Below are 110,747 nucleotides of genomic sequence, written 5' to 3'. Positions count from 1 at the left end.
TTTTGACTCCTAGGGGCAGTCCAGTCCTGTTGCTAGTGGAGACTGTCGGAACTGCTTCAGTTCAGTTACACCTCAAACAAATCACTTCAGTGCTGAACCTTAGTGACATTTGGTTGAGGTTTTCTCTCTTTCTCAGTGCTTCCCGTTTTCATAAGTGAGTCTCAAAACAAGGCTGCAAAATGATTCCCTGTGGATGATGAACTGCACAGCAGATGTATGTCATCAGTTGGTCAGACTTACTGTAGCAGTAATAATACAAATAGTATTATTACCTGCTGTCTCCATAACACTTTACATTACAGTGCTCTTATTAATGTCTAATTATTCCTGTAAATTCAGTGTAAAAAGTATTGTACTTACTCATTTTTGCCCTGTACTTACAGCAGTACGTACAGGGTAACAATGCAATGCAAGTACAGGATAACAATGAGTAATTACAATAGTTGTTACACTGAACTTACAGCTATAATTAAACAGTAATGTAAAGTGTTACTGTATCTTTTTATCCCTCCCCTCAGTCACAGCTACAAATACCTAGGTGTCTGGTTAGACTGTAAACTCTCCTTCCAGACTCACATCAAACATCTCCAATCCAAAGTTAAATCTAGAATTGGCTTCCTATTTCGCAACAAAGCATCCTTCACTCATGCTGCCAAACATACCCTCGTAAAACTGACCATCCTACCGATCCTCGACTTCGGCGATGTCATTTCCAAAATAGCCTCCAATACCCTACTCAATAAATTGGATGCAGTCTATCACAGTGCCATCCGTTTTGTCACCAAAGCCCCATATACTACCCACCATTGCGACCTGTACGCTCTCGTTGGCTGGCCCTCGCTTCATACTCGTCGCCAAACCCACTGGCTCCAGGTCATCTACAAGACCCCGCTAGGTAAAGTCCCCCCTTATCTCAGCTCGCTGGTCACTATAGCAGCACCCACCTGTAGCACGCGCTCCAGCAGGTATATCTCTCTGGTCACCCCCAAAACCAATTCCTCCTTTGGCCGCCTCTCCTTCCAGTTCTCTGCTGCCAATGACTGGAACGAACTACAAAAATCTCTGAAACTGGAAACACTTATCTCCCTCACTAGCTTTAAGCACCAGCTGTCAGAGCAGCTCACAGATTATTGCACCTGTACATAGCCCATCTATAATTTAGCCCAAACAACTACCTCTTCCCCTACTGTATTTATTTATTTATTTTGCTCCTTTGCACCCCATTATTTCTATTTCTACTTTGTACATTCTTCCACTGCAAATCTACCATTCCAGTGTTTTACTTGCTATATTGTATTTACTTCGCCACCATGGCCTTTTTTTGCCTTTACCTCCCTTATCTCACCTCATTTGCTCACATTGTATATAGACTTATTTTTCTACTGTATTATTCACTGTATGTTTGTTTTACTCCATGTGTAACTCTGTGTTGTTGTATGTGTCGAACTGCTTTGCTTTATCTTGGCCAGGTCGCAATTGTAAATGAGAACTTGTTCTCAACTTGCCTACCTGGTTAAATAAAGGTAAAATAAAATAGAATAAATAAATAAACAGCCAGATGACCTCAAGACCAGCACCTTTGAGAATGGACATTCCCATGACGACGGATAGAGGGAGGGATGGAGAGTGGGATGGAAGGAAAGAATGGGGGGATAGAGGGGATTCGGGCAGCTATGGGACAGAAGCCTCTTCATCGATTTGTCAGAGGAGAGCCACAAAATCTTGGGGTAAGAAGAACCAACATAAGACCTATTATGACAGCAGAGGTACTCATGATGAGAAGTAAAAATGCAGCAGTATTTATCTGTTCATGGTGTGCATGTAAACATGACGCTGGCATAAATGTCATAACATAGATCTATCTGTGGGCATTGGGCTACTCTGGCTTCAAGTTGTGGCAGTAGTCAAGTGTTAATACATGTCTCACCAGGAGAAAAAGAGGCCACTTATTTACAGTATACTTGAGAGATACTGTTCATTCATGTTTACTGCCTGTGTGTAGATGACTTTCTAACTGAATAACCTCTTTCTCTCACTCCCCATCCCTCTCTTCCCAGATTGTGATTTTGTTCTTTGGCTGTGGGGAGCTCATAATGGGGACTGAGCTGGCGAAAAACCCTACTATCCATAATAGCATGGGTTCTTACAACTCTTCCTACATCCTCATCCCCTTCTGGCAGGGGGCACTGGTACACTACACGCAAGGGTGTGGAGTAACAGATGACAACTTTTTTTAACTGTAATCGGTTACGTTAACAGCTAAAATATTGTAAGGACTACAGATACTTTTGAAAACGTAAATGATTACTTATATGATTACTTTTAAATTCCGAAAGCATGTTTGCGTAAAAAATCTTTTACACCTTTCTGTTTTCCCAATGACATTCAAATCAGCGTTGAAAAAATGCGTAAATTTACATTTGTTCTGCGTGAGCGAGTCTGACCACAAATCAGAGACCACTATGATGAAACACCAAATGCGTTTGATGGGTCGCGGGAAAAGAGCAGGAATAGGCTTTTGTAGGGAACAGTGCACGCTATGACTTCCAATAGTGCGACTGCTGTCGGCATCCAAAGATTATCCAACTTGAATAAACGCTTGGCGATACTGATATCACTTATTATTAATATCGAGGCTACATAGTGCATTGATGTGAATCCCACAGCTGCTCTCTCATTTATTTGCACCTCATGAATTGTGGTTGTTGTGGATGGCTGTTCACAAATGTACAGTGCCTTCAAAAAGTAATCATACCCTTGACTTATTTCATTTTTTTTCGTGTTACAGCCAGTGCTTCACTTGGGCAGGAGCTCACCGGACTGGAGCTGAGTACTGGTGTTGTGCGGAAAAGTGAGAATTCTGGCAGGGGGGAAACACCGGCACATATTTCAGTCCAAGTCAAGCAGCTGGTTACAGCCTTCAAAATGGGGGAAATATTTTTTTTCTCACCCATCTACATCGAATACCCCATAATGAGTGAAAACATGTTTTTGGAAATATTAGCAAATTTATTGAAAATGAAATACAGAAATATCTCATTTACATAAGTATTCACACACCTAAATCAATACTTTGTAGAAGCACCTTTGGCAGAAATTACAGCCAGTGGTGATTTTAGCATGTAAAAAAATATATATTGGGGGATGCATGCCAGCAAAGCCACTACACAACACAACACTAAACACATTAATTGCACTATAACGGTGACAAACAGTGCCCTCAAACTGTTAGGGCCTACATAAAGCTGTCCCAACAGCAGAGTCCCAACAACAGCAGTCCCAACACCTTACCACTGCTACATCTGGCTATCAGCGGAGCCTTGTCTGCCAACGAAACAATTAATTCAGCCTAATTTACTGCCTTTAAAAAAACATAGCTGATATGGCTGACTTGCTTCAAAAATGTGGTCCCCTTATGCCATACGACAAGCGGATAAGAGGCAATCCGTAATTTCGATTAAGATACTAATGAGCGAGCTAGGACGGACGTAGTCAATATATATTTATAACAATATATAATATTTGTTCAGCTTTTTTTTAAATGTACAACAACATAATTCAGAACATGGGCCGTTGTTACAGTGTTCTCCCAGTACACCAAGTGATAACGGGGGCATATAAGCAGACAATGAAAGCTCTTACAATATTTGATGATTACATTTCTCTAAAACAGGATATAGCCTACATGTGCATCACCTAGTCAGAACAGTAGGCGAAATTAAGATGAGAAAATATACCAAATTATTAGGGTGAGGTTTATGGGCTGCTAACAGTTTACTACACAACATACACTTAGTATTACTTTCTTAGCTACAGTATACATATCTCCCTGGGCATACAATACATTTTTGGACTTACTTGATTAGGAAGGGGCAAATTTTGTCATCAAACTTTGTCATCGAAATCTGCCATTCTCTGGATATATTGTGCTTTCAAGACAGCTGTGAACTTGGGAAAAAAACAAGGTTGAATCATGATGACGTCAGTGATCTTCAGGTCGTAGCTCTAGAAAGAGGCCTGAGTTCCCAATTTACTATTCCGATTTAGATGGCCATTAAAAACGTATTTTCCCAGTAGGAGCTCGTTTTTTTCCTGAGTTGCCAGTTGTCTTTAACTCACTGAAGTCAGATTTCCCAGTTCTGAGTTAACAGTTGTTTTGAGAGCGGCAGAAATCATGCTGGTTTGACAGCATGGCCCATGTTGAATTTTTTAATTTTAAGCTTGGAAAAGAGACACTTAAACCCAGACTTAGGACCACACACTCACTCCACTGAATAGCAGGCGAGTGATTGCTTTGCAATGCTTGCAGTTAGCCACGGATTCCGTCCAAATCACTCATTGTTGAATTTGAGATTTCCAAATGACGTAATTTTTATGTCCAATGGCCAATGAGCACCGATATGTTTTATCTATAATTTATCTTCATTATTTCTCTTCATATGACAAGGATTAAAAAGGATTTGCCAGTTTATTGTCGACTTGGTTCATGATGATGACTGCTAGCTAAGATTTTGAAAGTATGATGATGACATGATCTGTCCAATCAAAGCTACTGTAGATATAACCTGATTTGATGTAATTTTGTCTGTAGCCAATGACCTTGAGCCTTCTTGGATGGGCACTTATAATGTAACTCTATGGCAGCACCCAAGGTGCTTGAATTTTCGAGCTCTACCCTTAGATTTGGCGGTGACGTGGTGTCCCCGTGAGTGACAGAACACTGAGCCAATCACGGCGCAACTAGAAAACATTACCAACCCGTACACTCCGTATTTTCCGCTGGCTGCCCCACCACCACAGAAAGTACTGAGCTAGGCTGAAACATGCATTTTGGAGCTGCCTTACTCAAGAAAGAAAAAAAGAGACCATGTTTGTATGTGTCTTTATTAACTCAATTATTTATTTTTTAGCTCTGCCCCACCTGTCCTGAATGACGGGTCACCACTGCACTCAATTAGTAAGAAGAGAATCCTCATGTGCTTTGAATAAATATGTTTCTATTAATGTAACAAATACAGCTGGGTTAATTTAACTAGTTGTGCAATGGCCAAGATGTGTGATATATAAACTCCGTTTCTCATTGCAGGAATCCTCTCAATCTATACAGGTTTACAACCCTCCAAGAAAATGGTATTCTCACATTGGTTTTAGCTGTCTGTGCACCAGTTGCAATAGCCCTCTCACCAGTGGTGTAAAGTACTTAAGTAAAACTACTTTTAAGTACTACTTAGGTAGTTTTAGGTGGTATCTGTACTTTACTATTTATATTTTTGACTACTTTTACTTTTACTTCACTACATTTTTAAAGAAAATGATGTACTTTTTACTCCATATATTTTCCCCGATACCCAAAAGTACTAGTTACAATTTGAATGCTTAGCAGTTCAGGAAAAGGTCAAATTCATACAGTTATGAAGATAACTTTCCTGGTAATCCCTACTGCCTCTGATCTGGTGGACTCACTAAACATAAATGCTTCCTGTGTAAATTATATCTGAATGTTTGGCTGTGCCATTGGCTGTAAAAAAAAGTTAGACAGGATGTATCACACCCAGCCATGATTGGGAGTCCCAGAGGGCAGCGCACAATTGGCCCCGCGTTGGCCGGGGTAGGCCGTCATTGTAAATAAGAATTTGTTCTTAACTGTCTTGCCTAGTTAAATAAAGGTTAAATATAAGGAATTTGATGTATAGCATTTACTTTAACTTTGTATTTTTACTCCAGTATGACAATTGAGTACTTTTTCCACTACTGTACATAAGTACATTTCAAATCTGACACTTTTAGACTTTTTCTCAAGTAGTATTTTACTGGGTTACTTTCACTTTTACTTGAGTCATTTTATATTAAGGTATCTTTACTTTTACTCAAGTATGACAATTTTTTTCTCACCAATCCTAATGCTCCATGTCAATCTTCTTCCCTTTAAAATCAATTCAAATTAAAATCAAATTTGATTGGTCACATACACATGTATTGGTCACATACACATATTTAGCAGATGTTATTGCGGTGTAGGGAAATGCTTGTATATTAGTGACTAGTGTTCCATTATTAAAGTGACCAGTGTATCCATGTCTATGTACATATGGCAGCAGCCTCTAAGGTGCAGGGTTGAGTAACCGGGTGGTAGCCGGCTATTAATGGCTATTTAACAGTCTGCTGGCCTTGAGATAGAAGCTGTTTTGCAGTCGCTCGGTCCCAGCTTTGATGCGTGTGTGCTTATGCTTTTCGGTATCTCTCCTCATCTTTATCTGTATGTTTTGTAGGTTGTTGTCCGGCTAATCTCGTTCAGCCGGCTGTCTTTGAAACAATTAAGATGGGGTAAAAGAGGATATTATCTTGTCAGGTCTGAGTGAAACCTAAAAATGAGGAGACATACTGGTCGCCTGCTCCTGATAATCTTCACTTCAGCAGGCCTATGTATAATCACCTACCAGCAAAACGTGTTCTGGTGGCTTGTGTTTGTGTATGCTCCTCCCCCTAGTGGAGATGTATAGTTATAGCCAAAAATTGTCCTTTAACTGATCAATGGAAATTATCAATAATAATAACATATCAATTATACTGTACAGTAATCAGTGGCATCATGCCCATAGGGACAGATTCGTTCTGTTTAAAAAAAAAGTTGTACTAAACTTCTAAGGCTTAAAAGTTCTTAAAGAATTTTTATTAACTAAATTATTAACAATTGTAAAGAGGTATACTTTGATCGGTGATTCTCAAACTGGGGGGACGTGATGCCCCAAGAAGGATTTGGGGGATTGCGAGTGTGAAGCTGAATGAAAAACGGCATATTTTAAAGTACAGTGGATTGCGAAAGTATTCACCCCCGTTGGCATTTTTCCTATTTTGTTGCCTGACAACCTGGAATTAAAATTGATTTTTGGGGGGTTTGTATCATTTGATTTACACAACATGCCTACCACTTTGAAGATGCAAAATATTTTTTATTGTATAACAAACAAGAAATAAGACAAAAAAACTGCAAAACATTAGCGTGCATAACTATTCACCCCCCCAAGTCAATACTTTGTAGAGCCACCTTTTGCAGCAATTACAGCTGCAAGTCTCTTGGGGTATGTCTCTATAAGCTTGGCACATCTAGCCACTGGGATTTTTGCCCATTCTTCAAGGTAAAACTGCCCCAGCTCCTTCAAGTTGGATGGGTTCCGCTGGTGTACAGTAATCTTTAAGTCATACCACAGATTCTCAGTTGGATCGAGGTCTGGGCTTTGACTAGGCCATTCCAAGATATTTAAATATTTCCCCTTAGACCACTCTAGTGTTGCTTTAGCAGTATGCTTAGGGTCATTGTCCTGCTGGAAGGTGAACCTCGGTCCCAGTCTCAAATCTCTGGAAGACTGAAATTTCACCTGTATTTAGCGCCATCCATCATTCCTTCAATTCTGACCAGTTTCCCAGTCCCTGACGATGAAAAACATCCTCCACAGCATGATACTGTCACCACCATGCTTCACTGTGGGGATGAGGTTCTCGGGATGATGAGAGGTGTTGGATTTTCGCCAGACATAGCGTTTTCCTTGATGGCCAAAAAGCTCAATTATAGTCTCATCTGACCAGAGTACCTTCTTCCATATGTTTGGGGAGTCTCCCACATGCCTTTTGTCAAACACCAAATGTGTTTGCTTATTTTCTTCTTTAAGCAATGTTTTTTTTCTGGCCACTCTTCCGTAAAGCCCAGCTCTGTGGATTGTACGGCTTAAAGTGGTGCTATGGACAGATACTCCAATCTCCACTGTGGATCTTTGCAGCTCCTTCAGGGTTATCTTTGGTCTCTTTGTTGCCTCTCTGATTAATACCCTCCTTGCCTGGTCAGTGAGTTTTGGTCGGCGGCTCTCTCTTGGCAGGTTTGTTGTGGTGCCATATTCTTTCCATTTTTTAATAATGGAGTTAATGGTGTGATGTTCAGGGTTTTGGATATTTTTTTAGAACCCAGCCCTGATCTGTACATCTCCAGAACTTTATCCCTGACCTGTTTGGAGAGCTTCTTGGTCTTCATGGTGCGCTTGCTTGATGGTGTCCCTTGCTTAGTGGTGTTACAGACTCTGGGGCCTTTCAGAACAGGTGTATATATACTGAGATTGTTACAGATCACGTGCCACTTATATTGCACACAGGTGGACTTTATTTAACTAATTATGTGACTTCTGAAGGTAATTGATTGCACAAGATATTAATTAGGGGCTTCATAGCAAAGGGGGTGAATACATAAACTCAGCAAAAAAAGAAACATCCTCTCACCGTCAACTGCGTTTATTTTCAGCAAAATGAATGTGTAAATATTTGTATGACCATAACAAGATTCAACAACTGAAACATAAACTGAACAAGTTCGAAAGACATGTGACTAACAGAAATTGAATATTGTGTCCCTGAACAAAGGGGAGGTCAAAATCAAAAGTAACAGTCAGTAGCTGGTGTGGCCACCAGCTGCATTAAGTACTGCAGTGCATCTCCTCCTCATGGACTGCACCAGATTTGCCAGTTCTTGCTGTGAGATGTTACCCCAGTCTTCCACCAAGGCATCAGCAAGTTCCCGGACATTTTTTGGGGGAATGGCCCTAGCCCTCACCCTCCAATCCAACAGGTCCCAGACGTGCTCAATGGGATTGAGATCTGGGCTCTTCGCTGGCATTCCTGTCGTGCAGGAAATCACGCACAGAACGAGCAGTATGGCTGGTGGCATTGTCATGCTGGAGGGTCATGTCAGGTTGAGCTTGCAGGAAGGGTACCACATGCGGGAGGAGGATGTCTTCACTGTAACACACAGTGTTGAGATTGCCTGCAATGACAACAAGCTCAGTCCAATGATGCTGTGACAAACCGCCTCAGACCATGACGGACCCTCCACCTCCAAATCGATCCCGCTCCAGAGTACAGGCCTCGGTGTAACGCTCATTCCTTTGACGAGAAACGCGAATCCGACCATCACCCCTGGTGAGACAAAACCGCGACTCATCATTTAAGAGCACTTTTTGCCAGTCCTGTCTGGTCCAGCGACTGTGGGTTTGTGCCCATAGGCGACGTTGTTGCCGGTGATGTCTGGTGAGGACCTGCCTTACAACAGGCCTACGAGCCCTCAGTCCAGCCTATCTCAGCCTATTGCAGACAGTCTGAGCACTGATGGAGCGAGTGTGCGTTCCTGGTGTAACTCGGGCAGTTGTTGTTGCCATCCTGTACCTGTCCCGCAGGTGTGATGTTCGGATTTACCGATCCTGTGCAGGTGTTGTTACGAGTGGTCTGCCACTGCGAAGACGATCAGCTGTCCGTCCTGTCTCCCTGTAGCGCTGTCTTAGGTGTCTCACAGTACGGACATTGCAATTTATTGCCCTGGCCACATCTGCAGTCCTCATGCCTCCTTGCAGCATGCCTAAGGCACAGTCACGCAGATGAGCAGGGACCCTGGGCATCTTTCTTTTGGTGTTTTTCAGAGTCAGTAGAAAGGCCTCTTTACTGTCCTAAGGTTTCATAACTGTGACCTTAATTGCCTACACTCTGTAAGCTGTTCGTGTCTTAACGACCGTTCCACAGGTGCATGTTCGTTAAACAAGTTATTTTTTTCATTTCACTTCAATTTGGACTATTTTATGCATTTCCATTACATAAAATCCAACTAAAATCAATTTAAATTACAGGTTGTCATGCAACAAAATAGGAAAAACGCCAAGGGGGATGAATACTTTTGCAAGGCACTGTATACCATTTGTTTTTATATTTATACGTTTGCCTATTAGATCTGGTTAATAACCTAGGCCTACAGTATGGTACCAAATTCTTATCTCAAAAACCTCTCATGTGTGCTTCAGAAACAAGAAGTTGTGCATCTTGACTGTTGACCAGTGACCAGTCATCAACATGGGCACGCAACGGCAGTTGTACATATCCAGATTAGTGACAAGAAAGCACTAACAGAGTAGGCTTTCGATGATATTATCCATATAAAATTCAGTTTATCAATCTTATATAGACTCATCTTTGCCGGAACAATAAGCTGCCTGGAGAATTCATTGATAATTTTCATATTTCAGATAGGCTTAGTTTGGCTGCCTACTGGCTATGTCTAAAAACGGCTGTGAGATCGGACTGCCTTCAGTACATACGCGATGAAGATGGACCATATTCTGGTGAATTTATGATGATATTTGCGAGGAAGAAAAAGACTGCTACAGACTTCTTTCCATCTAATCCTGCAACCTCTGCTGAATTTACATTTTAGTCATTTATCAAGAGCGACATTTTCAATCGTACTGGCCCCCGGTGAGAATCAAACCCACAACCCACACTCTACCAACTGAGCCACATGGGACCAGTACGAAGGCGGTTCAAGGCAGTATGATCCTGTATGCTCTCGATTCCAGAGAAGTGGCATATCTCTAGTTAATATTGGCAGTTAACATGAATGACTTTCAGCTCAAAATGCAGGTGTAAAACGCTGTTTATTTCTCTATCTTGCATTTTGAAAATGCATCACTGTTTATGGCTGTAATTACAGGCTACTTTTGTGGAGAAATTGTGCACGTTTGTGTGTGCATGTGCGTGCACTGTAGAGTCCCACACGGTTCCATCTCTGTGGAAGAAGGCAATCATCACCCCTCTTCCCAAAAAGCCTTCTCCCAAAGAAAACATACTGTAGACCTGTTGCTCTGACCTCCATTTTAAGTGTCTTGAAAAGATGATGGTGTGTAAGCTTCAGTCAGACTAAACACACTGTTGGACCCATATCAGTTTGCTTACAAATAAAAACGTGGCACTGATGAAGTAATCCTCACCATAGTGCATCTCATCCTGCAACATCTGGAGAACCCCAGGGCCTATGCCCCACTTCTATTTGGGGATTTTAGTTTAATACCTTGCAGCCACACATCCTACTCAGCAAGTTCAGACAGAGGTCAGTCAACCCCTATACCATCAGGTGGTGTCACTAATTTCTGACCAACAGGACCCCGCAGGTCCAACTGAACCAGATCCTGTCTGAGCCCAAGGTCATTAATACAGGTGTCCCCAAAGGCTGCGTGAGTTCACCCATCCTATTCACACTGCAAATAAATGTACAAGTAGTCACCCTGATAACTATATTGTCCAGTTTTCTGATAATACTGCCATTCTTGGTCTAATGTATAGACACTGACACTACTGTGTACAGGTCAGAGATACAGAGGTCTAATGTATAGACACTGACACTACTGTGTATATGTCAGCGATACAGAGGTTTATGCAGTGGTGTGATGACCACCACCTCATCAGGCAAACTGAGGATTTTTTTTGGACCCCAAATCTGTTGGTGACCATTCACCTGTGGTGGTCCATAATGTCAACTGATTATTGTTTGATTGTTTGATTTGATTTATTAGGATCCCCATTAGCTGACGCCAATGGTGACAGATAGTCCTACTGGGGTCCGACACATAACGAAAAAAAATACATTACAGACAAAAGACTTTACAAAAATATAACCGCAACATGTAAAGTGTGGGTCCCATGTTCCATGAGCTGAAATAAAAGATCCCAGAAATGTTCCATAAGCACAAAAATCTTTCTCTCAAATGTTGTGCACACATTTGCTTACATCACCGCTAGTTAGTATTTCTCCTTTCCCAAGGTAATCCACCTGACAGGTATGGCATATCAAGAAGCTGATTAAACAACACGATCATTACACAGATGCACCTTGTGCTGTGGACAATAAAAGGCCACTCTAAAATGTGCAGTTTTGTCACACAATACAATGCCTCAAGTTTTGAGGGAAACGTGCAATTGGCATGCTGACTGCAGGAATGTCCACCAGAGCTGTTGCCAGAGAATTTAATGTTCATTTCTTTACCAAAAGCCGCCTCTAACATAATTTTAGAGAATTTGGCAGTACGTCCAACCGGCCTCACAACCGCAGACCACGTGTCACCTCGCCAGCCCAGGACCTCAACATCTGGCTTCTTCACCTGCGTGATCATCTGAGACCAGCCACCCGGACAGCTGATGAAAATGTGGGTTTGCACAACATCAGGCTTCTTCACCTGCAGGATCGTCTGAGACCAGCAACCTGGACAGCTGAAGAAACTGTTGGTTTGCACAACCAAAGAATTTCTGCACAAACTGTCAGAAACCGTCTTAGGGAAGCTCATCTGCATACTCGTCGTCCTCACCAGGGTCTTGACCTGACCGCAGTTCGGCGTCATAACCGACTTCAGTGGGCAAATGCTCACCTTCGATGGCCACTGGCATGATGGAGAAGTGTGCTCTTCACGGATGAATCCCGGTTTCAAGTGTATCGGGCAGATGGCAGTCAGTGTGTATGGCGTCGTGTGGTCGAGCGGTTTGCTGATGTCAACCTTGAGTGCAGATTGCCCCATGGTGAAGGTGGGGTTATGGTATAGGCATGCATAAGCTACGAACAATGAACACAATTGTATTTTATCGATGGCAATTTGAATGCACAGAGATACCGTGATGAGATCATGAGGTCCATTGCCGTGCCATTCATCCTCCGCCATCACCTCATGTTTCAGCATGATAATGCATGGCCCCATGTCGCAAGGATCTGCACACAATTCCTGGAAGCTGAAAATGTCCCAGTTCCTCCATGGCCTGCATACTCACCAGACATGTTACCCATTGAGTATGTTTGCGATGCTCTGGATCGACATGTACGACAGCGTGTTCCAGTTCCCACCAATATCCAGCTACTTCACACAGCCATAGTTGGACAACATTCCACAGACCACAATCAACAGACTGATCAAGTCAATGAGAAGGAGATGTGTCCTGCCGCATGTGGCAAATGGTGGTCACACCAGATACTGACTGGTTTCCTGATTCACTCCCCTACCTTTAAAAAAATATATATTATGACCAACTGATGCATATCTGTATTCCCAGTCATGTGAAATCCATAGATCATTTCAATTGACTGATTTCTTTATATAAACTGTAACTCAGTCAAATCTTTGAAAATTGCGTTCATATTTTTATTCAGTGTACATTTCAAAACGTTAATAAATCCTCTTTAGGATCCTCCCCTTTTTTTCCATTTTCACCTAAAATGACATACCCAAATATAACTGCCTGTAGCTCAGGCCCTGAAGCAAGAATATGCATATGCTTGGTACCATTTGAAAGCGAACACTTTGAAGTTTGTGGAAATGTGAAAGGAATGTAGAAGAATACAACACAATAGATCTGGTAAAAGATAATACAAAGAAAAAAACAACTGTTCTTTTGTATTGTTTTTGTACCATCATCTTTGAATTGCAAGAGAAAGGCCATAATGTATTATTCCAGCCCAGGTGCAATTTAGATTTTGGCCACTAGATGACAGCAGTGTATGTGCAAAGTTTTAGACTGATACAATGAACCATTGCATTTCTGTACAAAATGTTGTATCAAGACTGCCCAAATGTGCCTAATTTGTTTATTAATAACTTTTCCTGTTCAAAATTGTGCACTCTCAACAAGCAATAGTATGGTATTCTTTCACTGTAATAGTTACTGTAAATTGGACAGTGCAGTTAGATTAACAAGAATTTAAGCTTTCTGCCAATATCAGATATTTCTATGTCCTGGGAAATGTTCTTGTTACTTACAACCTCATGCTAATCACATTAGCCTACGTTAGCGCAACCGTCCCGTGGAAGGGACACCGATCCCGAAGATTAACATGTAGTGTATCTATCAGTTACACATACATGTCAGTATATACACACAACAAGTAGGTCACATGGGGGAGAGACATTGTGCCCTGAGGTGTTGCATTTGTTTTTTGAAACCAGGTTTGCTGTTCACTTGCGCTATATAAGATGGAAGGGAGTTCCATGCACTCATGGCTGTGTATAATACTATACGTTTCCTTGAATTTGTTCTGGACCTGGGGTCTGTGAAAAGACCACTGGTGGCATGTCTGGTGGGGTAAGTGTCTGTGTCAGTACTATGTGTAATAATGGTTTGTTGTAATTGTGTAAACTCTCACTCCATTCCTGATAATGATGCATCAGGTTGCATTGTGGACATCTTTTTCAGAATGTGGATATTTCTGCAATGCAAGCAAAGGAAAGGAGATGAATTACCAAGACAGCCAAGACCATGCATCAATGATGACAGATATCAGGCACATAGTTTGTGTATATACAGGACCTGTCTGTAGCTAAGTATTCGTATTATTTATTTTACTGTCTTTTTTGCTCATCTTTATCAAGGGTGCCAATAATTTTGGACCTGTGAGATCCCTTGCTATGGTGGTAATCAACAATGTTTCAGTAAGCGGAATATAACCCAGGCAATTCTTTAGGGAGTTATCTTTCAGTGAGATGTTGTATGACATCTTCTGCTAACATAGCTGGCAATTTCTTATGGTCATAAATGTAGTGTACCATACTTTTCAGTGTTTGGTTTCTTGGTGGGTACTCAGTGATTGTGTTTCTAGGTGGGTACTCAGTGATTCGTTTCTTGGTGGGTACTCAGTGATTAGTTTCTTGGTGGGTCCTCAGTGATTAGTTTCTTGGTGGATACTCAGTGATTGGTTTCTTGGTGGATACTCAGTGATTAGTTTATTGGTGTGTACTCAGTGATTGGTTTCTGGTGGGTACTCAGTGATTGGTTTCTTGGTGGATACTCAGTGATTGGTTTCTTAGTGGATACTCAGTGATTGGTTTCTTGGTGGATACTCAGTGATTGGTTTCTTGGTGGATACTCAAGTGATTGGTTTCTTGGTGGATATGTAACAGTATAACTTTAGACCGTCCCCTCGCCCATACCCGGGCGCGAACCAGGGACCTTCTGCACACATCGACAACGGTCGCCCACGAAGCATCGTTACCCATCGCTCCACAAAGGCCGCGGCCCTTGCAGAGCAAGGTGCAACACTACTTCTAGGTTTCAGAGCAAGTGACGTAACTGATTGAAACGCTAGTAGCGCGTACCCGCTAACTAGCTAGCCATTTCACATCCGTTACACTCACCCGCCTTTCAACCTCCTCCTTTTCCGCAGCAACCAGTGATCCGGGTCACGGCACCAATGTAATAGTATAACTTTAGACCGCCCCCTCGCCCATACCCGGGCGCGAACCAGGGACCTTCTGCACACATCAACAACGGTCGCCCACGAAGCATCGTTACCCATCGCTCCACAAAGGCCGCGGCCCTTGCAGAGCAAGGTGCAACACTACTTCTAGGTTTCAGAGCAAGTGACGTAACTGATTGAAACGCTAGTAGCGCGTACCCGCTAACTAGCTAGCCATTTCACATCCGTTACAGATACTCAGTGATTGTTTTTTTTGGTAGGTACTCAATGATTGTGTTTGCATCATTGTCCTCGGCGGTATTGTCTGGAGATTCATCATATGGAGACTCTGAGAGCCCAGATGTGGTTCCACTTTCTCTGTGCTATTTGTTTGAAACATGCCTCTCTTCGTTTGGAAAAGATACCACTTCTCAACATATTTGTGGATGCAGGAGATTCTGCCCTGAAATCAAGAGCAGTGCCATGTGTTTCCATTTGAGTTGAACATTATAACTCTTCCTAATTGACTGTAGTATTGAAAGGTAGTGAGAATGTATCACACCATCAAGATCTACGTGAGCTGCAAGGGTGGTTCCATGGTTGACTGCTTCTTTTTGCAGTTTGAGGCTAATCTCTTTTTCTCCCTGGCCAAACCATTCGTTGGTCACCACCTATTCCAATACATCAGTTCTACAGTTCTATTTAGATGCATCTGAAGTGCAATTATCTATTGAGTGTAGATGGGAAATTCTGCAGCACATGCATCCATTTCACAACTTTGTGTGTAGTCCCATGTTCTTTTAATGGCTTGGAACACAATTACCCCAGAAGGACTTGCCACTGCAAGCAACACATTGTCCTGGTCAAGGCACTGACTCTTGAGATTGGAGTGAGCTGTAATATCCTTCTCAGCAGATGTATGCTCTCTTTGTTGATGTTTCCTCTGGTTATTTTTGTAAAGCCACAAACTGCAGTTAAGAGATTTGATTTTCCGCTTGACTGCAGGTCTCACAGCTGGACGCCCTGAACCTGGACCTCTCTGTTGCAGTGGTTACACCTGGGGCTGTCACCGTTGTAGTGGTTATACTTGGGGCTCTCACAGTTCCAGTGGTTACATCTGGGGCTCTGGCAGTTGCAATGGTTAAGCCTGGGGCTGTCACCATTGTAGTGGTTATACTTGGGGCTCTCACAGTTCCAGTGGTTACATCTGGGGCTCTGGCAGTTGCAGTGGTTACGCCTGGGGCTCTCACCATTGTAGTGGTTATACTTGAGGCTCTCACAGTTGCAGTGGTTACACCTGGGGCTCTCGCAGTTGTAGATGTTACACCTGGGTCTCTCACAATTGTAGTGGTTACACCTGGTTACACCATTTAGAGTGCTGAGCGCAGCACTCTAAATGGCATATGAAATGGAAAAAACAAAACACAAAGTTTTCATGGAAGGGGATGCAAAGAGCCTGGCTAGCTAATACTAACCATGGTAGCATCTGATGATGGTAGCTGCTGACCCAGCCTAATTAATGGAAGGCTAAACTTTATGTGGCTAGTACTGTATGTGTAGCTATATATAGCATCATTATTAATTTGCTCCCACCAAAAAATGTATTTTAGCTGTTTGCTTTCCATGCACCCACATGAGTTGATACGCCCGTTAATGTGAGTCATTGGTAACTGCAAATGTAGAGTGTGTTAAAGTGGGCGTTGTGAAATAAGTGGGAGGATCAATATATGTATGGCAGCCCTTTCAGCTAATTGGTTGCCACTCAAGACCGTTTCGCTGTTTCTTTGTAGCTTTTTAGCTAAGCCTAACCCTTTTCCTAACCTTAACCTGCTGCTAGTGTTAGGATTTATGTTTATGCACTATAGCCTGCTACCATATTGTATGAAGATGATTATTGTTTTGTTACACACACACAAACAATACAGATGTATGTGTGTAAAGACTGACCAACATTGAGTGACAGGCCATAAAAGCTGTGGTCAATCTGGAGAGGGGAGGGGTGCATATCTCTAGGCCAACCAGGGAGGTTAGGGCACTGATCAATACCAAATAAGGGACTGTTTGAGTGTAGAATCGGGGGAGACACAAGACGGATCTAATCTACCCAACAACCAGATGTGGACAGAGGAGAGCACTAAGGGACTTGGACAAGTCCGAGTGCCAGCAAAGGCGGAGCAAAGTTTAAACCGCGCTCAGCCTCTACTATGATAGGCCAACGGACGAGTTGGAACTAAAGCTGTCATAGTATAAGAACTGCTATTTGAGTACATTCCACAGTTCCCTGTTTTTACCCTGCGCGGTGATACAGCGAACCCGTATATACGAAAATTGCATTTGGCATTTATTGTTTGCGTTAATGAAACATAATTAAAGAAAGTTAGCAGACCTTGCTTTTTATTTATCCTGATACCGGATTTGTTACACGCAGCGCTCACACTAGGTTAGTTCTCCTAACTTTCCACTTTAATTCTCCTAACCTGCCACGTTACTTATTCTGACCTGCCACGTTGCTTTTGATAAGCAAACATTGACCGTTAGAGGAGTGATTTTCTTTTCCTCCTCAAGGTACTAGCTAGCTAGGCCAGTTGGTCCTGCGACCAAGTCAACGGTTGTCACTAGTTAGCACAGCCACAAAGTCGTAAAAATTCATGTAATCTAATATGTTGTTCTTAATTTAAGATTAGGGTTAAAAATCTGATTTTAGAAGATAAATTGTAGAAATAGGCGGGATTTAGCCATAATTATGACTTTGTTACTGTGGTAACTAGTGACGACACAAGTGGTCAACGGTCAGGTTGACCACCATAACATCAAGTATCGAGAGCAGCACTCAGCAGGCCGCAGGTGAGTCACGCAAGCAAGTGCAAGAATTTTGTTATGTCCAATTCGAGTCGGCAATGGGTATTTGAGCTCTTACTATGCGTAAATACATTGTCAATTAGCTAGCTACTTTACTACAATGTTGGGGAATTAGTTCGAGAGTCAACACTAAAAAGTTGTCTAACGCTAATATTAATTTAGCTATCTAGCTAAGCAAAGGTTTTAGTAGGCCAAGCTACCTCTTAACATATTCCTCTCTTCCTACTGTAACGTTATATATATTTTTTTTTATTAGATGGCTAGCTGACTTTACTTAAACCAAAAGATTGATTACTGGGTTCATTTTATCATTGGGTGTAGGTGATTTTATTGGCTACCACCCCATAAAGTCATCTTCTAAATCATCCTTGCAGAGATGGACAGCACACAGGACAGACCGGACATTGTCACCAAACCCATCATAATTCTGGGCACTGCTACCAGAGACAGAAGGTTTCTGCACTGGGTAGGCCAAGTGCTGAAGCTGAAGTGGCTGAAGAACAAGAGCCAAGAAGTGTGTTACCAAGTAGAAATTCGTATGGTTCATTAAGAAGTTATTCTGACCTTTGACCAATAACATGACTGATGTTCACCCACCATCTATTTCTCAGGAGGTCAAAGTGATGATCGGGGAGCTGCTGCCCTCTTTCGCCTGTGGATGTGTGGAGAACAATGACTTCCTCTCCCTGCAGGAGATCCTGGAGAGGGTGAGGATTTCTTCGCCACACAGACACCTTACACATTGTCTGAGAAACTCCTCACGCTCTCCCCCCTTCCTCTCGCAGATGGATGTGAACTGTGGGGACTACGACGGCACCACCCCCCTCCACAAGGCCTGTGAGAAGGGCAGGCTGGATATGGTCAAGTACCTGATGGGTAAAGGAGCCAGCACCCAGCTCAAAGACCGCTTTGGATACACACCGCTTCACCTGGCCATCAAGAATAGGTGCAGTGGGAATAATTAGAGGATTTATTTTTGTGATATGAATACCAGCTGACTGACAAATAAGCATACAATGGTGTCTGTCTGAAATCATTTGAAAGAGATGTTCCTGGAATGACTGAAAGGAATCCATTAATTTTTCCTTCCAGGCACTTTGACATCATTCGCATCCTGCGTCTGAAGGGAGCCCCTCTGTCTTTGGAGCTTGTGAGGATCGGGCTGGAGCTGATCAAGTGAGTCTACATCTTACCTAGCTAGACCTTTGGTCATAGCATATACATCTTGCTTATCTGTCAGCGTCTATAAGCAAACGAGTGTGTTGTGCTAATCCTTAAAGATGCACTATGCAGAAATCACTGTCAATTCCTGGTAGCAAAAAATTGTTCACCTAATTTCAGTTTGACAAAGCAAGTACAGCGTAGAGAATCGTACCATCTAAACTGCCTGTAAATATATTTTCCATGTGCAAAAATATTGTATTTCCAGCTGTTGTACAAAAGTAAAAGATTCAAAAACAAAAGTATAGAAATAGCACAGAACAGATCTTAGACTTGCTGACAATGAGATCTATAATTAGTTTCTTAATTGTCAGGTAGTTACATATTGCAGCTTGAAGATTGATTGGAAATGTTCACACTATCTAGTTTATTTTCAATTGTAGATTGTGGGTACTTATCCATTTTGTGTTTTGACCAGGGTTGTCCAGAACAAGGACTACCAGCTGTTGCAAGCCTGGTACCTGTCTGGCGTGAACCTGGACCAGAGTGACTATAACGGCCGTACAGCACTGCACATTGCAGTCAGGCTGAGGGAGAGGACCATGGTGTCCAGGCTGCTGGAGTACAGAGCCACCCCTCTGGTACTGCCTAATCTGTAATTATGACAAGGTGTGGCTGTTTATTACCAGTGACATGATGGCTGCAGTCCTGGGGCAGCACAATGACCTCCAGTTAGCACTCAAATTGTTAAGACCAATGTTCGCAATCCTTAGTTTAACTCCCCCGAAACCCTATTTGCACACTTCAGGAACGTGACATCTGGGGTTGGACTGCGGTGGATGAGGCCCAGCACAACAACCTGCCCAGCATCCTGAAGCTGTTCCACTCCTTCACTTAGCAGGTCCCCAAACAGGCCTACCTGCTGCACCTGGCCAACAGGATGATCTGACCACTTCCAGTGAACACCCCCCTCAGGAAAGTCATCCTTTTTAATCCAGCCAATAACCCTAGACAGAGGTCATTCAGTGTACATTGTGTAGGTCATACTTTTGGCAAAAGGTGTTATCGTACAATGCTTTGCCTATTGATAAAGGATTATACTAACAATCCCCTTAAGTGTTTTGTACCCAACAGCATGACACTTTTACAAAGGCTTTGTTATACACCATTTATTTAATTTTCTCCAGAGAATAACTTGTACAACTGGATCTGTCATTAGGGAATGTCATCATGGAAGGGGAAGGGAGGGACCAGTAAAACAAGACAACCCAGCTGAATAATTAACTGCTTTGTGTGCAGGTGACAAATTTCTCAAGGTTGTGTTGTGCTCCTTGCGTCTGCCGTGTTCTCTAGTTAGTAGACATAGTTGGCTGTGTGCAGGGACTGCATGGAAGCCTGGTCATCGCTGCTGACCGCTGTGTACTTTCCCTTGGAGGCCAAACCGTTGCTCTGAAATTGAAGTTTGTGATTTAGTGAAAGTGGTTCCAGAATGAAGCTTTGAGAGAAAGGAGACAATTTGAAACGAATTCATTTTAAGTAAAGAGGCCACCATACAATAGCTTCTCAATGATATCCCTGTAGCCAGCACCTGTAAGTAAGTTGTCCACTCTACCCTAGAATAACCCCACCATCTTACCTTGGCTCTGGAGGTGAAAGCGTCCTGCGCTGACTGCTTGTTAGCGGCCTTGCCTTTCCAGGCGGCGAGGGCGGAGGCCTGGAGCGCACGGCCGTAGGAGAAGGAGAGCTTCCAAGGCCGGTGGAGGGACGTCTGGTTCATGGCGTTGAGGTTTTGGGTGGCCTCCTCTTCGCTCTGACCTCCAGACAGGAAGGTGATGCCTGAGAGAGGGGGGGGGTTTAAGCAATTTGGTGGCGAGTTCATTTTAGCGTCACCTGATCCTAACTAAATATACAAGTTTTACTCCTTCAAATCCACCTAACCCGGGCTCACCGGGCACGGCGGCAGGAACGGTGCGCCTCAGGGCAGTGACGGTGGCCATGCCAACCTCCTGGGGGGTGAACTTCTTGGGGCAGGAGTGTCCAGCAGTGACCATGTTAGGCTTCAACAGGGTGCCCTCCAGGTAGACGTGGTGGTCGTTCAGAGCCTTGTACGTGGCTGCCAGGACCTGTGAGAAGGATGGTTTAGAGGCGTTTAGTTCAGCCATGTCAATTGGAGCGTGACTAAGATTTGGGGTGGTAAGTTTGTAATTTCGTGCTGTTAAAACAAGTCCAGCACTGGCTTTGTGGAAGGGAGAGAAAATGACAACTGAGAAATGTGATTCAAATAACAGTTGGTGTTAACTGAAGGCCAACACAGATTTGAGAGTACAACAAGGTTATGAGCTCACCTTCTCAGTGACATACTGAGTGCGCAGCAGGTCATGGTCTCCGTCAGGCAAAATCTCTGGCTCCACGATGGGCACCAGGCCGTTCTGACGAGAGAAAGAGAATTAACATCACGTGTACACACTTATGGAGACAAACCTTACCATTAAGGAATTTCTGATCATTTGTTAGTTTTTGTGAAGTCAGGTAGAGCAGTAGTACTGTACATCTGACAGTTTCCCTCTGGTACATTAAAGTTCATCCTATCCTAGGGTACAGGGCCTATAGTTTTAGAAGGGAGAAGTTCTCATGGCATGCACACACCTGTTGGCAGATACTGGCGTATCTGGCGAGGACATTGGCATTCTCTGCGATGGCGAGGGCCGAGGGGCAGGCGTCGGAGATCTTGAGCACACACCTCCATTTGGCGAAGTCGCAACCGTCCTTCTTGTACTGAGCACAACGCTCCGAGAGTCCATCAAGACCTGATGAGAGAAGGATAATATTATACTAAACAAAAAATATAAAAAACACAATATGCAACAATTTCCAAGATTTACAGTTCATAAGGAAATCAGTCAATTGAAAAATTCATTAGGCCCTAATCTATGGATTTCACCTGTTTGGGAATACAGACATGCATCTGTTGATCACAGATGCCATAAAAAAAAAAAAAATCTGGGGCGTGGATCAGAAAACCAGTCAGTATCTGGTGTGACAACGATTTGTCTCATGCAGTGGGACACATCTTCGTCGCAGAGTTGAACAGGCTGTTGATTTTGGCCTGTGAAATGTCACACCTCTTCAATGGCTGTGCGAAGTTGCTGGATATTGGCGGGAACTGGAATACACGTCTTATATGCCGATCCAGAGCATCCCAAACTTGCTCAATGGGTGACATGTCTGAGTATGCAGGCCATGTAAGAACTGGGACATTTTCAGCTTCCAGAAATGATGTACAGATCCTTGCGACATGGGGCTGAGCATTACCATGCTGAAACATGAGGTGATGGCGGCGGATAAAATGTCACAATGGGCCTCAGGATCTCATCCCGGTATCGCTGTGCATTCATTTTGCTATCAATATAATTGAATTGTGTTCGTAGCTTATGCCTGCCCATACCCCCACTATTGGGTACACTGTTCATAACGTTGACATCAGCAAACCGCTCGCCCACACACATGGGTTGCAGTTGAGGCCGGTTGGACTTAATGCCAAATTCTCTAAAATGATGTTGGATGTACCTTTATGGTAGAGGAATTATCATTCAATTTTCTGGCAACAGCTCTGGTGGACATTCCTGGAGTCAGCATGCCAATTGCACACTCCCTTAACTTGAGGCATCTGTGGCATTGTATTGTGAAAACTGCACATTTTAGAGTGGCCTTTTAATTTAACAAGGTGCACCTGTGTAATGAGCATGCCTTTTAATCAGCTTCTTGATATGCCACACCTGTCAGGTGGATGGATTATCTTGGCAAAGGAGAAATGCTCACTAACAGTGAAGTAAACTAAATTTGAGAAACAAGCTGTGTGTACAGAACATTTCTGAATCTTTCATTTCAGCTCATGAATCATGGGACCAACACTTTACATGGTCCATTTATATTTTTGTTCAGTCTTTGCTTTCATAGTCATGCAATGCATTTTACTGTTGACGGTTTGCAATCCATCATGTCAAACTGATTAAATGTGGTCTTGGGAGTTTTCAGAAACTGGTTTCAAAGTGTTTCAGATTTGACACAGGGCTTTGTTACTTAGAGTTGCAACAGAAATTAAGAGTGTAATCTTACCCTGTGTGGTAGTCTCTCCATCTGTTCCGTTCAGACCAGCTGTGCCTTTGTCCACCTAGAAAACAAATGTTCAAACTATAACCCCTTTCCCAGTAGTGTGTAATCCTTAGTGTCATTATATGACATCCAATCTTTGTAAGTGAAGCCAGTATAGCAGATACTCCAGTAATTACTTGTTGGATGGGCTTGTGTTCATAATTGTCTTCACTCAACCAGTCTTATCAGTAGACTATGGGAAGAGAGTCATTCATTACAACTGCAGCATAGCCTCAGGTCCTGTCTGAGTACTCTTGAAAATACATACTTCCTCCCTGTCCTGTTTTCACCAACCAAACTGTCCCAGATCAAGGATGGCATTCAAAAAGGGACCGGACGTTGCTGGTCTTCTCACCTTAATGCCGACCACAATGCCCTTGTCCTTGATGACCTGGGGGAAGAGGACGCCCTTGTCCGACATCTGGTACAGCGTCTCGTGGAAGAAGATGATTCCGCCAATGCAGCTGGGGTCAACTGCAGAGAACAGGAGGTCACGGAAAGTCCGACGGTTCTCCTCATTGTTCTCCACGTTTATCTTCTGCAGGCGCTTACCCATTGTGCCTAGTCAGAGAAATTATGGGGAAGAATGTAAGAATGACAAATACCTATAACTTCTTTCTCTAACACTCCCTTCAGATGGCCAACACTGCTACTTGCTGAGAAAATACAACAGCAGTTTCCCACCTCGCCAACTCCCCCCACTTATCCATGCCCAGCTTTGCCTCCTCACCTGTGGACTCGTCTGCTGCTAGGATGCCCTTCCCTGGAGCCACAATCCTCTGGGCAATGTCAGAGAGCTCCTTCTTCTGCTCTGGAGAAAGGGATGGAAACTGGGTAGTCATCCTGTGGAGAAGATTAAAGAGAACAGAATTCAATAAATTCAGTCCATTAACCTAAATCCAGTTATGTACGCTAGTTAGTTCTGGTGGTTGTTAACGTGTTACATATTCTCAGACACTAACAGTACATCTACCACCAGGACCCTTCGCCCTCCTCAACTCTGTCAATATTTGGCTTGTCTGCAGTTTGAACTTTAGTCTGAATGCTAATAAGTTACCTTCCCCCTACCTAGGACAAATAGGTTCACAGTTCACTATAGAAGTCAGTCAAATCATTCACACCATAAAGATGGCAAAATGCCATCAAATTTGATCAGATTCAGGAGGACTCAAAGTAAATATTTTTTAGAAGTTACACAATTGTGGCGCGTTTCACGCCACATGAACGCCATGCATGCGCTCTCAAGTTACAGAAACTGTTTTCGATTAAACAAGTTAACATACCAACCTTGAAAAAAAAAAAAAAGATCTGCAAAAACGTATACATTTGCCATAAAATATTTTGCTTACAAAGCATAAAAATTTGACTAGAAGTGAAGAGCATAGGTTGCAGAGATCCGCATACCGCATGGAGCCTCAAACATTGCAAACATCCAAGATATTCTTGCAACATCGGGTTGAAACATTGTAACCTTAACTCCATTGCAACATTTAAGTTTTAAGCGTTGTAGCCCAGAAACAGAAACGCTTTTTGCCATTTATGAGCCTTTTCATAGATAAGCTAATCTGAAAATGATGCAAGTATGAAGCTGAAGGTAAAACTTACTTAAATATGACAACGTTAACACCAATTGCAGAAAACGAATAGACAAATTGCCTCTCCTGCCTCCCAGTAATTCGGAATAATTGAGAAGAATAACGATTTTTCAAAACAAAGTGCTATTTATCGGACGGGTGACGAACGCTGAGTGATGTGGCACGGGCGTGCATCCCCACTGGAAATGCTATTGGTCGAGACAGGCGGGCGGGGGCGTTTTTGTGTATAATGCATCTTTTGTGGACTTTGAGTTGTATCAGAACTTGAAAGTATTACTTCGAGTTAAAGGAGCATCGCTCTGCAAATCCTTTGTTATACATAGCAGCATGCGTTGAGTGCATGATGATGATGTGTGTGTGTGTTTGCCTGCAGAGAAATGCAGGTATTCCTTATTATCAAATCTAATTTTAATTGTCACATGCTTCATAAATATCAGGTGTAGACTAAGTGAAAAGCTTACTTATAGGCCCTTCCCAACAATGCAGAATACAATAATAAATACATATATAATAGAAGAAGAAAAAAATCACACAAGGAATAAATACACAACGAGCAATGATAGCTTGGCTATATTTTATTGGCTATATAATGTTTCTTTTCAGGTTTTCATAGAGTCTTGTGTCTTTCCTGCTGTTGTGTATGTGTTTCTGTAGTCTGTTGGTATGTCTGTCTGTACATCTCTCAGTAATATGTCTGGATATGTCGGTTTGTGAATGGGGTTATCATCTACAATAGATCGGTGTCAAATGACAGAATCCACATTATGAAATGAACATGTGAATGACTGCATCAGACAAATGTATTTGAACCCCGGGTATGAGGTAGGCAGGGTGGAAAACAAACGCACCAGCTATTACAAATCAAGCTTACACAAGATGGACCATGGAACCGCCAACAATAGTCTCACAAACACTCTGGGTCAGAGTCCGTTCCCATCATCCTCTCATTCACTGGAGAGAAAATGAATGAAAGTGTGTGTGAGAGAGTGAGAGCGAGAAACTACAAATGAGGCACAAACTTTATTTCTGTACTTTGATCTCCAAAACCAGACAATGCTGTTACAGTCTTTAGTGTTGTTTACTTGCAGCCACAAATAAAACAGTGAGATAATATGCCACCTGTAGCCGCTACCAACATTTATTTATACAGTACTACATACTTCACTTCTCCATCCGCAGATAACACAGACTGCAGTCAGAGTGCAGTATAACTACAGTTAGAGTGCATTATAACAGCATTATGCTGCAAATACTGTGTCCAATATATCATAGTTATTCTGCAATTACTGCCCCCAAAATACAACAGTCGACTGCAGTTTTTCAAAACTGCAATCCTTTTTTGTAAGGATGGTAGCAATAGAATGAGAATCTCTAGTTCTCCAACTCTATATTTTTGATTCTGAATGTAATTTCTTCCACCACGTGGTGGCGCCCTTTAAAATGATGAGTGGTTCGACTTTCAATGTCAGTGGCTACTTCCCTTTCCGGAAGAGAGCCGAAAGAAGCCGCAATATCAACATTCATTGACAGAATTTCTAAATAACACAATTTTATAAAAATTGGTAAGGAATTTGAATCAAACCACCGACTCTACAAGGAATAACAAATCAAATGTATTGATGTAAAGTGCCCCACTCAAGTTTTCTGTTTAGAAAGGCTATTTTATAGCGTGTGGTATATTTGAATTAGCAAACTGGCTACTATTAGCTACTGCTATCTACAACATATTTGGGAATTCGCTAACTAACTGGTAAATGCAACATTGCCAAATAGCTGAAATTGAATTAGAATTAAAACAAATGTCTGCTCTTTCGAAATTATATAGTAAGCTAATGACTGTAGCTAGCTACGTGTAGTTTCCTACAATAAGATCCACCACGTTATTTAAGGTTATCTAACGTTAGCTAGCTAGGATCTCAATGTGCACATATTTAATATCCCCCTATATCTACTACAGCGGTGTTGGGTTCAGGATGTCAGGACAGAAGCGTCCGTGTGACTCCAGCGCCCCCTCTTCCTCGTCCGGTGCGCCCCCCGATAAACGGAGGGAGCGAGATGGAGGAGAGGACGGGGTTCCCGGGGTCAGCGCTACTGCCGTGGAAACCGTCATCAAACTCGGAGGGGTGTCCAACTCGGTGAGAGAGCTGCAAAGTGCCTAGCCTGTATTTATCCTATCTGTGTCAGTCTGTCTGCCTTTTCATATGGTAGTTGTTATGGCTCGTCAGCAGTGCCGTTGATTGTGTTCTTGTCATCTGTTCGGTCTCTTTCTCTTGTGGTCAGGAGGAACAGGATGTCAAAGCTCTCCATGTGAAGAACAGGAAGTTGGGAGAATCCCTCGATCAAAGACAGGTATGTTAGTCTCACACACACATAAACAAATACACAGGCACACACAAACCTACAACTCCTGTTTTCACTATATACATTTATAATGGGACCGTTGCTCTGCAGGTGATTGAGGATGAGCTGAGAGAGAGAATCGAGAGACTGGAGACTCGTCAGGCTACTGATGATGCCAGCCTACTGATCCTGAACAGATACTGGAATCAGGTAACTATTCATTCACTCAAATAATGAACCATATGCAATTAAAACATTGCACATAGATACAATTTGCATTAAAACAATTCTCTATATTCTAAATACCATCTACTTCCCCCTCTCTCCTCCTCTTAGTTTGATGACAATGTGCGCCAGATTGGCAGGCGCTACGACCAATCAGGAAGCGAGCCTGTCGAAACCCCGGCAGGAGAGGGGCGGAGCCTGAAGCCTGACACCCCAGAACCGGACGGTGACTCCAACCAGGAGAGAGCCAAAGATCGAGGTAAAGAGGGAGAAAAAGTATTTGCCCCCTTTCTAATTTAATCTACTTTTGCATATTTTTTATACTGAATGTTATATATCTTCAACAAAAACCTAATATTAGATAAAGGGAACCTAAGTGAACAAATAACACAACAATGACTTACTTATTTCATAAACAAAGTTATACAACACCCAATGCCCCTCAATAACTGGTTGTGCCACCTTTAGCTGCAATGACTCCAACCAAGCGCTTCCCGTGGTTGTTGATCAGTCTCTCACGTTGCTGTGGAGAAGTTTTGGCCCACTCTTCCATGCAGAAGTGTTACTTTTTAACCATATTCATGTAGACTTGATTGTGTATTTTGGATCAGTCTTGCTGCTTGACCCAGCTACGCTTCAGCTCACAGAACGATGGCCTGACATTCTCCTGTAGAATTCTCTGATGCAGAGCAGATTTCATGGTTCCTTCTATTAAGGAAAGTTATCCAGGTCCTGAGGCAGCAAAGCATCCCCAAACCATCAAACTACTACCACCATGCATGACCCTTGGTATGAGGTTCTGACTGTGGAATGAAGTGTTTGGTTTACGCCAGGGATAATGGCACCCATCTTATCCAAAAAGTTGACTAAAGTTTGCCAAAAAGCACCTGGATGATCATCAAGACTCTTGGAAGAATGTTCTATCGACAGATACAAAAGTATAACTTTTGGAAGACATGGGTTTTGCATGGAAGAGTGGGCCAAAATTCCTCCCCAGCGATGTGAGAAACTGAGAACTACAGGAAGCATTTGGTTGCGTCTTTGCAGCTGAAGGTGGCACAACCAGTTATTGAGTGTAAGGGGGAAATTACTTTTTCACACAGGGGAATTTAGTGTTGCATAACTTTGTTAATTAAATAAATAAAATAAGTGTCCAGTTTTTGTGTTATTTGTAAACTCATTTTCCGTTTATCTAATATTAGGTTTTGGTTGAAGGTCTGATAACATTCAGAATTTAAAAAAATGCAAAAATAGAGAAAATCAGAAAGGGGGCAAATACTTTTTCACAGCACTGTATATACATATATATATAGATATATACAGTACAAGTCAAAAGTTGGGACACCTACTCATTCCAGGGTTTTTCTATTTTTACTATTTTCAACATTGTATAATTTTTTTTAAAATGTGTTTTTTAAAATGTATGGATAGCCAGGAGCACACTCCAACACTCAGACATCATTTACAAACAAAGCATTTGTCTTTAGTGAGTCCTCCAGATCAGATGCATTCAGGATTACCAGGGATGTTCTCTTGATAAGTGTGTCAATTGGACTGTTTACTGTCCTGCTAAGCATTTCAAATTTAATGAGTACTTTTTGGTGTCAGGGAAATGTATGGAATAAAAATGACATTATTTTCTTTAGGAATGTAGTGAAGTAAAAGTTGTCCAAAATATAAATAGTAAAGTATTGTACAGATACCCCCCAAAAATGACTTAAGTTGTACTTTCAAGTATTTTTACTTAATTACTTTACACCACTGTTTGGTAGTGAGTACTAACTCCTGTCTGCACCGTGTGGCTGTCCTCCAGGCCAACAGGGAGAGACAACCACGTCCTTCCTGGCCACGCTGGCCAGCAGCAGCAGCGAGGAGATGGAGGCAGAACTGCAGGAGAGGGTGGAGTCCAGCCAAAAGCAGGCCAACCGCGTAGTGGAGATCTACGACAGCTTGAAGACCACCGTGGAGCAGCTGAAGAAGGACCAGGACTCTGGAGCAGGTGATGGGGGAGAGAGAGTGGGGGGGGGGGGGGGGGGGGGGGGGGGGGGGGGGTGGGGGGGGGGGTGGGGGGGGGGGGGGGGGGGGGGGGGGGGGGGGGGGGGGTGGGTGGGGGGGGGGGGGGTTGGGTTAGAGGAATGAGGGGATGTGAGGAAAGGGATGGCTTGAGAGTGTAGGGGTAAGATGGGATGTTTGAGGAGTGTAGGGTAAGGGGTGGTATAGGTAGTGTAGGGTAAGAGATGTTTGAGAGGAAGGGGAGTGTAGGGTAAGGGATAGTTTGGAGAATGAGGGAGTAAGGGGATGGTTTGAGAGGTGTGTAGGGGTAAGAGGAAAGAGGGAATGAGATGTGAAGAAGGGTGAGGGTTGGGGGTGAAGATGGTGAGAACAGCAAGGGTGTAAGTGTTTATTTATTTTTCATTTTCAAACAGAAGCTAGTATTAGCATTTAATAAGGTCATTGTTATGTGAGGAAAGTCAGGAGTATTAATGTCATGATATTATGTCTTGTATTTCCAGAGGGCTCTGTGTGGCAGGTCGCTGTACAGCTCAACACCCTCCTGTCCAATGAGAACGACCGGCTGCGTCAGCTGACCGATGACCTCCAGCAGAAGCACAGTCACATGACTAGCGAGGTGATTTGATGCACCACATCACGGCAGGGGTGGGCAACTTTGATGTGGGTGGGGATCACGTCCCCCTCTTGACAGCAGATAAATACTTTTTTACTTTACACATTTTGCCATAGGGTAGAGAGAAATGTTTGCAGTTTTTAAGATGACATCTGAGTTAGACTGACTAACAAAATCAATGGGGGCCCCCGACAGGTAAAATCGACCATGATTACTAAATTTAGATAGCTGGCTAGACTACCGTAGCAATCTAAAACTGTTAGCTGACATGGCTAATTGACTGACTATCAGTTTCTGACATAACAACAGGAAAACTGCTGATGCACAACCACATTTCCAAATTGCACCTTGTGTATTCTACTATTCTAACTCGTAACAGTGAGTTGAGACCCCAACTGAGTTCCTAAAAAAATTAAGGGGGGGAGGGGCACCATTTGCCCATCCCTGTCTTACATCAACACTTGCACTAATTCTCTGTTTGTTGATCTCTACACTATGTACCTTACTAGTGGATCACCACCACTCCCACCAGCCCCCATATTGACAGTAACTCTGTGTCCCTGTAGTCTCGTTCTCTGGGGCGGGCGGTGGCGAGGGCAGACACACGGGTCAGTGAGCTGCAGGGCCTCATCGAAGAACTCCAGTGGGACATGGAGAAGATCAGACGCAGAGAAACCCGCCTCAACACACACCTGGGAGAAATCCTGGAGAGGGTAAGGCTGCTGCTGTGTGTTTTTGTGAATCCAATTCAAGTCTCTCTGCAGCAATGTGTTTGACAGCCACTAGCCTATGTTTACCATTTTGTAATGGAGTATTTCTGTGTCATGTCGTTTATATACCACAGCACTATATCTATGTAAATGTAGCATGTTTATTCCAAGTGCTATTCCTCCCAGGTGAACAGTAAAGGCTACAAGGTGTGTGGGGAGGCCAGCAGTGTGTGTGGAACCATCACCATCAACAAGAGAAAGGTATAAAAACATCCTCTTTGTTCTGCCATTTGTACTTGTCAGAAACAACATGGACCTGGAGTTATAACTCTTTAATTTCCCGTTCCTCTCCTTTCCCCCTGCCCCCTTTTTCTCCGTCTCTCTCTTCTCTTTCCCCCTCCCATCTGTCAGTTTGAGGAGATGAACAGTGAGTTGGAGGAGAACAGGGAGCTGGCGGAGAACCGTCTGAGCGAGCTGCAGCGGCTACAGCAGGACCTGCAGACGGTCAACCAGGAGAACAACAACATGAAGGTGAGCCTGCAGGGACAGAGCCAGGGACAGAGCCAGGGACAGAGCCAGGGACAGAGCCAGGGACAGAGCCAGGGACAGAGCCAGGGACAGAGCCAGGGACAGAGCCAGGGACAGAGCCTCTCCCCCAACCCAGCCATTGGATTACCTGAGGTCCCACATCCTTACTCAGTCAACCAAACCAGTCAAATGAAGGTAAATAGATAGGGGGAGGTTCTTGTTTTTCTCTGTTGCTTTGCTCACCTCTCTTTGCTCTGTCCATCTCTTTTCTCTCCCCTTCTCTCACACTTTCTCTTCACCTCGCGCTCTCTAACTTCATTTCTTTCATTCCATTTCTCATCTCCATTTCTCACTCTCTTTTTCTGCTTTTCTCTCTCCCCCTCTGTTTCTCTCTCTGTTAGGTGGAGTTGTTGAGTCGTGCTGAAGGGGTGGTAAGGGAGAGCTCAGAGTACCGCTGTCTCCAGTCCCAGTTCTCTGTCCTCTACAATGAGTCTGTGGGCCTTAAGTCTCAGCTGGACGAGACGCGCACACGCCTCAACACCACCAGAACGGCACGCCTCCGACAGCTAGAGCACATGGAGGTGAGTGTGTGTTTGCGAGCTAGAGGTATGAACGTTTAAACTAAATAAGAATCCTTAACGCTATTTATGAGAAGAAAAATACCCCCTAGAGCCAATCTAATTAGCATATTTTAAAAAAATATGTCACTTTAAGCTAGAGATATCCACCAATGGCAGCCTTTCGCATCTGCGGTGAAAGGTGGCCGAGTTACAGCGGTGTTTGTCAGACCGTGAGACATCCCGAAAATTGGTCTTCTCACGAAAACGTCTGTAGCATCCGAACGGTTTGGCATACAAACCCCTCTATGGAAAGAATCGACTCTCAGGAACATGATGGTGTCACGGGACTCATCTGAAGTCGGTTCCGCTGATCTGCCAACTTCTATCTGTAATGTCCGAGCTGTTTTTGGCTACACACTAATATGACTACTCTGGAAAGGTGAGACTCAGGAACATGTACATGTCGGTTGTTTTGCTTTAGGGCACCCACAAGCCTCACATAAATAAATATGGAAGGAGTTTAATGCCCACAAATTGTTAAATATGGGTAAAGAAATATACACATTATTTCCTGATCTTCCTTCCAGCTCTCAGATATAGGACAGACACTTTAAAACAAACTTTGCAAGCCAAGAAATTGCAAGATATAGCTTTTGATTGCCGATAGGTAGTCCTAGTGCAGGGTTCTGCCTGGTGGCCGATATGCCTGTACAGGGACCCTCTCTTTGTCCCTCGCTAGCTTGCTATGAAAGATGCAAGTGTTTGTTCTCGGAAGTACGACGGCTAATCAGTCTCCTCCGTTTCAAAAAATACATAATCTTCACACTCAGAAATGGGAGTCGATGATTGGAGTTGTAGTTAACAGTTGGAAAAATGACAGCAGAGAAGTCCTGTATGGCAATACTTTGAGAAGTTAAATGAAGGAAATGCCAACTCTCGCGGTGGAATTGAGGTACAGTAACGCAGGTGCAATGCTTAACCATCTGAAAGGGACGCACCATGAGACCCAAACCATTGCTGGCAGCTGCATTGTGAATTCACACAGAATTTTATACATTTTTCTTATTGTTTTTAACGGAAAACTGATAAAAATGTCTATGTGCAGTTTGAAGGAAGTTGCTAACTAGCGCTAGCGCAATTGCTAACCAGCATTAGCATAATAACTGGAAGTCTATGGGTATCTGCTAACATGCTAGTAAATACCCATAGACTTCCAGTCATTGCGGTAACTCTAGTTAGCATTTTCTCACAAAACTACCTGTATACTGGACACAGAGACATAAAAATGGTATCCACAAGTTCATCTGACTCTGAATAATTATATTAAGTACCTCGTTGCCAAAATTCCGAAGTATCCCTTCAAACACAATGGGGGTGTGTGTGGTAACGGTCCCCTCTCTCCTCCAGAATGATGAGGTGTCTCTCCAGAGGAAGGTCCGTACAGAGGTGTTCCAGCTGGAGGACACTCTGGCCCAGGTCAGGAAGGAGTACGAGATGCTCCGGATCGAGTTTGAACAGACCCTCGCTGCCAATGAACAAGCAGGTCAGTGTCTTCACCTCGCATTAAAACAAATATGGCCTTATGCTCCTCCTCACCAGCTACTATTTACCTGCAGTTTCAGATCCTCATTGAAAACAGCATCTCATCTATTTCTTTCTCTCTCTCAATCTGTCTCTCTCTCAGGTCCTATCAACAGGGAGATGCGTCACCTGATCAGCACACTGCAGACACACAACCAGCAGATGAAGGGAGAGGTGGTGAAATACAAGCTGAGACTGAGGGAGGCACAGACTGACCTCAGCCAGGTGAGAGACAGACAGACTGACCTCAGCCAGGTGAGAGACAGACAGACTGACCTCAGCCAGGTGGGAGACAGACAGACTGACCTCAGCCAGGTGGGAGACAGACGGACAGACTGACCTCAGCCAGGTGGGAGACAGACGGACAGACTGACCTCAGCCAGGTGGGAGACAGACAGACAGACTGACCTCAGCCAGGTGGGAGACAGACAGACAGACAGACTGACCTCAGCCAGGTGGGAGACAGACAGACAGACAGACTGGCCTCAGCCAGGTGGGAAGACAGACAGACAGACAGACTGGCCTCAGCCAGGTGGGAGACAGACAGACAGACAGACTGGCCTCAGCCAGGTGGGAGACACAGACAGACAGACTGCCTCAGCCAGGTGGGAGACAGACAGACAGACAGACTGGCCTCAGCCAGGTGGGAGACAGACAGACAGACAGACTGGCCTCAGCCAGGTGGGAGACAGACAGACAGACAGACTGCCTCAGCCAGGTGGGAGACAGACACACAGACTGGCCTCAGCCAGGTGGGAGACAGACAGACAGACGACTGGCCTCAGCCAGGTGGGAGACAGACAGACAGACAGACGGCCTCAGCCAGGTGGGAGACAGACAGACAGACAGACTGGCCTCAGCCAGGTGGGAGACAGACAGACAGACAGACTGCCTCAGCAGGGTGGGAGACAGACAGACAGACAGACTGGCCTCACCAGGTGGAGACAGACAGACAGACAGACTGGCCTCAGCCAGTGGGAGACAGACAGACAGAACTGGCCTCAGCCAGGTGGAGACAGCACAGACAGACAGACTGGCCTCAGCCAGGTGGAGAAGACAGACAGACAGACAGACTGGCCTCAGCCAGGTGGGAGCAGACAGACAGACAGACAGACTGGCCTCAGCCAGGTGGGAGACAGACAGACAGACAGACAGACTGGCCTCAGCCAGGTGGGAGACAGACAGACTGGCCTCAGCCAGGTGGGAGACAGACAGACTGGCCTCAGCCAGGTGGGAGACAGACAGACTGGCCTCAGCCAGGTGGGAGACAGACAGACTGCCGCCGGAGACAGACAGACTGGCCTCAGCCAGGTGGGAGACAGACAGACTGGCCTCAGCCAGGTGGGAGACAGACAGACTGGCCTCAGCCAGGTGGAGACAACAGACTGACCTCAGCAGGTGGGAGACAGACAGACTGGCCTCAGCCAGGTGGGAGACAGACAGACTGGCCTCAGCCAGGTGGGAGACAGACAGACTGGCCTCAGCCAGGTGGGAGACAGACAGACTGGCCTCAGCCAGGTGGGAGACAGACAGACTGGCCTCAGCCAGGTGGGAGACAGACAGACAGACAGACAGACTGGCCTACCAGGTGGAGACAGACAGACAGACACAGACTGGCCTCACCAGGTGGAGACAGACAGAACAGACAGACAGAACTGGCCTCAGCCAGGTGGGAGACAGACAGACAGACTGGCCTCAGCCAGGTGGGAGACAGACAGACAGACAGACAGACTGGCCTCAGCCAGGTGGGAGACAGACAGACAGACAGACAGACTGGCCTCAGCCAGGTGGGAGACAGACAGACAGACAGACAGACAGACAGACTGGCCTCAGCCAGGTGGGAGACAGACAGACAGACAGACTGGCCTCAGCCAGGTGGAGACAGACAGACAGACAGACAGACTGGCCTCAGCCAGGTGGGAGACAGACGACAGACAGACAGACTGGCCTCAGCCAGGTGGGAGACACAGACAGACAGACAGACTGGCCTCAGCCAGGGGGAGACAGACAGACAGACAGACAGACTGGCCTCAGCCAGGTGGAGACAGACAGACAGACAGACAGACTGGCCTCAGCCAGGTGGGAGACAGACAGACAGACAGACAGACTGGCCTCAGCCAGGTGGGAGACAGACAGACAGACTGGCCTCAGCCAGGTGGGAGACAGACAGACAGACTGGCCTCAGCCAGGTGGGGACAGACGACAGACCTGGCCTCAGCCAGGTGGGAGACAGACAGACAGACGACTGCCTCAGCCAGGTGGGAGACAGACAGACCGACTGACCTCAGCCAGGTGGGAGAGACAGACAGACTGACCTCAGCCAGGTGGGAGACAGACGACCCACCAGGTGGAGACAGACAGACAGACAGACTGGCCTCAGCCAGGTGGGAGACAGACAGACAGACAGACCTCAGCCAGGTGGGAGACAGACAGACTGACCTCAGCCAGGTGGGAGACAGACTGACCTCAGCCAGGTGGGAGACAGACAGACAGACTGACCTCAGCCAGGTGGGAGACAGACAGACAGACAGACTGACCTCAGCCAGGTGGGAGACAGACTGACCTCAGCCAGGTGGGAGACAGACTGACCTCAGCCAGGTGGGAGACAGACAGACAGACAGACTGGCCTCAGCCAGGTGGGAGACAGACAGACAGACAGACTGGCCTCAGCCAGGTGGGAGACAGACAGACAGACTGACCTCAGCCAGGTGGGAGACAGACTGACCTCAGCCAGGTGGGAGACAGACAGACAGACAGACTGACCTCAGCCAGGTGGGAGACAGACAGACAGACAGACTGACCTCAGCCAGGTGGGAGACAGACAGACAGACAGACTGGCCTCAGCCAGGTGGGAGACAGACAGACAGACAGACAGACTGGCCTCAGCCAGTGGGAGACAGACAGACAGACAGACTGCCTCAGCCAGGTGGGAGACAGACAGACAGACTGACCTCAGCCAGGGGAGAAGACGGACCTCAGCCAGGTGGGAGACAGACTGACCTCAGCCGGTGGGAGACAGACAGACAAACGACTGACCTCAGCCAGGTGGGAGAAAACAGACAGACGACAGACAGACAGACAGACGGCCTCAGCCAGGTGAGACAGACAGACAGACAGACCATGGCCTCAGCCAGGTGGGAGACAGCAGACAGACAACAGACTGGCCTCAGCCAGGTGGGAACAGACAGACAGACAGACTGGCCTCAGCCAGGTAGGGACAGACAGACAGACTGCCTCAGCAGTGGAGAAGACGACAGACTGCTCAGCAGGTGGGAGACAGACAACAGACTGACCTCAGCCAGGTGGGAGACAGACAGACAGACTGACCTCAGCCAGGTGGGAGACAGACAGACTGACCTCAGCCAGGTGGGAGACAGACTGACCTCAGCAGTGGGAGACAGACTGACCTCAGCCAGGTGGGAGACAGACAGACAGACTGACCTCAGCCAGGTGGGAGACAGACAGACAGACAGACAGACAGACAGACTGGCCTCAGCCAGGTGGGAGACAGACAGACAGACAGACTGGCCTCAGCCAGGTGGGAGACAGACAGACAGACAGACAGACTGGCCTCAGCCAGGTGGGAGACAGACAGACAGACAGACTGGCCTCAGCCAGGTGGGAGACAGACAGACAGACTGACCTCAGCCAGGTGGGAGACAGACAGACAGACTGACCTCAGCCAGGTGGGAGACAGACTGACCTCAGCCAGGTGGGAGACAGACAGACAGACTGACCTCAGCCAGGTGGGAGACAGACAGACAGACAGACAGACAGACAGACAGACTGGCCTCAGCCAGGTGGGAGACAGACAGACAGACAGACTGCCTCAGCCAGGTGGAGACAGACAGACAGACAGAACAGACTGGCCTCAGCCAGGTGGGAGACAGACAGACAGACAGACTGGCCTCAGCCAGGTAGGAGACAGACAGACAGACAGACTGGCCTCAGCCAGGAGAGACAGACAGACAGACAGACTGCTCACCAGGTGGAGACAGACAGACAGACTGGCCTCAGCCAGGTGGGAGACAGACAGACAGACTGGCCTCAGCCAGGTGGGAGACAGACAGACAGACTGACCTCAGCCAGGTGGGAGACAGACAGACGACTGACCTCAGCCAGTGGGAACAGACAGACAACTGACCTCAGCCAGTGGGAGACAGACAGACAGACTGACCTCAGCCAGGTGGGAGACAGACAGACAGACTGACCTCAGCCAGGTGGGAGACAGACTGACCTCAGCCAGGTGGGAGACAGACTGACCTCAGCCAGGTGGGAGACAGACTGACCTCAGCCAGGTGGGAGACAGACTGACCTCAGCCAGGTGGGAGACAGAACTGACACTCTCAGCCAGGTGGGAAACAGAACAACAACAGACTGACCTCAGCCAGGTGGGAGACAGACATACGACAGACCTCAGCCAGGTGGGAGACCAGACAGCAGACTGACCTCAGCCGGTGGAGACAGACTGCCTCAGCCGGGAGACAGACAGACAGACAGACTGACCTCAGCCAGGTGGAGACAGACAGACAGACAGACTGACCTCAGCCAGGTGGGAGACAGACAGACACAGACTGGCCTCAGCCAGGTGGAGACAGACAGACAGACTGACCTCAGCCAGGTGGGAGACAGACAGACAGACAGACAGACAGACTGCCTCAGCCAGGTGGAGACAGACAGACAAACAGACTGCCCTCAGCCAGGTGGGAGACAGACAGACAGACAGACTGCCTCAGCCAGGTGGGAGACAGACAGACAGACAGAAACAGACTGGCCTCAGCCAGTGGGAGACAGACAGACAGACAGCAGACTGGCCTCAGCCAGGTGGGAGACGACAGACAGACAGACAGACTGGCTCAGCCAGGTGGGAGACAGACAGACAGACGACAGACTGGCTCAGCCAGGTGGAGACAGACAGACAGACAGACAGACTGGCCTCAGCCAGTGGGAGACGACAGACACAGAACAGACTGGCCTCAGCCAGGTGGGAGACAGACAGACAGACAGACGACTGGCCTCAGCCAGGTGGAACAGACAGACAGAGACAGACTGGCCTCAGCCAGTGGAGACAGACAGACAGACAGACTGGCCTCAGCCAGGTGGGAGACAGACAGACGGACCGACGGCCTCAGCCAGGTGGGAGACAGACAGACAGACAGACTGGCCTCAGCCAGGTGGGAGACAGACAGACAGACAGACTGGCCTCAGCCAGGTGGGAGACAGACAGACAGACAGACTGGCCTCAGCCAGGTGGGAGACAGACAGACAGACTGACCTCAGCCAGGTGGGAGACAGACTGACCTCAGCAGGTGGAGCCAGACTGACCTCAGCCAGTGGAGACAGACGAAGCCTCAGCCAGGTGGGAGACAGACAGACAGATGGCCTCAGCCAGGTGGGAGACAGTACAGACAGACAGACTGGCCTCAGCCAGGTGGAGACAGACGACAGACTGACCTCAGCCAGGTGGGAGACAGACTGACCTCAGCCAGGTGGGAGACAGACAGACAGACAGACTGACCTCACCAGGTGGGAGCAGGACAGACTGACCTCAGCCAGGTGGGAGACAGACAGACAGACGACTGCCTCAGCCAGGTGGGAGACACAGACTGACCTCAGCCAGGTGGGAGACAGACAGACAGACAGACTGGCCTCAGCCAGGTGGGAGACAACAGACAGACAGCTGGCCTCAGCCAGGTGGGAGACAGACAGACAACAGACCTCAGCCAGTTGGAGACAGACAGACAGACTGACCTCAGCCAGGTGGGAGACCAGACTACCTCAGCCAGGTGGGAGACAGACAGACAGCAGACTGACCTCAGCCAGGTGGAGACAGACAGACAGACAGACTGACCTCAGCCAGGTGGGAGACAGACAGACAGACAGACTGGCCTCAGCCAGGTGGGAGACAGACAGACAGACAGACAGACTGGCCTCACCAGGTGGAGACAGACAGACAACAGACTGGCCTCAGCCAGGTGGGAGACAGACAGACAGACAGACTGGCCTCAGCCAGTGGGAGACAGACAGACAGACTGACCTCACCAGGTGGGAGACAGACCGACCTCAGCCGGTGGGACAGACAGACAGACAGACTGCCTCAGCCAGGTGGGAGACAGACAGACAGACACACAGACTGGCCTAGCAGGTGGGAGACAGACAGACAGACAGACTGGCCTCAGCCAGGTGGGAGACAGACAGACAGACAGACTGGCCCTCAGCCAGGTGAGAGAGAGACGATGCCTCACAGTGGGAACAGACAACGACTGACCTCAGCCAGGTGGAGACAGACAGACAGACTGACCTCAGCCAGGTGGGAGACAGACAGACAGACTGACTCAGCCAGGTGGAGACAGACGACAGACTGACCTCAGCAGGTGAGACAGACAGACAGACTGGCCTCAGCCAGGTGGGAGACAGACAGACCTCCGCCAGTGGGAGACAGACGAGACAGACAGACTGCCTCAGCCAGGGAGAGAAGACAGACAGACAGCAGACTACTGGCTCAGCCAGGGTGGAGACAGACAGACAGACAGACTGGCCTCAGCCAGGTGGGAGACAGACAGACAGACAGCAGACTGGCTCACCAGGTGGGAGAGACAGACAGACAGACTGCCTCAGCCAGGTGGGAGACAGACAGACAGACTGACCTCAGCCAGGTGGGAGACGACAGACACGACTGACCTCAGCCAGGTGGGAGACCAGACTGACCTCAGCCAGGTGGAGACAGACAAGACAGACAGACTGACTCTCAGCCAGGTGGGAAGACAGACAGACAAGACCGACAGACAGACAGACTGCCTCAGCCAGGGGGAGACAGACAGACAGACAGACTGGCCTCAGCCAGGTGGAGACAGACAGACAGACAGACAGACTGGCCTCAGCCAGGTGGGAGACAGACAGACAGACAGACGTGGCCTCAGCCAGGTAGGAGACAGACAGACAGACAGACTGGCCTCAGCCAGGTGGGAGACAGACAGATTGACAGACTGGCCTCAGCCAGGTGGGAGACAGACAGACAGACAGACTGGCCTCAGCCAGGTGGGAGACAGACAGACAGACTGGCCTCAGCCAGGTGGGAGACAGACAGACAGACTGGCCTCAGCCAGGTGGGAGACAGACAGACAGACTGACCTCAGCCAGGTGGGAGACAGACAGACAGACTGACCTCAGCCAGGTGGAGACAGACAGACAGACGCTCACAGGGAACGACAGACAGACTGCCTCAGCCAGGGGGGGAGACAGAACGACAGACTGCCTCAGCGGTGGGAGACAGACTGACCTCAGCCAGGTGGGAGACAGACGACCTCAGCAGGGGGAGACAGACTGACCTCAGCAGGTGGAGACAGACGACCTCAGCCAGGTGGGAGACAGACAGAGACCCTCACCAGGTGGGAGACAGACAGACAGACTGGCCTAGCCAGGTGGGAGACAGACCAGACAGACGACTGGCCTCAGCCAGGTGGGGACAGACAGACAGACAGACTGGCCTCAGCCAGGTGGGAACAGACAGACAGACAGACTGGCCCAGCCAGGTGGAGACAGACAGACAGACTGACCTCGCCAGGTGGAGACAGACAGACAGACTGACCTCAGCCAGGTGGGAGACAGACAGACTGACCTCAGCCAGGTGGGAGACAGACAGACTGACCTCAGCCAGGTGGGAGACAGACGACTGCCTGCCCAGGTGGGAGACAGACAGACTGACCTCAGCCGGTGGGAGACAGACAGACAGTGCCTCAGCACGGTGGGAGACAGACAGACAGACAGAACTGGCCTCAGCCAGGTGGAGACAGACAGACAGACAGACAGACTGGCCTCAGCCAGGTGGAGACAGAAGACAGACAGACAGACTGCCTCAGCCAGGTGGAGACAGACAGACAGACAGACAGACTGGCCTCAGCCAGGTGGGAGCCAGACAGACAGACAGAAAGACTGGCCTCAGCCAGTGAGACAGACAGACAGACAGACTGGCCTCAGCCGGGTGGAGACAGACAGACGAGACAGACTGGCTCCAGCCAGGTGGGAGACAGACAGACAGACAGACTGGCCTCACAGGTGTGAGACAGACAGACTGGCCTCAGCCAGGTGGGAGACAGACAGACAGACAGACTGGCCTCGCCAGGTGGGTAGACAGACAGACAGACAGACTGGCCTCACCAGGTGGGAGACAGACAGACGACAGACTGGCCTCAGCCAGGTGGGAGACAGACAGACAGACAGACTGGCCTCAGCCAGGTGGGAGGAGACAGACAGACAGACGACAGACTGGCCCAGCTCAGCCAGGTGGAGACAGACAGACAGACAGACATGGCCTCAGCCAGGTGGGAGACAGACAGACAGACAGACTGGCCTCAGCCAGGTGGGCAAAGACAGACAGACAGACTGGCCTCAGCCAGGTGGGAGACAGCGACAGACAGACTGGCCTCAGCCAGGTGGGGAGACAGACAGACAGACAGGACTGGCCTCAGCCAGTGGGAGACAGACGACAGACTGGCCTCAGCCAGGTGGGAGACAGACAGACAGACAGACTGCCTCAGCCAGGTGGGAGACGAACAGACAGACAGACGGCCTTCGGCAGGTGGGAGACGACAGACAGCAGATCTGGCCTCAGCCAGGTGGAGACAGACAGACAGACAGACTGGCCTCAGCCAGGTGGGAGAACAGACAGAACAGACAGACGACTGGCCTCAGCCAGTGGGAGACAGACAGAACGACAGACAGACTGGCCTCACCAGGTGGAGACAGACAGACAGACAGAATGGCCTCAGCAGGTGGGAGACGACAGACAGACAGACTGGCCTCAGCCAGGTGGGAGACAGACAGACAGACTGCCTCAGCCAGGTGGGAGACAGACAGACAGACTGTGATCTCAGCCAGGTGGGAGACAGACAGACAGACAGACAGACTGGCCTCAGCCAGGTGGGAACAGACAGACAGACTGACTCTGCCAGGTGGGAAACAGCAGACAGACCAGACGCCTCACCAGTGGGAGACAGACAGACAGACAGACTGCTCAGCCAGGTGGGAGGACAGACAGACGACAGACTGCCTCCGCCAGGTGGGAGACAGACAGACAGACAGACGACGGCAGCCAGGTGTGAGACAGACAGACAGACAGACTGGCCTCAGCCAGGTGGGAGACAACAGACAGACAGACAGACGCCTCAGCCAGGTGGAGACAGACGACGACAGACGACTGGCCCAGCCAGTGAGACAGACAGACAGCCTACTGGCCTCAGCCAGGTGGAGACAGACAGACAGACAGACTGGCCCTAGCCAGGTGGAGACAGACAGACAACAGACAGACTGGCCTCAGCCAGTTGGGAGACAGACAGACAGACAGACGACATAAGACTGCCTCAGCCAGTTGGGGAGACGACAGACAGACCAGACTGGCATCAGCCAGGTGGGAGACAGACAGACAATGGCTCACCATGAGACGACTGACAGAATGCCAGCCAGGTGGGAGACAGACAGACAGACAGACAGACTGGCCTCAGCCAGGTGGGAGACAGACAGACAGACAGACTGGCCTCAGCCAGGTGGGAGACAGACAGACAGACTGGCCTCAGCCAGGTGGGAGACAGACAGACAGACAGACTGGCCTCAGCCAGGTGGGAGACAGACAGACAGACAGACTGGCCTCAGCCAGGTGGGAGACAGACAGACAGACAGACTGGCCTCAGCCAGGTGGGAGACAGACAGACAGACAGACAGACTGGCCTCAGCCAGGTGGGAGACAGACAGACAGACAGACTGGCCTCAGCCAGGTAGGAGACAGACAGACAGACAGACTGGCCTCAGCCAGGTGGGAGACAGACAGACAGACAGACAGACAGACTGGCCTCAGCCAGGTGGGAGACAGACAGACAGACAGACTGGCCTCAGCCAGGTGGGAGACAGACAGACAGACAGACAGACTGGCCTTAGCCAGGTGGGAGACAGACAGACAGACGGACAGACAGACTGGCCTCAGCCAGGTGGGAGACAGACAGACAGACAGACAGACAGACAGACAGACAGACAGACAGACTGGCCTCAGCCAGGTGGGAGACACAGACAGACAGACTGACTGACTGGCCTCAGCCAGGTGGGAGACACAGACAGACAGACTGACTGACTGGCCTCAGACAGGTGGGAGACACAGACAGACAGACAGACTGACTGACTGGCCTCAGCCAGGTGGGAGACAGACAGACAGACAGACAGACAGACAGACTGGCCTCAGCCAGGTGGGAGACAGACAGACAGACAGACTGGCCTCAGCCAGGTGGGAGACAGACAGACAGACAGACAGACTGGCCTCAGCCAGGTGGGAGACAGACAGACAGACTGGCCTCAGCCAGGTGGGAGACAGACAGACAGACAGACAGACAGACAGACAGACAGACAGACTGGCCTCAGCCAGGTGGGAGACAGACAGACAGACAGACTGACGGCCTCAGCCAGGTGGGAGACAGACAGACAGACAGACTGACTGACTGGCCTCAGCCAGGTGGGAGACAGACAGACAGACAGACAGACAGACAGACTGACTGACTGGCCTCAGCCAGGTGGGAGACAGACAGACAGACTGACTGACTGGCCTCAGCCAGGTGGGAGACAGACAGACAGACAGACAGACTGACTGACTGACTGGCCTCAGCCAGGTGGGAGACACAGACAGACAGACAGACAGACAGACTGACTGACTGACTGGCCTCAGCCAGGTGGGAGACAGACTGACTGGCCTCAGCCAGGTGGAAGAGTGTGAGGCATGCAAGGAGGAGACTATAAGAGAGACTAAGGGAGTTGAAGCCCATTAAGAAGCCCATTAAGAGCCCATTAAAAGATTTAGATGCACTATTGTAAAGTGGTTGTTCCACTGGATATCATAAGGTGAATGCACCAATTTGTAAGTCGCTCTGGATAAGAGCGTCTGCTAAATGACTTAAATGTAAATGTAAGAGAGAGAGAGAAAATCCTGTCATCTGAATTCTGTGCAATTCCCTCCTCTCATAGGCTCGCACTACGAAGGGCAGCGCTATCCTCCAATCACAATCCAGTACGGAGCTGGATGTGAAGGAAGAGACCACCTCCCCCCTGACGCCTGCTGCCTCTGGTGATGTCACCATCAAGGTGGAGTCTGACAATGGTTCAGCCACGCCCAACAGCACTAGTAAGTGTTATTAAGTGTTTATTAACTATTTAGTAACTCTTTATTAACTCTTAACTGATATTCATCCTCTCTCTCTGTAGGTACCTCTTTGAAGACAGAGCCTGGGACGGAGACAGAGGGAGAAATCAAAGAGGAGGAGAAAGAGAAGGAAGTGAAGAAAGAGGAGAAGAAGGAGAGAGAGAAGGAGAGAGAGAGGCCAACCCGTGGAGGGGGTGGGGCCGTGAAGGAGGAGAAGGAGAAGGCTGGGACCAGCAACCAATCGGAGGAGGTGGCTCTGGAGCGCCCGTCTGTGATTGGAGGACCAAAGAGGAAGGAGGTGGAGCAACTAAAAATTGTCAGGGCGGACCTAAAGTAAGTTTGATGATGATTGACAGTCATGATTGATGATGGGGGTTAGGATGATATTAACCTTTCTGGACTACCCATCCCGGATCCGGGATCATTCTCATCAGAAACGCTGACTAGCATAGCCTAGCGCCACAGGGATATCATATAATATAATTTCATGAAATCACAAGTCCAATACAGCAAATGAAAGATAAACATCTTGTGAATCCAGCCAACATGTCCGATTTTTTTAAATGTTTTACAGCGAAAACACAATATATATTTATGTTAGCTCACCACAATAGCCAAACACACAACGCCATTTTTTCACAAAACCCACAAATAGAGATAAAAATAATCACTAACCTTTGAACAACTTCATCAGATGACAGTCTTATAACATCATGTTATACAATACATTTATGTTTTGTTCGAAAATGTGCATATTTATAGCTACAAATCATGGTTTTGCATTGGTGCCATGATCATAAATGGCACCAAAACAGCCAGAATAATTACAGAGAGCAACGTGAAATACATAAATACTCATCATAAAACATTTATGAAAAATACATGTTGTACAGCAAATGAAAGATAAACATCTTGTGAATCCAGCCAATATTTCTGATCTTTTAAATGTTTTACAGCAAAAACACAACATATATTTATGTTAGCTCACCACAATAGCGCAACACACAACGCCATTTTGTCACCGCAAAGATAGCTTTCACAAAACCCACAAATAGAAATAAAATGAATCACTAACCTTTGAACAACTTCATCAGATGACAGTCTTATGACATCATGTTATATAATACATTTATGTTTTGTTCGAAAATGTGCATATTTATAGCTACAAATCTGGGTTTTACAACGCAGCCATCTTCACAAATAACACCAAATTGTCCGGAGAAATTTTACACAGCGACGTAATCTAACCAAAAAACTCATCATAAACTTTGCTGAAAAATACATGTTGTACAGCAAATGAAAGATTCACTTGTTCTTAATGCAACCGCTGTGTTAGATTTAAAAAAAAAATAACTTTAGTACAAAGCACAGCATGCAATAATCTGAGACAGCGCTCAGCCATTCTCCGCCATGTTGGAGCCAACATATTCCACAAAAATACGAAATAACATCATAAATATTTTCTTACCTTTGATGATCTTCCATCAGAATGCAGTGCAAGGAGTCCTAGTTCCACAATAAATTGTTGTTTTGTTTTAGAATGTCCATTTCTTCTGTCGAATTAGCAACTTTGGCTAGCATAATGGTGCTCACGTGTCCATGAACGCTTGGCGCATGGAACGAAAAATTCAAAAGTCATAATAAAAGTCGAATAAACTGGTCAAACTCAGTTGAAAATCCATCTTTATGATGTTTTTCTCATATGTATCCAATAACGTCCAAGACGGAGCATTTCGTCGTGTCTACCTAACGCATTGCAGAAAATTATATGGTGCTCCCAGGTGCGCAGCAAAATACTGCCAATATGGCGGACCTGTCACTCCAAAAGCTCTCATTCGGTCTCACATCAAGCTAGACACCCCATTCAACATTCTACTGCCTGTTGACATCTAGTGGAAGGCATATGAAGTGCATACAGATCCATAAATACAAGGCAATTGAATAGGCAAGGCCTTAGAGACCCATTTTCAGAATTTTCACTTCCTGTTTGGAAGTTTGCTGCCAAATGAGTTCTGTTTTACTCACATATATAATTCAAACAGTTTTAGAAACTTCAGAGTGTTTTCTATCCAATAGTAATAATAATATGCATATCGTATGATCTAGAACAGAGTACGAGGCCATTTAATTTGGGCACGATTTTTTCCCAAAGTGAAAACAGCGCCCCCTATTAAGAAGTGATATTAATGATGATAATGATGAGGGGGTTAAGGATGATATTAATGATGATGGGGGTTAGGATGATATTAATGATGATAATGATGATGGGGGTTAGGATGATATTAATGATGATGGGGGTTAGGGTGATATTAATGATGGGGTTAGGATGATATTAATGATGGGGGTTAGGATGATATTAATGATGATGGGGGTTAGGATGATATTAATGATGATGGGGGTTAGGATGATATTAATGATGAGGGGGTAAGGATGATATTAATGATGAGGGGGTAAGGATGATATTAATGATGATGGGGGTTAGGATGATATTAATGATGATGGGGGTTAGGATGATATTAATGATGATGGGGGTTAGGATGATATTAATGATGATGGGGGTTAGGATGATATTAATGATGATGGGGGTTAGGATGATATTAATGATGATGGGGGTTAGGACGATATTAATGATGATGGGGGTTAGGATGATATTAATGATGATGGGGGTTAGGGTGATATTAATGATGATGGGGGTTAGGGTGATATTAATGATGATGGGGGTTAGGATGATATTAATGATGATGGGGGTTAGGATGATATTAATGATGATGGGGTTAGGATGATATTAATGATGATGGGGGGTTAGGATGATATTAATGATGATGGGGGTTAGGATGATATTAATGATGAGGGGGTAAGGATGATATTAATGATGATGGGGGGTTAGGATGATATTAATGATGATGGGGGTTAGGATGATATTAATGATGATGGGGGTTAGGATGATATTAATGATGGGGGTTAGGATGATATTAATGATGATGGGGGGTTAGGATGATATTAATGATGATGGGGGTTAGGATGATATTAATGATGATGGGGGTTAGGATGATATTAATGATGGGGGTTAGGATGATATTAATGATGAGGGGGTAAGGATGATATTAATGATGATGGGGGTTAGGATGATATTAATGACAGGCTCTGCTGTGTCCCCTTGTAGGAAAGCCCAGGAGTCTCAGAGGGAGATGAAACTACTGTTGGATATGTACCGGTCAGCACCCAAAGAGCAGAGGGACAAGGTCCAGCTCATGGCCGCTGAGAAGAAGGCCAAGTCAGAGGTACATACTTAGCTGAGACACACTTAGCTGACGTTACTAACTAAACAGTGACACTTCGCTAGCAAGCACTGTATGGGACCTTCCTCTATTGAAGCATATAGTTGTTGATAGTATTGAATTCTTTACGTGTATTATTTATTAGTTTTTTTGGAGTGATGGTATGATAGTAAAGTAATGGTCTGTGTATTGGGTTGTTCGTATTGAGGGGTAGTGATTGATGGATGGAATAACTGTGTTAACCGCTGTGTGCTCTCTGTGTATTGAGTTACTATTGGTTATTATAAACTGGGTGGTTCGAATCCTGAATGCTGATTGGCTGAAAGGCGTGTTATATCAGACATTATTAACTGGGTGGTTTAAGCTCAGAATTCTCATTTTACTGTTCTAATTATGTTGGTTACCAGTTTTTATAATAGCAATAAGGCACCTCGGTGGTTTCAGTAACTGACATCTTGGAAATGTTTGTCGATAAAGATTGAATTTGTCTGAAGATTTTATACACCTGTCAGCAACTGGTGTGGCTGAAATGGCTGAATCCACTAATTTCAAGGGATGTCCACATACTTTTGTATATATAGTGTACTACAGCTAAGGGCTGTGTCCAGGCATCCACATTGTGTGCTAAATAAGAACAGCCCCTTAGCTGTGGTATATTGGCCATATACCACACCCCTTTTAGCCTTATTGCTTAAATATACACTTGAGTATACAAACATTAAGAACACCTGCTCTTTCCATGATATCGACTGACCAGGTGAATCCAAGTGAAAGCTATGATCCCTTATTGACGTCACTTGTTAAATCCACTTCAGTCAGTGTAGATGAAGGGGAGGGGACAGGTTAAAAAAAAAAGTTTAAACATTGGCGTCAATAAGGGCCAGTATCCCTGTGGAACGCTTTCAATACCTTGTTGGGTGATTAGAAGTGATTTATTGATGGTGATAACAGCTGTGTTTTCTGTGTGTCAGGCGGAGGAGCTGAAGCAGCGTCTCAGGGATCTGGAGGAGAGGGAGAGGAGAGAGGGGAAGAAGATGGCCGACGAGGAGGCACTGAGGAAGATCCGTTCTGTGGAGGAACAGATCAACATCCTCAATAAGAAGCTCTCCCTGGCCAAGCAGGTGTGTGTGTGGGTTGTGTGTGCGTGGGGGGGTTTACATATGTGCATTTAAGCATAATACGGTCAATTTTAAAGACACTAATTTCTCGCACCATCATTCATATACCCCCCTCTCTGCTCCTCCCCCCTCCATCTATCCTTCAACTCCACTTTCTCTCTCTACCACCCCTCCTTCTCCTCTTCCATCCCCCCTCCCTCCACTCCCCTGTCTCTCCCCTCCACTCCCCTCCACCGTCTCTCCACTCCCCCGTCCATCCCCTCTACTCCCCGTCCCTTCCTTCCATTACCCCTCGCCTCCACTCCACCCCCCTTCGCCTCCACTCCCCTGTCTCTCTCCCCTCCACTGTCCCCCGTCTCTCTCCCCTCCACTGTCCCCCGTCTCTCTCCCCTCCACTGTCCCCCGTCTCTCTCCCCTCCACTGTCCCCCGTCTCTCTCCCCTCCACTGTCCCCCGTCTCTCTCCCCTCCACTGTCCCCCGTCTCTCTCCCCTCCACTGTCCCCCGTCTCTCTCCCCTCCACTGTCCCCCGTCTCTCTCCCCTCCACTGTCCCCCGTCTCTCTCCCCTCCACTGTCCCCCGTCTCTCTCCCCTCCACTGTCCCCCGTCTCTCTCCCCTCCACTGTCCCCCGTCTCTCTACCCTCCACTGTCCCCCGTCTCTCTCCCCTCCACTGTCCCCCGTCTCTCTACCCTCCACTGTCCCCCGTCTCTCTACCCTCCACTGTCCCCCGTCTCTCTACCCTCCACTGTCCCCCGTCTCTCTACCCTCCACTGTCCCCCGTCTCTCTACCCTCCACTGTCCCCCGTCTCTCTACCCTCCACTGTCCCCCGTCTCTCTACCCTCCACTGTCCCCCGTCTCTCTACCCTCCACTGTCCCCCGTCTCTCTACCCTCCACTGTCCCCCGTCTCTCTACCCTCCACTGTCCCCCGTCTCTCTACCCTCCACTGTCCCCCGTCTCTCTACCCTCCACTGTCCCCGTCTCTCTACCCTCCACTGTCCCCCGTCTCTCTACCCTCCACTGTCCCCCGTCTCTCTACCCTCCACTGTCCCCGTCTCTCTACCCTCCACTGTCCCCGTCTCTCTACCCTCCACTGTCCCCCGTCTCTCTACCCTCCACTGTCCCCCGTCTCCTCTCCCATCTCTTCCCTCCCCCTGTCTCGCCCCCCGTCTCTCCCCCCTCCTCTCTCCCGTCTCTCTCTCCCCTCTCCCATCTCTCCCGTCTCTCTCTCCCCTCTCCCATCTCTCCCCTCCCCCCTGTCCCTTCCCTCTCCCTTTCCCCTGTCTTTCCCCATTCCCCTGCCTCTCCCTCCTCTCCTGCCTCTCTCCCCCTTCTTTCTTTCTTTCCCTCCTCACCCCCCCGATCTCCCCCCTGTCTCTCCCCCTTCCCACCAGGAGGAGGATGCGTTGCTGAGTGAGATGGATGTGACGGGCCAGGCTTTTGAGGACATGCAGGAGCAGAACATCCGGCTGATGCAGCAGTTGAGGGAGAAGGATGACGCCAACTTCAAGCTGATGTCGGAACGCATTAAGTCCAACCAGATCCACAAGCTGCTCAAGGAGGAGAAGGAGGAACTCGCCGACCAGCTGCTTACGCTCAAAACACAGGTGAGAGGAAGTGATTGAAACGGTGCAGTAAAATGATTTGAGCGTCAAAATGTCACAATGCTCAATTTGAGAGATAAAGTTTGGGAAAGACAGTAACTTGACAGTAGCAAATCTCTCTCTCAGGTGGATGCCCAGCTGCAGGTGGTGAGGAAGCTGGAGGAGAAAGAGCGCCTCCTCCAGGGCACCATCAGTACAGCAGAGAGAGAGCTGGCTCTGAGGACACAGGCTCTGGACATGAACAAACGCAAGGTAGCTAAAACACACACTCTTACTAGGCGTACGTAACTGCACAGGTGAACACACACAGAGAATACCTACTCCTTGAAAAATGCCAACGGACAACATATCTGTTTTCTACCCCCCGTCTCCTCACTCCTCCCCTCCTCTAGACCCAGGAGTCATCGGTGCTGTCGGAGGAGGTGCGTAGTCAGCTGGACCAGGTGCAGCAGAGACTGGGAACCGTCAGGGAGGAGGTCATAGAAAACAGCATCTCCAGAGAGAAGGAGTCCTTCAACGCGCGCCGCGCACAGGTCAGGCCACACACACATTCGCCATGTTTAGGTAATCCACTTGAACAGAATTGAACTTTGGTTTATTTAAAGTATGCAGCACCCTGCTCTTCCTATCCTTGTTGTGTTTCAGGAGGACATCTCCAAACTGCGGAGGAAGATCGAGAAGGCCAAGAAACCAGCCGAGACCGTCCGCAACGGAGACGACATCCTCAACGAGGAAATCAACGATTACAAGGTAGTCTGGATGAACACGCTTTTATACCAGGTGTACTCTATGTTTAATTAAGCAATAAGGAACGTGGTATATGGCCAATATACCATGACGCAACGCGGAGTACCTGGATACAGCTCTTAGCCGTGGTATATTGGCCATATACAACAAACCCTCGATGCGCCTTACTGCTATTATAAACTGGTTAGCAATGTAATTTGAGCAGTAAAAATAAATGTTTTGTCATACCCATGGTATACGGTCTGATATACCCTGGCTGTCAGCCAATCAACATTCAGGGCTCGAACCACCCAGTTTATAATATGTAATAATGCAACTATAATTCACCTGTTTTATCAATCTTACTCCCCATCTCTTTCTCTCTCCCTCAATTTCTACCCCCCCAGGCGCGTCTGACGTGCCCGTGCTGTAACTCCCGGGTAAAGGACGCCGTCCTGACCAAGTGTTTCCACGTCTTCTGCTTCGAGTGTGTAAAGACGCGCTACGACACGCGCCAGAGGAAGTGCCCCAAGTGCAACGCCGCCTTCGGCGCCAACGACTTCCACCGCATCTACATCGGCTAGAGAGGGTGGAGGAAGAGGGGGAGGAAGGGAGCGTAGGGGGTAGGATAGTGGTGCCGAGAGGTCAGCGGTATCCACACACCGGGCGTTCTCTCCAATAAAACTGTTATCACCACTCTAAAGAGTGAGGTGGAATGAGACTAGAAATCTGAGAGGTTTGATGGACATGTAATCGTTACGGGAATCTATCCACCTTGCTCTCTGATAGGCTATGTGGAGTTGCTGACACCTATTCAGTACTCTCGGATCTCCACAATAGTGGTGGGGGCTAAGGGTTGTTTCTGGATTGGTGTACATTACATTGTCTTATAGCACCCCAGACATGGTTATATTTGCTGGCTGTGCACTGCCTGCCTGGCTGGAAGAAAAGACTATAGGAGAGACTGCCTGTCTGGCTGGAAGAAAAGACTATACGAGAGACTGCCTGTCTGGCTGGAAGAAAAGACTATAGGAGAGACTGCCTGGCTGGCTGGAAGAAAAGACTATAGGAGAGACTGCCTGGCTGGCTGGAAGAAAAGACTATAGGAGAGACTGCCTGGCTGGCTGGAAGAAAAGCCTATAGGAGAGACTGCCTGGCTGGCTGGAAGAAAAGCCTATAGGAGAGACTGCCTGGCTGGCTGGAAGAAAATACTATAGGAGAGACTGCCTGGCTGGCTGGAAGAAAAGCCTTTAGGAGAGACTGCCTGGCTGGCTGGAAGAAAAGACTATAGGAGAGACTGCCTGGCTGGCTGGAAGAAAAGACTATAGGAGAGACTGCCTGGCTGGCTGGAAGAAAAGACTATAGGAGAGACTGCCTGGCTGGCTGGAAGAAAAGCCTATAGGGGAGACTGCCTGGCTGGCTGGAAGAAAAGCCTATAGGAGAGACTGCCTGGCTGGCTGGAAGAAAAGCCTATAGGAGAGACTGCCTGGCTGGCTGGAAGAAAAGACTATAGGAGAGACTGCCTGGCTGGCTGGAAGAAAAGACTATAGGAGAGACTGCCTGGCTGGCTGGAAGAAAAGCCTATAGGGGAGACTGCCTGGCTGGCTGGAAGAAAAGCCTATAGGAGAGACTGCCTGGCTGGCTGGAAGAAAAGACTATAGGAGAGACTGCCTGGCTGGCTGGAAGAAAAGACTATAGGAGAGACTGCCTGGCTGGCTGGAAGAAAAGCCTATAGGGGAGACTGCCTGGCTGGCTGGAAGAAAAGCCTATAGGAGAGACTGCCTGTGGCTCAACAATAGGATTACAGTACCTAGGGCCTTGTGTGGGGGAACAGTGAGATTTGACTTGAAGGGATCCTCGTAGACACACTTTTCCATAGTTGATGTAGCTACCGGGGGTGTTTTTCTCTTCTCACTGAGTTGGTGGAGAGAGAGATACAGACCTCTTCCACTTAACAATTCCAGTCCTGAAGGGCTGCAGTGATGCGCTGAAGACCCTGATAACCATTTGATAACAGACCCTGATAACCATTTAACTGATAGTCAACTTCTCTCCCCAGTACTGCTACCCCAGGGAACTAGACACCAGATGACCTTCCTCGGGCTCTGGATTTAGACTGGTGTGTGTGTGGACATGTCAGTTTACACACGTGTGAGGGAGAAGGAAAAACAGCGGAACCATTTGCTTAGATGGTTAGAAAATCAATGGTGAGAGTCCCTGGACTAACAGGGACCCTTGCTCCACCTGTACTCTGTCTGTGTGACCAGTCAATGTTGTCCTTGTATTTGAAAGCTGCCTCATCAGGCCATAGACAGACATGATACTAATACCTTGAACTGATGCCAATGTGTAATATTGCTGCTCTGAAAGTTATTCAACTGCCATCAAATCTAGAAGCTTGTCTTGCAATTGGTTACTTATCAGTAAAGTTTGTGCATTTTTATTAGCTACAGTATATCATTCAATGTCATCATCAAATTCATCATATCATCAGAATCATCTTAATGTTTTAACCCTTAACCCGTATGCAAATCCCAAATCTGTTTATGCCACCCCCTTTAGCACCCCAGACCCACCCCCTTTAGCATAGCACCCCAGACCGGTTTGAAGGGACGTCTGTCAGATTGTACTAAACCAGAAGCCAGCATCGCTTAACGGAAAGGGGCGCCCATCGAGTTGTAGCGGCTTTTTTGCAAGACAATCCATCGTAGCGTTGAAGTTGATGCAAGGAAAAATGAACATATAATAAAATCCGTGTGGAATACTGAAACCAAAAACCTTTAGGGGGACGCGCGCTTTTTAAGCACGTCAATGATCGTACCTTCCAAACCTTTCCTTTTAACGCACAAAGCTGAAAAAACTCGACACGTTGTAAAATAATCACTAGCGTTCAAAATATAGACTGTCCACCGCTGGAAAATTATACGGTTTTTGAAATTGCCGTTCTATTCTTAACCAGTTCAATACCAAATATAGTCATTGTGTTAATATGAAATGTCCTTGAACGGTGCTCTGGTTTGGGGTAACGTTGCCAAAGTTTATAATTAAAAACGCTGAGATAAGTAATTTAATCACTTGCACGTGACACATTTTATGTTTGATTATACAACCCACGAGCACTAATTTAGAGTATAGGGTCCCAGCTAATTCTGTTTTCTCAAGTTTGCAAGGCTCGTGTCTCCAGATTGTATTACCCCTGCAGAGCACGCCGATGTAATAGGCTACATCTCGGCCGTTTTGTTTGAATGACTGACAACCGAAACCGTTTTTAATCCTCTGGTTTTTACTACGACTTTTTTAAGCAAATTTGCACATACCTCGATCTGTGTTGACCATAGATTTCGCCGCTTATCTTATAGAAAACGTTTTTATATAATTGTCCATTATATTTATAACGCGAAGGAGCCAAAAAATCTGATTTTTCAAAATGATCAACAACAGTGCAGATTCATCCTCAGTACGGATTTTATTATCCACACTTGTTTTGCTGCTCGGTTTGGCTGCGCGATGCGTCGGGCAGGCCATGCCGTCCAAAGAGAGCCCTCAAGCGGACCCAGCGTCATTCAGTCTCCGGTCCCTGGTCACGGGGACCTGCGAAGATGTCCACAGATACGTGGAATCCGTGGTGGGAACCAATGTGATCGAGTCGACTGTTGAGGTTTGGAAAATAAACCATATTGAATGTAGGCCTACTTTATAGTCGTTATTTTAGTAAATCTAATCAGCACCCAATCCTGTTTCCTGTTATTCTAGCATGTTCATTAATCAATTAACTATACATAATTTATCAATTATCTTATTTCTAAGGGTGACTTTTGCAACCTTCAAAAGCTTTGCATAATTGTGGTTTTCTGTCAACTAAAATTGTACTCCTTAAAATCTGACTGCATTCCTCTGCATCACTTCCTTCACTCCATCCCCACCCCCTTTTTCCTTCCCCGACCCCCTTCCCTGCATCTCCCCCTCTACCCTTGCCTCACTACCTGATAATCTCTCCTCTGACCTAATTTCATGTCTGCCTATATCCATGCACCCCTCCCCTGCTGCCACTACTCTGTGTGCCCGGCACCCCTACCCCAGAGTGTGCTGTTGTATTTAGAGTCAGTGCTTGGTCAAGAGAACATCTATTCCATGGTAAGAAACCCCCAGGTTCCCCGCCTGAATAACCTCTGCTCTGACATGGACCCAAAACAAAACTCCTTATAGCCCTGAATGCAGAGCACGTGTCAGTCACTTCATACAGTGTGTCCTACAGTTAATTACTACATCACTCAAATTGGAGGCACTATCATGGCAGTTGTATATTTGGTTTTATGTGTTTGTAACAGTATATAGCCATATTCATTCCCATGTTTTAGATTGTCAGGGGGGCTTTTTAAAAGTTGCATGCAGACACATTACAAGCTGTCAGAGATGGAAAGTTGTCTGTGTCCTGCTCTAACCCAGAGGAGGCTGGTGGGAGGAGCTATAGCAGGACGGGCTCATTGTAATGGCTGGAATGAATGGAACGGTCTCAAACATAAGGAAACCACATCTTTGACTCGGTTCCATTTATTCCAATCCAGCCATTACATTGAGCCTGCCCTCGTATCACTCCTCCCACCAGCCTCCTCTGTTTGACACACAGAACAGTGCTGCTTGTGTAGTAGCAACAGGTGCAGAGTAGTCTGTGTCCTACTACTGTGACTACCCTTGACCTCAGCTAAGCAGTCTGGAGGGTTGTCGGTCCAGCTGTCAAGTCTTTTTTGACGTGATAGGACAGCTTCGATCTTACACACACGTGAAACAGCATCAACAACACCCCCATTATGCCAGCTGGGAAAGACACTTGTGCATAGGACTGCACTTGGATAGTAACTGACTGACATTGTTTAACTGACTAACTGAAGGCCTGTGTGATCAAAGGCAACTTGTAGATATGTTTGTGGTATAGAACATACCTGCAACCCACAAAAAGATCTTGGTCAGAGACCGATTGAATCAGTGACCAACCTATTTATACTGATTGACCACAGCTGTTGCTATCATTCTAATTTAAGGGTATCAGTTTTCAGTCGTGCTGCATTAACATTCACTAGAGGATCATGGGAAGAAATTTGTTACTGTACATAAGCTGTAGGTCGGGGGAAAGGTGGTGACTTCGTTGGTCATTTTAAAGGGAATGTCTGCTCTACTCTAGAAAGGGAATATAATGTTTTTCAACCAGAGCAACCGTTATAATTCTCAAAACATGTCAAACATTCTTCACTCTCCCTCTCTCTCCCTCAGTTCTTTGAGATGTTGAGCCGGTTTCTGGCTGAGGGAGCTGCCAGTGGACTGAATATCATCGCTCTTTACGTCACAGATATCCTCAGGGTCACAGGAGTTGATGGTGGGTGTCAGTTTGTGTTTAGTTGGAGGGAGGGAGAGAATCCTTTCTGCATAGAATCCCATCTTTTCTGGATTTTCTGGAGCTAAAATCAGAATGTATTTTCACCACACCACTGGCAACCAGAACATTTTCACTTTCAGGCCATCGGATCAGTATCTTTAGTTAGTTAATAGTTGTGCCAGGGAAGATGTTTTCACCCTCAGGGAAGTTGGCCTTGTCTAAGAAGAGCTGCTTCTCCCTCTCTGTATGGGAACTGGAAGGTGTGAGTTTTTCCTCTTGTGTCTGTGACTTATTTTCTGTAGTAGGATCTAACAGCACATGCCATTCGGTCTCAATGATTGCTTCTCAAATTCACTCACGCCTTAAAATATATGCACTGACAAGTTCAAGAGTAAAGATGGTGACAACAAAATAATTGAATTACACCCCAGCAATATTCAAATACGCTTAACCCCCCCTCCTCTCTTCCCTCTTTCTCTCCAGTCCAGCTGCCGTTCCCTCACTTCACCGCAGAGGGCGTGGCCTCGGCTGGTCAGTGGGCTCTGCTGGCTCTGATTGGCTACTGGGTGCTGTCCATCATCTTGCGCCTGCTGGTGGGTGTGGTGAGGAGGGTGTTCTGGATGCTGAAGGCGGGCATGGCGCTGTGGCTCTTTGGCCTGATCGTCAGTGATGCCAAGGCTGGTTCAGACACCACAGCCGTCCGGCTAGCAAGCCTGGTGCTGGGGTGTGCCCTGCTGGGGCTGGCCAGCTCTGGATCAGAAAAGACAGTTCAAGTGGAAGACCGCATGAGCATCCTGGAGGGAAGGGTGAAGGTGGTGGAGAGGAGGAAGGGAGAGGAGTGATGGAAGGAGAGGGGGGGAGGATAGTTGTAAAGGATGGTGGTGCTGAAGGGGGTCTGTGTCAGTTTCTCAAATGAAATAAAGCAACCACCACGATTTCTTTGAAAGTGGCTTTTCAATTCTTATCCCATCAGGTGTTTGTCTATTACATGTAATTTCTGACATCTGTGATACATGGCAAATGCAGGGGATTTTTTTTTTTTTGCGAGGAAATGGATGTGTTCAAGTGATTTAATTATACTGAACAAAAATATAAACACAACATGCAACAATTACATGAGTTACAGTTCATATAAGGAAATCAGTAAATTGAAAGAAATTCAATAGGCCCTAATCTATGGATTTCACATGACTGGGCAGGGCTGCAGCCACAGGTGGGCCTGGGAGGGCATAGGCCCACCCACTTGGGAGCCAGACCCAGCTGATCAGAATGAGTATTCCCCCACAAAAGGGCTTTATTTCAGACAGAAATACTCCTCACCCCCCCCCCCCCCCCCCCCCCACCCACCTCTCCTCAGGTGATCATGCAGGTGAAGAAGCTGAAGTGTATAGATTACCATACACGATCTCAGGGATTGCGACCTCTGGAGATTCCTTCGGTCTCTACAGTTAGGTAAATCCGTTGTAGTTTTTTTTTGCACCCTGTGGAATAAACTAAAACTCTTGAAAAGTGGATGAATTGGTGCCTCTAGGGCATTTAAGATGGCTGATTGAGGACCGTTTTAATGAAGCATGTGTTTGTTTTTTATGACTGGGTTGTGTATCTCTTTCGTGCTTTTCATATTGTATTGATATGTATACTTTTTTATCTGTAAAAGAGACCTCGGTCTCAGCATGAGTCCTTGTCAAAAGAATGGTTAAAGGTTGGGAACCATTGATGTTGGGAACCATTGATGTATTGAGTGGCAGGCCTAATCAACAGTGTCATAGCATCAACTCACCTTCACTAGTAGAGAAAACAGTCAGCAGGATCCAGAGGAGCATGACCTACATGGGATACAGTATAGAATGTTTATTATTCGAGATCGGCCATTTGCGCAACGCAGTCAACTGCGTGCAGTTGGTGGAAAAGGAGTTGTAGGTTGAATATGTTGTGAATGTTCGATTCATTTATTCTTGAAGCGTCATTTCAACGTTTGTTGAGCATATGACCGTACATAATATATGATTTGCCTCGATACAGGAGAGATCAACAAATACAAATATAGCTTCATTTTATTTAAAACCCAATTTGTGTACAGTTTCAGTAATCTTTGTGAATAGCTAAGACATTCAGAACCGTATTCAGAACCTATCCAACAGTAAACAAAATGTGCGCACATTGCGTGATTGAATATTCCAATCAACTCCAGCCCAAGGTACAAATTCTTCTCGATTCCGCCAGGGTTTTCAAACTCGTCTCTATGATTCCACGGTATCTGTCGAATTGGAGCGTCAATGTCCCGTTTGTTTCCTACATTCCGTAACCAAGACCCAGTACAGAGCATACGTAGCCTGAACAACCACTTGTGGTCGCTATTTACTTATGACTGTCGTGTGCGTTTCACCCGGCATTCTCCCTTTTCCAGTTTTTTTTCTGCATAAAAATGTCTCAGTTTTCACCCCACGCGGTAGGTGGCGGCAATATACCGTTTTTGTTTGTAGTCCGCCAATAAAAACTCGGAAGAAGAAGGAGCTACCTTCCAGATTGTATCCGCATCAGAGCTGAGTTAACGGTTAAAATTCCTGCAACACAGAACTTCAGCGAAGCGATCAACATGCCTATGTTTTTGGTAAATACTAATGTGGCCAAGAGTGATATTCCGCCTGCACTGTTGTCTGAGGCCACAGAGGAACTGGCCAAGGCGATGGGCAAACCTGTGCAGGTGAGTCTTCCAAACGTGGCACAGCAATGCCTTTTTTTTGCCCCAGTTGTAGATAGCTAGCTAGTAGCTTTGATGCTGACGCATTTTTCTGCACCGAAAATGACATTGCAGGGTACCCCCTTTTGTTTCCCTTGAGAGACCTTTTCAGTCTTTACCTATCCATAACAGAACCGTTATACAACTGGGCATGTGCACATTGTAGTACTCCAAAAATAGAACAGGCTTTACAGTTCTGCAGATCTGCTGTACTTTGATAGGTCCAGAACAGAAATACTGTAACACACAATCCAACAACTAGTTCTTATTTATTACAAGTTTACATGAACAATTTCACTGTCATGGTTGGAGTTTTCCTCATGCCTTTTAAACACACGATTGTTCCAGCTCCCACTGACTGTATGCCCTGTGCTCTGTTTGTGTCTCTCTCAGTACCTTGCTGTGCACATCATCCCAGACCAGTTGATGATGTTTGGAGGGAAAGGAGACCCTTGTGCTCTCTGCTCCCTTCACAGCATTGGAAAGATCGAAGGAGCTCAGAAACAATACTCTAAACTACTGTGTGGACTGCTCAACAAACACCTGGGCATCTCCCCTGACAGGTAATGGACACACACACACATATATATATATATATATGAAGTGTTCATGCAGTATATTAACCCATTCCTTTTGTGTCTCTGTGGCAGGATCTACGTGAACTTCTTTGACTTGGAGGCAGCAAACGTAGCCTGGAACAACTCTACCTTCGGCTGATCAGGGGATCTGAACTTCAATGGGAGCTGACCCCTCCTTTCCCCCACACCTTAATAACGGTAGTACAGCATTAGAGTAGGCTGTGAAGAGACGAGCAGAGATGCCCATTTTCTGGGCTGACGTAGAGCAGCATTGATAAATGCACTTAAATGGACCCTTGCTTCATGCAGACCCTTGATTCGTACTGGACCCTTGGCTTTGATGTTCCAATAAAGTGATTCTCATTGATCCCAACTTGTTCTGTTTTCCCTTTGTCTTTAACTTTAACTTACTGGATGCTTTGCATTTGGGTTAATTGAGAGCATGCATGAAGCAGTTCAACATTACCTCACACAGACTATCTATTGTGTTAAATTATTAGGTAAAGTTCAAGGTATAGTTGATAGCCTCCTAGCCTAATGTAAACCACTCTGCGCTGGTGGAGTGATTTGCTAGGTGTGTATATTTGCCTTTTGTACATATGTAAATAATTGGACTTCGTATATCATTGAATGTATGGTACAGAGTGCCCATGACACTTGATGTTTGCCATGTAGCCCATGTCCACCAATAGAGGACAGCAATAGAAACATGTCTTGACTTTTTGTGTATTTATCCTCTGCAATTTCTGGTAGATGTATCTGTTGGCTGATGTAACGTGTTTTTACATGTCAAATCAAAGATTGATGTAGTCACGCTCCACCTGTTCTATACAGACAACCATCTTTGTTGCATTGCACCATTTCTGGGGTTCAATCAGGGTCACTGGATAGAATGGTACAGATTACATTGGAGACTGTTCTGAATTGAAAAAATAGTACTGACACTAGATGTATAACACCCTCTCGTGTCCACTGGTGTATGAAAAACACTTAAGCAGCCAAACCTCATTCATTTGCTCACACAGTTGCTTAACATGTAGAATGGTCCTCAGCATAGGCGGTTTACCTAAATATCTTTCTCTTGCTTCAAGTAAACTTACAACTATGACGGTTTTCATGGTGAACACAAATGTAGCCAAGGCTTCCATGCCTGCAGCACTTCTATTTGCAGCCTGATATCATAGACAAGACGTAACATAGTAAATGTAAATCCAAGACATTGGGAAATTAGTATGATATGTTACATTTGGTATGGTTACATAAGACAGAAGTCTACTTCAGGCAAAAGTGAGTAGGGTGGGTGGGAGTATAACACAAATGTCTAGCAACCCAAAGGTTGCGTGTTTGAATTTCATCATGGACAACTTTACATTTTTAGCTAATTAGCAACTTTTTAACTACTTTTTAGCTACCTTGCAGCTACTTAGCATGTTTGCTAACCCTTTTAGCTAACCCTACCCCTTTAACCTAACCTTAAGCCTACCCTTAGCCTAGCTAACGTTAACCACAACAAATTGGAATTTGTAACATATTGTACAAATTGCAATTCGGATTCTGTGCTTCCAAATTTGTTTGGGTAAGGCCCCGTGCACAAAGCGAGGTCCATTCAGAAATGGTTTGTCGAGATCTGTGTGGAAGTACTTGACTGGCCTGCAAAGAGCACTGACCTCAACCCCATCATACACCTTTGGGATGAATTGGAACACCGACTGAGAGCCAGGCCTAATCGCCCAACCTCAGTGCCCGACCTCACTAATGCTCTTGTGGTTGAATGGAAGCAAGTCCCCGCAACAATGTTCCAACAGCTAGTGGAAAGCCTTCCCAGAAGAGTGGAGACTGTTATAGCAGCAAAGGAGGAACCAACTCCATATTAATACCCATGATTTTGGAATGAGATGTTCAACAAGCAGGTGTCCACATACTTTTGCTTATGTAGTGTACATACCATATGAAGCGTAACATATACGAAATGGACTGTCTCGGATTTACATAAATAATACGATATGCTCTGAGACCCGATTGCAATCTGAAACTAATGGAACTGTCCAAAGCCATGGGAAATCCAGGACCTGAGGTGAGTAAAAAGAAAATAACTATAGTGCAAATTGTTAATGTACAGAACCCATTTCAAGTAGTGTTGTATACAGTGTCTTAACTTTTCCATAGCTCACAAACAGATGTAGTAGGAAGGAATGAAATGGAACTAAAATCTACAGCTATAATCTGTGCCTAAAACACTTGTGGACCAGCACTACCTCTTAGAACTGAGGGACTTTTGAGAAGAATGGGTGTGAGTGTTTGCCTATCAACATACGATGAATCATTCACATTGTATTAAGCCATTAAACAAAGTAAATAAATGTGTATTGACACGGCTTGACATTATGGTAGATAAAAGTATTTTGTTTTCTGCAGTACTTTTTCATTGACATCTTTCCAGACCAGATGATGATGTTTGGGGGAACCACACGGTTCTGTCCACACCATTGGAGCTATCAGTGAGGAACAGAACCTGCTGTATTCTAAACTACTGTGTGAGCTGCTCAACAAACACCTGAGCATCGCTCCTAACAGGTACAGAACATGCATATATGCTTGCATATACAGTGCCTTCGGAAACTATTCAGACCCCTTGACTTTTTCCACATTTTGTTAGGTTACAGCATTATTCTAAAAATGATTAAATAGTTTTTTTTCTTCATCAATATACACACAATACTCCATAATGACGAAGCAAAAACTGTTTTTTAGAAATCCTTGTAATTTATAAAAAAAAATCAAACTGAAATATACCATTTACATAAGTATTCAGACCCTTTACTCAGTACTTTGTTGAAGCATCTTTGGCAGTGATTACACTGGGGAGTTTCTCCCATTCTTTTCTGTAGATCCTCTCAAGCTCTGTCAGGTTGGATGGGGAGCGTTGCTGCACAGTTATTTTCAGGTCTCTCCAGAGATGTTCGATAAGGTTCAAGTCGAGGCTCTGGCTGGGCCACTCAAGGACATTCAGAGACTTGTCCCGAAGCCACTCCTGTGTTGTCTTGGCTGTGTGCTTAGGGTTGTTGTCCTGTTTGAAGGTGAACCTTCGCCCCAGTCTGATGTCCTGAGCGCTCTGGAGCAGGTTTTCATCAAGGATCTCTCTGTACTTTGCTCGATCCTGACTAGTCTCCCAGTCCCTGCTGCTGAAAAACATCCCCACAGCATGATGTTGCCACCACCATGCTTCACCGTAGGGATGGTGCCAGGTTTCCTCCAGACGTGACGCTTGGCATTCAGTCCAAAGAGTTCAATCTTGGTTTCATCAGACCAGATAATCTTGTTTCTCATGGTCTGAGAGTCTTTAGGTGCCTTTTGGCAAACTCCAAGCGGGCTGTCATGTGCCTTTTACTGAGGAGTGGCTTCCATCTGGCCACTCTACAATAAAGGCCTGATTGGTGGAGTGCTGCAGAGATGGTTGTCCTTGGAAAGTTCTCCCATCTCCACAGAGGAATTCCAGAGCTCTGTCAGAGTGACCATCGGGTTCTTGGTCACCTCCCTGACCAAGGCCCTTCTCCCCCGATTGCTCAGTTTGGTCGAGCGGCCAGCTCTAGGAAGAGTCTTGGTGGTTACAAACTTCTTCCATTATAATAATGATGGAGTCCACTGTGTTCTTGGGGACCTTCAATGCGGCAGACAATTTTTTGGTACCCTTCCCCAGATCTGTGCCTCGACATAATCCTGTCTCAGAGCTTTATGGATCCCTTCGACCTCATGGCTTGGTTTTTGCTCTGACATGCACTGTCAACTGTGGGACCTTATATAGACAGGTGTGTTCCTTTCCAAATCATGTCCAATCAATAGAATTTACCCCAGATGGACTCCAATCAAGTTGTAGAATAGAAACATGTTAAGGATGATCAATGGAAACAGGATGCACCTGAGCTCAATTTCGAGTCTCATAGCAAAAGAGTCTGAATACTTATGTAAATAAGGTATTTATGTTTAAAAAAATATATATATATACACATTTGCAAAAATGTCTAAAAACCTGTTTTCGCTTTGTCATTATGGGGTATTGTGTGTAGATTGCTGAGGATTTGTTTTTTTAATCCATTTTAGAATAAGGCTGTAACGTAACAAAATATGGAAAAAGTCAAGGGGTCTGAACACTTTCCGAAGGCACTGTGTACACACACACACAAATTGAACATTTTGACCCATTCCTTTTGTCTCTGTCTCAGGATCTACATTAAGTTGTGTAAAATGGAACGTGGCCTGAGACAACACAACATTCGCCACTGTTCTTCCATCAAAGAAATGAAAGAAGAGTGGATGGATAAGATATCCAATTAAATCAAGAGACGGCATTGTTGTTACAATAAAAGTTAACTCTTGTTTATTGTGTTGTTTTGAGTGTTTATTCTATAAACATGAAAGGCGAGCAAGAAGATAACCATTAGTATAACAGTCCATAGTCATTCTAAACGTTTCTGTTATCAGGAAAAAGTTGTTTTATTTCTGCTCCTAAAGCCAAACAGTCATTGACAAGCAAATACAGCTGGTTCTTTACTTGGGCGGTAGATAGCAATGTTGAGAATGTTGAGCAATTGAGAGGAGTGCACTGCGCCCACTCTAGTGGCTTGAAGTAAGCAGTAGTATCATGGTTCATTGGCAGTCTATAGAGGGCCTATAATCTAATCATGTGTGGTTCGCGAACGATTCATTATTTTTGAACGACTCTTTTTACTGAGTCATGATTCGTTTTTCTGAGTGATTCGTTCATTTTAGTCGTTCGTTCTCAATGAATCCTACAGCAGGATTAGTACACGCTCTTCTGGCTCAGCGGCTCCATAGACGTGCTCCGACCACCAACTGTCTGACATGCTCGCAGGGAATAGAACACGAGTATAGAGGAGAAACATACATGTTTAGAACTGATAATTGATCGCATGGCGCAATAATAAATGCATTTAATTGATCATTAAATGTTATGATGGACACAGCTTTGAGGTTGTAGAACCAAAACATACACAGCCTCTAGAATCTGCTCAACTCCCACTCGAGAACGAATCGTTTGAGGGGCTGCAGTTCGCGAATGACATTGTGCTTATCGCACAGTCGTTCACAATCTAGTCCGGTTGTGGCCACAATTTAGTTTAAAATGTATCAAGAATTAATCTTATTTGTATGCATATCAATCAAAACATGTATATTGTTTAAAGCACACGTTTACATGTCTCAGTCATAAATTACAGCTCCAATAAGTCCCCTATTGTGAACGAGAAGCTTGTAAAATCATGACTCTTTCGAGTTTTCAGTTCACCGTTCACCACTAGGGGTTCTGTGTGCTCTGGGCATTACTGACTCGAACAAAATTAGTCTAAAGAATCGTTCTTTTGACTGAACGGGTCGAAAAGATTTTCAGTAAAAAGAGCCGAACTTCCAATCACTACTATAAACACACCAATGGCAAATTACTTCCCGCTAAGGAGAGACTTGCATTTCAGAGGCCACGCCCCACTCGCATGCACAGAATGGTCGAAACTGTTTTAAGCACAGTAAAGGTACAGTAAAGAGATCTTGACTTTGACAATGACGCCATCTACAGTCAAGAAAGGAAGTAGCACTCATAAATTGGATCCAGTGTTGGTGGATTGAGTTCTCGGGGGTCGGAGGACGGCTGTGTAAAACAGCGATGCCTGAAGAAGTCAAGCACCCTGTCATTCTCTCCAAAGACCTTCACATATATACACTTATCCTCCACCACATACATCAACAAACAGGACATGGTGGAAGGAATCACATGCTCTCACTTCTCCGTCAAAGGTATTGAATCACCAATTCAAACTCTACAGCAAGGAAAATCATGACAGGGTGTGTTGTGTGCAGAAAGCAAAGAAGCAAGATTGGTGAGCAGAAGATGGCAGATTTTCCACTTGAAAGGATCATGCCAGACATCCCACAATTTACCAATTTAGGTGTGGATTACTTTGGTCCTATAGAAATCAAAAAAGGAAGAGGAAATGTTGAAAGATATGGAGTGATCTTTACATGCATGTCCACTAGAGCATTACACATTGAAATTGCTTACTCTCTTGACATGGATTCGTGTATCAACGCCATAAGAAGATTTATGTGCAGAAGAGGACAAGTACAACACGTGAGACATGATAATGGGACTAACTTTGTTGGCACTGAGAGAGAACTCAGAGATGCTCTATCTGCTTTAAATCAAGGCAAGATCCAAGATGCTCTCCTTCATGAAGGAATACTACAGAGTTTCAATCCCCCTGGGGCATCCCACCATGGAGGATTCTGGGAAAGGCTCGTTGGGATGATTTGCCAGGTGCTTCATTCTGTCCTGAAACAACAGACCCTAGTTTAGGAGAGATTGCACACTGTGCTGTGTGAAGTAAAGGCCATTCTAAACAGCTGCCCAATCACCACGGTAACCAACGACCCCTGGATCTAGAAGCACTCACGCCAAATCACATTTGACTGTTAAAGTCGTAGCCTGCCCTACCCCCTGGAACCTTTTTAAAAAACTACCTGTACATCAGACGACTTCGGAAGCATGTCCAGTACATGGCCGTCTTTCTTCGGAAGAGATGGACACAGGAGTACCTGCCACTCTTGCAGGAAAGAAAAGTGGGGTAAAGTGAAACGCAGCTTCCATGAAGGAGATGTGGTTCTGGTCATAGACCCCACGGCACCACGTAGTGCATGGATACTTGGACATTTTGTTGAGACCAAGCTTGATTCCAAGGGGTTAGTACGTGCAGTACGCCTAAAGACAAGAACCAACATTATAGAAAGACCAATATCAAGATCTACCTACTGCAAGAAGGTGCAGTCTAAGAGGAAGGCTCCTTCAAGTTAAGTAAATAATTGTTTTTGATTTCACACCATATACAATTGGGGCCGGTGTTTGCCACTAATCCCCTGTCAAATGTGCATACAGGCCAATGGAGATTACAGTTAAAAGGCAAACGTGCTCCAAGGCCTACTGGGAGTGACTGGAATGGCAGCACATAGTATTTTGGCCATACCAGACCATGTTTACCATTCGTTTTGGTAGAATTCTGTACATTTTTGTATTCAGAAGAACAACAAATACATGTATTATTATTTTTAATCTTGAATCAACATTTCACCACTCTCCATCGTGGCTAAAGGATTAGAATGGAAATTGTATCGGGACAATTTTTTTGGCCAATTTAGGCACTACAATGACAATTGAGTACTTTCCACCACTGGCTTTAAGTTACAAGAAGGCAGAGTACCTTTAGTTTAGAGACATGAAATGGTTAAAAATGGCAACAGTTCGCCTACCCGGCGCACAGGGAAGCTGAATCAGCTGCAGCTACCGCCAACAGACCGAGATGAATTTAAAAAATAGGAACCCTTTAGGAATGCCTGGGAGATCGACCGGTTGGTGACCACTGCTCTAGAAAGTTGAGTTAAATTCAATCTTGTGCTTCTCCCTATGGGCTAATATTTCTTCTGCTGCGAAGAAACCCAGGACATACAATAGGGTACAGAGATGGACAAGAATGCGCACGCGCGCAGTTTAGAGGGAACATTGGTTAAAACTATCATTTAGTACAACATACATTTCAAAAGCATCTCAAACTAACTTGTAAAAATTAACTATAGCCATTGAATTTTATAAGGTGTGAATATACCATGTGTTATAGGGAAATAATGCTTCCTCTAGAATGCCCTTCAAGACAATCAGAAAGGAGTATTCAACAATGCCATGGTATAAACTCTTTCATAAACTGGGTGGCTCGAGCCCTGAATGCTGATTGGCTGACAGCCGTGGTATATCAGACCATATACCACCGGTATGACAAAACATGTATTTTTACTGATCTAATTACGTTGATAACCAGTTTATAATAGCAATAAGGCACCTTGGGGGTTTGTGGTATATGGCCAATATACCACAGCTAAGGGCTGTATCCAGGCACTCCGTGTTGCTTCGTGCATAAGAACAGCCCTTAGCCGTGGCATATTGGCCATATACCACCCTACCCTCATGCCTTATTGCTTAAATGTACAATACACTGTTATGTATAATACACTGTTATGATAACTCAAGATATAACAGAGAGTATAATTCTGTAATTGGTATTAATCATCAGGCCAGGAGATCAAGTAAAGAGTAAGCTGACCTAGGAACATGGGCTGTTTCTCCACTTGAAATAGCTATTCAAGAGTTTCATCATTCAGTGCTGTGTGACAATTGTAACCTTATAAGGTGCCTTGTTCTGGGCCTCCCGAGTGGTGCAGCGGTCCCAGGCTGTGTCCCATGAGGCGGCGCATGGGACAAGACTATAACTACCAATTGGATATCACGAAATTGGGGAAGAAAAGCGGTAAAAGTAAAATAAACTTTAAAAAGCGTCTTGTTTTGGCCTGTAGGTAAATCATTGTTTGAAAGGCCTATACAAGTAGAACAACCATTTATTCAGATCAACACTCCCAGACTCTTGTGAGGAAAGGTGTGGCTGAACACCAGCCTCCACCTCCCCACTAACTAACTCAGATTACCAGTTTAACTCTCTATTCAAAGTAGCCATTTCGCCCTCCACTGGTTAGTAAACTCTCCATATCCCCTCCTACACTAGCAACATGCTATGAATCCTACAGTCAGTGTGTTAATTGCCTTTTTCCCTCTCTAAAAACAAGAGGTAATATTCAACCTCTCAACTAAAAGCGTAGTCTGGCCCAGGAGTGTGAAGGTGAACGGAAAGGCTCTGGAGCAACGAACCGCCCTTGCTGTCTCTGCCTGACCGGTTCCCCTCTCTCCACTGGGATTCTCTGCCTCTAACCCTATTACAGGAGCTGAGTCACTGGCTTACTGGTGCTCTTCTATGCCGTCCCTAGGAGGGGTGCGTCACTTGAGTGGGTTGAGTCACTGACGTGATCTTCCTGTCTTGGTTGGCGCCCCCCCTTGGGTTGTGCCGTGGCGGAGATCTTTGTGGGCTATACTCGGCCTTGTCTCAGGTTGGTAAGTTGGTGGTTGAAGATATCCCTCTAGTGGTGTGGGGGCTGTGCTTTGGCAAAGTGGGTGGGGTTATATCCTGCCTGTTTGGCCCTGTCCGGGAGTATCATCAGATTGGGCCACAGTGTCTCCTGATCCCTCCTGTCTCAGCCTCCAGTATTTATGCTGCAGTAGTTTATGTGTTGGGGGGCTAGGGTCAGTCTGTTATATCTGGAGTACTTCTCCTGTCTTATCCGGTGTCCTGTGTGAATTTAAGTATGCTCTCTCTAATTCTCTCTTTCTTTCTCTATCTCGGAGGACCTGAGCCCTAGGACCATGCCTCAGGACTACCTGGCATGATGACTCCTTGCTGTCCCCAGTCCACCTGGCCGTGCTGCTGCTCCAGTTTCAACTGTTCTGCATGCGGCTATGGAACCCTGACCTGTTCACCGGACGTGCTACCTGTCCCAGACCTGCTGTTTTCAACTCTCTAGAGACAGCAGGAGCGGTAGAGATACTCTTAATGATCGGCTATGAAAAGCCAACTGACATTTACTCCTGAGGTGCTGACTTGTTGCACCCTCGACAACTACTGTGATTATTATTATTTGACCATGCTGGTTATTTATGAACATTTGAACATCTTGGCCATGTTCTGTTATAATCTCCACCCGGCACAGCCAGAAGAGGACTGGCCACCCCTCATAGCCTGGTTCCTCTATAGGTTTCTTCCTAGGTTTTTGCCTTTCTAGGGAGTTCTTCCTTGCCACCATGCTTCTACACCTGCATTGCTTGCTGTTTGGGGTTTTAGGCTGGGTTTCTGTACAGCACTTTGAGATATCAGCTGATGTAAGAAGGGCTATATAAATAAATTTGATTTGATTTGATTCTTGAACAAGCATTGAACATGCAAATATAGGTTACTTGCTATTCCTGTTCATACATTCCCAAGCCCAGTATGTTTAAGAAGGAGTCTTCCACCAGTCGAACATTGTGAAGGTTATCTATCTACCTCATGGAACATTGGAACAATGTAGATAAGAGATCATCTATTTATTATAGAGTCTGCATCCACAAACAAAAGAGGAATAGTCACATGCAAACAATCATACATACAAACTATTTACATTGCCAGGAATCCTAAACAAACAAATCATATTCATTAATAATAAAACAAGTTCAAATTGCCTTTTGTTTTTGTTTAAAGTAATGCCATATTGTTTAAATTAATTTATAAAGTGAAAAAAGTTACCTTTTGAATTAGACCATTTGCATTTGTGAATATCAAATGTACCTAATATTATTAGCAGTTGAATTAAATATACTACATCTTTATCAATGTCAGAATTTCTTTAAAAAATCATAATATCAAAACCATTAAATTGTACAACCGGTCCTATTTGTTTTGTAACAAAGTTCTGTATGTCAATCCAAAAAATTATACTATAAATACAGGCAAAAAAATCACATCAGAAATCACAATTATAGTCAATATTCAGCTTGAATCTTTCCAAAACATGTTTCACAGGATAAATTCTATGTAATATTTTAAATGAAACTTCCTTTACCTTGTTACTGATACAATATTTGTTAGTTATTTTCCATGCTTTCCACCATTGTATATCACCATAGATATTCAACCAAAAAAATCTTCCTGAAGGAATTGTAGTATCACAAACAATATTCCTAATCTGTTTATTACTACATTTATCTTTGATGTTAATATTGCCAATGAATATATTTTCATGTAAATCTATGTTACTTACATCAACCACAGAGGAATTTAAAAGAAATGCAACCCTCCTTGGAATCGCATCAAAAACAATTGCATATTCTTCAGGGTTATTGGAATTCTAAATTTATCAAGAAATTCTGCATATGAGAGTAGATATCCATCCTCATTCAGTAACTGACCAACCAAAATAATTGTGTTCTCAAACCAGTTACGAAAATAAAGAGACTTATTTTTTTAATCGAATATCCATTCTGGAGACAACATCTGCGCAATCACCTTCTCATGATGATCCCCTTGAAGCACGTGCCAGGGGGCGGGACCCAGTCGTCTAACGTTGTTAGCTAGCTAACGTTACCTGTGTACAGTCAGCACATATTGTTACACACTTCGTGGCACTAGGATGAGAGATTGAACGTTTCCAACTAGCTGATTGACACGAAACATGTGTCAGAGTTTGGCAAGTATTAAGGATACTTTCTATTCGAGTCAAATGAAGCTGCTACCACTCCTGTGGTATCACAAGTTAGCTAGGTTAGCTAACTTGATAACATTTGCTACTGTGCTAGCAAGAAAAGCAGGACAAAATTCTGCTATCTAGCTAACTAGTAGCTCTGGTAGTGCTAACTAGCTATGACGCTAATAATGTCTTAAATATCTAGCTATTGCTAATAGCTAAACATTTTGTTTGCCTGAATGACTATTGGTCGCTGAGCTTCCCTATTTCACTGGCAAGATGACAGTCCACACTGCAAGGTCTCCCGTATCATGTATTTGACAGTTTGTTCCTGTTTCCAGGTGGACTCCCTTGGTGCTGGTGTAATCTGGAAGCTACGTGCCAGTTTCATAGCTTGTTGAACTTTGGAAGTGAAGTGTTTTTTTCCAGTGTTGGATTGATGTTGTTGCAGTTATGTCAGAGGCCATTCTCACCTTCCAGTACCAGCTCAATGGAGTCATGGAAACAGTCCTCAAAACCGCTGTGCATGAGATCACTCGGCTGGTGAAGGACAACTTCCTGGAAGAAGTGACAGGGAGCAAGCGGGAAGTGGACATCTTGAAGGAGAGGCTGCAGCAGTGTGAACACAGATGGAGGGATGGAGAGGAGAAGAGGAGGGAAGATAAAGAGCAGAGAAAGAAGAGGGAAGAGAGAGAGCAGAGGGGGATGTGTAGGAGATGTGGTTGTGCTGGAGACACTGAGGAGAGAGAAGAGGCTCTGTTAGGTGAGTGAGAAGATATATATAGATACACACACACAAATGATATAGGATCTATAACTTCCTACTGTTTTGTCCTCAGCAGCAGAGGAAGGTTGTGTTATCAAACAGGAGATCTTCCAGCCAGGTGTACCCAGCACTCTCCCAGAGAGAGAGGAAACGGTTACACCCAGCTCTTCCTGTGTCTCTGAAAGGATGGAAGAGAGGGAGGCCCATGTCATCCGCATCAAAGAGGAGCCTGATGACTGGGGGGATCTGGTTACCCAGATGACCACATCCACATATTCCCCCATAATGAGCCAGAGTCGTCTGGAGAGATTGAAGTCACATCATGGGGCCAGTGAACTTCTTCCTACAGTACCAGCACCATGGACCAGAAAAGAGCAGCACCTACTCCCAAGGTCAGTGATACCCACCCAGGGAACAGAGCATGCTGTGGGTGCCCTCGAGGACAGCCCCTACGGGCTGATGATCAACACAACGGCAGAGCTGGGGGTCAAACCCTTCAGCTGTCCACACTGTGGGAAGAGCTTCCCTCAGCTCCGAAACCTGAAAGACCACCAGAAGTACCACCACACAGGGAAGAAGGCCTTCACCTGCTCCCAGTGTGGTAAGGGTTTTGTGTACATGTCCCACCTCAGGGTACACATGCAGTGCCACACAGGGGAGAGGCCGTTCAGCTGCTCTCAGTGTGGGAAGAGCTTCAGCCTTCAGAGCGGCTTGAAGAGACACAGGGTCATTCACACTGCAGAGATGCCTTACCACTGCACGGACTGTGGTAACAGATTCAATTCTAGAGCGGACCTGAAAAGACATGAACAGATTCATGCAGCAAGGTAGACCTTTGAGATGAAGCAGGTTGATTTCGAAAATAACTGCCCACGTGTACTATGTTCAATGTATCTATAGTTGCTGATTAATTTAATGTTGAAAGGAATAAAAGTCTTTGAATACATGATTCTCATCCTTTCTGAATAAATGGTTGGTCACACAGTGTTATTTAATTGTTACATACACACACACAGATCTCTTAAAAGTAAGAGTAATAAGCAAGTAGCCTTGTCTGACCCCGAATGGTCCATAGAGCAACTTAGGCAAATAAATACATTTGGAACTGTGCTTTAGACAGATTGTCACATCAAATAAAAATATTTACCAGATCGGTGCAATTGCATTGGCAGTATAATCACCTCGATGTCACAGATCAGTGTGGGAGGGACCCATCCTCTACAGTCTAGTTAGGTATTAGTTTAGCTATAATGTATCATCTGTGCTATAATATACAGTAGTGTTCGGGAAACGAAGCTTCCTGAAGCATTGAGCATTTCAAGCTAATTGGGTCGAAAATATGTTCATTACTCTTGGCTTTGATCAACACGTACACTAGTGGCAGCTGCTGGTAAAAATAATTTACAATAGCCAAATTATTACAGTTGACGTCGCACGCGCAGGGTAGCCGCAGATAAAATATTTGGGGTAATTTTTTTGTCTTCTACGGAAACAAATCAGGTGGTTCGACAAAACGACGATTCGGACGTCATTGATCACGTGCTTCTGACAAAGCAATACAAGCATCCGTCCACTGCTTCGAAATAATCTGTTTAGCTACTTCTACGCATGCCTCAGAGTTCCAGTATAAAACGTGACATCACTAATATATAGTAGCTGCATGTCTCTTTTACCTCTGTACAGTTCTAGTAGAGATAGGTAGGAGGTTTTGTAACTAGTTGATTTGTTGACGCACACCAAAAATAACGTTTGTAAAGTGGTAAGCATATTTTTCTTTGTGTCAAATGGTCAGAAAGCTGCTACACAACCCTGTGTTATTAGCTTAGTTAGCTAGGTGCTATTAGAAACGCGGGTGTATTTACATTCTAGCGTTGCTTTCTATTGTATTGGGTGGCACAGAAACAGTCCGGTGGAAGCCAGGAGTAAAATACAATTCCATTTCAACTTACTGTGCTGGAGGGCAGGACGGTTAGTCATTATGGTGGGGGAATTTGAGACATATCTAAATGATTGTATTATTAAACAGTGTATGTAAATACACATGCGTTGCTAAAAGCACCTACTAGTTAGCAAGCTTGAAATGCGATAACGGTATGTGGTTTACCTAACCACAGCCAAACGTGGTGTAAGTAAAGGTTTATTAATTTGTTCGTCACAATCATGTTTCAGGGCTAAATTATTGGTAGGTGAACCTTCTATTACTGACAAGATATTTGAAGCACATTAATACCACATTTAGTGTATTTGAACGCTTGCCCATATTTCCAGGAGGAAGAGATACCTGACTCTGGGCACTGGTGTGATCTGGAGGAGGCTAAATCCAAGTCTTTCCATTATAGTGAACCAAACTGGGAAACAAGGGGGGCAGCTCATCCATAGAAGACTGGCTGTGAACTCTGGCACTGGTACCAATAAGGGAAGGGGGGTTGATTTTCCAGTGTTGGATTGATGTTGTTGCAACTATGTCAGAGGCCATCCTCACCTTCCAGTACCAGCTCAATGGAGTCATGGAAACAGTCCTAAAAACTGCTGTGCATGAGATCACTCGGCTGGTGAAGGACAGCTTCCTGGAGGAAGTGACATGGAGCAAGCAGGAAGTGGATGTCTTGAAGGAGAGGCTGCAGCAGTGTGAGCAGAGATGGAGGGACGGAGAGGAGGAGAGGAAGAGGAGGGAAGTTGAAGAGAGAGAGCAGAAAAAGAAGAGGGAAGAGTGCGAGCCGAGGGGGATATGTAGAAGATGTGGTTGTGCTGGAGACACTGAGGAGAGGGAAGAGGCTTGGTTAGGTGAGTGAGGAGCGATATACATACACACACACACCTGATATAGGATTTATAACTTTGTTCTGTTCCATCCTCAGGAGAAGAGGAAGGTTGTGCTATCAAACAGGAGATGTTCCAGCCAGGTGGACCCAGCACTCTCCCAGAGAGCGAGTGTCCACAGGAAATGGCCACACCCAGCTCTTCCTGTGTCTCTGAAAGGATGGAAGAGAGGGTGGTCCATATCAAAGAGGAGTCCGATGACTGGGGGGACTTGGTTACCCAGATGATCACATCCCCAGATTCCCCCATGATGAGCCTGAGTCATTTGCAGAGATTGAGCTCACATCCTGGGGGATGGACCAGTGAGCCTCTACCTCCAGCACAATTGGCCAGGGACCCTCCACCTCTACCTCCAGCACCATGGACCAGGAAGGAGCAGCACCTACTCCCAAGGTCATTGATACCCACCCAGGGGACAGAGCATGCTGTAGGGGCCCTCGAGACCAGTCCCAATGGCCTGAGCATCAACACAATGGCAGAGCTCGGGGTCAAACCCTACAGCTGTCCACACTGTGGGAAGAGCTTCCCTCAGCTCCGAAATCTCAAACACCATCAGAAGTACCACCACACAGGGAAGAAGGCCTTCACCTGCTCACAGTGTGGTAAGGGTTTTGTGTACATGTCCCACTTCAGGGTACACATGCAGCGCCACACGGGGGACAGGCCGTTCAGCTGCTCTCAGTGTGGGAAGAGCTTCAGCCTTCAGAGTGGCTTAAAGAAACACAGGGTCATTCACACTGCAGAGATGCCTTATGTGGTGGAAATTAAATATTAATTACATACTATACTGTTTAATTAGACATACTATGCTGTTTTTACTTAAGAGAATTGTCTACTGTTATGTTAGATTTACTGATACGGGCTTGTCTTGTGTGACTTAGTCATAAATCTGAGCGTACAGATTTATGAGCTGCTTGGATGTGACACAGTATGTGATCTCCTGTGTTTACGATCGGCAGGAATTTAGCTATGTGGGATTTGCAGGGAGGAACAGAGTGGAGGCGATATCAGCTATCATGATCTATACAGATTAACTAAATTACTTCTTACAACTCTGTTCCCAGGGCCTGTTTCTGCACATCTGCTAACTGTCACAAAGATAAAAGGATGTACTTTCTATAAAAGGCAAAAGACAGCTCTGTTCATGGAGCTTTTCAACTCTGACTATTTTTTGTGATGGTTGATTGCTTCATTTTTGCAAATCTTATAAAGTTGTTTTGAATAATTTTCTTTCTCCTTTTGGTTAGAAATACTACCATACTTACCATTGCTTGGAATGTGGGAACAGATTCAATTCTAGAGCAGACATGAACAGATTCATGCAGCAAGGTAGACCTTTGAGCAGAAGCAGGTTGATTTAGAAAATTAGAGGGGGGAAAAAACTGCCCACGTGTACTATGTTCAATGTGTTGTTGCTGACGCATTTAATGTTGAGAGGAATAAAACTCTTTGAATAAATTATTCTCATCCTTTCTTAATAAATGATTGATCACACAGTGTTATTTATTTGTCACATACACACACACACACAGAGATATCTTAAAAGTAAGAGTAATAAGCAAGTAGCCTTGCTTATTGAGCCTGAATGGCCCATAGAGTAACTTACTCTGTCACATAAATACATTTGGAACTGTGCTTTAGACAGATTCTACCATCAAATAAAAATATTTACCAGATCTAAGCAATCACATTGGCAGTAGGGTGCATTTAATGTTGAAAGGAATAAAACAGTATATGAAGAAATTATTCTCATCCTTTCTTAATAAATTATTGGTCAGTGTTAACTGTTACAAACAATTAACTTAAGCAAAATAAACCTGAGTAAGTGGCCTTGTCCGAATCAAAATGGCACATAGAGTAACATTAAAATAAATGCATTTGACAGAGATTCAAACGTTGAAGAATAAGATTTCCCAGTTCTGCGCAATTGCATTTGCAGTATGATCACCTCGATGTCACAGACCAGCGGGACGGGACCCAACCTTCTCCAGTCTAGCCAAAGACAGAAGGGGTAACCCAGATACGTCACAGGGGCTATAAAGGTGAAGCATATATTTAGAACGTTTTCTCACCACCAAATATGGCAATGAGAGGAAGTCTAGTTGTGGGTAGTGGGAACTAGGTGAAACTGGGCCGACATTCCGCTAATTTTCTCATCAATGAAACATCTGATCTCAATATATTTTTCTGTTCCCAAAACGAAAATATGTTACGAACACAGTGCACTCGGTTTTATAGACTTGACGCTCTGCAAACGTTTAAAAAAATTGTTTAGGGTTGAAAGGTCGAATTTAGTTTATGCATACGCAAATTTCACAGAGGGGCGTTCCCTAACGGAAATAGGGAAATAATGCTACAACGTGCCAATAGGATATCGCTAGCTCGTACATGCCTTCGCCCATCTCCTTGCTTGTTCTGCCCACTATGCTTCATTTGCTCACACTCTAAAAGTCATTGTTGAACCATCTTGGGTTAGTTATATCTTTGGTCTAGCCGTCTATCTAGTAGCTGTTAGCTTATTACAATAGCTAGCTAGCTGTCTTTGATAAGTATGTGTACAGTTCTAGGAGAGATAGGATATTTGTAACTAGCTGATTTGTTGACGAACAACAAATAACAACGTTCAGAAAGTGGTAAGAATATTTTGTGAAATTGACAGAGCTGTTATTATCTGTAGCTAAAGCTAGCTAGGAAGCTTGATAAATGCATTATTTGCACACCTAACCACAAGTAAAATGTGGTGTAAGGGTTTATTAATGTGTTAGTTACAAGAATGTTGCTGGGATAAATCATTTGTAAGTGAGATGCCTATTACTGACAAGATATTTGAGGCACATCCAGACCACATTTGGTGTATTTGACAGCTTACCTCTGTTTCCAGGCGGAAGATCCCTGACTCTCTGGCCACTGGTGTGATCTGGAGGAGGCAGTGTTGATGTTGTTGCAGTTATGTCAGAAGCCATCCTCACCTTCCAGTACCAGTTCAATGGAGTCATGGAAACGGTCCTCAAAACCGCTGTGCATGAGATCAATCGGCTGGTGAAGGACAACTTCCTGGAGGAAGTGACACGGAGCAAGCAAGAGGTGGAGTCTTGAAGGAGAGGCTGCAGCAGTGTGAGCAGAGATGGAGAGACAGAGAGGGGGAGAGGAAGAGGAGGGAAGTTGAAGAGAAAGAGCAGAGTGGGGTGTGTAGGAGATGTGGTTGTGCTGGAGACAATGAGGAGATAGAAGAGGCACTGTCAGGTGAGTGAGGAGAGATGCACACACCCACACGATATAGGATCTATAACTTTGTTCTGTTCCATCCTCAGGAGAAGAGGAAGGTTGTGTTATCAAACAGGAGATGTTCCAGCCAGGTGGACCCAGTGCTTTCCCAGAGATAGAGGGTCCACAGGAAATGGCCACAACCAGCTCTTTGTCTCTGAAAGGATGGAAGAGACAAAGGCCCAAGTGGTCCATATCAAAGAAGAGCTCAATGACTGGGGGGACTTGGTTTCCCAGATGATCACATCCACAGTTTCCCCCATAATCAGCCTGAGTCGTCTACAGAGATTGAGCTCACATCATGGGGGATAGACCAGGGAGCCTCTTCCTCCATTACCATTGGCCAGGAAGAAGCAAGACCTTCTCCCAAGGTTAGTTATACCCACCCAGGGGACAGAGCATGCTGTGGGGGCCCTCGAGACCAGCCCCTATGGCCTGATGATCAACACAACGGCACATCTGAGGGTCAAACCCTTCAGCTGTCCACACTGTGGGAAGAGCTTCCCTCAGCTCCGAAACCTGAAAGACCACCAGAAGTACCACCACACAGGGAAGAAGGCCTTCACCTGCTCCCAGTGTGGTAAGGGTTTTGTGTACATGTCCCACTTCAGGGTACACATGCAGTGCCACACGGGGAACAGGCCATTCAGCTGCTCTCAGTGTGGGAAGAGCTTCAGCCTTCAGAGTGGCTTGATGAAACACATGGGCATTCACACTGTAGAGAGAGACCTTACCACTGCACGGACTGTGGTAACAGATTCAATTCTAGAGCGGACCTGAAAAGACATGAACAGATAGATTCATGCAGCAAGGTAGACCTTTGAGATGAAGCAGGTTGATTTAGAAAATCAGAGGAAATAACTGCCCACGTGTACTATGTTCAATGTATCTATTAGTTGCTGATTCATTTAATGTTGAGAGGTATAAAACTCTTTATGAATAAATTATTCTCATCCTTTCTTAATAAATGATTGGTCACACAGTGTTATTTGTTACATACACACACAGATATCTTAAAAGTAAAAGAGTAATAAGCAAGTAGCCTTGTCTGAGCCCGAATGGCCCATAGAGTAACTTACTCTGGCAAGTAAATACATTTGGAACTGTGCTTTAGACAGAGATTCTAACATGAAAGAAATATGTACCAGATCTGTGCAATCGCATTGGCAGTATGATCACCTCTGTGTCACAGATCAGGGGGTGCGGAACCCAACCAGTCTAGTTAGTTAGCTATTAGTTTAGCTATAATGATTAATTTATGCTATAATATACAGTAGTGATGGGGAAACGAAGCTTCATGAAGCATTGAGCATTTCAAGTCAAATCAAACTTTGTCACATGCGCCAAATACAACAAGTGTAGACCTTACAGTGAAATTCTTACTTACCAGCCCTTAACCAACAGTGCAGTTCAAGAAGAGATAAGAAAATATTTACCATATAAACTAAAGTAAACAATTATAAAAAGTAACACAATAGCAAGTAACACAATAATATAACAATATCGAGGCTATATACAAGAGGTACCGGTACCGAGTCAATGTACGTGGGTACAGGTTAGTTTAGGTCATTTGTACATGTAGGTAGGGGTGAAGTGACTATGCATAGATAATAAACCACGAGTAGCAGCAGTGTACAAAACAAATGGGGGGGGGGGGGGGGGGGGGGGGTAGGTCAATGTAATAGTCCAGTGGCCATTTGATTAATTGTTCTTATGGCTTGAGGGTAGAAGCTGTTAAGGAGCCTTTTGGTCCTAGACTTGGCGCTCCGGTACCGCTTGTTATGCGGTAGCATAGAAAAAAGTCTATGACTTGGGTGACTGGAGTCTGACAATTTTATGGGCTTTCCTCTGACACCGCCTATTATATAGGTCCTGGATGGCAGGAAGCTTGGCCCCAGTGATGTACTGGGCCATACGCACTACCCTCTGTAGGGCCTTACGGTCAGATGCCAAGCAGTTGCCATACCAGGCGGTGATGCACCTGGTCAGGATGCTCTCGAATGTGCAGCTGTAGAACTTTTTGAGGATCTGGGGGCCCATGCCAAATCTTTTCAGTCCCCCGAGGGGGAAAAGGTTTTGCCGTGCCCTCTTCACGACTGTCTTGGTGTGTTTGGACAATGATAGTTCGTTGGTGATGTGGACACCAAGGGACTTGAAACTCTCGACCCGCTCCTCTACAGCCCCGTTGATGTTAATGGGGGCCTGTTCGGCCTGCCTTTTACTGTAGTCCACAATCAGCTCCTTTGTCTTGCTCACATTGATGGAGAGGTTGTTGTCCTGGCACCACACTGCCAATTCTCTGACCTCCTCCCTATAGGCTGTCTCATCGTTGTCAGGGATCACTGTTGTGTCATCAGCAAACTTAATTATGGTGTTGGAGTTGTGTTTGGCCACGCAGTCATGGGTGAACAAGGAGTACAGGAGGGGACTAAGTACACACCCCTGAGGGGCCCCAGTGCTGAAGAACATGTTGTTACCTAACCTTACCACCTGGGGGCTGCCCATCAGGAAGTCCAGGATCCAGTAGCTTAGTGATTTGCTTCGTGGGCACTATGGTGTTGAACGCTGAGCTGTAGTCAATGATCAGCATTCTCACATAGGTGTTCCTTTTGTCCTGGTGGGAAAGGGCAGTGTGGAGTGCAATGATATTTCCAGCCGATTGTGTCGAGTATATAGGTTCATTACTCTAGGCTTTGATCAACACGTTGTACACTAGTGGCACCTGCTGGTCAAAATAATTCAGAACAGCCAAATTACAGTTGACGTCGCGCACGTCGCAGCGCGTGCTCAGGGAAGCCACAGAAAATCTTTGGGTGGCCTTTTTGGCTCGAAACCAATGGCAAAACTATTACGTGGTTGTTCGACAAAACGAAGCTTCGGGCGTCATTGATCACGTGCTTCTGACAAAGCGACACAAGCAACAGCACACTGCTTCGAAATAAACTGCTTAACGATTTCTACGCATGCCTCGGAGTTCCGGTATAAAACGTGACATCTTAAAAAAATACAGTTGCTACCTTTCTCTTTTACCTCTTTGTGCAGTTCTAAGAGACATAGCTACGATGTTTGTAACTAGTTGATGGGTTTTAGCACAACAAAAAAACACGTTTGGAAAGTGGTAAGTATATATTTTTTGAGTCAAATGGTCAGAAAGCTGCTACACAACCCCGTGTTACTATCAATAGCTGTTTAGCTGTTAGCAACGCGGGTGTATTTACATATTTAGCCTTGCTATCTACACTATCGGGTTGCACAACAACCGTCCGTGGGAAGCCAGGAGTTAAATAGAATTCCAGTTAAACGTACTGTGGAGGTGGGCAGGATGGTTAGTCATTAAGACGGGGGAATTTGAGACATATCTAAAGGAACCTATTATTAAATATACTTCCAAAACGTGGGTCTTCCTCTCTGCCTAACCTTACCTCATGTCAAAATAAAATTACCCCACAAGTTACTATTTATTTATCCACATATGTCGCAGGTGCAGAACTTTTATTTTGACATGAGGGAATGGGTCTACAACAGACCTACGTTTGGAAAGTCTGTTTAATAGGACGATCCTTGACGTTTTGTCACAACACGCGTTGCCAAAAGCATCTACTAGCTAGAAAACTTGAAATGCATTATTTGGTATACCTAGCCACAGCCAAAAGCGATGTACAGTGCATTCGGAAAGTAATCAGACCCCTTGACTTTTTCTAAATTTTGTTATGTTACAGCTTTATTCTCAAATTGATTCAATTGTTTTCCTGCCTCAATCTACACACAATACCTCATAATGACAAGGCAAACATATTTTTTAGGAATGTTTGCAAATGTATTAAAAATAACTGAAATATCACATTTGTGCCTCGGAGCTCTACGGACAATTCCTTCAACCTCATGGCTTGGTTTTTGTTCTGACATGCACTGTCAACTGAGGGACCTTATATAGACAGGTGTGTGCCTTTCCAAATTATGTACAATCAATTGAATTTAACCCAGGGGGACTCAAATCAAGTTGTAGAAACATCTCAAGGATGATCAATGGGAACAGGATGCACCTGATCTCAATTTCGAGTCCCATAGCAAAGGGTCTGAATACTTATGTAAATAAGGTATTTATATATATTTTTTATTTGCAACAATTTCGAAAAATACGTTTTTCGCTTTGTCATTATGGGGTATTGTGTAAAGCACTGTAAGTAAGGGTTTATTAATTGTTTGTTACAAGTATGTTTCTGGGCTAAATCATTGGTAGGTGAGCTTGCTATTACTGACAAGGTATTAGAGCCACATTAAGACCACATTTGGTGTATTTGACAGCTTGCCTCTGTTTCCAGGAGGAAGATCCCTCACTCTCTGGACACTGGTGTGATCTGGAGGAGGCTAAATCCCAGTCTTTCCCTTGTAGTGAAACAAACTGGGAAACAAGGAGGGCAGCTCATCCATAGAAGACTGGCTGTGAACTTTGGGACTGGTATTGGATTTTCCAGTGTTGCAACTATGTCAGAGGCCATCCTCACCTTCCAGTACCAGCTCAATGGAGTCATGGAAACGGTCCTCAAAACCGCTGTGCATGAGATAACTCGGCTGGTGAAGGACAACTTCCTGGAAGAAGTGACAGGTGGCAAGCAGGAATTGGAAATCTTGAAGGAGAGGCTGCAGCAGTGTGAGCAGAGATGGAGGGATGGAGAGGAGGAGCGGCAGAGGAGGGAAGTTGAAGAGAAAGAGCAAAGAAAGAAGAGGGAAGAGACAGAGCAGAGGGGGGTGTGTAGGAGATGTGGTTGTGCTGGAAACACTGAGGAGAGAGAAGAGAGACTGTTAGGTGAGATCCACGCACACGCACACGCACACACACAATATAGAATCTCTGACTGTGTTTGGTTCTGTCCTCAGGAGCAGAGAAAGGTTTTGATATCAAACCGGAGATGTTCCAGCCAGATGGACCCAGCACGGGAGAAGGTCCACAGGATACAGCCACGCCTGGCTCTTCCTGTGTCTCTGAGAGGATGGTAGAGAGGGAGGACCATGTGGTCCATATCAAAGAGGAGCCCGATGACTGGGGGGACTTGGTAAACCAGATGGTCACATCCACAGATTCCCCCATAATGAGCCTGAGTCGTCTGCAGAGATTGAGCTCAAATCCTGGGGCATGGACCAGTGAGCCTCAGCCTCCACTCCCAGCATCATGGGCCAGTGATCCTCAGCCTCTAGCACCATGGTCCAGGGAACCTCTGCCTCTAGCACCTCTGGCCAGGGAGCCTCCACCATGGACCAGGAAGGAGCAGCACTTACTCCCAAGGTCAGTGATACCCAACCAGGGGACAGAGCATGCTGTGGGGGCCCTCGAGACCTGTCCCAACGGCCTGAGCATCAACACAACGGCACAGGTCAAACCCTACACCTGCCCACACTGTGGGAAGAGCTTCCCTCAGCTTCGAAACCTGAAAGACCACCAGAAATACCACCACACAGGGAAGAAGGCCTTCACCTGCTCACAGTGTGGTAAGGGTTTTGTGTACATGTGCCACCTCAGGGTACACATGCAGTGCCACACAGGGGAGAGGCCGTTCAGCTGCTCTCAGTGTGGGAAGAGCTTCAGCCTTCAGAGCGGCTTGAAGAGACACAGGGTCATTCACACTGCAGAGAGGCCTTACCACTGCACGGACTGTGGGAACAGATTCTATTCTAGATCGGACCTGAAAAGACATGAACAAATACAGTGCAAGGTAGACCTTTGAGGTGGAGCAGGTTAATTTGGAAAATTAGAGGGGGGAATAACTGCCCATGTGTACTATGTTCAATGTATTGTTGCTGATGCATTTTAATGTTGACAGGAATAAAACACTATATAGAAATTATTCTCATTATTCTCATCCTTTCTTAACAATATCGTTAACTGTTACACACAAAGACATATCTTAAGTAAAAGAGTAATACGTTAGTGGCCTTGTCCAAATCAAAACGGCACATAACTTCCTCTGGCAAATAAATACATTTATGTTACTCTGACAGAGATTCCAACATTGAAGAAAAATATGTACCAATTCTGCGCAATTGCATTCGCAGTATGATCACCTCGATGTCACAGAGCAGAGGGACGGGCCCCAACCTCTCCAGTCTTGCCAAAGACAGAAGGGGTAACACGTCACAGGCGCTATAACGCTGAATCCTCCGTTTAGAACGTTTTCTCACCCCCAAATATGGTAGTGAGAGGAAGTATAGTTGCGGGTAGTGGGAGCTAGGTGAAACTGGTCTGATTTTCTAATCAATTAAACATCTTAACTGAATAAATTTTTCTGGTCCCAAAATTAAAATCTGTTACGAACACAGTGCACTAGGTTTTATAGACTTGACGCTTTGACAACATGCACTCGTTTTAAATAACTCAATGTAAGGTCGAATTGAGTTTGTGCACACGCGGACTTCACAGAGGACCGTTCCCTAACGGAAATATGGAAATAATGCTACAACGTGCCAATAGGATATCGCTAGCTCGTACATGCCTTCGCCCATCTCCTTGCTTGTTCTGCCCACTATGCTTCATCTGCTCACACTCTAAACGACACAGATTAACCGTCTTGGGTTAGTTATATCTTTGGTGTAGCCGTCTATCTAGTAGCTGCTAGCTTATTCCAGTAGCTAGCTAGCTACCTGTCTTTGATACTTATGTGTACAGTTCTAGGAGAGATAGGATATTTGTAACTAGCTGATTTTTATGACGAACAACAAATAACGTTTGGGAAGTGGTAAGAATATTTTGTGAAATGGACAGACATTCTGCAGTACTACAAATGTGTTATTAGCTGTAGCTAAAGCTAGCTAGCAAGTTTGATAAATGCATACACCTAACCACAAGTAAAAAGGGGTGTACGGGTTTATTAATTTGTTAGTTACGAGCATGTTTCTGCGCTAAATCATTGGTAAGTGAGCCTCCTATAACTGACAAGATATTTGAGGCACATCAAGACCACATTTGGTGTATTTGACAGCTTGCCCCTGTTTCTAGGAGGAAGAGATACCTGACTCTGGGCACTGTTGTCATCTGGAGGAGACTAAATCCAAGTCTTTCCATTATAGTGAACCAAACTGGGAAACAAGGGGGGCAGCTCATCCATAGAAGACTGGCTGTGAACTCTGGGACTGGTACCAATAAGGGAAGGGGGGGGGGGGGGTTCCAGTGTTGATGTTGTTGCAGTTATGTCAGAGGCCATTCTCACCTTCCAGTACCAGCTCAATGGAGTCATGGAAACAGTCCTCAAAACCGCTGTGCATGAGATCACTCGGCTGGTGAAGGACAGCTTCCTGAAGGAAGTGACCGGGAGCAAGCGGGAAGTGGAAATCTTGAAGGAGAGGCTGCAGCAGTGTGAGCAGAGATGGAGGGACGGAGAGGAGGAGAGGAAGAGGAGGGAAGTTGAAGAGAGAGAGCAGAAAAAGAAGAGGGAAGAGAGAGCGCAGACAGGGATGTGTAGGAGCTGTGGTTGTGCTGGAGACACTGAGGAGAGGGAAGAGGCTCTGTTAGGTGAGTGAGGAGATATATATATATATATATATATATATATATATACACACACACACACACAGTCTGATTAATCAGGCTGTAATGCACAATTAATTGGTATATACAGCCTGAAACGTATACCTGCAAAATTGTGTACATTTTCCTTACAAGCCAGAATATGAATAAAATGTCATTTAAACGTACTCAAATTAAAATCAAATGCTATTCATCACATGCTTCGTAAACAACAGGTGTGTGTGTGGACTAACAGTGAAATGCTTCCAAATCGTTCCCAACAGTGCAGAGAGAAATACCATTTGGAAATATTAAAAAAGTCCCACGTAATAATAGATAAACAATGAGTAACGATAACTTGGCTATAAACAAGGGGTACTAGTACTGAGTTAATGTGCAGGGGTATGAGGTAATAACTTGGCTATATACACAGGGTACTGAGTCAATGTGCAGGGGTATGAGGTAATAACTTTGCTATATACATGGGGTACCAGTACCGAGTCGATGTGCAGGGGTACGAGGTATTTCAGGTAGATATGTACATATAACTAGGAATAAACTGACAGACCATCAACAGTTTCAGCAGCATATATGATGAGTCAGAATATTCAGTGTAAATAGAGATTTACCATTCAAATAAATTATTACCATTATGTTGTTTGTAGTTAGATTGGTTGGAAGTCAAATTGATTGTATAATTGATTCAATTAATGCAAACATGGCTCTAAAAAAAAATGGACGTAAAAATGTTCTAATATAATAATGATATTGAACAAAAAAATGCCCAACAGATAAACTCAGCTACTGCTCTGTCTGGATCAAGTGCCATTCTGTGACTTAGGCTAATATGCCTTTTTTTTGTGGTATTGAGTATTGTGATACTCAACCTGGTATCGAAGTCAAAATTCTGGTATCGTGACAACACTAATCCAGATAGCAAAATAGTTACCCAATAGCTACCTAACTCTTTAGCAGTCTTAAGGCTTGGGTGGGTAGAAGCTGTTCAGGGTCCTGTTGGTTCCAGACTTTGTGCATCGGTATCACTTGCCATGTGGTAGCAGAGAGAACAGTCTATGATTTAGGTGGCTGGAGTCTTTGACCAGTTTTAGGGCCTTCCTCTGACACTGCCTGGTAAAGAGGTCTTGGAGGGCAGGGAGCTTGGCCCCAGTGATCGAGCTGCTTGACACGGTTGTGGTAGGCATGATCACCGACGACGATAAGACAGCCTATAGGGAGGAGGTCAGATATCTGGCAGTGTAGTGCCATTACAACAACCTCTCCCTCAATCTGAGCAAGACAAAGGAGCTATAGGAAACGGAGGGCCGAGCAAGCCCCCATTCACATCGACGGGGCTGTTGTGTAGCGGGTTGAGAGCTTCAAGGTCCTCAGTGCCCACATCACTAAGGATCTATCATGGTCCAAACCACAGGAGGTTGGTGGCACCTTAATTGGGGAGGATGGGCTCGTGGTAATGGCTGGGGTGGAATTAGAGGAATGGTATCAAATACATAAAACACATGGTTTCCATGTGTTTGATGCCATTCCATTTGCTTCGTTCCGGCCATTATTATGAGCCGTCCTTCCCTCAGCAGCCTCCACTGGTCCAAACACACCAACACAGTCGTGAAGAGGGAACAACAATGCCTATTCCCCCTCAGGAGGCTGAAAAGATTTGGCATGGGCCCTCAGATCCTCAAAAAGATCTACAGCTGCGCCATTAAGAGCATCTTGACTGGCTGCATCACCACTTGGTATGGCAACTGCTTGGCATTCGACTGCAAGGCGCTACAGAGGGTAGTGCGTACAGCCCAGTACATCACTTGGGCTGAGCTCCCTTCCAGTCAGGACCTTTATACCAGATGATGTCAGAGGAAGGCCCTATGCTACCGCATGGAAAGCGGTACTTATTAACCAAGTCTTAGGGCTGGGCAATATGGACAAAATATTATATCACAGTATTTTTTTTTTAATTGGACGGTATTTGACGGTATTTTTAGTTTTTGAATAATACAAGTTCTACATTTGCTTTATGAGTAGTGAGTGATCCTAGGGTGGCAACACATCCATTCTAAGTGATTTCAATTAGTGTTTCTCCATTCTGATTGTTTTATGCTGTTCAATTCAACTTCACCCAAAACAAAGTTCAGCACTTATCATTTCTGCATTTCCTGCACTCAGTTGCAGTGGTGGAAAAAGTACCCAATTGTCATTCTTGAGTAAAAGTAAAGATGCGTTATTTGAAAATTACTCAAGTGAAAGTCACCCAGTAAAATACTACTTGAGTAAAAGTTTTAAAGTATTTGGTTTTAAAATATACTTAAGTATCAATAGTAAATGTAATTGATAAAATGTACTTAAGTATCAGAAGTAAAAGTATAAATAATTTCAAATTCCCTATGTTAAGCGAACCAGATGTTTCTTTACGGATAAAATGTTTATTTACGGATAGCCAGGGGCACACTCCAACACTCAGACATAATTTACAAACAAAGCATTTGTGTTTAGTGAGTCCTCCAGATCAGAGACAGTAGATGACCAGGGATGTTCTCTTGACAAGTGCGTGAATTGGACCATTTTCTGTCCTGCTAAGCATTCAAAATGTAAAGAGTACTTTTAGGTGTCAGGGAAAATGTATGGAGTAAAAAGTACAGTATTTTCTTTAGGAAGGAAGTGAAGTAAAAGTAAAAGTTGTCAAAAATAGTAAAGTACAGATACCAAAAAAAATTACTCAAGTAGTACTTGAAAGTATTTTTACTGAAGTACTTTACACCACTGCTCAAATGAGATCATTAACACTCTGCCACATAGGTCTGCACGATATGGGCAAATAATATAGGAATTATTTTTAACCAAATGTTGCAATTGCGATTTGACTTGCGAATTAGAGCAAAACTGTTGAAATCATGGAAATAGAATGACTATTCTAATTCTATAATTAGAATATATTAGTGGGCACTTTGAATACGGTGTTGTTTGAGATGAGAACGAATTAAAATGCCAGGGAGGAGTTATTGTGACAGGGTAGGAACTAAAGTTTTGGTAAGTGTTTCCTACGGGACCCTTTCAATTTTGGTTAGATTGCATGTTTTCTCTTAGTCTGTAGCTAATAAATTATTGCTTTGCATATTCCTCTTTGATTTAGAAGATACTGTTGCACAAACAACATGCTGATTTAGGTCTACACCATCACTGGTATTATCAGGCTGTATTAGCTAGCTACGTTTGCTCTTACTCAGTACATTTATTAGCTAGCTAGCTATTAGCGTCACAAGATTTAGGGCAACTTGCAAAGAAATTACAAACTAGCTGTTTGCTGATGGAAGAAGCACAAACCAATAGTGTCATTATAGAACGCTAGTGGATTTATATTAAGAAGCAAAGTGAAAACAGCATTGTTGTCATGAACATTGTTGCATGTGCTGCGTAGACCATGCAGACTGAACGTAAGTGTCTCGGGGTTGAGGAACATCAAATGCGCTCTGGGTGACGGGGCGTGGCTAGGTCTGTGTGGAAAGTGGCAGGGAGAGGAAGAGCGGAGAGAGATGACTCAAGTAGCGTAGTAAACTATAAAAATTGACATTACACATGGCGTATCACATTTAACAAACTAAACATTCAAATACTGGCATAGAAGGTAAAGTAAAAACCCAAACCGGTACCTGCATCAATACAGGTATATCATAAAATACGGTATACCGCCCCCCTCCCCACACACTTTTGACTCATCACATATGCTGCTGCTGGTACTGTTTACTATCTGTAATTTTATTCCTAGTTAAATGTACATATTTTCCATCTATTACCGTGTACCACTGCACATTGACTCTACCCTGTAGCCAAGTTATCATTACTCATTGTGTATCTATTATTTATTATTGCTTACATGCTTACATTGTTGTGTAAGCATTTCACTGTTAGAACACACCTGTTGTTCACGAAGCATGTGACAAATACAATTTTATTTGATTTCAGTACAGGTGGGGAAGCACACACCCCTGAGGGGCCCCCGTATTGAGGGTCAGCGTGGCGGACGTGTTGTTGCCTACGCTTACCGCCTGGGGGTGGCCCGTCAGGAAGTCCAGGATCCGGTTGCAGAGGGATGTGTTCAGTCCCAGGGTCCTTAGCTTAGTGATGGGCTTGGAGGGCACTATGGTGTTGAACGCTGCTCTGTAGTCAAGGAACAGCATTCTCACATAGGTGTTCCTTTTGTCCAAGTGGGAAAGGGCAGTGTGGAGTGCAATAGAGATTGTGTCATCTGTGGGTCTGTTGGGGCGGTATGCGAATTGGAGTGGGTCCAGGGTGTCTGGGATGATGGTGTTGATGTGAACCATGACCAGCCTTTCAGAGCATTTCATGGCTACAGATGTGAGTGCTACGGGGCGATAGTCATTTAGACCTTGGCGTTCTTGGGCACAGGGACTATGGTGATCTGCTTAAAACATGTAGGTATTACAGACTGGGTCTGGGAGAGGTTGAAAATGTCAGTGAAGACACTTGCCAGCGGGTCAACGCATGCTCCGAGTACGCGTCCTCGTACTCCGTCTGGCCCTGCGGCCTTGTGAATGTTAACCTGTTTAAAGGTCTTACTCACATCGGCTACGGAGAGCGTGATCACACAGTTGTCCGGAACAGCTGGTGCCCTCATGCATGGATCAGTGTTGCTTGCCTTGTAGCGACCATTGAAGGCATTTAGCTCCTGGTAGGCTTGTGTCACTGGGCAGCTTGCAGCTGGGTTTCCCTTTGTAATCCGTAATAGTTTGCCAGCCCTGCCACATCCGATGCGCATCAGAGCCGGTGTAGTAGGATTCGATCTTAGTCCTGTATTGGCGCTTTGCCTGTTTTGATGGTTCATCGGGGGGAATACTGGTTTCTGTGCGGTTTGTCCTTCAGCTGCTCAAAATTTGAGACAAAATATCCACAGAAAAGTATTGTTTACCCGACTTTAAAGAGCCGGTAGGTATATGGTTTGGTTCGGCACAGAGGTAAAGTTATTTTTATTGGTATAAAATGTTTATATTCTGAATCGGGAGGATGGAGAACAATCCACTTTTTTAAATTTAAGTAAGATTTTTTTTCATTGTCATGGCATGCTTGGTTCAGTAGCTATTGATGAGAGAACCGAATATCAAATATAAAACTGACTTTACTTCGGTGTTGAACTGAACCATATACCTACCAACTCTTTAAAAAATTTAGAAAACAGTACTTAACTGTGGATATTTTGTCTCAAATTTTGAGCAGCTGAAGGACAAACCACACAGACAACCGCTAGAGTTTAAATGTAATTGTATTCACTATTCTGGCTTTTAAGGAACATTTTACAGAGTTTTGCAGGCATTAGTTTCAGGCTGTATATACCAATTAATTGTGTATTACAGCCTGATTAATCAGACTAACACACACACACACCTGATATAGGATCTATAACTTATTTCTGTTCTATCCTCAGGAGCAGAGGAAGGTTGTGTTATCAAACAGGAGATGTTCCAGTCAGGTGGACACAGCGCTCTTCCAGAGAGAGAGGGTCCACAGGAAATGGCCACACCTAGCTCTTTCTGTGTCTCTGAAAGGATGGACGAGAGTGAGGCCCATGTGGTCCATATCAAAGAAGAGCCCAATGACTGGGAGGATCTGGTTACCCAGATGGTCACATCCACAGATGCCTCCATAGTGAGCCTGAGTCGTCTGCAGAGATTGAGCTCACATGCTGGGGCTTGGACCAGTGAGCCTCAGCCTCCACCTCCACTCCCAGCACCATGGGCCAGTGAGCCTTTTCCTCCAGCACCATGGGGCAGTGAGCCTCCACCTCTACCTCCAGCACCATTGGCCAGGGAGCCTCCACTACCTCCCACACCATGGATCATGAAGGAGCAGCTCCTACTTTCAAGGTCAGTGATACCCACCCAGGGGACAGCGCATGCTGTGGGGGCCCTCGAAAGCATCAACACAACGGCACAGCTGAGGGTCAAACCCTTCAGCTGTCCACACTGTGGGAAGAGCTTCCCTCAGCTCCGAAACCTGAAAGACCACCAGAAGTACCACCACACAGGGAAGAAGGCCTTCACCTGCTCCCAGTGCGGTATGGGCTTTGTGTACATGTGCCACTTCAGGGTACACATGCAGCGCCACATGAGGGAGAGGGCATTCAGCTGCTCTCAGTGTGGGAAGAGCTTCAGCCTTCAGAGCGGCTTGGAGAAACACAGGGTCCTTCACACTGCAGAGAGGCCTTACAACTGCACGGACTGTGGGAACAGATTCTATTCTAGAGCTGACCTGAAAATACATGAACAGATTCATGCAGCAAGGTAGACCTTTGAGATGAAGCAGGTTGATTTAGAAAATCAGAGGGGGGGAAATAACTGCCAACGTGTACTATGTTCAATGTATCTATAGTTGCTGATTCATTTAATGTTGAGAGGAATAAAACTTTGTAAATAAGTTATTCTCATCCTTTCTTAAATTGTTGGTCAAACGGTGTAACTGTGACACACACACACACACACACACACACACACGCATCTTAAAAGTAAAATGGTCAAATGTAAGTAGCCTTGTCCAAACCACAATGGCCCACAGAGTAACAGATATCTTCCTCGGGGAAATAAATACATTTGACAGAGATTCTCTCCTCAAAGAAAAAGATTTATGAGTTCCCGCACATTCGCAGTATGATCACCTCGATGTCACAGACCTGTACGAGCATTTGTGCCGAATACATTACATTGTTACAGGTGTCAAGCTTATGGGCATGTGGCAGCAGTGTGTAGGAGGGAGGTTAATTGCAGGGGTGCCCACGGGGCTTGGCATCAGAAATGTTCAGCGCGAGAGAAGCAGGTTGAGGTTTCCAGGGTTAGAGTAGTGCAGAAATAGTTGTATGCTGAGGCAGTGAAGGAAGTAGAGGAAAATCGGTCAAGGGGGAGAGATCCTGAGAGAAGTGGTGTGAGTTGTAGATATGTACCAGTACAAGTGATATATGTTTCAGTAAGATTGGATTTTTAGAATTTATAGCAATGGTTATCAACTGTACTGCAGGGATGGAACGTAAGTCGCAGACAATTGAGGTTGTGGTGGCAGCTGCAGAGAAGTATTTGGATGTGCGAGACTTGACATCAGAAGAGTTACAGGGTGTGCTAAGTGGCGGTGTCCCATTCTTTCAGGTTGTTGGCCCGAGGTAGGACTAAATAAATTTAAATAGTGGAGTAGGGTGGTGTTATTTATTTTAATTTTTTGTGAGTGTAGTGTTAGATGGTTGGGTATTTGTTTATTTTGTTCAAGCAAAGTATAGGGGGTTGTACTCCAGTCTAGTAGGTCGCGGTAATGCAACATTTATTGGATGCCAACCGCCGTTAAACCTCATCGAAGAAGAAGAGACCCTGAGGGATGACTGCTCTGAGAGATGACGTCGCAGCTGGACCCTATTGGAATCTCGTGCCAGTGCTCAGGTACACATCGGAATCTTATTGGATATGGAACATCGCGAGGGTTGGCCGAGAGGCGAGGTCCAGTCGGAAAAATGTTGGTGTGGTAGCTAATTCGAGCATTTGCACTACAGCGGACAGTTCTAACAAAAGTAAATATTGTTTATATTGCATGCTCCATACGTTGAAGATATACACCAAAATACGTCGACGACCAAGCCAACGGAGTCAGTTGTTTTAGAGACCGCTGTTTTAGCAGGTTCGTGCTGACCGACTGACTGCCATCAATGTGTCTGCCATCAATGTCTCTTGACATGTTTACGTTTTCGCGCGCGGACCCCCAGCTAGCTCACTAGCTAGCAATGCACGTTCACTGCATGTTGTGTTGGACTTGCTCGCCTGTAAGCAATGCACACATCTTTGCAAATGACAACATTAGAAACAGTATAACGTGCATGTATATACGTTTATAGAGTTATCTATGTGACACAAGACATGTTAAACTCGCTTGTGCTAGTCCACAGTGTCTTCATCTCGGGTCGTGTAACGTTACTACATCGCCATAAATCCGGATATATCCGTTTTTTTTAAAGTTAAATAATTAAGGTATTTGAGGTATAAATGTTATGTTGATGACAAAGTGTTAACAAAAGCATCGTATTAAAGCTGCACCTTCTGCAATACCTCTTTGATCACTCCCTAATCAGCATCGTTTCTTTAGTTTGAAAACAATCCCAGCAGTATTTTCTTCAGTTTAAAGTTAGAATCTTTACATTTTTTATGTGGTCAAATATGCCCAAAAAATTCCTGATCTTGAATACAGCGTTAGTCTACTGTACTGTTGTCCTGTTTAACCTCCTGATGTTTACATGATTCGTCTTGATTGACAGCTGAGCTTCCAACTCTAGAACCTGGGTGATGTCACACAAACCTGAGCCAGGGAGATTAAAGATGTCGGAGAAGGTGCAGAACACCTTCAGGTTGCAGCTGTCCTCCGTCATGGACTCCCTGCTCACTGCAGCCGTGTGTGAGATCTCCAAGATCTTTGAGGGCAGTCTGAGTGAGCAGCAGGCAGAGCTGACGCAGAGTGTAGAGGAGATCTCAGCATTGAACGGGAAGCTGAGGCTGGCAGAGATGAGGTTGAAGGAGGGTGGAAAAATAAAGGATTTGGATGGTACGGCTGCCAACACCTCTGAGCAAACAGTCACTAACGTGACGACAATTGCTGAGATAGAAGAAGAAGGTAACTTGATATTGCGTAGACAAATAGCAACATACAATTTCAGGTCTTGATAACTGTGTAGACATGATATGCATTTTTTCCCCTCCCAGTTGGTGTCAGCTGAGCTTTATTTTTCTGTGTCATTACATTTCTATCTTTGGGTTTCTATGCAGTACCCGATTGGTGTGAGCCCCTTCAGTCAGAAGATTCTCTAATTCCACCCTCGAAGATCAAAAAGGAAAATGAATGGCCATGGGTGGACCTGCGACCACTGAGTGTGTCTCTATGGCGCATCCCTAACATCAAACAAGAGGTCAGTGACCGGTCCGGTGTGGGAAACCTGAATCAATAAACAGACAGTCATAGTGCACACCCAAATGTAGCACACGGCTGAACAAAAAAATGTCTTCTGTTAATTAGGTTAAAGGGTAACTCTCAACCCCAATTACAGCCTTTGCCCAACACATTCACATTTTCAAAAAATGCATTCAGGTTGGGGGAATTGGGGTGGGTAAACGTAGTTGTACCTGATCCAAACACTTTCTCATTAAAGCATATTTACCAGATGTCCACTGGCATGCTCTGATAATAAAATGATGTGCATCACAGAAATATGGCTCTGGACAGTTAGCTCACAGTGGTAAGGTGCTGAGTTTCTGACATCTACTTACAACCTTGCGGTGTAAGTTTGAATCCCCATGAAATGTGGCCTCACATTTATTGCGTTATTGTATTGGGAAGAAAGGTGCAATCATAACCTTGAAAATTAAGATTAGGGGCTCAATCCAACCAGCATTGCAGTATTTACGCAGTAGCTCTTTTTCCAATGGTCAAATTAACTCACAGATTGGTCTTGGGTATTGTATGAAAACCTACAATGACTACAAGGGCGACTCTTCTCACAAGAATGCTTTTCAGAATTAGAAGTGTGTGGGCACGGGATGAATATTGTAAATGAAGTATTTAAAAAAATATATTTATCTGCCCCATGTGGGATTAAAACTCACAATGCGCCACCATTCTGTCATAGCAGTTGGGAAAAAATACAACAAGTTGAGATGATCACCATTGTCATCTATTTCTCGTTACGATGGATGTAGCTACGAATATAAACGTATAATCCAATTTGCCTACATGTTTTTTTCTTCTTCATAGAAGCTCATAGATGTGTATGAGACAGTAAGCAAAAAGGTTGAATTTGGTCAAATGTGGAAATATGCTTTAGTGCCTTTGCAATTTTGTGTAAAGTCAGAGGTCTAGTCAAGGAAGCATAACGCAAACTATATTGGCACACTCCACTTACCAAGACCATTACCAAATAAGGTGCGTTGTCACCTGCCTTTATAGCAAGCCTTGACGTGGTACCACCCAGAATATTTAGAAGGGAGTGTATTTCATACCGAACCCTTCCCTTGAGATGATGTGGTACCACCCAGCATATCTAGAAGGGAGTGTATTTCATACCGAACCCCTCCCTTGAGATGATGTGGTACCACCCAGCATATCTAGAAGGGAGTACATTTCAAACCGAACCCGTCCCTTGAGATGAACCTTCTTAAGGCCCCTCTACATCAGAGTTGAACTGCGAGGGGCAAAAAGAGCTAGGTTTGCTACCAAAACACCTAAATATATCACTTTTGCAACGAACTGTCTAAATAAATTGACGTTTCACTATAACAAAGCCTAAAACATCTGGATTTCCATGATTTTATATTTTTTATCATCAAAGTCACTCTTTAAATGTCTGCTTTAGTAGTACTTTGGTGGCGTTTTTGGTTGTGAGCATATTCATTATGAGTGTGTTTTAGCAGGCTGAAGATTTTGATAACCACTTGCTGACAGCCCTAGCCAGGAGTCCTCCACGAAAAGGTAAGAGTAAATCATCCTTGCCCCTCGTAATTGTAATTCAGCTCCTGGTGCAGGACATCATTACTGATCCCGCTCTTTCCGCTCCTCTCTCCTCCAGGGTCGGCTGCGGAGCGGTTGTTAAACAGACGGTTAAAAGACATACCTGAACTGAGCGCGGCCGGGTCAGGGTATGGTTGTGGTTCAGTGGGGCGGGGGCTGAGGAAGACCCATGGTAGTCTGTTGTGCACATTCAAACAAGAAAATCCGGAACCCCAGAGCAGTGTCTTATTAGACAAGAATGTCTTGAGGCACAGCACAAGACAAGGAAAAGATTGTGACTTACAAAGCAAACACAGAGAGGGGACACATGGGAAAACGAGTGACATAGTGAAAAAGAAGGTAGGAAGGAGAAGAAAGCATTTAAAAATGGAACCTAATGCAGAGGAAGAAGCAACAACCAGTGGAACTGACAAGAGTTTCTGCTGCAAATACTGTGGGAAGGGCTTTCACAGAGAGTTTGGCCTTTCTGTGCACATGAGGTCTCATAACAAGGGGACATACAAATGTCCTAAGTGTCCCAAAAAGTTTCCGTATCCAAGTGCACTCCGTGTGCACACATTGAACAGCCACGGCAAAACAGAAAAGAACAAACCTTGCTCTAACGTTAAAGAAAAGTCGAACTCTATCAACCACAAAGTGAAATCCCTCTCCCCCAGCAGAACAAAGCCTACTTCCCCCAACAACAAACCTCTTTCTTCCAGCAAGGCCAAACCTCTACCACCCAAAGACAAACCTACCTCCCCCAACAACAAAGATGGCTCCCCTAAAGGCAGCACACATCCACAACTTTATTCTTGTCACGTTTGCCATAAGGAGTACACTTCTGCAAGTTCCCTGCAGGTCCACGAACGCATTCACACAGGTGAGAGACCGTACCCTTGTAACCAGTGTGGGCAGAGGTTCCGTGTAAAGCAGTTCCTGATATTACATTTGCGTAAAGCCCATGCGGATGTGTACGGGGGTGAGGAGAGCAGCAGATACCTCTCCTGGACTGCACCAGTGGAGGATCCCATTGCTAACGGTGCTGAGCAGCAGCCTGCCATTAAGTCAAAGAGCAAAGACGATCGACGTGCAAAGGCAAACAGCAAACGGAAGCAAATGACAGAAACAGACGGCCTGTTTCAATGCACAGTGTGTAAAAAGCTGCTAAGTTCACAGATGAGCCTCGTTCAACACTTCCGCATCCACACAGGTGAGAAACCGCTCAGCTGCGAAGAGTGCGGCAAGAAATTCCGCTGTCACCCCATCTTGATCAGCCACAGGAGGTCCGCCCACCCGGGGAAGAAGTACCAATGCCTCAGGTGTGTCCAGCAATTTGAGACCATGGCCGAACGTAAGAGACATCTGCTACAAGTCCACCAATTCAAGAAACCCAACCCGCGGTCCTGCTGTCCTCGCTGTAACAGGACTTTCCACAACAGTAACTCCCTGAGGATCCACTATGAAACTGTCCATGCCTGAGTCTGTCCACACATGGCTCGGCCTAGTCAAGTTGGAGTGTTCAGCAGGACCGGGATCAATTACATTCAGGAAGTCAGATTGTTACGTCCATTTGAAGTTACATTTGTGATTTGAAAAGTGCTGTTTATTTTCAATTAGTCTTTTTGTAATCATTGACTGGCTGAGTGAAAAGGGAATTGACCCCAACCCTGGTGGCCAGTGAATTTACATGATGCTGAGAGAGGATGCTAAAAGAGCAAAAACTTGTGATTTGGTGGTCAATGTTTGTGATATGGTGCTTAATATGGGTATCACTGATCAAACTGTGATATGGGGTTGCAGGATCACATTTTTTTTTAAAGTCAGTGCCAGACCGGTTTATGGCATTTTTGATTTCAACGTCTTGGAGCCATGTTTTTAGTTTTATGTTTTTAGTTTCATGTAAACACGTCTCTATCATTTCTATGTTATTATGACAAATGTAACATGTTCGTTGTACAGTACATTCTCTATGTTGTAAAGAAAAGCCCAGGGAATATACACTGCTCAAAAAAATAAAGGGAACACTTAAACAACACAATGTAACTCCAAGTCAATCACACTTCTGTGAAATCAAACTGTCCACTTAGGAAGCAACACTGATTGACAATAAATTTCACAAGCTGTTGTGCAAATGGAATAGACAAAAGGTGGAAATTATAGGCAATTAGCAAGACACCCCAATAAAGGAGTGGTTCTGCAGGTGGTGACCACAGACCACTTCTCAGTTCCTATGCTTCCTGGCTGATGTTTTGGTCACTTTTGAATGCTGGCGGTGCTTTCACTCTAGTGGTAGCATGAGACGAAGTCTACAACCCACACAAGTGGCTCAGGTAGTGCAGCTCATCCAGGATGGCACATCAATGCGAGCTGTGGCAAGAAGGTTTGCTGTGTCTGTCAGCGTAGTGTCCAGAGCATGGAGGCGCTACCAGGAGACAGGCCAGTACATCAGGAGACGTGGAGGAGGACGTAGGAGGGCAACAACCCAGCAGCAGGACCGCTACCTCCGCCTTTGTGCAAGGAGGAGCACTGCCAGAGCCCTGCAAAATGACCTCCAGCAGGCCACAAATGTGCATGTGTCTGCTCAAACGGTCAGAAATAGACTCCATGAGGGTGGTATGAGGGCCCGACGTCCACAGGTGGGGGTGCTTACAGCCCAACACCGTGCAGGACGTTTGGCATTTGCCAGAGAACACCAAGATTGGCAAATTCGCCACTGGCGCCCTGTGCTCTTCACAGATGAAAGCAGGTTCACACTGAGCACATGTGACAGACGTGACAGAGTCTGGAGACGCCGTGGAGAACGTTCTGCTGCCTGCAACATCCTCCAGCATGACCGGTTTGGCGGTGGGTCAGTCATGGTGTGGGGTGGCATTTCTTTGTGGGGCCGCACAGCCCTCCATGTGCTCGCCAGAGGTAGCCTGACTGCCATTAGGTACCGAGATGAGATCCTCAGACCCCTTGTGAGACCATATGCTGACACATGCACATTTGTGGCCTGCTGGAGGTCATTTTGCAGGGCTCTGGCAGTGCTCCTCCTTGCACAAAGGCGGTGGTAGCGGTCCTGCTGCTGGGTTGTTGCCCTCCTACGGCCTCCTCCACGTCTCCTGATGTACTGGCCTGTCTCCTGGTAGCGCCTCCATGCTCTGGACACTACGCTGACAGATACAGCAATCCTTTTTGCCACAGCTCGCATTGATGTGCCATCCTGGATGCTGCACTACCTGAGCCACTTGTGTGGGTTGTAGACTCCGTCTCATGCTACCACTAGAGTGAAAGCACCGCCAGCATTCAAAAGTGACCAAAACATCAGCCAGGAAGCATAGGAACTGAGAAGTGGTCTGTGGTCACCACCTGCAGAACCACTCCTTTATTGGGGGTGTCTTGCTAATTGCCTATAATTTCCACCTTTTGTCTATTCCATTTGCACAACAGCATGTGAAATTTATTGTCAATCAGTGTTGCTTCCTAAGTGGACAGTTTGATTTCACAGAAGTGTGATTGACTTGGAGTTACATTGTGTTGTTTAAGTGTTCCCTTTATTTTTTTGAGCAGTGTACTTTTGCTCCAGTTTTTTTTTGTTTTTTTTTACATTAATAAAATGTATTTACTGGAGGTTGACTTTCTTCAATAGGTCATGCATTCTTCAATAGGGTTTTTCATGGATCACCCAGTTTATTAGTGACCTTTTATGAATTGCAATGCTTGCACAAACATGGGCAGTGGAGACCTCCAGTAATAAAGGATAACAAATAGTACATGTTCCTCATTTGCAATAATTATTTCAAGTCGTTAGATCTTCAGGTACAGTTAAAAGCCATGTTCACATTGAAGTGACTCAAATCGTTTTTCTTTTCTTTTTTCGCATATCCAATTTGAATCTGTTCATTTTCCTGCAGTCTGAACAGCCAAAAGCACATGGAATCTGATATTTCAAGCCACGTTTCAAACCACCTTAGTAGGTGGTGTGAAGTCAGATACAAATATGATTCCTGGCAATTTGACTTGTCTGAGTAGTCAAATCTGATTTATTTGCCGGCAAATGGTTTTAAGACTTATTTGGCATATCTTGTTGCTTGCTAGCTACTATGTTGACAGTTTGACAAGAACATGTGGTAGCTAACGAGCTTGCTAAATGTTTAAACAAATGAGTGAATGTACCAGAAAGCTAAACCACTAACTAGTTGACTGCTGTGGCTAGCCAAAAAGGACTTGTTTTGGAAATTGGATAATCTTATCCTTTGAGGCTTTAGAAGTGTTCTTACACTATGATTTTGACCATTCAAAACAATTGGGAAACGTCCATGGCATGTGTTGTAACCTTAGCTTGCTGCATACTGTAACTTCTGATGGTTACCAATCAGCCTATACCACTGTGCACACACCCTTAGTTACTATGAACTATGACAACTAGCGTAGCCGTGTCAGCAAATGACTGCTGTCACAAACCAACACGATTTGTCACTTGTAACTTGCTGTTTGGCCAGTCAGTATTACAAAACAGATTTGAAGTTTAAGGCTTTAGATAAAGATAGAACTAACCCAAAATAGTTCATATGTGTCGTTTCCAATGGGAGCAAATGAAGCATAGTGGGCAGGACCAAGCGCGAGATCCTATTAGCGCGTTGTAGCATGTATTTGCATACTTTTGTTAGGGAACGCCTCCTCGGTGATATGCGTGTGTGCACAAACTTAATTCGACCTTGCACTCCTAAACAACGCAATTTTTAAAAACTTTGGCGAAGAGTCAAGTCTATCAAATTTAGTGTACTGTGTTCGTAGTTTTGGGAACAGAAACATGTATTGAGATCAGATGTTTAATCGATGAGAAAAATAGCAGAATGTCGGCCCAGTTTCACCTAGTTCCATCCTCTCCCACTAACCGTGACTGGACATTCTCTCACTACCATATGTGGTGAGAACCTTCTAAACGGATGCTTCAATTATATAACCCCAGTCTGGGTTAATCCCTTTTGTCTGTGCTTTAGATCTCCAGGTGTTAATGGAATTACTTCAGAATCTTACAAATGATTTTCTGAACAAGTAGCTCCCTTCCTATTTGAAGTATTTTTTAGAGAGTATTAAAAACAATGTTCTCCCTCCTACAATGAGTCAGGGGTTAATAACACTGATACCTAAACCTAAAAAATAAGTGCTGCTCATCGATAACTGGCGTCCAATTTGTCTTCTTAATAATCACTATAAGATGGTAGCCTTACTACTTGCAAAAATAAATAAAGAAGTCCTGGATGCAATCATTGATGAAACACAGTCTGGCTTCATGAGGAACAGACATATTTCTAACAATATGAGACTAGTATTATACATACTTGACTACTCAGACCTAATAACTGAGGATAGCTTCATATTACTTTTAGATTTTTATAAAGCATTTGACACAGTAGAGCATCAGTTCATCTTCCACCCCCTTGAGAGACTTGGCTTTGGGGATTTGTTCTGTAAGGATATTAAGACTATACAAATGGTAACAGCTCTGTCAAATTGAAATATGGCACCTCACCTAGATTTGAGTTAGTGAAACTGTCTGCTTTTCATCGGCAGGGTTTCTTGTCATGGTCCTTAATTTATAAGCATATTTTTTCTCCACGCAGATATTATATATGGAATAATCGGGATATATTGTATAAAAATACTTCTTTGTTTTTAGAATATTGGTTCCGAAATAATATTCTATTGGTGAGCCAACTGGTAAATGCAGAGGGTTTTTTACTTAGTTATGAGGAATTCTTATCACGTTACAAGTTCCCTGTAACACCTAAAGATTTTGCAATTGTTTTAGATGCCATACCCTCAGGTGTTGCTTTATTATTCAGGAATGTGTCAAGACCTGACCCTCAGAGCCTACCTTCCGTTGACCCTGTTAACTCATCAGTAGGAAAGATTTGTTTCTCTTTTGGTCCATGCAACAACAGAGCGATACGAAACTTGTTTCAGCAGGATGTTGTATCTATACCTTATCTCATGCCTTATTGGAACAGATTTATTGATAATATTTGTTGGAAAAAAGTTTGGATGTTGCCACACACATACCTACTTGTTAACAACATTAAGGAAGTTTCCTTTAAAATTGTTCATAAATAATATCCTGCCAGCCACTAAATGAAGAAGTTTAAGGAAAACATAAACTCAAATTGTACCTTTTGTAATGACCACCCAGAGACGGTGTTGCATCTTTTTTGGCATTGTATTCATGTAAGGAAACTGTGGCAAGACATCAGTAGATTTATAATTGAACGCATTTATGAAGATTTTACACTATTGTGGAGAGAGGTACTGCTTGGATTATTTACTTACGATAGAAATAAGCAGAAACAATTATATGTAATTTATTTCATTATTCTTTTGGCCAAATTTCATATTCACAAATGTAAATTTACAATCAAAACACCACATTTTCTTACCTTACAAAAATAAATGTAACTATATTTAAGGACAATTAAATACTCTACTAACAAGAAAGCTGTTCGAATTATAAGTGTATGTTTGTCCCTTAAGGTCCTTGTGTAATGTGATATTGTACCCCCTAGCCCAATTGTCCTTTGTATATTATTTATATATACTTGCGTTCCCACATGTACTTCCTGTATTGATTTGTTGTTAATAAAATAAAAAACTTTAGATCTCCAAACTCATTTCCCTTTTGTGGTCACTCCATCTTTCCGGCTAGGGAATTGCAAATCCCGTAGAGAAGAACGTCTCATTATCGCGAGACTGAGAATCAACATGGCTTGCTTCCATAGATTTCGCTAGCCATTTTAGTCAATTGAAAAATCCATAAATCTGAGAGTTTGAGTTGTCTACTCGAATTCCAAATGACTCGACCAATAAAGCAAGTACTGTAGCTACATACAGTAACTGCTCTTCCAGGTTTCTTGCGTCTTTGTTAACCAGCTAGCTAGATAACGTTAACTGAGTCTGCCATCCAGAGCTACCCTTGTTTAGCTGTCTAGCTATCTTGATTTGCCTGGCTGCACTCTTCACAGTCTTCAGTGTTTGTTTTCAGGTAAGTCTTATCTGTTATTAACAGCATGTAGACTGGATATTAGTGGTTTAGCCAGCTAACGAGCAGTGATTCTGGAAGGGTGTGGTGTTGGCTACTTGGCTTTGTAGCTAGTTATGCTTCACAGACTGGCTCAGATCCAGATAACTGGTGGACTGGAGAGGAGACGGATGTAGCCAGGTTGACTTCAACATTGCTGTATGTCAGATAGAGGGTCACATCTTTATAAATTACTGTATCATCTTCTACCATAGTGACATCCTCCTCTTCACCACCCCACCTGATTGACAGCAAAGAAGTGCTCCTCTCCTTGGGACTCGGTGTAAACCTCCACCCTATCTACCCCTGTTGCCCCCAGAGCAGGGGGTAAAGACACCAACATAGCCACAATGCTGGAGTCTGTAAGGAACACGTTTCATGCCCAGCTGGCCACCGTCATGGACTCCCTGCTGGCGGCAGCGGTGTGTGAGATTGCCAAAATCTTTGAGAGCAGTCTGTGTGAGCAGCAGGAGGAGCTTACACAGAGAGGAGAGGAGATCACAGGCCTGAGGGGGAGGCTGGAGCGGGCAGAGAGGAGGCTGAAGAAGGAAGGAGAGGAAGAAGAAGGAGAGGGCCTAATGGATGTGGTAGAAGGACCAGTGAGAAAAACAGGAGGAGATGGCAGCCCTAGGCAGCAGTCTGAACCAAGGGCTGGTAAGAAAACCAGATGTCTCATCTGAAAATGATCTTAGGAACATTTTGGTTGAAAACACCCCTAAACTACTGTCTGGTTGTCTGTCCTGCACCGTTTGTTCAGGTTCAAGCTGGGATTCGGATGCGGCCTCTGAGACCCCCCCACTGGTCCAGGACAGCGGGTGTAAGAAGTCCCACAGGATGAAAAAGGAGAGAACTGAGCTGGAGGGGTCCTCCATCAAAGAAGAGGTCAGTCAGTCATTCTCTAACACAATAAGAATGTCTGTCTTTCTCTATTTAATTACCATTTTATTCTATGTCACAAAGATAGTCATGCTGCTTTGAGTTTTCAATGGTTCATTTATTCAAAGGCTGTTAACACAGCTGTGACGCTGGCCCCCACATTAATGTTTTATTCTTTCCCTTCAGCTTAAACATTGCCCTCTTCCACAGTTCGAGGAGCCCCACCCTGCCCCTGTGGAGGGGGAGGGCCAAGGGCCAGGGAGGAGCTCTTCTGCTGGGGGTCAGAGGCTGGGAGAACCCTTGTCTGACACAACAGGGACCAAGGCAAAGTGTAAGGAAGTGTAATTCTTAACCAATCAATCTACAAGTTGTGTTTTACAGTCCCTCCAGGATTTAGCGATTCTACGATAGATAATTTTTTTGGGTGAATCAACAATTCCTTGCATATTATGCTAGGGCTTGCAAATTTTCCAATCACCACACTATTATTGCATAAAATAGTCCAAATCAATATTTACATTACCACATAAAACTGTCCAATCACCTCAGTACAAAAAGAGGGCTTTCAATCTTAACCAGTCACCGCACTTTTACTGCATACAATTGTTCAATCAAACCGTCAACAAACTTTTCCCCCCGTCAGCGAATTTTCGTGACAAAATCATTGCAAATTGCCATCCAAAATGTCAGAATTGCCGCACGCAAAATTAAGCATTTTGGCCTACAACTATCGCAACTAGACGCTGCGATTTTAGAGCAAATAAACCTTGTCTTTTCATACTGTATTGTATTTTATACTTGTGGAATTGTTGGAATGAGTGTATTGAGCCCCCTTCATGATGTTGTTCCTATCTCTTGGTAGTATCCCATTGGGAGGGAGACCCCAGACCTCTTCAGAGCCAGAGCTCCACCTCCTTCTTCCATGGCCCCCGGGTTGGACATTTCTCTCCCAGACCTGACCACAGGTCTCCTGGGCTTGACCCCTGGGCCAGTGGGGTTCCTCTAGAGATTCAGGATCCAAGCTTCCTGGACCAGAGCCCAGACCAGGTACTAGAGCAGAGAGAGCCCCGACAGTCACAGGACCAAACCAACCAATCCCAGAGAGGCCTGAGACCAAGAGACGACAGAGGGAGGGGCCTAGTTCATCAGAACCGCTGGTCATTGGCTGCCAAGGATCCAGTCAGACCACACCCCAATGCACACGCTCAGAAACACGCACAAGGTCACGCACACACACTGGGCGGGGCGAGACCCTACACTTGCCCGTACTGCGGCAAGAGCTTCAGCTACCCGTCCCACCAGCGCAGACACCTGCTGCGCCACACAGGGGTGAGGATGTACCCCTGCTTGGTATGCGACAAGAGCTTCCTGACTCCGTCAGAGCTCACGGTGCACACCCGTGTCCACACAGGGGAAAGGCCGTTTGGCTGCACCCAGTGTGGAAAGCGTTTTGCCCGCAGCGGGAACCTCCGGGCCCACCAGAGAGACGTCCACCTGGGGAAGAGACCCTTCGTCTGCCAGGAGTGTGGCAAGAGGTTCGCCCACAGGGGCAACCTGAGGGTGCACTACCAGAGGGTACACCAGGGCCTGCCATACCATGAGGATGAGTATGACCAGGATGGCAACGCTCTCCCCTCTACTGGGTAAATGGTCAACAGGGTCACATTCAGTAGGAGCTAATGGGAGAAAACATTTTAAAATGGAAAATGAGTGTTCTTACAGTGCATTTGGAAAGTATTCAGACCCCTTGACTTTTTCCACATTTTATTACGTTATAGCCTTATTCTAAAATTGATTCAATTGTTATTTTTCTCAATCTACACTTAATACCCCATAATGAATAAGCAAAAACAGGTTTTTAGAATATTTTGCAAATGTATAAAAAATAAACCTGGGGAATAGTTACAGGGTAGAGGAGGGGGGATGAATGAGCCAATTGTAAGCTGGGGATGATTAGGTGACTGTGATGGTATGAGGGCCAGATTGGGAATTTAGCCAGGACACCGGGGTTAACACCCCTACTCTTACGATAAGTGCAACATCCCATCCGAAAGACGACACCTTACACAGGGCAATGTCCCCAGTCACTGCCCTGGGGAATTGGGATATTTTTTTAGACCAAAGGAAAGAGTGCCTCCTACTGTCCCTCCAACACCACTTCCAGCAGCATCTGGTCTCCCATCTAGGCACCGACCAGGACCAACGCCGCTTAGCTTCAGAAGCAAGCCAGCAGTGGGATGCAGACCCTTTACTCATTACAATGTTTAAGCACCTTTGGCAGTGATTACAGCTTCGGGTCTTATTGGGTATGACGCTACAAGCTTGACACACCAGTATTTGGAGAGTTTTTCCAATTCTTTGTAGATTCTCTCAAGCTCTGTCAGGTTGGATGGGGAGCGTCTCTAGAGATGTTTGATTGGGTTGAAGTTTGAGCTCTGGCTAGGACATTCAGAGACTCGTCCCAAAGCCACTCCTGCATTGTCTTGGCTGTGTGCTTAGGGTCGTTGTCCTGTTGGAAGGTGAACCTTCATCCCAGTCTGAGGTCTTGAGCGCTTTGGAGCAGGTTTTCATCAAGCATCTCTCTGTACTTTGCTCCATTCATCTTTCCCTTGATCCTGACTAGTCTCCCAGTCCTTGCCACTGAAAAAGATCCCCACAGCATGATGCTGCCACCACCATGCTTCACTGTAGGGATGGTGCAAGGTTTCCTCCAGACGTGATGCTTGGCATTCTGGCCAAAAAGTTCATTCTTGGTTTTAGCAAACCAAAGAATCTTGTTTATCATGGTCTGAGAGTCCTTTAGGTGCCTTTTGGCAAACTCCAAACAGGCTGTCATGTGCCTTTTTTACTCAGGAGTGGCTTCTGTCTGGCCACTCTACCATAAAGGCCTGATTGGTGGAGTGTTGCAGAGATGGGAGAACCTTCCAGAAGGACAACCATCTCCACAAAGGAACTCTGGAGCTCTGTCAGAGTGACCATCGGGTTCTTGCTCAGTTTGGCCAGGTGGCCAGCTCTAGTAAGAGTCTTGGTGGTTCCATAATTTTTACATTTAAGAATGATGGGGACCTTCAATGCAGAAGACATTTTTTGGTACCCTTCCTCCCCAGATCTCTGCCTTGACACAATCCTGTCTTGGAGCTCTACGGACAATTACTTCAACCTCATGGCTTGGTTTTTGCTCTGACATGCACTGTCAACTGTGGGACCTTATATAGAAGTTGTAGAAACATCTCAAGGATGATCAATGGAAACAGGATGCACCTGAGCGCAATTTCGAGTCTCATTGCAAAGGGTCTGAATACTTATGTAAATAAGCTATTTGTTTTTCTAAAAACCTGTTTTTGCTTTTGTAATAATGGGGTATTGTGTGTAGATTGATGAGGAAAACAATGAATTTAATCCATTTCAGAATAAGGCTGTAACGTAACAAAATGTTGGGAAAAGGAAAGGGATCAGAATACTTTCCGAATGCACTGTATTTAGCATTTTGTCTTATGTGAATTAGGCCTACCTGCACCTCTGTCTGCATTTTAAACTAATGTCCCATAGGAATGACTCCACCTGTCAAGAGACAATGATGAAGACAGGAAATGGTGAGAGCGAGAAAGGAAAGCAGCGCTCCCTACGGGAGGAAGAGAAGGCATTTCTAAGTGTTGCATAATTTAAAAGGTTGTTATATTGTTAGTAGTGTTTTTATACTGAGACGGTGCTTTTACCCTTTACTCTACATGGTTGTGTATGTTAGCAAAAGTGACAAACGTGCAAACTGATTGATTATCTATGATACGATTAGCATAACATTCCCTATTTTGTGTCGTTAGTCATCCTCCATGTGTAGTGTTCATATAAAGTAATTAACCGAAATAAAACCAGGTGTATTCATGGTCGGTCTTACAATGATGATACAGTATCTTATTTCTGAATATGCTTTCTTTGGTCCATAAGGTAAGGAAAAGCAGGAACAAGATTTTAGAAGGTACTGTACTTTTTGGGGGGTAAGTGCAGTACCATTAATTGCCACCAGAGAGTAGTCTTACTGCTGTGTTCTCCATTATAATGCATAGAAGACATGCACTTAAAGTATAGTAGGCTGGTTGAAGACGTCGGCCTCGTCAGCACGTTTTACGTCTAGTGTGTGTGAAGCATTATTGTCCTACTGTTGGCTTTGCAAGTCACATTCTCTGCTTTTTACAGACAGAAGTTCCTTTCCCCTGTTCCCTCAGGTTGTGTCAGGCTGTTCTGCCGACCTGTTCGAGGAAGGCTCCACACCACTCTCTCACTTGAGTATCTTACCTAGTAATTTTCAGATCAAATTTAGCTTTTTTGTAGCTTTGTCAACTGTGTGTGTTTTCTATACCTGTTCACTCCTCTCCCAGTAGGCTTTACAGAGCCTCCCCACCCCTTGGCTGCAACCCTTCTAATTTACCCTGCGCTCACAGCCCAAGTGGAATTCCTGGTCTCTGGCAGCGTTTCGAACTGCCAATTTGCGATCAAGAACGCTGAGTTCATCCCTTCAGTCCCTTGACTTTGTTGTCCTGATAGAGACATTGATCACCCCACCCCAGAGAACACTGCTTCTCCAGCTGCCCTCACTTCATCTGACTACGTTTTCTCTCATAGTCTGAGAGCATCTGGTCATTGTGGTGGCACAGGGCTACTAATTTCTCCTAACTGGAGATTTTCTCCTTTCTCCCTCTCTCACTTGTCTCATTTGAATTCCCTGCTGTCACTGTCACTTGTCCACTCAAGCTTAGGATTGTTGACATCCATCGCCCACCAGGTGTCCTTAGTTCCTCAATGAGCTTGACACCTTGATAGGCTAATTTCCTGATGATGGCTCGCTGCTCTTGATTTCTTTCCAACTCTCTCTTTCCCCTCCCTCCTTGCCTCTTTTGACTTCACCCTTTCCCAGTCCCCTCCCACACACAAGGCAGGCAATATGCTTGACCTCATCATTACTAGAGGCTGTTTTCCTACTAATCTCACTGCAGCCCCCCTCCAGGTCTCTGATCACTACTTAGTTCATTTTTTCTGTCTCCCTTTCCTCCAACCCTACCCACAGAATGATCTTTTTGACCCTAACCAGTCAGGCTTCAAGATGGGTCACTCAACCGAGACTGCTCTTCTCTGTGTCACGGAAGCTCTCAGCACCCCCAAAGCTGACTCTCCTCTGTTTCATCCTCCTAGATCTATCCTCTGTCTTTGACACCGTGAACCATCAGTTCCTCTCCACCCTCTCAGGGCTGGGCGTCTCAGTCTCTGCACACACATTTCTGCGTGCCTGGCAGATATCTCAGCTTGGACCCACCACCTCAAGCTCAACCTCGACAAGACAGAGTTGCTCTTCCTCCTGGGGAAGGCCTGCCTGCTCCAAGACCTCACCATCACAGTTGACAACTCCACTGTGTCCCCCTCCCAGAGTGCGAAGAACCTTGGCGTGACCCTTGACATCACCATGTCAATCTCTGCAAACATCAAAGCAGTGACTAGCTCCTGCAGGTTCATACTCTACAACATCCGTAGAGTACGACCCTACGTACAACACAGTACAACACAGGAAGCAGCGCAGGTCCTAATCCAGGCACGTGGGCTCCCTGCTTGTGCCATCAAACCCCTGCAACTTATCCAGAATGCTGCAGCCCGCTGGTGTTCAACCCTCCCAAGTTCTCCAATTTCACTTCGCTCCTCCGCACATTCCACTACATTTTAGTCATTATCCAGAGCAACTTAGTGCGTTTATCTTAAGATAGTTAGGTGGGACAACCACATATCACAGTCATAGTAGGTAAATTTTTCCTCAAAGAAGCTATCAGCAAAGTCACTGCTAGTAAGCGGGGGGTTTGGGTTGAGAAGGGGGTGCAAGGGGGGGTTGCTGTGGGATTATTTAACATAGTCTTTGAAGAGGTAGGGTTTCAGATGTTTTTGGAATACCGCCAGGGACTCTGCTGTCCTAGCTTACGGGCAGATGGTTCCACCATTGGGGTACCAGGACAGAGAAGTGTTTGGACTGGGCTGAACAGGAGCTGCCCTCCCGTAGGGGTGGGAGGACCAAGAGACCAGAGGTTTCAGAACGGAGTGCTTGGGTTGGGGTGTAGGGTTTGAGCGTAGCCTGAAGGTAGTGAGGGGCTGTTCCTCTTGCTGCTACGTATGCATGTCCCACAGCATACGTATGCATGTCCCCCCCCCCCCCCACCCATGCCCCATGCCATTCGTGAGCTAACACGCGCACTTGACTTTTCCCCCCTTACTAGCTTTGACTTTTCTGATTTAAAGAAAAATGTACTTACTGTGATATGTGGTTGTCCCACCTAGCTATCTTAAGATTAATGCACTAATTTGTAAGTCGCTCTGGATAAGTGTCTGCAAATGACTAAAATGTATACTGTGAACAGGTATTCTTGATTAGTATCTCTTTCTCGCTTTGTCTTCTTTCTGTCTCTTTATCCCTCTCTATTTCTCTCACTCACACACACATACACACACCCACCTGAATACGGAGTAGCTTTCCGGGTGGGTCGATTCCCCATGCTACTGAGGCCATGATTTGTTAATTGAAACATTACATTCTCTGACCTCTCCCCTCCCCCAAGGTCTGTGGGGTTTAACTGTTCCATTACAGACCTCAGACCCAGGGCTTTAGTGTTATAACACCTCTCAGCCCTCACAGAGAGCACAGAGGGAGAGGAATCGCTATGTGTGCACGCACTGTGTGGGGGCTAGAGAGAGTGGTGTTATAGCTTTGCTCTGTGCGTATAGGAGTGTTCGAGGCTTTGCTGTGTTTTCTGTTGATATATTTTGGTATGTATATACATCGAGTGTAGAAAACATTAGGAACACCT

General features: G+C 45.3%; 10 protein-coding genes and 1 long non-coding RNA gene across 24 annotated transcripts; 10 read left to right on the top strand and 1 right to left on the bottom strand.

Annotated features, from left to right (window-relative positions):
* Positions 1-17,298: 17,298 nt before the first annotated feature.
* si:dkey-74k8.4 (L-asparaginase) lies at positions 17,299-20,329 on the top strand. 5 transcript variants are annotated; one of them, XM_039012329.1, is made up of 8 exons: positions 17,299-17,453; positions 17,782-17,857; positions 18,247-18,386; positions 18,484-18,579; positions 18,658-18,818; positions 18,965-19,048; positions 19,512-19,674; positions 19,842-20,329. In XM_039012329.1, the coding sequence occupies exons 3-8, from the start codon at positions 18,249-18,251 to the stop codon at positions 19,929-19,931; spliced, it is 732 nt and encodes a 243-aa protein (XP_038868257.1). In that variant the 5' UTR covers positions 17,299-17,453; positions 17,782-17,857; positions 18,247-18,248; the 3' UTR covers positions 19,932-20,329. The 5 variants fall into 5 exon arrangements, with proteins under 5 accessions (XP_038868257.1, XP_038868258.1, XP_038868256.1 ...); XM_039012330.1 differs by lacking the exon at positions 17,782-17,857; XM_039012328.1 differs by lacking the exon at positions 17,299-17,453 and having other exon boundaries at positions 17,464-17,857.
* LOC120062387 (fructose-bisphosphate aldolase B-like) lies at positions 20,188-24,923 on the bottom strand. Its single transcript, XM_039012325.1, has 9 exons — positions 24,791-24,923; positions 23,916-24,028; positions 23,541-23,746; positions 23,150-23,204; positions 21,680-21,840; positions 21,379-21,462; positions 20,982-21,156; positions 20,670-20,869; positions 20,188-20,482 (listed from the first exon to the last, which is right to left on the bottom strand). The coding sequence occupies exons 2-9, from the start codon at positions 24,025-24,027 to the stop codon at positions 20,387-20,389; spliced, it is 1,089 nt and encodes a 362-aa protein (XP_038868253.1). The 5' UTR covers position 24,028; positions 24,791-24,923; the 3' UTR covers positions 20,188-20,386.
* A 1,335-nt stretch (positions 24,924-26,258) lies between these two features.
* LOC120062386 (E3 ubiquitin-protein ligase BRE1A-like) lies at positions 26,259-52,390 on the top strand. 3 transcript variants are annotated; one of them, XM_039012324.1, is made up of 22 exons: positions 26,259-26,342; positions 26,738-26,915; positions 27,061-27,129; positions 27,232-27,330; positions 27,457-27,604; positions 29,159-29,344; positions 29,859-29,974; positions 30,538-30,684; positions 30,868-30,942; positions 31,093-31,212; positions 31,611-31,790; positions 33,177-33,312; positions 33,454-33,575; positions 44,352-44,508; positions 44,589-44,859; positions 47,690-47,807; positions 48,776-48,925; positions 50,319-50,528; positions 50,652-50,777; positions 50,918-51,058; positions 51,171-51,275; positions 51,659-52,390. In XM_039012324.1, the coding sequence occupies exons 2-22, from the start codon at positions 26,754-26,756 to the stop codon at positions 51,833-51,835; spliced, it is 3,015 nt and encodes a 1,004-aa protein (XP_038868252.1). In that variant the 5' UTR covers positions 26,259-26,342; positions 26,738-26,753; the 3' UTR covers positions 51,836-52,390. The 3 variants fall into 3 exon arrangements, with proteins under 3 accessions (XP_038868252.1, XP_038868250.1, XP_038868251.1); XM_039012322.1 differs by having other exon boundaries at positions 50,316-50,528; positions 51,659-51,835; XM_039012323.1 differs by lacking the exon at positions 26,259-26,342 and having other exon boundaries at positions 26,754-26,915; positions 50,316-50,528.
* A 517-nt stretch (positions 52,391-52,907) lies between these two features.
* LOC120062384 lies at positions 52,908-57,472 on the top strand. 2 transcript variants are annotated; one of them, XM_039012320.1, is made up of 3 exons: positions 52,908-54,909; positions 56,520-56,622; positions 57,106-57,472. In XM_039012320.1, exons 1-3 carry the CDS (start codon positions 54,679-54,681, stop codon positions 57,462-57,464), a joined length of 693 nt encoding a protein of 230 aa, XP_038868248.1. In that variant the 5' UTR covers positions 52,908-54,678; the 3' UTR covers positions 57,465-57,472. The 2 variants fall into 2 exon arrangements, with proteins under 2 accessions (XP_038868248.1, XP_038868249.1); XM_039012321.1 differs by having other exon boundaries at positions 52,908-55,385.
* Positions 57,473-59,113: 1,641 nt separating this feature from the next.
* Positions 59,114-60,313, top strand: LOC120062034 (macrophage migration inhibitory factor-like). The gene is made up of 3 exons (XM_039011839.1): positions 59,114-59,326; positions 59,756-59,925; positions 60,013-60,313. The coding sequence occupies exons 1-3, from the start codon at positions 59,219-59,221 to the stop codon at positions 60,077-60,079; spliced, it is 345 nt and encodes a 114-aa protein (XP_038867767.1). The 5' UTR covers positions 59,114-59,218; the 3' UTR covers positions 60,080-60,313.
* Positions 60,314-71,442: 11,129 nt separating this feature from the next.
* LOC120062381 (zinc finger and SCAN domain-containing protein 21-like) lies at positions 71,443-91,883 on the top strand. 4 transcript variants are annotated; one of them, XM_039012314.1, is made up of 3 exons: positions 71,443-71,538; positions 85,118-85,451; positions 90,895-91,883. In XM_039012314.1, the coding sequence occupies exons 2-3, from the start codon at positions 85,130-85,132 to the stop codon at positions 91,752-91,754; spliced, it is 1,182 nt and encodes a 393-aa protein (XP_038868242.1). In that variant the 5' UTR covers positions 71,443-71,538; positions 85,118-85,129; the 3' UTR covers positions 91,755-91,883. The 4 variants fall into 4 exon arrangements, with proteins under 4 accessions (XP_038868242.1, XP_038868244.1, XP_038868243.1 ...); XM_039012316.1 differs by lacking the exon at positions 85,118-85,451 and adding an exon at positions 71,937-72,349 and having other exon boundaries at positions 71,443-71,860; positions 91,410-91,883; XM_039012315.1 differs by lacking the exon at positions 85,118-85,451 and having other exon boundaries at positions 71,443-71,860.
* LOC120062382 (zinc finger protein 629-like) lies at positions 73,452-76,177 on the top strand. 2 transcript variants are annotated; one of them, XM_039012319.1, is made up of 3 exons: positions 73,452-73,622; positions 74,203-74,647; positions 74,722-76,177. In XM_039012319.1, the coding sequence occupies exons 2-3, from the start codon at positions 74,326-74,328 to the stop codon at positions 75,456-75,458; spliced, it is 1,059 nt and encodes a 352-aa protein (XP_038868247.1). In that variant the 5' UTR covers positions 73,452-73,622; positions 74,203-74,325; the 3' UTR covers positions 75,459-76,177. The 2 variants fall into 2 exon arrangements, with proteins under 2 accessions (XP_038868247.1, XP_038868246.1); XM_039012318.1 differs by having other exon boundaries at positions 74,132-74,647.
* LOC120062383 lies at positions 77,168-78,940 on the top strand. The gene is made up of 3 exons (XR_005478394.1): positions 77,168-77,316; positions 77,565-77,926; positions 77,995-78,940. It is a non-coding gene; the product is annotated as an uncharacterized LOC120062383 (long non-coding RNA).
* LOC120062380 (zinc finger protein 316-like) lies at positions 80,769-83,784 on the top strand. 2 transcript variants are annotated; one of them, XM_039012312.1, is made up of 3 exons: positions 80,769-81,065; positions 82,270-82,754; positions 82,826-83,784. In XM_039012312.1, the coding sequence occupies exons 2-3, from the start codon at positions 82,433-82,435 to the stop codon at positions 83,668-83,670; spliced, it is 1,167 nt and encodes a 388-aa protein (XP_038868240.1). In that variant the 5' UTR covers positions 80,769-81,065; positions 82,270-82,432; the 3' UTR covers positions 83,671-83,784. The 2 variants fall into 2 exon arrangements, with proteins under 2 accessions (XP_038868240.1, XP_038868239.1); XM_039012311.1 differs by having other exon boundaries at positions 82,253-82,754.
* A 1,023-nt stretch (positions 91,884-92,906) lies between the features above and the next one.
* LOC120062379 (zinc finger protein 235-like) lies at positions 92,907-98,002 on the top strand. 2 transcript variants are annotated; one of them, XM_039012309.1, is made up of 5 exons: positions 92,907-93,122; positions 93,754-94,106; positions 94,259-94,398; positions 95,897-95,954; positions 96,052-98,002. In XM_039012309.1, exons 2-5 carry the CDS (start codon positions 93,782-93,784, stop codon positions 97,452-97,454), a joined length of 1,926 nt encoding a protein of 641 aa, XP_038868237.1. In that variant the 5' UTR covers positions 92,907-93,122; positions 93,754-93,781; the 3' UTR covers positions 97,455-98,002. The 2 variants fall into 2 exon arrangements, with proteins under 2 accessions (XP_038868237.1, XP_038868238.1); XM_039012310.1 differs by having other exon boundaries at positions 92,907-93,264.
* Positions 98,003-102,720: 4,718 nt separating this feature from the next.
* LOC120062033 (zinc finger protein 629-like) lies at positions 102,721-105,798 on the top strand. The gene is made up of 5 exons (XM_039011838.1): positions 102,721-102,996; positions 103,248-103,686; positions 103,790-103,914; positions 104,095-104,239; positions 104,771-105,798. Exons 2-5 carry the CDS (start codon positions 103,383-103,385, stop codon positions 105,553-105,555), a joined length of 1,359 nt encoding a protein of 452 aa, XP_038867766.1. The 5' UTR covers positions 102,721-102,996; positions 103,248-103,382; the 3' UTR covers positions 105,556-105,798.
* The last annotated feature ends 4,949 nt before the right edge of the window (positions 105,799-110,747 follow it).

The sequence above is a fragment of the Salvelinus namaycush genome, chromosome 17 (genome assembly GCF_016432855.1).
Source record: "Salvelinus namaycush isolate Seneca chromosome 17, SaNama_1.0, whole genome shotgun sequence".
NCBI lineage: Eukaryota > Metazoa > Chordata > Actinopteri > Salmoniformes > Salmonidae > Salvelinus > Salvelinus namaycush.
The sequence above is the reverse complement of the archived record's forward strand: the minus strand, read 5'-3'. Positions and strand labels throughout refer to the sequence as shown.

Bases quoted from the DNA above. Each gene is read 5' to 3' on its own strand.
- LOC120062382 (XM_039012319.1), top strand. From the start codon at position 74,326: ATGTCAGAGGCCATCCTCACCTTCCAGTACCAGCTCAATGGAGTCATG. The intron at 74,648-74,721 runs GTGAGTGAGGAG...TTCCATCCTCAG, and splicing joins GAGGGAAGAGGCTTGGTTAG to GAGAAGAGGAAGGTTGTGCT.
- LOC120062386 (XM_039012323.1), top strand. From the start codon at position 26,754: ATGTCAGGACAGAAGCGTCCGTGTGACTCCAGCGCCCCCTCTTCCTCG. The intron at 27,605-29,158 runs GTAAAGAGGGAG...GCTGTCCTCCAG, and splicing joins GGAGAGAGCCAAAGATCGAG to GCCAACAGGGAGAGACAACC. The intron at 50,529-50,651 runs GTGAGAGGAAGT...TCTCTCTCTCAG, and splicing joins TGCTTACGCTCAAAACACAG to GTGGATGCCCAGCTGCAGGT.
- LOC120062381 (XM_039012314.1), top strand. From the start codon at position 85,130: ATGTCAGAGGCCATTCTCACCTTCCAGTACCAGCTCAATGGAGTCATG. The intron at 85,452-90,894 runs GTGAGTGAGGAG...TTCTATCCTCAG, and splicing joins GAGGGAAGAGGCTCTGTTAG to GAGCAGAGGAAGGTTGTGTT.
- LOC120062033 (XM_039011838.1), top strand. From the start codon at position 103,383: ATGCTGGAGTCTGTAAGGAACACGTTTCATGCCCAGCTGGCCACCGTC. The intron at 103,915-104,094 runs GTCAGTCAGTCA...CTTTCCCTTCAG, and splicing joins GGTCCTCCATCAAAGAAGAG to CTTAAACATTGCCCTCTTCC. The intron at 104,240-104,770 runs GTAAGGAAGTGT...ATCTCTTGGTAG, and splicing joins AACAGGGACCAAGGCAAAGT to TATCCCATTGGGAGGGAGAC.
- si:dkey-74k8.4 (XM_039012327.1), top strand. The intron at 18,580-18,657 runs GTGAGGATTTCT...TTCCTCTCGCAG, and splicing joins TGCAGGAGATCCTGGAGAGG to ATGGATGTGAACTGTGGGGA. The intron at 19,675-19,841 runs GTACTGCCTAAT...TGCACACTTCAG, and splicing joins AGTACAGAGCCACCCCTCTG to GAACGTGACATCTGGGGTTG.
- LOC120062379 (XM_039012309.1), top strand. From the start codon at position 93,782: ATGTCACACAAACCTGAGCCAGGGAGATTAAAGATGTCGGAGAAGGTG. The intron at 94,107-94,258 runs GTAACTTGATAT...GTTTCTATGCAG, and splicing joins TGCTGAGATAGAAGAAGAAG to TACCCGATTGGTGTGAGCCC. The intron at 94,399-95,896 runs GTCAGTGACCGG...GTGTTTTAGCAG, and splicing joins TCCCTAACATCAAACAAGAG to GCTGAAGATTTTGATAACCA.
- LOC120062384 (XM_039012320.1), top strand. From the start codon at position 54,679: ATGATCAACAACAGTGCAGATTCATCCTCAGTACGGATTTTATTATCC. The intron at 54,910-56,519 runs GTTTGGAAAATA...TCTCTCCCTCAG, and splicing joins TGATCGAGTCGACTGTTGAG to TTCTTTGAGATGTTGAGCCG. The intron at 56,623-57,105 runs GTGGGTGTCAGT...CTTTCTCTCCAG, and splicing joins CAGGGTCACAGGAGTTGATG to TCCAGCTGCCGTTCCCTCAC.
- LOC120062380 (XM_039012311.1), top strand. From the start codon at position 81,027: ATGGGTTTTAGCACAACAAAAAAACACGTTTGGAAAGTG. The intron at 81,066-82,252 runs GTAAGTATATAT...TGTATTTGACAG, and splicing joins AAAAACACGTTTGGAAAGTG to CTTGCCTCTGTTTCCAGGAG. The intron at 82,755-82,825 runs GTGAGATCCACG...TTCTGTCCTCAG, and splicing joins GAGAGAAGAGAGACTGTTAG to GAGCAGAGAAAGGTTTTGAT.
- LOC120062034 (XM_039011839.1), top strand. From the start codon at position 59,219: ATGCCTATGTTTTTGGTAAATACTAATGTGGCCAAGAGTGATATTCCG. The intron at 59,327-59,755 runs GTGAGTCTTCCA...TGTCTCTCTCAG, and splicing joins CGATGGGCAAACCTGTGCAG to TACCTTGCTGTGCACATCAT. The intron at 59,926-60,012 runs GTAATGGACACA...TCTCTGTGGCAG, and splicing joins CTGGGCATCTCCCCTGACAG to GATCTACGTGAACTTCTTTG.
- LOC120062387 (XM_039012325.1), bottom strand. From the start codon at position 24,027: ATGACTACCCAGTTTCCATCCCTTTCTCCAGAGCAGAAGAAGGAGCTC. The intron at 23,205-23,540 runs GTGAGAAGACCA...TTTGTTTTCTAG, and splicing joins GCATTGTGGTCGGCATTAAG to GTGGACAAAGGCACAGCTGG. The intron at 21,841-23,149 runs GTAAGATTACAC...TTCTCTCATCAG, and splicing joins TGGAGAGACTACCACACAGG to GTCTTGATGGACTCTCGGAG.